Below are 106367 nucleotides of genomic sequence, written 5' to 3'. Positions count from 1 at the left end.
CATTACTTGTTGAAAAGCAAAATAAAACATTGATATTAAAGGAGTTGTATTAATAATCAAAACAATAGACTTTAATATCTTTAAAAAAGAAACTGTTTATTCATTGTTTTTGTAAAAAGGTACAAACATTTCTCAGTAATGCTAGAATACAAAAAATATCTTTAGACAGATTTCTTATATTAATTTCTACATTTTTAAATTCTAGATTTAGGTCAATCTGTGCTCCAAAAATAAAAGACAAAGACATTTTCTGGAATGTGAAAATTTCTTAAACCTCTCACAGTGTATATACTGTATGTACACTGTCTTCTCTTTTTTAATCCCTTTTAAGTTTTCAATGAGTATTAACAGATGCAAATGTCAAGAAAATGCTTTTATGACTGGTTTTGCTGACATTGTAGCATATGTTTCTCGACAGATGTCTCTTACCTTCTATGGAGATGGCCTGATCTGCTCTCCGTTCTCCTGCCACTGCCACAGCAGGAGTGATCAGCTGTGCGGCACACCTGGCACTGCCCAGACGGTTCGACAGCTGCAGATAAACAATACGTGATAATGGTCCACTTTACTTACAGTATAAAGCAATAAGAAACTGACAAAACTAAAGTAAGAATTTTGATCATTTGATCCGAATATCTTGTCCATATTACACATATTACACGCAATACAATTAATTATAACAGCAATAACAATAACTATGTGTAATTACAAGCGTTGTGCAGGTTCATACCTCACAATCATACTGCCCCAGGTCTCTTTCTCCAGGGTTCTTGATAACTAGAACCAGCACTCCACTGCGTGATTCACTGTATGTCTGATACTTCTCTTGGTCTGTCAGTAGTTTACCATCCTTAAACCATCTTCCCCAAGAAATAGAGGTAAAAATCAGGATTATGCCAGAGGTTTTTTTTAAATTTTTTTATTATATTTAGTTTCACATTCTGAAAGAAACTGGTATTACACTCTTAGCGGCTGTTCACACTTAAAGCATTTGTGCGTTTTTAATTGTTTTTCCTATATGGCCGTTTTTTTCAGCTTCAATTAAAAATCACTTTTAAAGTTGCATGTTGAGACACATGCATTACCTTATATTCGCAAATATACAGGTGCATCTCAATAAATTAGAATGTCGTGGAAAAGTTCATTTATTTCAGTAATTCAACTCAAATTGTGAAACTCGTGTATTAAATAAATTCAATGCACACAGACTGAAGTAGTTTAAGTCTTTGGTTCTTTTAATTGTGATGATTTTGGCTCACATTTAACAAAAACCCACCAATTCACTATCTCAAAAAATTAGAATATGGTGACATGCCAATCAGCTAATCAACTCAAAACACCTGCAAAGGTTTCCTGAGCCTTCAAAATGGTCTCTCAGTTTGGTTCACTAGGCTACACAATCATGGGGAAGACTGCTGATCTGACAGTTGTCCAGAAGACAATCATTGACACCCTTCACAAGGAGGGTAAGCCACAAACATTCATTGCCAAAGAAGCTGGCTGTTCACAGAGTGCTGTATCCAAGCATGTTAACAGAAAGTTGAGTGGAAGGAAAAAGTGTGGAAGAAAAAGATGCACAACCAACCGAGAGAACCGCAGCCTTATGATTGTCAAGCAAAATCGATTCAAGAATTTGGGTGAACTTCACAAGGAATGGACTGAGGCTGCGGTCAAGGCATCAAGAGCCACCACTCACAGACATGTCAAGGAATTTGGCTACAGTTGTCGTATTCCTCTTGTCAAACCACTCCTGAACCACAGACAACGTCAGATGTGTCTTACCTGGGCTAAGGAGAAGAAGAACTGGACTGTTGCCCAGTGTTTCAAAGTCCTCTTTTCAGATGAGAGCAAGCTTTATATTTCATTTGGAAACCAAGGTCCTAGAGTCTGGAGGAAGGGTGGAGAAGCTCATAGCCCAAGTTGCTTGAAGTCCAGTGCTAAGTTTCCACAGTCTGTGATGATTTGGGGTGCAATGTCATCTGCTGGTGTTGGTCCATTGTGTTTTTTGAAAACCAAAGTCACTGCACCCGTTTACCAAGAAATTTTGGAGCACTTCAGGCTTCCTTCTGCTGACCAGCTTTTTAAAGATACTGATTTCATTTTCCAGCAGGATTTGGCACCTGCCCACACTGCCAAAAGCACCAAAAGTTGGTTAAATGACCATGGTGTTGGTGTGCTTGACTGGCCAGCAAACTCACCAGACCTGAACCCCATAGAGAATCTATGGGGTATTGTCAAGAGGAAAATGAGAAACAAGAGACCAAAAAATGCAGATGAGCTGAAGGCCACTGTCAAAGAAACCTGGGCTTCCATACCACCTCAGCAGTGCCACAAACTGATCACCTCCATGCCACGCCGAATTGAGGCAGTAATTAAAGCAAAAGTTGCCCCTACCAAGTATTGAGTACATATACAGTAAATGAACATACTTTCCAGAAGGCCAACAATTCACTAAAAATGTTTTTTTTATTGGTCTTATGATGTATTCTAATTTTTTGAGATAGTGAATTGGTGGGTTTTTGTTAAATGTGAGCCAAAATCATCACAATTAAAAGAACCAAAGACTTAAACTACTTCAGTCTGTGTGCATTGAATTTATTTAATACACGAGTTTCACAATTTGAGTTGAATTACTGAAATAAATGAACTTTTCCATGACATTCTAATTTATTGAGATGCACATGTATTCCGTCTTAGTGGCCCCTTTGAGTTCTTCAAGGTATTTGACTTGCATAATTATTTAAAGTAGTTAATAATCAACAGATTTTATTAATTATTCAGGCTTCCAGGGCTCATTATATTATTTAAACGGAAGCGACTACCTGATCTTGGGACTTGGTGCGCTTTGAATGGTGCAAGTGAACTGAGCGTCCTCTCCTGGAAACAGGGTGGCGTTCCGGAACTTATTCACAAAGCGTGGAGGCACTGAAAGAGGATGAACAGAAATAAGTAGGAATTTCTTGCTATTTCTATTCATTTAATTTCAATATAATTCAACTTTTCATATAGAGCTTTTCACAATGGATTTTGACATAAACTACAGTTGCTGTACTAAACTGGATGCATCTAGTTGCTCTAGCTGTGTTCCAGTTTGCTTAGTTGCTCACCCTGCACAGTGACTTTGCCCAGTGTGCTAGCGTTGCCCGCAGAGCTGGTGGCAAAGCACATGTACTGGCCAGAGTCATCGGCAGTCATGTTGTCCAAAATGAGCGTGCAGGAGCCGTCTGGGTCCTCAATAATGATATGATGAGGATCCGCTTCTACGCCGCGTCCGTCTATGTCAGAAATGGATTGGGGTTAATCTACTTCAATTACAAGAACAACCACAGAATCCATCAGACAGAGAATCACACAAGATTTGGTTCCTTGCCTTTGTACCAGGTGACCTGAGGTTTGGGTGCTCCAGTGACCCTACAGGCGAGTTTAATTGTCTGTCCGAGCTCTGCTGTGCAATCTGTTAATACTGTGTCAAAATCGGGAGGGTCTGTTCAATCCAGATAAACAGATACAGTTAGTCAATAATATGTTGTGTTAACAGCCTCCAGGTCTGACCAAATATCAAGCTGTAACATTGGGAAAGTAGTGTGACACATTGATAGTGATATCTGTTGTATTTGTGAAAATCAGCATGAATGTATGGATGATATAGGACAGATCCAAAGCCTTTAATGACACTAAAATAAAAAACATAATAATTTATGCTGATTTTACTGTTGTTGATTATAAATGTAACCTATATGATACAGAAGCATCAACTATTCTGTACTTGTTTATTCAAGCTCAATTGTGAGCAGTGCAAACATAAATAGCCAACTTACTCCATGCAGGCATGCTGAAGCGTTGCTGAAGTTCACGAAGGTCTTGGAGCCATGAATTCTTAATGATAACAGTCCGCGCCTGCAGTGTGTATTTTCTCACAGAGTCCTCACGTTCATGCCAGATCTCAAACGCTCTCTCGTCTCCCTCAACGGTCTCATTTACATCAATGTTTGTGAGCTAGAGAAAGATAGTTACAAATCAGAAACAAAATATTTTAATGTTGCACTAATGATATGTTTAAAGCAATAGTTCACCCAAACAAGAAAATTCTCTCATCATTTACTCACCCTCATGCCATCCCAGATGTGTATGACTTACTTTCTTCTGCAGAACACAAACAAAGATATTTAGAAGAATATATCAGCTCCATAGGACCAATTGCAAAATGCAAGTGAATGGTGACCGAAACTTTGAAGCTTCAAAAAGCACAAAAAGGCAGCATAAATGTAATCCATACGAATCCAGTAGTTTAAACAACGACTTCTGAAGCGAGCTAATCGATTTTGGATGAGAACAGACCAAAATATAACTCCTTTTTTACTATAAACCTTGACATTGGCAGTCTCCTTGGCATTCATGATTTCAAGCTCGATTACACTTCCTAGCACCATCTAGCGCTCTGTGCATGCATCAAGCACTAGGAAGTGTACTCAAGCTTGAAATCATGATCGTGCCTAGAGACTTCACTGGCAAGATGTACAGTGTAAAAGTAGTTATATTTTTGTCTGTTCTCATGGATTAAACCACTGGAGTCTTATGGATTACTTTTATGCTGCCTTTATGTGCTTTTTGGAGTTTCAAAGTTTTGCTCACCATTCACTTGCATTGTATGGACCTACAGAGCTGAGATATTCTTCTAAAAATCTTTGTTTGTTTTCTGCAGAAGAAAGTAAGTCACATACATCTGCAAATGGCATGAGGGTGAGTAAACAGTGAGAGAATTTTCATTTTTGGGAGAATTTTTCCTTTAACATGTTTCTCATGCAATTACAAGCTTTCCAGTATATTTTTGCTAAGCTTATACCTTCATCATATTCTTGAAGACATATGCTTGGCTATCTGTATTTGTGTCCCTCTTCTGCTTGCAGATGACCACATGATTTTTAAAGAGGAAAACATGGCGATGGTGACCCCTGGAAGAGGTTCGAACCCCAGGAGCACCTTCCCAAACAGTGAAAGGGCCCTGCAGAACAAAGACAAACCCAGCAGCCAAGTTGGTAAATGTAACTTAAATTAAGTAACAGGTACATTGGTAATGTAAGTGCAAACCTTCACAATTAATCACACAGTAAGTAACCTGTATATGCCCAAAAAAATTGAAACAACTTTAAAATATAGCTGTAAAGGACAACTGGTATAATCATAACAATGCTTATTTAAAGACATTATGCTTCAATAATGTAATGTGTGCACATTAAAAAGATCATTTGTACAGGAAACAGGCAGTGCCCTGTACCTGTCTAATAGGTTCTCCCAGTGCCTCCAGATTGGCGGGGTAGTTCTCAATGAGAGACACGTGGTGTGTGTTCTCTGAGCGCTGGGAGAGGGACGACACCATGGCATAGGCCTGCTCCAACAAACAGCAGTTCTGACCATTTTTCGCTTTGTTGCGGATCATGTCCTGGGATAAAATCACAGGGAATTGGGAAGGAAGGTCCACTTTCAAATGTTATTGAAGAGTTATATCATGCATACTGGATAACACCATTCTTAAATATATTTTTATATAATTACTCAGCATTTTTTGGAATAGTGGAGCTATAAGTAAAAAATGTAAACAATGCCATAAAGATGATGACAAAACAAATTGCATTTTCTTAACAACTAATACTTGCAAAAACAATTAAAGTGAAGTGGTATTCAAGTGTTTAGTACCTTCAGTAATGCCCTGTATTTTTGGATTCTCTCCAGTGGTCTTTGAAGATAAGCGTTAATACTCAGCACAAGACCTTCTGAGGGATCAACTTTTGCCAACTCAGATACTGTATATTCCTAATAAAAATAGTATAAAACATGTTAAGTTCAGACAAAACAATTTATAAAGAGAACAAATAGTTCTACCCTAAGAAATCCATCACAGAGCGTATAATACAAACTATAATAAAACAATTTGTGGTCACATTTGGAACCAACCTTGAAGTATTGGTGCACTGCCTTCTCACTGATGGCTGACTCAGCTTGGGCCTGTCTAATGAGGTACTGCAGATATTTCTCGAAACCCTCAGAATTCCTCAGGAAATGCATGGCAACGTCATCATCCGTATCACACTCATGCAGACCAGGCAGCAGAGAGCTGGAAAACAAGAGTCAACTAATTTGTCATTTAGTTCATTGTGTCCAAACCACCTTACAGTACACTTATTACAGGGACTGCGGTGATAGAATCTGGATCGACCCTTACAGGGTTTGAACCTACACCATTTCGGTTACCAGCTTAGATCTCTGGAACTTGCCTGCACCACCCACTAGTCAACTTCATGTTTTTGTTTTACAATAGCTTTCTCCACTGTCATAGTTCTCTGAAAACTCCAATGAATGACAAATACACATAACAGGATGGGTTTAATTGGATTAATATGAACTACTTAAGTTTTACATGGCAGAGATATCAGTTTACAGTTTAGAATTAACATTATATGATTGTCTGAACTTTTTACCTGCTGTGGAAAGATTTCAAATCATCGATGTTACGAAAGATTGCTTCCTTGTGGCTAGCAATATCAGGCGGTGTGCTCTCCTCATCCACACGCTTCAGATGATGTGATGTGAAGAACTCAATCTCCTTCAGAAACTTAGACTCTGTGCTGATCAGCTCCTGGACAAGTTGACTGTGAAGGATAATGTGATATTTTGAGTTGTAATGTACTATAATCAGAATTGTACCACTTATTATTAATATTAACAAGATTAACCTCTTAAACTCTTGCATATTTTTGGCCGCTGCCTGCAATTTTTCACACCCAAATTTAAAAGCTCACCCTACGCCCATACAGTGGACTAATTGCAAAAAAATAAATAAAAAAAAATAAAAAACAGATTCCAATAATTATTAAATAATACCGTATATGTTTACAATCTTATGAAGAACACATATTTTTATTATTCTCTTTTTATTGTTGTTGATGTTGTCCTAACTTTGTAAGCATGTAATTCTGGTTCTGTTTTCTCTATATCCCTGCAAAAAGTTTTATTTCATTCCACCAGATGGCAGCAAGTACTAGGAAAAATATACAGATCTGAAACGTAGGTAGCGCTTTAACGCAGCTGAACACTCACACCATTGACATCCAGCCTATTTTGGATTGTGTGCATGTTCCCCAGTGTTTCATTGAATATCTTGGCCTCTGAATGGACTAGAAGCGGAAATATAGGTGTCGTTGGAAAGCTGAGATCCTCAGCCATACGATGATATACAACATTTCATCATCAATAGTTGATAACATATTTTGCAGATGATTTGTTTATCATGCTTTTTCTGCCGACTGCAAATTTTGTTCAGCACATCTGAGATATAACATTGGATTGTTTAACCAAGCAAGTTTACATATAATTAAACAATGGCTCATTTTGAAGAAAACAATCTAAGGTAAGAGCTGATATAGAGCTTGTGGCTACTTGCGGCATACAGAAGCAGTGATCGGAGCAGAAATGAGATGTTTGTCTTTGATGTCTTACAGAAATCAGATTTTCTCTTCATGATTCTTTTGATAATCATTCAAACTGTGGTTTTTAGGGCAACAAAATAAACTGTAGATTCATATTCCTGAGAACAAGAACTTTAATTTGATATATGACTTATCTATTTAAGTGCTATGACAAAAACTTTTATATTCATAAATCATATTTCTACATCATCACCTCTTAGTGGTGCTCATTTGTGACGCAGAGGTTTTCAGGCTTTATTTTGTTACTTTATCTGACATAAATGCAAAAGAGATGGGTTTGTATGAAAAGTTCAGGTTCTAAGCTTTCAAATAGTATCACAAATGAGTGACTTGTGTGTTAGGGGACTTTTACATTTTAAGCATAAACTTACTGCACGCTTCTAGCCCCGCCCACGGACCTGCCGGAGTTTTTTAAAATGGTTTTGACATAGTTCGGGTCCTGTGTGCTGAGTGTTGTGTCATTCTTAGCATGTGCCAACATTTACCAGAGCTTCTTCTTGTACTCTGTCTCAGTGACTTCCTCTCTGGTGGATTCTGGGAGATCTGCTGCATCTGCAGACAGCTGCAACACAACCAATCCATTATTAGTAAGGGTTTGCTAGACACCACTGCATTTGTAACTACTGTACAAACCAATTCTCGTATTTTGCTCCTTTTATACCCAATATTTCTTAAAAAGGGGGCCCATTTTTTTACCCACAGTGCCATTAAGACCTTTAAGGGCATTTAAAATTCACATTTGCACATGAATATTAAAATTGTGAATTTGGGTACCCACTATCTGCAGTAGTTTGTTTATTTTATTGAACACTGAACTGACCTTAAGCCTCTTGTCGAGATATGCAGGTGAGACCCATCCCTGGCGAGATGGTGTGGATTTGGTGGGCTTGGTGCGGACCAGCCATTTAAGTGGGTGGGCTGAATCCAGAACTTCAACATACTGGCCCTCTTTCAAAGCGATGGTCTCTTTACTGACACCCATGGGGTTGTAGTCAGCCATCACGACGTAGATATCAAACATCTGCAAAGGTGCATTAAGATGGTCCATTGAGAACTCATGCCGCATCATTAACTGTATGCACACCACAGTTTGAACAGAAATAAAGGAAAAATTGCTGGTGTTCCAGGTCTAATTATGGTTTTAGGCACATAGATACTTAAGGTGGTTATAATAAAATTGCTTTGAAAGGGTAAGTCCAGGTATTATATGTTAGGCTATATGTATCGACATTTTGTTGATGACATCGAGTAACATTTGTAATACCTCTCCTCTGGCATCTCCTTCATCAGACTCGGATGATGAGTCGACGATTAGAGACGGGGGGCGTGATCTGCCATGATACGGAGATGGTGATGGTGTTTTTGTTTCATCATCACTGTCAGCTCCGGGGACACGTAATGAAGCTTGAAGCAGACAGTGATGGAGATCAGAAGAGAAAGAGCAAAGAGAGAGACTGTGCGTCAATCAGGTTTATTCATTTTCAAAACACAAAAATGTTTAAGGATAAATTCTGACAGCATGGGCTTTAGCATCAGATATTCATGGAATTGCAACACCACATTTGCTCAGATTATGATTTTCAATTGACATTCATTTGATACATTTTCATGTCAAATTATGTACTGGCCAAGAAATGTAGGCAGGACATGCAAATATTACCCTAAACTTAGGCATATTAATACCCAGATAGCACACGTACATCTCTGAGATGTCTGTTTAAGAGCGTTTCATCTGGAAAGCATCACATCCCACTTAACATCAGCCAAATGTCTTAAAAAGATCAGATTTACATACATTCTAAATCATAAACATCTTAAAGACATTTTAGGAATATTTCTTTGACAACCGCAATGAAGACATCTTGTAGACTGAAAAAACCTAAAAATAAAAATAAAATAGAAAAGTCTTCTAAATGTAAAAGTACACACATAAAATAGATGTCTGGGTGATGTAGGTGTTCTATCAAGGTAGCAATTATTGTTAAGTTAAACAGATTTTTTCCCCAATTGTACACTTTGAAATGTAACCGTGAAACCATCAATTTGTTCACCACATCTCAAAGACCGCAAGATCATGTAGATTTACACTCTACAATATCAGGAAGATAAGACCCTTCCTCTCTGAACATGCCACACAACTGCTTGTTCAGTCACTTGTCATAACTAGACTGGACTACTGTAACGCTCTCATTGCAGGCCTCCCTGCATGCGCAATTAGACCCCTGCAAATGATCCAGAATGCAGCAGCACGTCTGGTCTTAAATGAACCAAAGAGAGCACATGTTACACCACTCCTCATCTCTCTCCACTGGCTGCTGGTTGATGCACGTATCAAATTCAAGGCTCTGATGCTGGCATACAGAACAGTCACTGGGTCTGCTCCAGCATACCTAAAACCATTTCTGCAGAGCTACGCGCCCACTAGAAGCCTGCGGTCAGGTAAGGAACGTCGCCTTGTTGTACCAACACAAAGAGGCACCAAAACACTTTCTCTGACTTTCGGCTTCATCGTACCACGTTGGTGGAACGACCTTCCCAACTCCATCCGTGAAGCTGACTCAATTTCTGTCTTCAAAAAATGGCTAAAAATCTAAAAAAGTTGCACTTTACTCTGTTTTTTAATATTACTATTCTGATGCTAGTGAAACTTTGTAATATGGCACTTTTCGTACCACTGTCCTTAAGATGATTCGCTTATGTTTTCCTCTTTTGTAAGTCGCTTTGGATAAAAGCGTCTGCTAAATGAATAAATGTAAATGTAAATCAGTGCTCTGTAAATTTCATTTGACTCTTTGAATGGAGAATTTCTCAAAATGTCAACTTGCTGTAGTATTAACATCCTTGAACAATTGTGTTTCTGTGGTAATATGAATATAAATTATTTGCCATTGCTGTTAAACAGTAGTTCCCAAACTGTGGCATGGGTGCCCTAGAAAATAGGTGGACAATTTAAAATGTACAAGATTTATAAGTTTAGTTGATGTCACACAGATCCGCGATTGAAATAAGATCTCACATTAGAAGCGTTTGTGATACAAAATTTGCCTTGTTTAATTGCCATGTTATCGTTCATTTTGTCACACGATTAAACACGGTGTCAAATTGCGCGCCTAATTCAACTGGCGGGAAGCCGCGAACTGACTATTGATATTTCGACAGCAGTGCTAATGCGGAGATGCGGATGAGTCAATCGCAAAGAAGACGGGCAGTCTGAAGAGAAATGTTATGGGAATATTTATGAGTAAATAATATAATGGAAAGACGTTTTAACATCTTTCCATTATATGGAAATGTTTAAACGTTTTAACTTAAGGTGTAAAGCTGTCTGTCATTACTCACAATTTTGTGCAAACACGCAGGCCCAATCCATCTCACAAAGAATAAGGAAAGCAGTAAGTTGTTCTTACTTATAACTGCAATTTATAAACACGTCAAAATATTTTCTGAAACATAAAGTTCAATTTTTCTTGCATTTGGTTATCGTAATAGGCTTGGATATTACCATGTTTAGGTGAGATGAGGTGTCAAAGAAAAGGGGTCTGTCAAGTGTGGGAACCACTTATTTGCTGTGCTTTATTCAAGCATGTATTTAAATATATTGTGTTGAGATTTAGTTTCATAGCTTTTTTTTAGAAACATAAAACTGTTAATTTACAATAATGACTGAGCAAACAGTGACAAGTGAAAATCCCCTCAGAACAATGCCAAAATCCATATTTTACATAATTTAAAGAAATATTCCGGGTTCAATACAAGTTAAGCTCAATTGACAGCATTTGTGGCATTATATTGATTACCACAAAAATTAATTTAGACTTGCGCCGCCTTTAAAAAAAAAAAATATTTTTTTAAAAAAATTAGGTTACAGTGTGGCACTTACAATGGAAGTGAATGGGGGTCAATTTTTTTTCCGTTAAAAATACTCACTTTTTCAAAAGTATAGCTACAAAAAATAAACGATATCCGTGTAAACATGATTTTAGTGTGATAAAATGGCTTACAACTTTGTTTCCAACAACAAACCCTAAAAACCTAAAATGATTTAAACAACTTTACAGCTCAAATAATACATGAGTTATAACAGAAGAACTTATAAAATGATAAGCTTCACATTTCTGCCTTTAAGCCCTCCAAAAACTGGCCACATTCACTTCCACTGTAAGTGCCTCACTGTAACCTCGATTTGTGCTTTTTTTTTTTTTAAGAACAGGAGGGACGAGTCGAAATTACTTTTTGTATTAATCAACATTATGCTACAAATGCTGTCGATTGAGCTTAACTTGTATTGAACCCGGAATATTCCTCTATAACTCACAACTGAAGGGCTTCTTTGAATAGCCTGATGTTTTTGAATTCTCAATGACTTTGGATATAACTAATATTAATACTGTACATTATAGTTCTACTTTAATTTAGCATGCTATATCATGCTTGTAACAACACATTTGTGCACACACTTATCTATACATCTAAATATGCCAGTTAGTGGTTCAACCATTTTTACTTCTGTGTATACTGAAATAGAGACACCTTGCAAGTTTTTAATGATTTACTTTGTTCAGAAAATTAGACAATCTACATCCATTGAATTTTAAAATGTCCAGTTTATTAAGAACGGTGACAAAATGGCCCTGATTTTAAAGAACTATGACATTATTACCACAAAGCTTTGCTTATCTTTTCTTAACATAATACAATTTCTTAAATATTTTTATTTTATTCAATTTTTTTGAAGAAGTTGTTTTTAAATTGTGCTATAAATAGCCATACAATTAGATGTATAGCAACAAATCCTCATGGAGAAAAAGTCAAGGTTTCATTGTGTTAAACTGGAATTTCTGCAGATACATACTGGTTACTCTGGGCCAAGATTTCATCCACTGGAGCACTTGATGGTTCTGTAAGCTGTCTGAACAAATCAACGCTTCAGTGAGAATGCAAGTGAAAGGAGGTAGGAGAGGATGAATGGATGGATAGTTTGATGGATAGACAAAAGAATGGAGCCGGTGAATTGCGAAGGAGTTATGGAATCCAGAGGGAGAGAGGGATTTTTTTAAAAGCCAGGAAAGTCTAGGGAAATAGTATTTGAAATGTTTTCCAATAGAATTTGAGACAGGTGTAGCTCCATTTCAGTACTCAGTACACCCTTTGATTCAAAGCATTTGGACACACACAAAGCTCACTCAAAAACAAAGCAAAAACTGTTTTGAGTGGATATTAGGATACATCTGTAAAGAAATACTACATTAAAAAGACAACAGTATTCCTAATACTGCAATAACATGACATAAAATAACTGATTAAGACAGGAACATTTTCATTTATATTCATAAATTCAGTGCAGTGGAAGGTACAAAAATGTTTAGCTCACTATTACTTGCTGAAAAAGATCCAGCTAGAAAATGTTACCTTGAGTGATCTTCGCAGATACCATTTCCGTGATTTGAGTTGTGAGCTTTTGTAAGAATTCGTCTGTACCCACTTCACCCAAGTAAGGTAGTTTGACCTCTCCTGAGATGTGATAACAATAGACATTTCTATTGTTGCACATTACTTTACACCTGATGCCATAGTCGCTCTGATACAATCTGACAGTGCATTTATAGTAAAGTATAACAAATATAGTTTAAATTAAATATAAAATGGAATATTCACCTTTGCCCTCTTCCTCCGGTGGGCTGATAGTAATGCCAAGAACACTGGAGACAAAATAAGATTATAAAAAAATCATTAATATCTAAATATCATGTGTGGTCACTTATGAAATATGATAATATTATAACATAGTATTTATAACATATAAATAGATATTTTTATTTTATTTTTTAAGTTTAAATGTTTAAATGATTAGCCTAAAATAATATAAATCAAATGTTCTGAACTTACTCTGGCCCAATTTTCCCCTTTTGTTCTGGTGCTGTTGGACAACAAATAAATAAACAAAAAAATAAAAAAATACAGTGTTAGCATGTTAAAAATGCTATATTCAATACTAAAACCATAAGTTCTTACCAGACTCCACGTCCAGTCGGGCTGTGTTGACTGACTGTCCAGCACGGTTAGTGGTGATACAGGTGTACATGCCACTATGTTCTTTTCCCACTTCCATGAGAATTAGACTATGCTGACGGCCAGAGCTGGCCACCTTATAGCCTGGTGTGTCTGCCTTGATCCACAAAACATCCTTATCTGACACCTCCTTTAACCAGTTCACAGATGGGGCTGGGGAACCTTTGGAAGATTTTGACATGTCTTCACATTTACACCTTATGTAATTTACACTAGAACATTTTTGTTTAATGCTGGCCTCTATTTCTCAAAATTACATTTAAATTGTGGTAACAGTACCTTCCACTTTGACTGACAGCGTTATACTTGCTCCCTGTTTCACGCTCCTGTTGCTGAACCTCTCCAGGAAGCGTGGTGGCACAAGTGGCACCTTTGAATCTATTTGTGGAAGAATACAATTGGCACAGCAAAATACATGCATAATCTTTCATATTAATACTGCAAATTGCCTTCATAAAACTAATACAGAAATCGCAAATCTAAACACACTGCATATGCATCAGTCCCATCATGTGCTGTAAACAAGAATACTGTATGTGACATCACAGTTTACCTCTCATTCTTCCCTGCTCAGGAAATGGGCACTCTCCTGGACCTAATGAAAACAACAACAACAAATAAACAATAAACAAAACAAACAGTCCATTTAGGTTGTGTCTCTAATATAATAGTACAAATCAATTTGAAACGAGCAAAACCATTACATTTTATAAAAAGCTTAGCTATAATTATGATTGATAAATATTCTCAATTTCAGTCTCAAACTTACAAAAACCCATGCAAGTGATTTACTGACATATCTAAAGGATGCGGTAAACATACTTACCCAATACATTCAATCGTGCTGAAGAGTAGGCGGAGCCAGCAATGTTGCTAATGAATGCTGAGTACTCTCCGGTATCTTCACGGTTCACATCCAAAATCTCAAGACTGTGCTTATCTCGCTCGGTCGTCAATAAAAGTCTACTGGAGGCTTGAAGTGGAGTCCCATCTTTGAACCAGTAAACCCTCGGTGAGGGAAATCCTGCAGAAATAGTAGAGTTTAGTGTGTTGGAATAAATAGTACATTACATAAATAGAACATTAATAAAATACTAGAATCTGAAATTAAACAGAATTTGCATCCATAAAGAAAACAAAGCTGACCTTTGACCTTAACACTCATCTTGGCAATGGGTGCTCCAGGACTAAGGAAAAGATCATGTAACTCATTCACAACCTGAGGAAGCTGTTCGTCCTCAGCCACTGATTCAAAGGCCTCTGTGTCCCTGAGCTCTGAGCTAGAATGTAAAATATAGCAAACAAAAAACAAAACATAAATCTATGTAGAACTAGCAATACATTTGTTATTTGGGTTGGCAGTATCTGGAAAACAATTATAATATTTGACATGCATCATTAAAATCACTCTAAAAATATGGAAATATTAAATCTTACCTAGATGCATAGCCTTTAGCACTGACATAGGAGGATGTCTCTGTGGCATCAGCTGCTGTATCATAGTCTGAGCTACATGACACTACAAAAATATGCAAGCTTGGATCAATAATCAACAATCTGAAACAATTTAGAATCTTAAATATTATGTAAGTTTGACTGAATCAATAATCAAATGACATAAAAAACAGCAGCAAATAGATGAGAGAACCTCTGCTTAATATGCTGAATAAAACTAATGTACATGCTTAAAAATCTGCTGTAAATTCAACACAGTATAAGAGCATCTATCTAAAGAATGTTTTGAATGTAAGTGTATATTTGCTGGATCTAAAGATAGACATTTGAATGACAATTCAAACATCATTCTGACAATACACACACAGGCATATCCTTATTGTTCACAGATGCACTGGTAAAAGAAAGTGCCCTTTTAGTTAAAACGCTCCAATCTGTGACATACTTTCAAGTTATACTGCATTTTTCTATATGTTTGCAGCCCAGTTGTGAGTTTGGAGGTTGAATGACACTTTCTTTTAACAGTGTACTACTCACTGTCCACCCTCAGCTCAGCCTTGCTCGAGGTGATGCCACTGTCATTTTCAGCCATGCATCGGTACACCCCCATATCTGTAGGGAGCACAGCTGTAATGATCAGCTGGTGACGACCCTCTAGGTCTTCATTGATCATGTAGTGGTCATTCTCCTCCAGCAGCTTCCCATCCTTGAACCAACGCACAGTAGGATGGGGCGTGCCGATGATCACACAGTCAAAGCTGACAGGAAATCCGTCAGGAACGTCCTGGCTACGGAGCTCCATCAGGAAGACAGGAGCCGCTGGGAGGTTGGTAGGTGATGGTTAAGATGAAAGGGCGAAGAGCAAACAAAACCGAAAGAAGAGAACATAGCAATACTTTTGAGGAGGAATGCCGGAGCAGGCAAAAACATGACATGCAGTAGCTTTTAGATTCACAAAGAGCAAGTAGTTCAACATTTATTTTCTAAGTATCAAAAATGCTGCAGGTGCTGCCCAGTCATGACTAACAAAACCAAGCATTTTAACATGCAAATTTACAATTAACCAAACAATGGCAACAAGAACATTAACAGTGAAAGCACAAAGAAGAGTAACAAATGTCATACCAGGGACTCCTGTCAGGAAAGCGGGCATCAGTCTGTTCTGAGTTAGGGTTTGGGAGCCGTCTTGGGAGAAGCCCATCTTCGTGATACGTAGTTCTACCTTAGCACCTGTTTCTATGATGGCAGTTTCGATGGGTACTCCTTGATGGGTAAACATTTCCTGGAAGCGCTGGGAAGCCAATTGGGCTTCAGCATGGTCATCAAAGCGGATGTAGATATAAAGATCTTCTTCACGGTATGACTGTAAATTTGGTGGTGGTAAATCACCTTCATCGGCACTCATAAAAGGTTCCTCCTGTAGATCTGGAGGAAGGCGAGTACGCAGGAGTCGTCGTAATCTCTTGCTCGCCTGTCGCAGGGACTCATCCAACTCACTTCCCGAGGAACTCTCAGCTTCACTATCTGCACTGTAACCCAGAGTAAGAGGTCGTCTTCCAGAAGATTCTCGCTGTGACCCTACAGTGACTTTCCCACTATGGGTGGTAACGCCAAACTTATTGGTGACCTCACAAGTATAGACACCCGTATCTTTGGTTGTGGCAGCAGTCACCACAAGAGAGCAGGTGCCATCATTGTAGATGTCTATATGGTGGTGCTTGCCATCTGTTAATGATTCACCATCCTTCAGCCAGCAAACCTTCTCTGGCTTTCCTTCCACAATGCACTCCAGATGAATTGTCCCATTGGGTTCCTTAGTCTGATCCTTGAATACTTCTTTGAAGACTGGTCGCATATCCTTCCTGGCCTTATAACCTTTGAAGGCTGCCTGAATCTTGACAGCAGCCTCCAGCATGTCATCCCCTTTGTTAGCCTCCATAAGAGGCTCCACAGCTGTCTTTGAAACTGAATGTTCAGTCATCTGAAAATGGTCAAACAGCTTCTTCGTGGCGATGGTCTCAGCCTGACTTTCCACAGTTAGGGAGGACTTGCTACATTTCTTAAGGTAAGACACCAGACTTGTCCCACTGAGAGATTCTTCATCAGAACTGTTGTATAGATTAGGCTCTGCTCTGATTTTAGAAGCTGGCTCATCAGGTCTCTCTTTACCTTTAATTTCTTTTTCAGGTACTTTGCCCTCTGCCCTTTGCGCCTTTTCTTTTCCATCTTCTTCTGGCAACTCTGAGATTGAATCTAATGTAGGCTCCCGGCTCATTCTTCGCTTCTTGGCCACTGCCTCCCACAGAGCATGTAAATCTCCTTCAGAGGCAGCCTCAGGAGGCAGTTTGGGCTGGCTGCCCATGTCCTGAGAAAGTGTTGTGTCATCTCCTGTAATCAGGGAGCCACCATTTAAAAGTCTCACTCATGCATCGCGGCTACACACAAGGAGCATTTACACGTTGGTAAAATAAACTAGTTAAAAATGTATAAAGCTGATTTTGAAATATGATGAGATTAAGCAAAGTAAAATACCTTCAAGGTTGAGGCTTACGGAGGTCTTTGCCTCCTCTGAGGCTACACAAGAATAGACACCTTGGTCTGTAGACTGGAAATCCTTTATGAGCAAAACTTGGCTCTTGCCATCTGTAACTACTTGGTACTTGACCCCAATCTCTATCTCTCTATTGTCCTTCAGCCATGTGACTGATTTACTCTCGGCAGAAAGCTCACATTCCAAACGCACCATCTTTCCTTTTTTGAGCTCAGAGCAACGTAATGTTTTGGTCATGGTCACTGGTGCATCTGAAGACCAAAGGTCAATTTAAAGAATAATTTAAGAAATGAAGAAGAATTCAACAAGAACAAACAAAAGTCCTTCATATATTATTGGATACTACAAAAAATAGTTTTTTTGTTCTCTAGCTTCTAGGGCAAGCTGCTAATATCAAGCCTTCTTTATGGACTCATTTAAAGGCAGTTGGGTTAGATGAGCACACAAAAAAATAGACTAAGTGAAACATTTGGTTCTGAATGCACTATAAGCATCTGCTTACCGAGCATTACGGTTTGTGGGAGCTGGACAGGCTCTCCAATGCCAGCTCTGTTAATGGCTGCCACTCGGAACCTGTAACCTGCCCCAGGGATGAGGTTCTCCACCAAAATCTCAGTACTGCACACTGGTTCTGTGTGGCATGGCAGCCAGAGGACACTATCCAGTAGACGCATTTCCACACGGTAACCCAGGATTGGGCTTCCCCCATCATTGAGGGGAGTGAACCAAGACAGGGTGACAAACATTGTTCCTTTACTGACCAGCTCTGGGTCTTCCGGGGGATCTGGCACAGCTAAAAGTATTAAGACAGAGAAAATGGTCTGAAGAAATTATTGAACATTGTAAGTAATAAATTAGGAATAGAATAATATTTTTCCATGTAATCCCATTGCCACAAAATAACACTTACTAATTGTCATGAGTTTGGCCATTGATAAGGTATCCCGAGCTGCAAAAGTGATTTCCTGTGTAGGCTGAGCTTTGGCTTTCTTCAAAATGAGGCTGTATGAAGAGCCACTGGTTCTTATGACCCAGTGGTCATCTCGTTGAAGTTCAACACCGTTGGCATACCATGTCACCTCACTTTCTGGCACAGCTTCATTCAAAATGCAGGTGAACTCCACTTGCTCTCCTGCAATAGCTGTCTTATCTTCTAAAGGCTTAACCACTTCCAGTTGCCAGGCTACATCAAAATACATTCATAACATACAAATGTGCGAAGAAACAGAAGCATATTATGCTAGCAAATAAATAAATATATAACTTTAAAAATAGAAAATAAACTTGATATTACAAACACAATCTTGCTGGTTTACTACTGGCCAATAAAATTTAAGCTGACAGTTTTATTTCATAGAACACAATATACCAACACAACTGCAATTGCATTCTAAAGATATTTAACTTAATGATAGTGAAAGAGAAATGCAATACCTTTGACAGAAAGAAGGGCAGTAGTTGATGCTGTACCAGCTTGGAACGTAACCTTTGTGTTTTCACAAGGATGCAAGTCCTTTAAAAGCAGAAGATGCCGCCGGCCACTCTCAAAGGAAACTATCTCCACATTTGCAGACTCCTTCAGAGGCTTGCCATCGATTAGCCAGCGGCATTCTTTAGTTTCAGGACGAGACAAGGAGCATTCAAAAAGGGCTTCCCCACCATTAATGGTTTCTACGTTACTCAGCTCTTGGAGAATATCAATGGGTTTCACTGCAAGAGAGAGAAAGAGAGCACTGCAAATGCCTGAAAAACCACTGTGCAGTACACTGACTTACACTGACTCTAAAACATTAGCATTATTGCAGCCAACACAAATACACTTAAAAATTCTGCCAACTTTTCCCTAGCATAAAGCATTAGGTAGTGTAAGAAGCAAGAGTAGACATGCTAAAAGCACATGATGTTTATTGGATAGCCAAACTCTTGCAAATTGAGCATAAATTAAATACTTTTTTAAAATTTAATATGTGGATGCCTCTGAACAGAGGTCCACAAAAGACCTTATGTTATGTCAAACTATCACCATCTTTCCCTAAAAGTAAAAAAAAAATAGTTCCAATTAACCCCTTGTGGTAAACCTCCAACAGAGCTGACAGCTTAAACTCTCATATGGTTATCTGACTTGAGACGATACAGTATCCCTGTGTCTCAATCAGCTCCCTAGCTCCCTATGTCACGAAACAGTATATCGTGAACATGAATTTGGGCACTGGCAAGGGTGTTCATCCACTGAACATTGGGACACTTATGACTCAATCACCCGCGACACATTAACGATCTCGTGCATTGAAGCGCAGCTGTTATTAACAGCAACATCGTTGTATAAATGACACTATCGTTCATTTTTGTTGAAGATTTTCAAACGTACAGTGTTATTATAACAGATAAATGGCTTAAATAAAGAAATAAAAATATGTAGGAGTCTATTTTAAACCTTATTTTAACAACTCAAATATTTAAAAGATTGTTTCACTTTCATGGTTTTATGAATGAAAGACATCACAAACAACATCTCTTTTAAAGAGGAAATGGTTTGGACTTCATAGTTTTACACTTATGCTCATCATCTAACGACTTGAGAGACTTCAGAAGACATGACGACATTTCTGGTAAGGGAACATAGTGAGCATCAATGCTCCCTGGTTTTTACGGTGCATTGTGGGATTTTTTAGGGAGTGAACGTTTCAGTGCACTGGAACAATTTAGCAATTGAGACAGCCCTAGAAATGGCCGACTCCCTGATCAGTGCCCTGACTACTGAAGTAGGGAGCTGATTGAGATGGAGCCTGTCTCCACTATGCTGACTCTTAAGTGTCTTTGCGACAATCCATGCTTTAAGTTATGAATGATAAGCAGATTCTCTTTTTGGCTGCAGGTGCGCTCACCTTGCACCCTTAGGTGCGCCACAACAGAGGTTCCTTCTGCCTCACAAGAGTACGTCCCCCTATCCTGGAGCTCCACACAGCTAATGTACAACCATGCAACAGTCCAGTCCTGTTCCACTATTACCCTGTGACCACCCATACAGCCTTGACTGGCCTGGAATACTGACAGATGAACTCTGCAGGCTGGTTCTCTGCTACATGTTGGTCTTCCATGGCACTGACCACCTCCACATTGGGATCTAAAGAGGGTGGGTGGTGGGGATAAGTAACATTGGGTTCACAAAACCCAAGTGCACTTTGGAGTAGAGTTCTTTACCTCAAAGCTCCTACAGCCATTGGGTAGTATTCAGTCATATTTGCAACTGAAATACAAGCTTGGTGCTTTATCCAGTTCAGAACTGGGGAAATTATTTGTTTTCAGCCACTGACTATAATTACAACATCATTATCTCAGCCAATGCTCTTTCAAGCTTGTCAACTTTTGCTTCTCTACTCCAAACTGATCAAGGACAAGATCAATTACAGCCAACAGTGCCCTAGTTACAATGTCATGTAAAACTGGGGCCAAATCCTGGAAAATGTGCATTGAGTGTGTAGCACACAATAAAACAATTGCTTCTTGAAGGTTGTCTGACTGAGAATGCACGTAGCTCAAAGCAAGACCATTATGCCATTTAACTGAAATGTTAATGTGGCACCTGCTTGATTTGTTCAGTGTTGAAATGCAGCAAAGTGTACACTGCTAAGAAAACTACTCTCTAAACATTGTTTGTTGTCTGAATGAATTTCTGATTAAAGGCACTTTAAAGGTCACCTGTACACTTTGACTAAAACGTTTTAGTGTATAAATGCAAAAATATTAATGTAAGCCACACTATATAGAGTATAATGTCTATGTACAAGCTCAACATCAGTGTACTAATATAAAATATTTGTATGCCAATTTAGTAATTAGCAAGCCATGATGTTGCAGCCACTTTAATGACTGCTTTAGGTTAGAAATGCATGGCACATGGACTAAATGCTTCCATGAATTTCTTTTAAAAATATTTGTATTGTTGTAAACTGGCTTCCTGTGTACTAACAAATGCTACAAATGCCCTTGCCAACCAGGTTCATAATAAGTTGTAACACCAACATACAAGTTGCAAAGACAGCCAATTATGTACCAAAATTATATTTTATTTTGTGAGATGACATCCTAATATTAAAGAATCTTGGAGGCTAACACAAAGATTTAGTTCCAGGCACGGGTGACCCAAAAACTGAAGAGTAAGAGATAAAAATGCTGCTCTATATCCATTGTGTAATTGAGCATGCCAGTTAACCGAAGGTTGCTCCTGGGGGACTGTCAGTGCAAAGATGCTTTGGATTAAAGGTATCCTCTATATCAGTGTTTCCAAACCTTTTATGCCATAAGTACCCCTACAACACCGTCAGTAATGCTGAAGTACCCCTTCATCCAAAGACGTGTACCAAAGACTAGTGATCGACCGATATGGGTTTTTTAATGGCCGATGCCGATATCTTGAGAGCAGGGTGGCCGATAGGATGATGTAATGACAATAAATATGACATCACACAATTTAATATGATAGTAAATGAAAATGTACAGAAAATTGCTAAAAATTCAATTAACTTTTTTTATCATTATTTTTACTCAAGAATTCACTCAAAACTTCAAATTTTTTAAAACAGAAAATAAATATTGATATTTATTCAGTTAGATGGTAGATAGCAGCTTCTACTGGTTTGTTTAGTCATGAAAGTCTGGGTGATATGGCTACAAGAAAATTATATCAATATTTTTTCAGCCTATTACTGTATATACAGTATATTCAAAATGTTTAATGCATGAGGTAAAAATCTAGTTAAAAACAGTGAAGTCGTTTTCTCACAGATTTTCACTATATAATTTTTTTTTACTATAATAAAGTCTGTTATAATACTGAATGATTAATGTGAGACCTAGTCAAGTTTATTTTTATAATACTGAATTATTATTATTATTTTGAGGATTAGATTTGTTTTAGGGCTGGGTATTGATACAGATTTCCCGATTCAATTCGATTCCAATTCACAAGCTCTTGCTTCGATTCCGATTTCGAATCGATATCGGTTTATTTCAGTTATAATGTCCCTTTTGCTTACATATAAAATAAATTATCGCCCAGTTAATGCTGTTAATTATACAGGGGACCTTTTAACTAGGTTCATTAGGAAAATATAAATTTTACTAATTATATTTTATTACTTTTTCATCATTTTGGTCACATTTTTAAAAGTGAACAAATAAATGTATTCAATCAATAAATAAGATATTATATTTCATATATTATTTTTGTTACATATTTCTAATTAAATTGTATAATTTGTACTATTTACAAGTATTTACATTGATTTGTTGAACGTGCTAAAACCGATACTGTCTCTTTAACAACAACAACAACAACAAAAAAACGGCATTTCTATAAACAGTGCCTTTTAAATGAGCGCATGTTAACTAGAGAGGACTCGAATGGCTTTACCTCATCTGTATGATGCATGATTAGAATTAAATGTTTTTTGTAGTTGTTTTTTGATCAACAACTGACTGTAAAGAACAGTAAGGGTATTAAAAGAGACCGTATTCAATGACAAATGGGTTGCGTGGATCTCGTCCTTGAACACATTACACGGAACAACTTTTACTCTCAACATGCTGTGAAAGGACCTCCCTGCTTAACACTTCCCGACTAAACTACACAATTACTTGTGAGTGAAATCTAAACATTTACCAACCAGTTGCCAAATATATTCACTTTAGTCGCATAGCGTGAAATTTGGTTGCAAATGCGAGAGAATCGATATCGAGATCGTCAAATGAAGATCGCGATGCATCGGAAAAACAATATTTTTACCCACCCCTGTTTGTTTTATACAATATATTTCTGTCGTATTTACTTCACCTTCACCTGGAGCTTTTAATTTGACAGAAAAATGAAAGTGCAGCATGAATATTTTCCTCATTACTGGTGAAACACTGCCATTGCCTCCTTTCTGTGATACTCCGTGGAGTTTGTAGTTCCCTTACGATTCAGTACATTTGATATTGCTTCACTAAGCTGATGCTATGGGGAGTGTCCTTCTACACAACCTAGTTGAAACCTTTCTACAATAATGCCAGTATTGACTATGGTGTCTAAGCCCCGCCCTTTTAGCCGCGAAGCTGTCCGGTATAAAAGCAGGCGTGCAAACACCATTTCTCAGAATTTTCTTCCTTCAAGACAGCGATTCATCTCTCGTCTAGAAGCCATCTACTACTTCGCCATCGACATACACGAGTCAGCGGGCGGGATCTTCATGGCAACAAGAAGACTCTCCACTCCCCTGCAGTGTTCCAATGAACATTTACTCCGCCTCGCCGCTTGACACTTCGCAGGTGAATGGCTTGCTTCAGCATCCTGATTCCCCACAGCGCTTTGGCAGGAGTGTTGTATACTTATAAGCTATTGTTGATATTGTGTATATATTTATAACTAAAAGAGTCGCTTACATGTTCTTATTTTTGTAAAGATGTCGTTCCGTAAGTGTTCCTTATGTGAGGGACACATCCCGCTGTCAGATCAGCATGAGGGCATGAGTCTCAAGATGCTTCACTCGCAATTCGCTCTCGTTCTGAGGGACGATTCAGCATCCTGCGCCCTCCCACCCGCCTCTTCTGTGACTCCCAACAGGTCACATGAGGAGGCATGGTAAAGCTGGACTCACACTTTTTCAATAAAGAGCTCTTTCCCACTTCCAAGCCCACACATTAGGCACAACTGCTTCCCTATGGTGAGCGGTGCATTATATCATACAATGAACAAACCAAATTTCCCTCTGTCCCGTTACGCGGACGCGTGGCGAGCCCTTACGGGCATTTCTGACTGGGTGCTAAAAATGATTGAACATGGTTATACAATCCAATTTGCATGTCAGCCGCCCTGTTTCAACAGTGTTCTGTCTTCCACGGTTCCATCCAAAGATACACAATCTTCTCGCAAAGAACACAATAGAGGTTGTTTCAGATTAATTAATAAGCCTGCTGTCCTGCTGCACGAATGCGTGGCAAGCCGTCACGGGTGTGTAAGAATGGGTGTTTTAAACGATCGAGCATGGTCATACAATTCAGTTTGTATGCAGGCATCTCGCTTCAACGGCGCTTTGCACTCTTTGGTTTGACCACAGGATGTGCCAGAGATTCACAGTCTCCTTGCAAAAAACGTGATAGAGACTGCCCCAGACTGCGACACAGAGCAGGATTTACAGCCATTATTTCCTCATTATGGAGAAGGATGGCGGGCTTCGGCCAATTCTAGTTCTGAGACGCTTGAATCGCGCACTCGCGATGCGGCCATTCAAAATGTTAACTCAGAAACAGATCTTATCGCACATCTGTCCTCAGGACTGCTTTGCGTCAATAGATCTAAAGGACCAATGTAGACCAATAGCGCGTGTAGAGGCTTCACGCCATCCACCGCGGCAACCACGCTCAACTCACCATGCGCCCCACCGAGAACGAACCACATTATAGTGATCACGAGGAGGTTACCCCATGTGACTCTAGCCTCCCTAGCAACCGGGCCAATTTGGTTGCTTAAGAGACATGGCTGGAGTCACTCAGCACACCCTGAGATTCTAACTAGCAAATTAGCGAACTCCAGGGGTGGTAGCCAGCGTCTTTACCACTGAGCTACCCAGGCCCCTTAGTAAATCTCCTTTTTAGGAGTTCGTCTCTACTCCGTGAGCATGTGTGCACACCTCACGAATGAGCGAGTACAGACCATTCTTCAGTGTTTGTGTCAGTTCAAACTGGAAAAACATTACCACTGAAGTAATTTCAGAGAATGCTGGGTTTTATGGTGGCAGCATCCACCTTCATGCCATTAGGTCTGTTACACATGAGACCGCTCCAGTACTGGCTCAAGCGATGTACCACATTGCGCCTGGAGTCTTAGGCGCATGCGCAATGCAGTGACTTGCCACTGTCTGGCTGCTCTAGCACCATGGACAGCGTCGGCCTTCTGCTGGGTAAATTTTCAGAAGGAAAGTGTTGACCACAGATGCATCCAACACAGGTTGGGGCACGGTGTGTGATGGATGCCTGACTTTCGACACCTGGACATTTCGTTCAGAGGAACGACACTGAGCCACATGAAGAAGAAGCTGTCTGTCACATTATAAAACCATTCAGGTCAGAGTAAACTGTTCAACGAAAACCTCATTTGATTGGTGACTAGAAGCAGGTAGACCTGCTTGCCCCCTCGCGCTTGTAAAACTCTTTTCAGTGAGAAATTCATGCCAAAAGTGTGAGCGCAACAAAAGGAATATGGAACAGTGTATATCGGATTATTTCTGGAAAATATTTATGCCACAAACACAAGTCATTTACACATTTACAGTAATTTATTTAACACATACAGACTGATTATATGTGGTCAATCCATTATACCCTTTCTTTGCTTGCATATCGCTGATTGCATGTTTGCAATGTTTTTGGCCACGTTTAGGCACAAAAACAGTGCCAAAAGTGTTGGCACAAAAAAGGAAGTCAGAAGAATACAAACCAAATATACTTTGTGTTAATGCGCAATTACAGATTCACAACATATGAATTACACATATGCAAAGCATTTAATTATTGCTAATATTTGTTTCTTATGCTTGCAAGTTGATTTACACCTTTACAAAACGTTCTGTGCGCATGCAATTTATTTTTATGGTTGCAAGTTGATTTACTGTACGCTTTCAAAAATTTTACTCTGTGCATGCACATTTTTTCTATTACACTTGTTACTTCATTTAATAATCAGAGTGCAGGGTCAGCCGTGATGCGGTGCACCTGGAGCAGATGGGGTCAAGGGACTTGCTCAAGGGCCCAACAGTGGCATCTTGGCAGTGCTGGGGCTTGAACCCCCAACCTTCTGATCAGTAACCCAGAGCCTTAACCGCTGAGCCTTTATGGCTATACTTTATCCTATATTTATGGGTATTTTTCAGTTGTAATGTCCATTTTGCTTTCATATAAAATAAAATTATCTCTCAGCTAATGCTGTTAATTATACAGGGGAACTTCTAACTTGGAACATTAGTCAATATTAATTTTACAAATGTTATTTTATTAATTACTTTTTCATAATTTTGGTCACATTTAAGCTTTTTCAAAATGTACAAATTCCATGTATTCCACCAATAAATATGATGTCATGAAACTGCATGTATTATATTGCATACATATTACATGTTTAGTGTTTACATGCATACAGTTGTACTATTTACAACTGTTTACACTGATATGTAGAACAAGAGCTAAAACGGCACTGACTCTTTAAAACTACCGGCGACAGTTCAGCCAGTGAGCATATGTTTCTTTAGCACTTTTTGACACACATTACATGCAACGAGTCAAACCAAACTTTTAATTTCAACATGCAGTGAAAAGATCTCGGTGCCTAACTTCGCATAGAGTAAAAGATCAATATTAAAATTGTTCAAATGAAGATCGGAATGAATAGGAAAATATATATTTTCAGCCATCCCTAATTATTATTATTTTTATTTTAAGTAATTCATTTTATTAGGTTCAACATTCCTTTCTTTTTGCGTACCCCCTGGAACCTGCTTGAGTACCCCCAATAGGGAATCAGTGCTCTATATCACATATAATCCAGTCCACAGCAGATATCAAAGAGTATTAGAGTAGTCTACGCACAAAAATCCACCTTTTCTAGTTTAGGAACAGATCCAGACACCAAACTTGGTGTCTCTAAATTGATTATACATAATAACTGATAAAAAATCCAAAACTATCCTTTTTGAATGTCTAAGGCAATTTAGGAAATTCACGGACACAACAGTAGTCCAGTGCTCTCTTTCTGTCAAGCCTTTAAGTGGAAAACTTTCAGTACCCCCCAGCCCTTTCTCTCAATCTAGTACCTTTAACTAACAGCTTGGCGGAGGACATCAGTCCACCTGTTTTGAATAGGACTGTGCCTGAGTCACTGGGAGAAAGGTTCCTTAAGGTGAGGGTGTGGAGGTGGTCTTCATCCTCACTTATTTCACTGAAGGTACTGTTCTCCAAACGAGTGCCATCTAGCCACCACTGAACTCTGCCTTTGGCACGGTGAGAGAGCTGGCAGGAGAAAATTGTCTGTTCGCCCACAAAAACATCTGTGTTCTTTATACCCAAAACTATGAAGACTTCAGTCTCTGCAAAGACCAAAAAAAAGAAAGAAAAAAAAAGAAAAGAAAAAAACACCAAAAAAAAAAAAAAAAAACCTCAGATGCCAAAAATAGTACATACAGGGCATGTAAGGGTATGATTCAAATAGGCTAATTGATTATGATTCTTATCATAATATTATCAACCTAACAGCATTTCAGAGTAATTCTAAGCTTAACCCCCAACCCATTTAGGATGATCTCATCCAATTAAAAAAACCAAAGAGGCATTTTATTACCAAGATACAAATAGCACACTGATTTAAGAGTGATATTTGATAACTTGCACTGTTATTGATGCTGTGGTCAACTGGTCTCCAGTATCACACGTGTAGTAGCCATTGTCTTCAGGTTCCACATCCTTCCTGTTTCATCTCATATTTCCTACTGGATAGGAGCACCACTCCACCCTTTCTCCACTCTACACTTACAACCGGCTTAGAGAGCTCACAGCGCAAGGTGATGCTATCTCCCTCAATTGCCTTCTGGTTGTCTAATTCCTTGCGGAAGAATGCAGGTAGCCCTGATGTTGGAGATGAGAAAAGAAGATACAAAAATGTAAATGCCTTTTTTAAAAGGCTGGTGATACCTCATGAACTGCTGGGCTGTGAAGGTATCACACTCTTCTTTGTTCCAAAAGAGTTACACAGAGAATCAAGTTGGGTCTTCCTGGAACCCATTTGCATTCTGTGTATCTTCAGACATTTACCTTTTACAGTAAGGGTGGCGCAGCTTTCTGCTTCTTTGGTTTTGCAGGAATATAGTCCTGCATCCCCTTCTTCCACCCTAAGGATGCGGAGCTGGTGGACGGCTCTATCCTTGTAGAGCAGATACCTGCCCCCTGCATTTATCCTCTCCTCACCTCTGTACCACTCAACAGAGGCCTCAGAGTCAGAAGTCATGCAGGACATGGTCACTGTTTGACCCTCTTTGGCAGTTATGTCCAGAGGCTTCTCTAAAAATACAACTATGGAAAGGAGAAACCCAAGCCAAAGTGCTGACACTTAGACACTCAAAGTCACTGAACATTTAGCTTACGTGATGTAATTACAATGGCAATTTTAAAAAGAGTTTTAAGCCTGGAGTATGCTTCGTTTTTCTGTCTGCCGTGGCGTCTTGCACACAATGTTCTAGCCTTTCAAAGTATACTTTATTAACCATCAACCTGTATGGATGCGTTCAATGCATGCACGCTGTGACTGCATTGTAACACTCTTTAGTACAGTCAACTCCAGGAAAATGCACAGGTGATGCCCACAAGGGTACATTGTAACAAAAGTTACACGCTTTACACGCACCTTACACGACCTTGCTAATGACTAAATTTTTGTCACATGCACTGCGCGATACATGTAGTCGCAAACAGACAACCAAAGCCTACTTTTGGCTTTACTAAGTCTTTATATAAACTAAAAGTTAACTGACTCTTTAGAAAGGAGAGAAGTAAGAGCATAGATGTCCAAATGCAAAAAGCTGGCCCTAACTTATATACTGTATATATATATATATATATACAGTATATATGTATATATATTGGAAAGAAGCTGAAAATGATAAAAGAAAATGGAGTAAAAGCAAATAGAAGCCTTGTGTTATTACAGTGCATAATTAGTGCATATTCTACCTAATGATGGCATGATTGCTTGCCATCTGTGAACACTGATAGCCAATAATAATTCTTTACCTTTGGATTTCTCCTGTACCACCAAGTAAGCAACGCTCTTCTCATGGCCAACCACAAAGGCTACATCACCTGAATCATCTGATGAGACCATTTTCAGCACTAGGCTGTGTTCTCTCCCTTGGCAGCTGATTTGATTCAAGTCATTGTTTTGAAGTTGGTTGGAGCCGAGCCACCACTCAACATTCGTAACCCCAGTATGGGACAACTCACACTGGAAGATAGCATCCTCATTCTTTATCACAGTCACATCCTTTAATTCTTGTGTGATTTTCACACATTCTGGGAATGGATGGACGAAAGGTGATGAAAGGGACTATCGAGGCTCTTCCGAAAAATCAAATGAGGTAAATCTCCCACTACTGACCACTGCCTAACACTTTTTTCCCTCCTGACAGTTGTAATTTATCATAATAAACTTGGGATTTTTATGTGACATTATACAATTAAATACCAGAATAGTGGAGAGTATTATGCTATATCTTCATTAGTTCATTGATGCTTTACTTTAAATAGTGTATTCTGATTACTTGGATTATGTCAAACATATCAACATCAGCCATCTAAAACATAGGAAGGCTACTTAATGTATTCATAAATTGGGATGCCCAGAGATGTATGTAAATAATTTGTACTTTTGCATCCACAGAGGAACAATGTGAAATATGCAAACATTGAGGAATACATCATGACAGAGGAGCCCATCTTGTAAGAAGAATCAAGCTTGTTACCTTTAACGGTCAGTGTGAATTTGCTTCGTTTGTCTCCTGCTTCACATATGTACTCCCCACCATCCTCTACTGATAGCTTATGGACAACCAAGGTTTGGATTGTGCCATCCCTCTTTATGGAATACTTCTTTCCATTAGATAGGACCTGTGTACCCTTCTTCCATTTCACATTGTCATCTGGGATGGAGGTCTCACAACATAATGAGGCATCTTCCCCTTCTGTGACTTCTTGGCTTGTCAACTCCTTTGCAAATGATAGCACTGGGATTGCTGGCAGGAAACAGCGAAATAGAAACTATACTGTAGGACAAGTTCTAAGACATGCAACACCCAGACATGCATATTAGAAGATCATGAGGAGTTAACTATTTTTTTTTTATTTTATTTCTAATCGCAGTCAGAAAAACAAACAAAAAAAAAAACAACCTTGACTTGCAATGCTTGAATCAGAAACTTTTTGCAGCACTCTTTGCTGTCATAGTTCATATTCATTCAAATTAAAACCAAAATGCAGAATGGTCAACCTTCAAATAATAAACTTGGATCAAAATTCACTGTTATTTCTTCTTCCACATTTCATATTCATTCAAAATAAAACCAAAATGCAAAATGGTCAACCTTCAAATGAAACATTTGGATCAAAAATCACCGTTATTTCTTCTTTCACATCTAAATTGAGTCTTCAGAATTATAAAGCTTAAAATTCCATACCATCAGTGGTCAAGATAAGAATTGACAAGTGAAGACAAGATAATTCACATGCTTGGACAAATTTCCTTGCTGTGGATATTTCTTTGGTTGTAGTGCAGAGGAAGTATGGAATGGCTAGTTACGTGCCAAAGTGGCGTGAAGTACCATCTGGTTTAGTTCAAGGATAACCAGCCCAGAAGAACCTAACCTAGCCCATATGATTATCTAAAATGGATTATAATTTAAAATATTTTGAAACATGGCACTTTAAAGCATGCATCCTAGTTGTGGAATGTATGGAATAAAGTGTATAGATATATAGACACAGGATGATGAAGTCGTTAATGAAATAAAAGACACACTGCAACATTGTGCATGTGTTTGAAATACAAATGTAACATTGTGATGGTTAAAAATCAAGATGTGAAATTAATTTATTGGAACAAGACTGTCACCTAGAGAATCAAAAAAATTCTTCAGTTTTACCTTTGACTGCAAGACAAGCGAAAGAAGTGTGGGCACCGACATGGAAGGACACTGTGCCAGAGTCTTTTTGAGTAACACCTCTAAGTGTGAGTGTGTGCCTTTTGCCCTCTGCTCGGATTTCATTCATCTCATTATTCTGAAGTGGGACGTCTTGAAGAGTCCACTGAACAATGTGTGCATTGTCATGAGAGACAAGGCATTCAAAATGGACATCCTCGCCTTCATTGACAATGCAGCTCTTCAAACCAGTTAAGATTGTGATTTTAGGTTCTGTCCAACACAGACCGTTAAATGTAAATTCATGTTTGAACAAAAGAAAGCAACATGGCAAACATGCTTAAGGTGTTCTGAGATCAAGGACAAGGAATAGCATGTGAAAGTAAAAAAGGGGTAGATGAGAGATAAAGGTATAGGATGGTGTAGTATAGAAGTGTGATGATCAAAAGATGATGATCAGGTAAGTTAGGAGGGATGAGAACCTTTATCAAGTGATTCCTACCCTTCACGGTGAGTTTGGCAGATGTCCTATCATGTTCTGTCTCACAGGAGTACTCGCCAGAGTCTCTTCCCTGCAGCTTGTAGATGATAAGCTCGGCCACTGCCCCATTTTGCTTGAGCTGGTATTTGGTGCTTGCTTCTATTACAGTCTTGCCGTTCCTCCAAATTATTTTTGCTCCAGGTTTGGTAAGTTCGCATCTGAAAACTGCATTTTCCTCAGCCTCAGTTTCCAGATCGTGCAGAGTCATTTTAAAAAGAATCGGATGTGCTGAAAAATGGGGAGTAGGTTAAACAGCTGTTTCAATGTCACTATGAAGAGAAAACAGCTGCAAAAGATACAGGATTACAGAAACTTTAATTGGACAGAGGGTTCACTCCAAGCCTACCCTTAACTTCAAGATGTGCAATGCTTTGCCGGTCTCCACTGTCACAAATGTAGTCACCAGCGTCTTCTGTGTCAAGGTCATGTATGATCAGTTGGGCTTGGTGGCCATCCTGCTTTAGTTGTTATTTAGCACAGGGGCAAAGGCTAATCTCACCCCTGCGCCAATCAACTGGAATGTCTGGTTTGGAGAGCTCACATTGGAAGATGACGCTCCCTCCCTCAACCGCGTTCAGATTCTTCAGCTCTAGCGTGAAAATGACTGGAAGAGCTGCCAATTCAAAGAGTGGTATAATATGGCAGAGATTTACTTCCATACACAAAGAGTCAGTGCTTTAAGTTATAGATAAAGAGTTTTCAAACAAGTAAGACCAAGACATCATGTATGCCAGAGCCTAAACAACAATGAAATAAAAAAATCTGAAGTACACCAACATAATACACTGGGGAATCATTCAAACTTCACAACCAAGGGATCAATGTGATGATGCGTTTAAAAAAATGGATGAGATTAATGGAGAAATTGAAGAACTTGGCTTCTCCTACTGTTAACCTTGATGTTGGCGGTTGTCACATTGTCTCCACAATCACAAATATAGTCTCCTGCATCTTCAGGTTTGAGATCAGTGATCTTCAGCTCAACAGTAGACCCAACTTGCTCTATGAGGTACTTTCCTTCCGAATGGATCATCTGTGTTCCTTTCCTCCAAACCACAGGAACTCCAGGTTTTGAGAGTTCACAATACAAAGTAACACTGTCCCCCCCTTGAAACTCTTGGTTCTGTAGCTCATATTTGAAGACCACTGGTAATGCTGAGGAATCAGGCAAAGTTTTTGAACCAACAACATCATCTTGTGAGATCATTTATACTTGACATCGACAAACATCTTCCGGTGATAGATGTAAATCATTCCTCTGCAAAGGTTTTATTTCATGTATTTTAACCACCTTGAAAGATTTTGTAGCAAAAAAATAAAAAATAAAAAATCAAAGCTATCATGATTTAAGTAAAAAACTATAAACCTGAAAAACAACTTGCAACACAAGATTAGTGAATAACAGCAATATACTCTACCATTAAATTAGGACATTATTAGATGGCAGAATTTTAGATCAGAAAACAAAAGTTTCTTCATTGTTGAAGGGGGTTGTATCATTTTATTTTTTGGTCCGGACCAAGAGGACCAAGAGAACCGAACCACAAGTGTGAACACACCCTAAATAAAGGCTCAGTCCTACCACTGACTTTGATGTTGGCGGTGGTCACGTTGTCGCCACAATCACAAACATAGTCTCCAGCATCTTCAGGTTTGAGATCAGTGATCTTCAGCTCAACAGTAGACCCAACTTGCTTTATGAGGTACTTTCCTTCCAAATGGATCATCTGTGTTCCTTTCCTCCAAACCACAGGAACTCCAGATTTTGAGAGTTCACAGTACAAAGTAACACTGTCCCCCTCTTGAAATTCTTGGTTCTGTAGCTCACGCTTGAAGACCACTGGTAATGCTGGAGAATCAGGCAAAGTTGTTGAACCAGGAACAGCATCTTGCAAGATAATACTTGATAAAAAGAAAATGCCTTCCACTGATAGATGTAAAATACTTCTTTTGCAAAGGCTTTACCTTGCGTACTTTAACCACCTTGTAAGATTTTTAGCAAAAAGCACAATCACAATGATACAACTGAAAAACTAGAAACCCAAAGCAACTTTGCCAAAGCAAAGCAACATATTATCGAAGACTAAGTAAAACACAGCACTATACCCTACCTACCATTACAGTAAATGAAGACCTTATAAGACACCGCTTATCTGACACTGAGATCACAAAATAAGCAGTTTCTTATATGTTGAAGGGATTTCAAATAATAGTTCAATCGTACCATTGACTTTGATATTAGCTGTGGACATGCTGTCTCCACAATCACAAACATAGACTCCAGCATCTTCAGGTTTGAGATCATTGATCTTAAGTTCAACAGTAGACTCAACTTGCTTGATGAGATACTTTCCTCCAGAATGGATCACTTGTGCTCCTTTCCTCCATTCCACAGGAGCCTCAGGTTTCGAGAGTTCGCAGTGGAGAGTAACAATGCCACCTTCATCACATGCTTGGCTTAGCAGTTCTTGGGTAAACTGAACTGGAGGAACTGTTGTGGTAAGCACTGATTAAAATCTTCTGAAGTAGAAGGTACACTTTACAACAGTCAATATTTACACCATTCTGTGGTATCAAAGAAGGTGTACAGGCAGTCTTTGTCTTATCATGTTCCTTTCTAGATAATACACCTAATAAAGAAAAGCTGTGAAACCTCTAAGATAGAGCATCAAAGCAACAACAGGTTATATACTGTATGAATCCTATCTTGTCTCAGGTATAAACATAAAAGCAACAGGGCTGTAAATTCTAAGTGATCATTTAAAAGATTTAAGACTTTCAAGGGCTCACTTAGCCATTTAAAGCAGCTGTGCACTAGCCATGTCTAATTCAGATAAATCAGCTTCAACTGACAAAATATGAAGGTAAGCTCACATCAAACTATTACAGATATCAGAAAGATTTTTGCAGAAAATGTGAACTAATGGCTCCTGACCTAATCATCAAACAAGATACAATTACAGAACTAAAAAACAAGTTCACATGAAAAACAGACACCACCAGACAGTTTAAATTACAATACCACCATTAAACTAAAAGACTTCTGAAATGCAAAAGGCCACCACAAACTAACAGTAATTTAATTATAACCATATCAAGGGGTGTGGAAGTGACCATCACATTAATGCGTTCGTAGTCATCAGTACAGTCATTCACAAAACCAGCTGCTAAGCAGATTCAAATATGGTGAACAGAACGTCAAGTGTGCAAATAGTCTGTTGCAACAAAGACTGTCTATTATCCTCTTTACCTCTGACATTGTTTGACACATGAAGTAGAGTTAACCAGGTAAAATTAACATTCTCTTTAAGTTTACCTTAAAACGCTCAGGCTACTAAAATCAAAACAAGAAATATGCTAAATAAAGATCTTTAGAAAGAATTTGCAAAGTAGAATTGATGCACTAGCAAGTTGAAACGTCTTACGAAAGCTGTAGTAACTATCAAAATGAAGATATCACAACATGGAGTGCACATGAAAAACGTATTTTGTCATGCAAAAGCGAATAATCGCCCACACATAATGTATGCCCCATTCACAACAAAGAATTATTAAGCTCTTTAACTGGAATTAATTTGGTCATTAGCACATAAAGGTCCTGCACAACAAACAGGAAAAGCGCATCAGTCTCATACCACTGAGGTCTTCCTGTTTCTCTCTCTTCTGCTTCTGAAAGTTTGTTTCAGGGGCAATAGAAAGAGTTGAGAACTTTGCAGCTCTGATAAAAGACAAATTCATGTAAACTGTGGCCCTTGGCTGAACCAAGGATCATAAAACATTGATAATAATGCCTGTATCAGACAAATAAATCAAAGACAATGGTGGAAAATTCAGAACATTCAGATGTTCTAAATTAAAACTTATTTTATAGCAACATTCATGCATGGTGTCTGAATGACAGCCTAAAAATCTTGAAGGATTCAAAACAGCTCAGCATGGAGCATCCAAACAAGAACTCAAGCTGCTGACCAAAAAGATAAAGCACAGAAGATTTGCACCATAGCTCTGTACCATTGACTGATGCCCCCTTTTCAGTGGCCTGCTTTTGAAATCCTGGTTTGTTTGAAGGTGTTTGGGCCTTCAGAACTGTGGCAAAAGCAAAGATTTTCTAAGATGTAATCACAGACATTAACACAATCATGACTAAGAAAACGTCAGAGAATACATGTATCTTTAGCATTTCATCTGTAAGAGGGTGTGAAAATATAGTGTCCTGAAGACAGGGTCATGAATACATATATATATATATATATAAAGAATCAAGGCTGTGCACTGTGTGAGAGACACCTGAAATGATAAACTTGAGAACGGCAACAAACAAAACCACTAACAACACTAAACAGAGAGCAGCAAGACAGTATGTAAAACTCTGCATGAATAGCTACGCATAGCAGGTCTAAATGTTGAATCATCTTTGACAAAAACGTAAATTTATCATGAAGACAATGACAGCAGAGGGGAATGCTTTATATAAATCTTATCTATTACCTATGAGTTAATTAAAGCACAATCCTGCTCTGATTTCGGTGGACTGGAGAGCAAGAAATTCAACCTTCAAGATGCTCCAGAAAGACTGACCTTGCTCTTAGCATATACTGAAAGATGCTTTGTATAAAAAGTGTCTACCAAATGACAAGTAACCCAATTTCCAAGAACCAATAAAAACTCCCAGAAAAAAATAGTAATGTTTCATACCCTTGATCTTCATATTGGTTGTGGTTTTCTTGTCCCCACATACACATGTGTAGTCTCCTTCATCTTCAACTTTTAGATCAGTGATTTTCAGCTCCACCTTTAAGGCAGTCTGCTTGATAATGTACCTCCCTCCAGACTGGATAACCTGGTTTCCTTTTTTCCATTGCACCGGGACACCAGGTTTGGAAAGCACACAGGACAGAGTAGCACTGCCTCCTTTATCACACTCCAGGTTCTGTAGATCATGTGTGAAGACCACTGGCAATGCTAAGAAACCATGAATAGATGTTGGAACAAGATGTTGAACCATCTTACAAAAACAGCAAAAAGTGAAGAAAACTGGTAAGTTTTGAGATTATGGACCTTGTTGTAACATTAGTATTCTTTCCAACCTTGACAAAATAACATAAAAATGTTTTGGGGGGTCATATATTCCCACTAATAAAGCAATCACTGTGAATACCAGAAATCTAGCCATAAAAAAAATCCCTGAAAAAAATTTAAATTTTGCGTCACAGTGACAATACCATAGACATAAACAGTATTCAAAACAGGGTTGATAGAACAGAATACAAGTGGGATTATTATGGTGTGCGTTCATTTAGTATGTCATTCCTACCATTGACTTTAATGGTAGATGAAGTCTTGTTAAAGCCACAATCACAACTATAGACTCCAGCATCCTCAGGTTTGAGATTAGTGATGTTCAGCTCTAAAGTAGATCCAACTTGCTCGACGTGGTATTTTTCTCCAGAATGGATCACTTGTGTTCCTTTTCTCCAAACCACTGGAACTCCTGGTTTGGAGAGCTCACAATGAAGAGTTAAACTGTCCCCCTCTTGACACTCCTGGTTCTGCAGTTCCCTTTTGAAGATCAGTGGTAATGCTGAGAAGCAATTGATATTGAATTGATTTCAATAATGTGTTAGTATAATTTACTCTGCACAAAAAGACAATATGACACGGAAAACAGTCTAAAAGCGTCCCAGAGACAACAAAAGTAAAGATTGTTAACAAAATGACAGAAATATTGAACATCTTACAAGGCAAGATTTGCACTGCCATTTGTAATTGTAGTATTTGTGGATTTCACATGATAATTCCTTGTAAAACTCCTTTTAAAAGTTCTCTTTAGAAAGCTAACCAGTAATTGGAAGTTGTATAACAAGTATCTACCAAATGACAAGTATCCCAGTTACAAAACAACAACATACGTACAACTCAACAGGTTGTCTGTGTTACAACCTATCAGCTAGATGGGAATAGTTTATGGTTAAAAACTCCCACAAAGAATAGGAATGGTTCAAACCCTTGATCTTCATATTGACCAGAAAAGGTCAGAAAACCAAATAAACAGTAAAGGTTAAATTGAAAATAAAAAGTCTTTGTTTGGAAAAAGAGAGTCAAGACATGCACATTTAAAAGATTAATTGGTCTCATAACCTTAATCTTAATGTTTGCTGAGGTCTTTTTTTCCCCACACAAACATGTGTATTGTCCAGCATCCTCAGGCTTGAGATTGGTGATCTTCAGCTCAACAGTTGGTCCAAGTTGCTTGATGTGGAACTTTTCCCCAGAATGGATCGCTTGTATTCCTTTCTTCCAAACAACAGGAACTCCAGATTTCGAGAGTTCACAGTGCAATGTAACACTGTCTCCTTCTTCACACTCTTGGCTCTGTAACTCACGCTTGAAGACCACTGGTAATGCTGAGGAGCAATTGTGCGATGAAATAAACCAAAGGTGTGAAACATTAAGACTCTACGGATAAGACCTAGTAACCAGTAAACTTACACTATTGCAAGACTGTAATTGCATTGACGGATCAGCACATCACTTGCCCCAGAACTTACCCCAGAACAAACACTAAGATTAAAATGTGAATCAGTCTACTGTATAATAAATGCATATAATTGAATAGGCTTTTATCAATACCATTGACAACAATGTTTGCTGTTGTCCTCTGTTCTCCACATTCACAGGAATATTCTGCACTATCCTCAGCCACTAAGTCTGAGATCTGTAGCTCAAATGTGGTCTCCTTCTGCGTCATCTGATATCTCCCTCCAGATTTAAGACTTTCTGTTCCCTTCTTCCATTGCACCTGGCAGCCAGGTTTTGAAAGTTCACAGGAAAGTAAGACTTTCCCTCCCTCTGTAATCTGCTGGTTTTTCAACTGTTCTTTGAACTTGGCAGGTAGCACTGAAGAATGAACAAGTTTTATGACTTAATTAAAATTCTTCCAAGTTTATATATTCAAAAGATAGCATGGAGAAACAACGGGATAAGATGATGAAGGCCAAGTTGTGAAATATGGATGTTATGATACTTTGATGCTCCTTTGTTATTTTGTATCAAGAATGTGTTTAACATAATCTATAATCACATTTGAATGATAATAAATTGAATGCTTTTTTGCATATAGTAAAAACATGAACATAAAAATCCAACATTTCCAATATACCTAGCACAGGTATGAAGACAAGTCCAGACAAGACATCACAAACAACCAACAACCAATACAAAATGATCAACAGAATTAAAATACATGTGTTATTTCAAAGACTTGGTTTATGATAAATTGACAGACTGCAGACAAGTCTACTGACGAAAGCAAAGACAAAGGAAGCAACAGATATACCTCAAGATGTTATCTTCATAACAACTAGCTGATCTTTCCAATAAAACCCAAATTATATTCCAGATAATTAAGACACGGATTCTAATGGTAACATGCATGTCCAGATTTCCATAGTACAAGATAAAGCGTGCACACAAACAAAAAGAAGGGAAGCATTCCTATCACGGTAGTTATAATGAGAAGCACAAGATCCAATAAATCCGGCACAAATGAAAATGAAAGACTACCCTTGATATATTGACCACTTCATCCATGGCCTAAAACTGCTCATTATGTCTGGACTCTAAAAGTTACTGTGTGGTTTTGTAAATAGATGCGTTGAACAACCATATGATATGAATGTAACATTTGGTCCAGGTACTGTTAAACGACTAGATTTAAAATTTGCATGTACGTTCTTCGAAAACACTTTTCATCAAAATAACTTCAATTAAACTTTCAGTGGCTTTTAAAGTACCAATACTGTACATGCAAGAAGAAGTGCCAGCATAGCAGAACAGATATACACAATATATCCAATATTTCTTCCAAAATTCCATTCATACCAACTCCCAACATATTTATGTTGCTTTAATTCATGAATCCATCAGTGAAATTCCTGTTAGTAACATGGCTGGACCACAGAGGAACACAAAGCAGTTAACTTTGATGAAATTCAAAACTAAATGCAGAAAGTAAACAATACAATACTAGTTGTCATGCATCCCAAAATATTGAAAGGCAAACAGTCCTTCCCAGAAACACCTTTAAAGAGCTTTGAAGGGCAAAGCTTTCTCAGATTTTGTAAAGAAACTTGGTTCACATTTAAAGGTATTGATTACAATCTATTTACCAACTAAAACATGGCAATTAAAACAACATAAAAAGTTTTTGTAATTATCTGTTTTCTTCTCAGAGATAGCCAGACTCTTACCTTTCACCGTCAACTTTGCTGTACTATTCGTAGAGCCAATGTCACAGGTGTATACCTCACTGTCATTCTTCTCCAGATCCTTCACTATGAGGATGAGGACAGTTCCCTTCTGTGTCAGCTCATACCTTCCTCCTGCCTTGATCTCTTTCATACCTTTCATCCAGGTGACTTTAGAGGCAGGTTGAGCAGTCTCACATTCAAAGGAGACAACACCTTTCTCTTCTGCAGTGGCATCCTTTAACTCACGAATGAATTTGTTGGCAAGTTCTACAGAAGGGAGAAAATACCAAGGTAAATATATCCCCTCTAGATTACTTCATTGTGGCTTCATTTTAATGGTGTGATGATAGAATCTAAACCCTTGAAGTCAGAATTTAGCATAATGTATATGCCAGTTTTGTATAGGACAGCTAAAGTGAAATTAGATTAAATCCTTGCCTTTGATCTCCAGTTTAGACTTTAAGGTTGGACCACCAGTTACTTCACAGCTGTATTCTCCAGAGTCTTTTTCAGTGACATTATGGACGGTTAGCTTCACAAGTGTCTGCTCCTGGCTGATTGTGTATTTCTGGCTCTTCCTGATATATTTGCCATCCTTGGACCACTTCACATCCAGTCCAGCTTGAGAAAGCTCACAGGAGAATGTTGCGTCTTCACCAACTTTAGCACTGACATCTTGAAGCTCTTTGGAAAGGGTAGGAGCTTCACCTGGTCCCAATAATAAGACATACTTTGTAAAGGAAAACAATTTATGCATGTTAAAGGCATATTTAAAAACACTCAGTATCCACTTTTTAGCTACATCTGCTTGCTCACCCTCAACAGACAGAGTTGCCTTTGAGCTCAAGTCCTTGAAACTACCCTTAAAGTACCAATGGGCTTTTTACTGAGAGTGTTGCCAAGATTAAAAAAAATCTAACCCTAATCATTGTTAAAAATTTGATTAATATGAAACACTGTGATTATACAACAAACTACAACAAATGAAACTACAGTGTGTCATGGTAACACATAGTACGACAGTTTGCTGTCATACCTCTAACAGTGACCTTAGACTTGGCGAGGTCCGTGCCAAGATCGCAGCTGTACTCCCCAGCGTCAGCTTGTGTGATGTCATGGATAGTTAGTCCCAAGGACTTGCCATTATGGAGGAGCTCATACTTTTTGCCTGTTGCCAGGACAGTACCATCTTTGCGCCACACAGGGGCCACCCTTGGCTTTGAGGCTTCACACTTTAGGGTAACTGCGCCTTTCACCTCTGCCACCACATCATCCAGCAACTTCAGGAAGACAGCCTTCTTCTCTGAATTTCAATAAACAAAAATTAGGGCATTAAACATAAAACCTATGCAACAGCACATGGTCAAGAATCCTTCACTCTAAAAGGTATACCAGAGTTTCATAGCTGCATTAGCATTCCATCTCCAGTTAACCTGTTTATCTTAAAAGAGTGAATTCACACATTGTACCACCTCACCTTTGACACTCAAGCAGACTGTTTCTCTTACATCCCTAATGCTGAATGAGACCTTCCCACCATCCTCAGGGGGCAGATTCTTGAGGGTAAGGGTATGAGTCTTATCCGCATGGGTGATGGCATTGACCTCATTGTTGAAGAGCGGCTTGTCATTAAGCATCCACTGGACCTCTTCATCACCATAGTTAACTTCACAGGTGAACAAAGCATCGCTGTCTTCATCTACCTCTACATCTTCCAGATGTTTAGTGATCTGGATTTTACGTTCTGTGAAGAATTAACACCAGAATGCACGATCATGGTGACATAAAGAAAAATACATTGTTTTTAAAGAACTGAGCATTTGACCAGACCAAATCATTATGGAAACTCAGTAAAACATGAGATTATGTTGAACTGTTTCGTAACACATTATTGGTTATAGTAGAACAAGTACACTGCAAATTGTTTCAGTATTAAAATAATTCCTCTTACACAACACTGAAAAAAATGGAGTGGAGTTTAAAAACCTGCTACTTTTACTCACTCTTTGTTTGTACATTTTACTCCAGCAATATAGCACTGAATTAAATAACGCTTTTAAATGTGTACTAGCATTTCAATGCATATTTAATGTACTTAGTAATTTACCACATGACACATGGAAACCTTCCACAGGGAAGCTTAATGCATACCATGTAGACTATTAGACAACATCACCTTGCTTTAATGGCAACAGACACTATATTCAGAGGTGCGCACGCACACCTGAACACTTGGTGCACAAAACACGATGAAGTAACAATCAAAAGATAATTTTTTTTTAATCACAAATGGGTAATTTTGAGTAAAAAGTAAACTTTAGACTTCACAAAACAAGAAGTTACCAAACGTAAAATAAAAAAAATAAAAAAATAATAATAAAGAAATCAACAATAAAAAAGTTTCAAAGCTTCAGAAAATTAAGTAAAATGTACTTATTTTATTTGCCTAGGAAATATTCTCAAATTAGCAAATAAATATGAAAAGGTTTTCTACTTTAGGATTGATACTGTACATGATGACACATTGTAAAGATAAACAATCATAATTAATGTTTACTTATAAGCTAGCTAGTGCATTAATTTGACATGTTTGAATCGAGTAAAGATGTAGAATTTATTTAATATTTTCAAGTTTACACGTATTCAATGTAGAAAGTACTTAATCTTTTCTGCTACATTTACTTTACCACAAAATAAAAAAAAATTCAGTGCAGCTTAATATGCAGTGACAGCTGTAAGTAATCCTTAAATTGATTTCCCTGAAAAGTGTTACCACTTTGGCTCTTTGAAAATAGCCTGACATACTGTAGCAACAATGGCTCATCCAATGGCATGAGTTTAAGGTGTCGTTATCTTGTTGTCCAACCAATGGAAGATGGGGAAGTGTTTAGAAAACCTGTCTAAAAATGTTCCAATTCCATTTGATGATGTTAGTAGTGGCGTAAAAATCACAAATCTCATCCTTAACACATTTATTTTCCCAATATAACAATACAAGTTATTAATTGTCACTGACATGCACAATCAAATCACCCAAAACATTAATGTCAAGGTCTAAAAATGAAGAATTCTCAGCCACAGAACATGTGTGGCATAGTTAGAGCGACATAGTCACAAGCAGCCCTAACCCTGATAGGCTGAGTGTATAAAGGGGACGCAACATGTTTTTTCCTTAAAGCAAATTAAACAACATACTTTAAATGCCTTCTTTACGAATTTACCTTCTACTTTGAGGTTGGCTTTGCTCTCACAGACTCCAACCTGGCAGCGATACACCCCAGAGTCCTCTGCGCTCAGAGCCTGGATGGTCAGCTGCACGCTGGTGTCCTTTTGCTTCATGCTGTACTTGTTGGAAGGCTCCAAAACTGTTTGACCCTTAAACCAGCACACTTCTTTTGGTGGGGTGGAGAACTTGCAGCACAGTGTGGTGGAGGTCTTCTCCTTGGCTGTGACATTCTTCAGTGGCTCTAGTACTTCAATTGGACGCTCTGTAGGGTAATATGAACAGTGGCTTTAAAAACATAAACTGTCGGATGGACTATTTTGCAAATCTTCTTGAGCTGCAGTGTTGCTTTCATTAAAGTGAATTCCTAACCTTTCACTTTAAGTTCGGCTGTAGATTTGCTCTTTCCGGCAGTGAACTGTACAGGGCCTGACATAGAGGCCTTGGTCTTCTTAAATGTGAGGCGGTGCATGGTCCCCTCTTTCTCCATTTCGATATCTGCACTCTCTTTCAGCTGTTCCCCATTCAGAGTCCACTTCACTGGCTTGACTGTCTCCACGCTGACTTCCACTTCAAAGTGAGCAGCAAATGGCTCCGTAACCTCCATAGAACTCAGCTCCCGAACTATACCGATAGCTTGTTCTGAAGTTTATGATGAGAAAATATAGTGCTCTGTCAAAAATTAAATAATTATTCATGTTTCATGTAATAAAATGCATTCATGTTGTAGAATTCTAACAAAATAATTAGTACACAAGTACATAACATATGCAAATGGAAATAAAACTAAATTATAATGCCAGGAAACTAAAGTTAAAAGTAAATTCAATGTTTTAGGGGAACAGATTAGTGGATTTGATCATGTTTTTGTGAGGATACATTAATAAAACAGAAACCATTTTTAAAATATGGTTTAAGTCACATACCCCCCAAAAATCACATAAAGGTTCAAACTAATTCTTTTGCAGATCAATGAAAACTGATCCACAAACTGTTAACAAATATGTAAATAACACATTAGAAAATGTAATTAACAACATGCAATTACATTATGTCCACTCTTTTTTACAGTCCATTTCAAAAGCTGTTTAGTTGCCTTTTTGTTTATGAATTCTGTCAAGCTTTTATCTTGAATTCTGTACTCATTACTGGAAAAAAGTGTTTTACCCTCTACTAGTAGCTGACATGAAGTCTTATCATCAATGGCGTCACACAAGTATGTGTCCTCATCGTCAGAGTCCACGTCAGTGATGGTGAGCTTCCTGTAGATGTCCTCACTGGTGATCTCGAGCTTCTTGCTGGATTTTATCTCCGACTTGTTCTTGTACCACGTGACTTTAGCACTAGCCACTTGATTGTTAATGTATAACACTCTAGTGTGCATGGTGTTTGTACATGGTGATTTTGTCTGTCAGTTTCTTCACAAATTTGACAGGCAGCTCTGTAATGATTATACAGGGCCTTAGGGGTCTACAGCTTACAAGTAGGATTAGTTATACAACAGTTCTGACACTACACAGCACCAGCTTTAGTTCATTAGTTTTAACACTCATTGCAAAATACATGCAGCATTTGGCAGTCTTTCCTCAATCACGAACCTTTAACCTTCAGTTTAGCAGTTGATGTCGCCTTCTCAGCCGTGAACTTGACTTCACCTGCATCCTCAGCCTTCACGGATTTGAAAAGCAAAATGTATGTTCTTCCTGAGATAGAAAGTTTAAACTGAGTTATGAATGAATGAACGTTACATTTATATAGTGCTTTTCTGACACTACATTCAAAGCGCTTTACACAGTGAACAGAGGACTCTCCTCAACCACCACCAGTGTGCAACATCCACCTGGATGATGTGACTGCAGCCATAGTGCACCAGTATGCTCACCACACACCAGTTATTGGTGGAGAGGAGAGAGTAGAGTTATTGAGCCAATTAATGGATGGGGATTATTAGGAAGCCATGACTGATAAGGGCCAATGGGGGGAATTTGGCCAGGACACCAGGGTTACACCACTACTCATTTCGAGAAGTGTCCTGGGATTTTTAATGACCACAGAGAGTCAGGACCTCAGTTTAACGTCTCATCCAAAGGACGGTGCCTTTTTACAGTATAATGTCCCCATCACTATACTGGGGCATTAGGACCCACACAGACCACAGGGTGAGCACCCCCTGTTGGCCTCACTAATACCTCTTCCAGCAGCAACCTTAGTTTTCCCCAATAGTTCTCCCATCCAGGTACTGACCAGGATTAACCCTGCTTAGCTTCAGTGGGCAATCAGTCTTGAGCTACAGGGTGATATGGCTGCTTAGAGTTACAATTACTTTTATTTATCCGATTTTGTGAAGTTCTCAATACAGTTTCAAGCCCTTGAAGGTATTCTTCAACCTACATTAAATACTGTGAGTACATCTCCTTTTTCTAGAGGTCTGTTTAATACAACGCTACATACAAAGTTAATTCAGTTCAATTTACCCTCCTGCCTCATCTTGATGTTGTCTCCGGCTTTGAGCTTGGTGTCTCCTTTGTGCCACTGAGCCTCTACTTCATCGTAAGAGACCTCACAAACAAATGCTGCGCTCTCCTTCTCCATCACCTCTACATCCTGAAGAGCCTTCACAATCTTAATATCTCGGGCTACAAAAGCATGGAAAAGAGTTAAAGGTTTTAAAGAGTATTTTGTCTTCCTATTTTATCTGGCACAACAAATCAGGTTCTGATGCAACATTGCAATGTCGATTGTATCACTTTCAAATTTGTGCTTGAATATGTTTGGGTCACTCTTTCATACGGGAGTGATTCCTCTTTACCATGAACAGTGAGCTTGGCTGACGTGTTGTCATCTGTTGTTCTGCATATATACTGGCCCTGGTCCTCATGGGCACACTTTTGGATCAGGAGGCTGTGCTTGTTGCCCTGGGAATGGATGCCAAATTTCTTTCCTGGTTTCAGTTCCTCATCATCCTGATGGAATAAAATCAACAAACTTAAATTAACCCTTTTTGTGTTTTCACATATTGTCTAGACATATTGTCTACCTCCATTTAAATTTGGTAACATATTTTATAAGAATTTATAATCATAATTATAAATCAAATCAAATACCAATACCTTAAACCACTTGACATCAGCATTTGCTCTTGACACCTCACATTCAAAAGTGACTTTGTCCTTTTCGGGAGCGCTGATATCTTGTAGAGGTTTGAGGATCTTCACAGCAGGCTCTGTGCACAAAACATCAATAATTAAGACTATATGTGATCTTGATTTTGTTAACAGTCATAGTCAAGCAGAGATATTCTTTAAGAGTGCATTGTACTCACCTGTAATAATGAGTTTGCCAGTTGTATGTACACCATCGGCCTGGAATGTGATAGTTCCACCATCACTTATCTTCAAGTGGGACATAGTCAAGCAATGCTTATTTGCCAGTGCTGTAATGAGAATATTGGGTCCTGCTTTAAGTTTCTTGCCATCTTTACTCCAGGAACCTTCTATGTCAGTCTTACTGAGCTCCACTTCCATAGTGACAGTCTCCTTTTCTTGTACTTTAATCTCTTTCAGGCCTTTTACCACCTGGACCTTCTTAACTGAATACCAGAACAACAACAAAGGAGTTAAACATATTAAATGTATATGGAAACACTAGTACAGGGGTCGGCAACCTATGGCACGCGTGCCAGCATTGGAGGGGTAATCACTGGCTCGTCAGCAATGGCAAGAAAGGAGTAGACTATTTTATTTATATAAATTCCGCACCTGCATTCCAATCGACATCTTGATGTAATCCTTCCTCATGATCACACAGCGTGTTTTCATGAGCTGAATGGGAGGCTAAACAAAAAATTTACATGTGACGAGACTGCAGCATACCCAATAGACTCGTGCAGCGCATGCAAGCCATTCATGCATCATGAGCCGGCAGCGCTTCACTTTCGGTTAATCGCGCGATTAAACACGCCCGCTTTGCTTTGGTCAGGCTGCACGGATGACAGTCTACATTCCGTGTTTCATTTGTTTCTTTTTGCTTTCAGAACAACACGTGATGTAATAAGGAAAACACAACTTTTAATCCTTTAGATTTCCAACCCAGCATACAGGTACACCCTCCTTAAACCAGTCACACTCAAAATTACATTAAACGATTAAAAGAGAAAACATAAACCCACATAGTGGGGTTCAAAAATCTTTTCAAGTCTATTCAAAATATAAATTAAAACTGGAAATTAAGTTTTAAGATTTTGCATTTGCGATTCACCAAAAAGGGCTAAATAGTTGATCGGCTTGTGATACGTGAATGGCTTGCACGCGCAGCACGAGTCTCGTCACACTTTAATAGTGTTTAGCCTCCCATTCAGCTGATGAAAACATGCTGCGTGATCATGAGGAAGGATTACATCAAGATGTAGATTGGAATGCAGGTGCGAAAATCTTCATATAAATAAAATAGTCTGCTCCTCTCTCGCTGCTGCTTGCGTGCTAGTGATTACATGATTACAATGACATAATATAAGAATTATTTAAGATTCCACACAATTTCGTGATCAGTAATCAAATAAGCAACTTTGTGACACTAACTGTGTTAACTCATTTTGTACAAAAGGACAGGTTTTATTTCATTAAAGCACTTAAGATGCTCTGTGAAAATTCACATGCAGGATCATGATTAAATCATAAGCATTAGATTTTGCACAAAATGTTCACAAACTGTTTTGCTGATAAAATCATTTGTAATGAAAGATAAATGATTAAATAAGAAAATGCAAAATAGAAACATTTTCACAAGTGGATTCATACTTCGGATAACCGCATAAATTTGCAGGCATTGGCACAGTCATTGACCAGGAAAATAAAAAATGGCACTCCATGTCAAAAAGGTTGCCGACCCTTGCACTAGTACCTGCGAATCCTAGTGACAAGTTTCCATGGTGTTTTATCTACTGGATTACAAGTTTAAACCGATGCAACATAAGCAACATAAACATATTAAAGGTAGTCTTACTCTCCACTGTCAGTTTGGCCTGGGTCTTGTCATCCAGGGTTTCACAGGAGTAGTGTCCTCTGTCACCATTTGTCACGCTCTTCAGGACCAGAGTTTGCTTGGTACCCTCCACATGGATCTCCAGGTTTCCTCCTGGCTGTTGTACCACACCGTTCTTCATCCATTTCACATCTGTTGAAGGTTTGCTGAGCTCAACTTCCAACCGAACTGTGTCCTGCTCTTGCACAGTCATATCTGCAAGCTTCTTTTTGAAGGTTACAGGAAGTTCTGCAACAGGCATCAGGGAAAATCAATCAGCATATTGGCAGTCAGAAACATACAGTGTTTACAGTGACAAAAGAGAACTAGAAACTCCTTACGTTGTACTTGCAGTGTGGCTTTGCAAACTTTCCCTTCAGCATCAATACTGATCACTCCTGCATTTTCTTGAGTGACAGCTGTGATGGTGAGGGAGTGACTGCTTCCTCCGTGAGCGATCTTAAATTTGGGACTGGCTGTTATGGGAATGTCATTACGCAGCCATCTGACATTCACATCGTTTGGAGTGATGGAGCATTTGAAGATGGCATCTTTGCCTTCATTTGCAACAACATTGTTCAGTTTGGTAGTGAACCTCACCAGGCGTGGGGCTATAATTGCATAAAGAGTTGGAAAATTATATTAGAAGTCTGAGAGAAATGAAAGTTAATGAAGATGGGTACATTATAAGACATTTTTATTTTTGGGTGAAATATACCATTTAATAAATTGTGTTCGGTTCATTTTAATGATGAATTGATGACCTTTAGCAAGCAAACACGGATACAGATGGTCCTCACCTTTAGTGGTGACTTTGGTGGAGGTCTTGTCATCTTTGCATTCACAGCTGTACTCCCCATCATCCTCCTGAGCCACTACAGACACAGTCAAGATGCAGCTGGTGCCATCGGTGCGGATGTTGTACCTGCCACCATGTTTGATTTCCTTGCCATTATGCTTCCAAAGGACATTACCTGTGGCTTTGTTGAGGCTGCAGGAAAGGGTCATGGTGCTCTCTAATACTGCAGACAATGGCTGTAATGGCACCACAAATTTCAAAGGTACTTCTGAGGGAAGTATAAAGACAAAAAACACACCATGATTGGGCCACATCTTGAACTTCATAAAAAGCATAAAAATTACACAAATGTCTCCAAATCAGGGGTATAGATAACCACGTCTGAACTCCACAACAATAAAAACACTTCTTTATTTATCTATATGAAATTATTTGCTATAATATTGCAATTTAGATTTTACCTTTGACTTCAACCGTAAACTCGACCTTGTCTTCAGCCATCTGGCAAGAGTAAGTGCCACTGTCTATGGATTTGGAGGATTTAACGACAAGGAAACGTGAGCGACCTTCCTGTTTCATCTCATACTTGGATCCTTCTTTCAGTTCCACTCCATCCCTGAACCACTTAACATTACAACTCTCTGAAGTCACCTCAGTTTTCAAAACAAACTGCTCTGTTGTCTCAACCACCACAGTTTCTTTTGTCAATGATGTCTTCTGGAATTTGGGAGCAAAATCTAAGAAAAAAAGCAAATCTTCACTAAACTGAAGGTATAATTTGATGTTCTGGAGGATGACTCTCTGAGCTCCATGGACTGCTAAAAAATAGTCTCTGGAAATTAAATATCATGCAAACTGATCTCACCATCTACTTGAATCTTAAAGACCAGCTTCTCATGTCCTGCTTCACAGGTGTATTCTCCAGCATCCTTCTTCTCCACATTCTCCAGCACCAGCTGACGGCTCTTGCCCTTTGACTCCATGTGGACACTCTTACTGGAGCTCATCTGCTTGCCATTCTTGAACCATTTTACTTCAGTCTTGGTGTCAAAAACTTCACAGCTAAGTGTGGCTTTCTGGGACTTTGAAACCTTCACTTCCTTCTGATAGGAGTCCTTGTTGGTGAAGGCAGCTTTGGGCTCTAATGAGGCAGTAGAAAGAGTTTACTTCATTCAAAGAGTAGTTTGTATATTTACTGAGAAAGCCAAACAAAGTCACAAGAGAAGTTTGACATAGAATTTGGAAAGTGACAAGAAATGCTCCATTCTATGACAGGCCATGTCCAAACTAATCTGTTTTAATTTCAAACCACATTGATTTTTATATTTACGTCTCTCATCCACACTGGAATAGCGTTGTCCTCCACTGAAAATTGAGACTTTCAAAAAAGCTTTCCAGTACTGCATACTTTGAAAAACTATAACATTAGAAACTCAAAAATGGGAGTTTTAGAACAAAAATGGATTAGTGTGGACATGGATACTGTAGCACTTAATATCAATTATTTATCAGACATCTTTATTTATACAGTATATCATAGTTGATATAATCAACAGTTTTACAAAAACGTTGAAAATGGTTGTTGCTGACCGCAAAAGAAAAAAAAAATTTATAAAAGAAAAATTTTAGTTTCTCACTTTGCATAAATAGGCAAAAAAATAAAATAAATCATAGCTGTTTAAACAACTCAATGAGGACTGCCAAGTATGGACACATTTAACAAACCAATGCAGACTGTGAATGTTATTTGATCAACCAATGAGTTAAAAAAATACCAAATGGACAGAACCAATCAGAACAGTCAATTTTGACATACCTTCCAACAGCATCTTAAATACTAGCTTCTCGTTTCCTGCCGCACAGGTGTATTCTCCAGCATCCTTCTTCTCCACATTCTCCAGCACCAGCTGATGGCTTTTGCCCTTTGACTCCATGTGGACACTCTTACTGGAGCTCAACTGCTTGCCATCCTTGAGCCATTTCACTTCAGTCTTGATGTCAGAAACTTCACAGCTCAGTGTGGCTTTCTGGGAAGCTAATACCTTGACCTCCTTTTGATAGGAATCCTTGTTGGAGAAGGCAGCTTGAACATCTGGTGGGTCAGTCATAGTGAAACAAGGATACGATATCAGAAACAAATATTTTTGTTTAAATATATAAATTGAGACACTTGAGAAAGTCTGAACAGTAGAATATGTTTTAAGCAAAGAAATTAACTTATCTAATCATGTTGCAGACTGAAACTTGCTTTTAGTTCCCTAGCATTAAAATAGGCAAGAAATCTCTTTTACCTATAAATCTACCTTAATGGTAATTTCTTCTTATCTTAAAAAAAACAACATATTTAAATATATTTTTAGATATAACAATATCATAGCTTACTGAATGCTCTCTTTAACCAGATACCAGGCATTTGGCAAACTTGCTATATGTGAAGTTTAATTCATTTTAACTTTGGTTTCTTCCACAAAGTAGGAAAACTTCAATGAAAACAAACAGACAAACACAGGGATGTTTTTCATACCTTCCACCAGAATCTTGAAGACCAGCTTCTCATTTTCAACTTCACAGGTGTATTCTCCAGCATCTTTTTTCTCCACCTTCTCCAGCACCAGCTGACGAGTCTTGCCCCTTGACTCCATGTGGACGCTCTTACTGAGGCTCAATTGCTTGCCATCCTTGAACCATTTCACCTCAGTTTTGGCATCAGAAACTTCGCAGCTCAGTGTGGCTTTCTGAGAAGCTGATACTTTGACTTCCTTCTGATAAGAGTCTTTGTTGGTGAAAGCAGCTTGAGTTTCTATGGAAACAGTATGAGGGAAACAGGTTTATTATCATATACACCATAATTATCATCAAAACAAGCAAATATTCTACACTGTAAAAAAATAAAAATTACTTGAGGCACCATTTGGGGTTCCTCAGCTGCCACACCGAAGGATCCCTCTGAAGATCCTCCAGGTAACTTTTCAGTTTTTTGAGAAAATTACTGTTTATTCCTACAAGAACTCTAACAAACTCTAAGGATCAACAGTTCCTTCAATAACCCCAACATAAGAATAAGAGAAAGGCTTTAAAGCTCTTGAAATATATTTTGAAGTACCTTAAGGACATAAATAGGATATTTTAGGCTACTTTAAAGGGCGTCTGGAGGATCTCCAGAGGGTTCTGCGGGAGTGGTAGCTGAGGAACCCCAAATGGTGCCTCGAGTATCTTTACATTTTACAGTGTAATTGATAAAACCAAATTAAACATGACAAAAATAATTTCCATACCTGCTACCTGAATCTTAAAGATCAGTTTCTCATTTTCAGCTTCACAGGTGTATTCTCCAGCATCCTTCTTCTCCACATTCTCCAGCACCAGCTGACGAGTCTTGCCCCTTGACTCCATGTGGACACTCTTACTGAGGCTCAATTGCTTGCCACCCTTGAACCATTTCACCTCAGTTTTGGTATCAGAAACTTCGCAGCTCAGTGTGGCTTTCTGAGAAGCTGATACTTTGATTTCCTTCTGATAGGACTCCTTGTTGGTAAAAGCAGCTTGATTTTCTGTGGTGGCAGTATGAGGGGTACAGGTTTATCACCATAAATACCATAATTATCATGAAAACAAGCAAATATTCTCCACTGTAAAAAATAAATGCTACTTGTGGCACCATTTGGGTGTTCTGCAGCTACCACAACAAAGAAACCCTCTGGAGATCCTCAAGACAACCTTTCAGTTCATTGAGAACTCTAAGGACTATCAAAGGTTCCTTCAGTAACCCCATCATAAGAGAAAGGCTTAGAGGATCTTGAAATATACCTTTAGGACATAAATAGGATATGTTAGGCTACTTTTAAGGGTGTGAGGAGGTACTCCAAAAGGTTCTGCCTGTGTGGCAGCTGAGGAACCCTAAGTGGTGCCTTGAGTATTTTTAATTTTTAAATGATAAAACCAAATTGAATATTCCAAAGAAATTACCATACCTGCTACTTGAATCTTAAAGATCAGTTTCTCATTTCCAGCTTCACAGGTGTATTCACCTGCATCTTTCTTCTCCAAATTCTCCAGCACAAGCTGACGGTTCTTGCCCTTTGACTCCATGTGGACGCTCTTACTGGAGCTCAACTGCTTGCCATCCTTAAACCATTTCACCTCAGTTTTGGTGTCAGAAACTTCACAGCTCAGTGTGGCTTTCTGGGAAGCTGATACTTTGACTTCCTTCTGATAAGAGTCCTTGTTGGAGAAGGCAGCTTGAATGTCTGGTGGAAAAATCATGGTGTTGGAATGCAATATCAGAAAAAAGCAGCTCACTATTATAAACAACAAAAACAGCAAAAATCAAATGATTATTTATCGTTACAAGACCAGGGCAAAACCAACAAGTAAACAGACAAACACTGGGTTGTTGTTCTTACCTTCCACCTGAATCCTAAAGAGCAGCTTCTCATTTCCAACTTCACAGGTGTATTCTCCAGCATCCTTCTTCTCCACATTCTCCAGCACCAGCTGACGGCTCTTGCCCTTTGACTCCATGTGGACACTCTTACTGGAGCTCAACTGCTTGCCATCCTTGAACCACTTTACTTCAGTCTTGGTGTCAGAAATTTCGCAGCTCAATGTTGCTTTCTGGGAGGTGGAAACCTTCACTTCCTTCTGATAGGAGTCTTTGTTAGTGAAAGTAACCTGAGTTTCTGAAAGAACATTCATCGTGTGGGTGCCATAGTTATCGAAGTTATCAAAATATCTCAAACATAAGAAAATAATAAATAAAATACTTTTATTTCAAATTTAATAACCTCTTAGAGCTTGTTTTTCCAGACACTAATTAAGTCTAGAGTTATGGCACAAATGTTTTGTTCAAGGTTAGATCAGAGGCGAAAATCAGCACTTCACTTCTGAAAGTTGCATTTTAAAAGACCATAACCATTGATGGACTAAAAAAGTCCACACTATGACCTGACATTTTCATGATAAATGACATGGTACACTTTGATATACAACTTACACAAGGCTAATAACTTTTCACTTGATAACTTTATAACTTTTAATTTCAATTGTTAAATCATTTATTAGCTGTATGAGAATTTAATGTTAAGCTTCACCAGCATTGTTAAAAAAACCATAAAGTTATGACATTAATTAGGAATCTTGGCATGTCTGATTCATCCTGTTCATTTAAATTTTTTGTTTCAGACTAATTAGTGCTTCATTTTACCTTTTATCTTGACCAGGAATGTCACCCTGTCCTCTGCCGTCTCACACGAGTAGTGGCCTTCATCGCTCTGCTTGGCACCCTTGATGACCAGCTTCCTTTGTGTCCCCTGAGACACAAAGGTTGTCCTCTTGTCCTCTGTTATTTCTTTCTGTTCTTTCTTCCACACAACAGCAGCTCCAGGAGAAGCGACCTCACAGCTCAACACCACGTCACCCATCAGAGCATCTCTCTCCTGGGGCTGAGCACGTGGCTTGCTTATAAACTTAGCTGGTTCTTCTGTCAGGGGAAAATGGAAGATTAGATACTGAAAAGTTTGTGCTTTTTACATGATCAGTAACAGGAAATGGAATATAGAAAACAGATCACACATGGCATAAGAAACATCCACTGTCCATTTCTAAAAATAAACTTTGAAACACTGAAAAATGGTGACGCTCAAATATATATGTATAAACAGTATATGTTTTACATTTACTGTGTCAGGAACTAAAATGTTGCAAAAATTGGAAACAATATCAGTTCAAAAACATACATTTAATTTTAAGGATCAAACTTAGTTAAATTTACACAACAGTTTGTTCCAGTTGTCTAATTTGATTGGACAAGCAGTGTTCCGAGAGTGCTGATATTTCGTAGAACAGCACTGGGACTCTTCTCTGTTTGTATCTATCTGCTTGTCTGTATTTTGGCATTCCAGATGGACTGTCAGACTGTGTTGCTTGGTGGCATGCAAAGCTTGATACTATTACTTCTTTTGGAACTATATTAATTGGCAGAGAACAATATATATATATATATATATATATATATATATATATATATATATATATATATATATATATATATAAACTAACTAGCCAAATTTTGTCTGAAATGCAAGTTACTTGATATTAACTTCTTGTTTATAAAACTATTGTAAAGTAGTAATATAACACAAGCAAGATCACTGTTGCTACTTTAAAAGTACTTCCTATCTTTAACCAATCTTTCCGTATCCTAAAAGTTTTATTTATAGTGTCTGAAACAGCTTTATTGAGTGTTCATCAAGATGTCTTAGTGTTGTTTACCAATTCTACACAACAGTATCAAATATAAGAACCGTCATGTCTATGAAACCTCAAAGCATATTGAATATGATGCCTGTGAGTGTTTGAGTGCGATGCAGCTCTTTTACCTGACAACACACCCTCAAACGCTTCCTGTGGAGTAGCTCAAGCCCAGCTCTCCCTAGCTGTCAACTCTGACATCTTACACCATTTATCCACTCAGTACTTTCTGTACTATGCTGGGATAGGAACCATTGACTGCAGAGCAAAGATTTTAACTAATGGGAAATGGAAATCCCCAAATACTCCAAAAAAAAAAAAAAAAAAAAAGCCAGACGCAGTGCAACGAATGAAATAGAGTGCAACGAATGAAAAAGAACCCAGTTGTTATGAGTTTTTGAAAGTTGAAGTTGTGTTTAACTTGTCTAAAAAATTTGCCTCTCTTGCACAAGCTGCTGATAAAACAGTGAAATGCAGTAAAACAGTAGACATCCATCTAGTGCATGTTTACATAGAAAATACATTTTTAAAAAGCACAGATGGACCCAAACACGTGAATAGCCCCCAAGAGAAGAGGAGGCTATGACATATAACAAAAATGTACCAAAGACAACTTAAAGATCATTTTAGGATTATAATTTAGGTGGAAAGTCTCTCTGTGTGTCTGACATTGAAAATAGCTCATATCACCTTTAAGGGCAAGTTGAACAGACATTTTATCGCCGTCACACATGCACTCATAGATGCCCATGTCCTCATGGGTAACGTTGTGGACTGTAAGTATACGTTTGCGTTCCACACTTGTGGCTTCATATTTTCTACCCATTCTCAGTTCCTTCCCATTCTTCATCCAGATCACCTGTGGCACAGATAGGTCAATTTCAAAATGTTTAATAAAATGACTGATTTAAATTAGTGTTTATTATTTAGAGATGGTAGAGCTCTTTCCTTTTGTTTTAAGAATGAATGTTATTTCCATGATGGCATTTAAAGCTGTGTAATGTTTTAGATGTTAAAATACTTTCTTCTATCTCAGCCTAATATGCATAGACAACTATAAGTAACCCATTCCAAAGTCAATATATGTGGTTCTGTGACACTGTCAAAGTATTACTCTGTTGGTTTAGGGGTCCCAACACAGCAACATTGGTTCAATCAATGGTGTGAGTTTAGGTGGGACAATCTGTTTGTTCGACTAATCGCAGATGGGGAAATATGCAGGAAAGCTGTCTGAAAACAATCATTGTTTTTGAGATTCTGTTTGGTGATGCTAGTGGTGCAAAAATTAAACTTTTCAGCTTTAATAGTTCCTCTGAGATAATTTATTAATTTACAGTTGTTTTCTAATTTCTAACTCAATATAACTCATTAATGCATGTTTTCACCTGGACACTTGGGTTGGACACTTCAGTATGCATCTGTGCAGAGGAATGTGCACTGAAGGTAAACACCTCCACTTGAGAAGATTTACTGGTGAAACGTGCAAGGGTGGCTAGAGAAGAAAGACAAAATATCAGATAAAGAACATGATTGAACTGCAGAAACAGCACCTGCTGCAAGCAATGCCCTTCCTTTCTTACCGTTCACATTGAGCGTGCAAACGCTCTGAGATCCGCCACCCACAAACTTGACCTGTGCTCCATCCAGCGCCATAGACACCTCCCTGATGACCAGTGAGTGTGTGGTCTTTGAACGTGTGATCAGGTATTCAGATCCACTACGGATCATTCGTTCGTTTATAGTCCAGGAGCCTGAGCATACGGCTGAGAGCTCCACGATGAAGGTGGCTTCTTCTCCGGCATGTGCACTGCAGCTCACCAGGCCTGTCTTTACTGATGCTGTTGGCTCTGAGCAGATAATTAGAATATTTTAATAACTTAGCCAAAAAACAACTGACTGATGTAGAATGATTTTTAAAAAATTCTTCTACAGAGGCATACAGGTGCATTAGCCAAGGTTGTGCCTCCGCTTGTGTATTTGACGCTGCTAAACCAGATACTTCAGATGCGTCGCAACACTTCAAAATCAGATGAACCGCGGTACAAATGCGTATCAACCTGTATAATTGAGAACCAACTGATGTACTCCAAGTCTAGATAAACGTTTTAATGCAAAGAGGAACTTGACGATAGATTTGATTATTATGACAGATAAACACCCCCCATTTGTTTTTTGTTTGTTTTTAATCCCCTTTTATCACAAACTGGAATGCCCAATTCCCACTACTTAGTAGGTCCTCGTGGTGGCACAGTTACTCACCTCAATCCGGGTGGCGGAGGACAAGTCCCAGTTACCACCGATTCTGAGACAGTCAATCCGTACATCTTATCACGTGGCTCGTCGTGCATGACACCGCAGAGACTCCGCATATGGAGGCTCATGCTACTCTCCATGATCCACGCACAACTTACCACATGCCCCATTGAGAGCGGGAACCAATAATCGCAACCACAAGGAGGTTACACCATGTGACTCTTCCCTCCCTAGCAACCGGGCCAATTTGGTTGCTTGGGAGACCTGGCTGGAGTCACTCAGTACGCCCTGGATTCGAACTCGTGACTCCAGGGGTGGTAGTCAGCGTCAATACTCGCTGAACTACCCAGGCCCCAATGCCCCCATTTGTAACCTAACCCCCCCCCCCCCCACTAATTTGCTCTCCGTGCCCCCTAGCATCCTTTGAACACCCCTTGAGGACCCCTGACTTAAACTAAAATGCCAGATTTATTCCACTATTCTTAACAGAAATGATCACAGTGGGATGATGGTGTTGACATGTTGAAGCCGTGACCACAGAGACTTAAACATTGTTTGTTTAAAATATTAAAAAATATAAAACTTACCAGACCACGTGTTCTACTGTTGCATCCGCCATAAGCAGGAAGTGAGAAAGGAGCTCAGAGTTATAGCTGATCATGACATTGTCTAATTTATTCAGGATTATAAAAAATATGACGGAGATGACGCAAAGTGATGACACAAATTTGATAGGCAGTTTTTAATGGAAAATATAATTTAAAGTTTACTTTATGTATTGTTTGATATCTTACAGATCCCTACCTTTCATTTGATATTTATTATATTTAGGAATTTGTTGCATTATTAAATACTTTGCCAGTTTAACATTTGTGACCTCTTGCTGAGGACAGGTTAAGTTACACATGCTTCCATGTGTACAGCATGCATTTAAAAAAGAATCTAACAAAATTATTAAAAAATTATAAGTAATAAATGCCCTGATTATACACATTTCCTTTAAATTTAACTTTTCCAGTATTTTTTTTATAATGAATTTCTTGATTTTTAACATAAAGAGGACTTTTGTATGTAGGACATGTTCTGTCCCTTATCTCAAGAATCAGTGCATGGTATTCTTTAAAGGAAACTTGATGTGCCATGTAAATACCATGGTATATGAATATGGCAATCAAACCATTCAGAGTACTTTTTTGTAAGGCTAAGTATGGCCACAGTATGGCAAGTAACCAAGTTAAGCTTTGCTCACCAAGATAGAACGTTCCAGGGATCTCCAAGTAGGCACTCTGACCAAAATCATTGACGGCTGAGATACGGAACTGGTAGCTCGCCTCCTCATGGATGTCACTGATGGTGTATTTGGTGCTAGACACAACTGTACTTGTGACTTTCACCCACGTTTGGGCTCCCACTTTCCTACGTTCCACAATGTAGCCGGTGATGGGCACAGGCCGCTCACTGTCTGGCGGGGACCAGCACAATGTGATCGAGAACTCTGTCTTGTTCCGCACTGTTGGCTCAACTGGGGGATCTGGGGGATGTTTCCTTGGTGCTGCAGACAAAGGATAAGAGGTTGTTAAAAAGGATAAAAAACAGAAAATCTGTATCCTTGGAAAAGACCATCTTTGACCAGCATGAATTTCCATGCTGAAATTCATATATGGGTAGGTTGTGGTCTGATTTATAAATGTACTCACCAGTGACAGAGAAGCGAGTTGAGGTCTTGCAGTCACCAGCGATGAAGGCCACTTCGCCCGAGTCCTCCGTGGTACATTCCCGAATAGTGAGGGTGTACTGTCTGTTTATGCGGGCAATGATAATTCGGGAGTCCTCCTTTAGCCTCTCCCCATTCCTGGTCCAGTATGCATCATTTACTGGTTGCTCAAGTTCCACACAGAAGATCACAGTATCACTAACCGGCACCACTGTCCTCCTAGGCAGCTTTTTAGTGATGTTGCCTAAAGAGTAAGAATAAGAGCACATTAAGACAATCTCTTGTGTCTTACAATGAGTCAAGACCAGCAATTCTTTACAACAAAATAATTTCATAGGCTTTAGATACAGTACATCAAAGGATGACCCAAGAGGTATAAACTGCAATTTTTGTACAATAGAAAACTACTTTTTTGCTTTACACTAGGTAAACCACAGTCATTTAAACAATACGGTAATGGTGGTGATGGGGTTCCACTTAGATAATTACCCAGTACTGTAAGTTCGGCCACAGTGCGGCTGCCTTCCTTCATCTCGCAGATGTAGACAGCATCGTCATTAGTGGTGACATTGTGAATAGTGAGGCGACGCAGGGTGCCCTGCTCATCCATGTGGTACTTGACACTTTCCTCCAGACGAGTCTCCTCCATGTACCAGCTGGCCTGGGTGTTCGACAAGGGTACTTCACACTGCAGAGTCGCTGTTTCCTTTTCCTTCACCTCGACGTCCTGCAGCTTCCTCTTGAATGGAATCTTTGGCTCTGATAAGGATACAAATAAGTAAACATTCAGAGTGCCATACAACTGTCAATCATGATTTGACAGGATTCTTCACCATTTGTTTACAGTTATAAATGTGACATAAGCAATAAACATCAAACCTGTCTATCAAATAAAACAAATACATTATTGATGTTTTGAATGTAATATTTCTAGAGTATGCATTATAAGTTCTTTCCTCAACTTTTTAGGAAATAATCATTATATTTTAAGAGTTTAATTTTTCCAGCCACTTAAATGACAACTTTAAGAGTAAGTAGAGGCTTCTGACATACGGATGAGCTGGCAACGCACAAGTGAGAAGTGCCAATCCTACTATGGCTAGCGCCTAATTAACAATGAGTCTTTCAGAAAATTACATAATCTGATGTAATTACTGTACATCAAGCTGATGAGCTTTATTATGTGCCCACCAGCACATTTTCCAAATCATTCATGTGCCCCTGATCATTAACCAACAATTTTTTGTAGTTCTTCTTGACTGCCACACACCAAATGCTTTTTGTTTCTTTGTGTAAGTGGCCGTTCACATAGGACGTGTTCTTGCATTCATTTGCACACTTATAAAAAAAATAAAATAAAAAATAAATAAATAAAAAAATAAAATTCCTTCTCCTTTCACTTGATGGACATCTTTGCCCATTGCAACGTGTCTCACTGTTTTTCAGCAACTTGTGTCAAGATGCTGTCAAGTTAATTGAAGAACCTGCATCCGGTTCAGTTACGTTGTATTGTGTCTAGCTGTTTTTGAATGCAAGATCAAGTCCTACTCTGTGTTTTATCGACAGACATATGTCTGACATTCAATTTCAGATGATCAAGTTGGTAATTTAAATCTCATTTACACAAAACAGCCTTAAATGTCACGAACTTTACTTTCCTAATCCCTATACAGGAACGTCACTACATTTTGGACTGGGATGGTTGATTGGCATCCGACTAAGTTTCTGTGACCTTTCTCTAAGTTGCCTATGGCATGAGAGTAACGATTAGAGCATAAGAACAAGCTTACAAAATATTATTGCTATACTTCTGGCTAAAATTAGAACAGTTCAACTGAATTTACACAATCTATGGAGGTCATTATGTTTATTTTGGGTTAGTTGGCAAAGATTGTGTTCCACAATAGCTTTGGATATGGATCAATGACAAATGTTGCAAACCCACATGTTGTCACACGGAAAGTCACCCACGCAATGGCGTTAGGCATTATCTTGCAACTAGCCATCACGACAACTGTGGACAAATCAACACCAGTAAAAAATAGGTGTAACATTACACCCTCTTAAAGACTCTTGCTAGCACTTTGCCTTGACCAAGCTGAAAGGCCAAGATTAATAGATTATAGTTTAATTTAAAGGTTGGTGATTTTATCGAGCTAGCTGTATTTTAACATGGTCATACTATATATTACTCTTAGTGTACACTGCTGAACTTTTCATTTGACTGAAAATCAAATCTAATTGTAATGCAAATTATAAAAGAAAAAGAAAAGTTTTCTGACCTGTAAAAACTGATTTAAGCATTAATTTGTAAACTATCACTGTAAATATTAAAAGATATTTGTGACACCATTTGGGGTTCCTTAGCTTCCACACAAGAGGAACCCTCTGGAGGTCCTCCGGACACCCTTTAAAGGCTCCTCAAATATCCTATGTACTGAAGGAACTTCAATATATATTTCAAGAGCCTCGAAGCCTTTCATTTATTGTGGAGTTACTTAAGAAACCATGGACAGTCCCTAGCGTTCTTTAGAGTTCTTGCAGGAACTAATGGTAAGATTTCTAGAGAACTGAAATGGTGTCTGAAGGATCTCCTGAGGGTTCTACCAGTGTGGCATCTGAAGTATACTTTATCGGGGGTAAATTAATTTTGTTACATTCTGCCACTTAAAGAACACAGACTAAATTCTGACCTTTGACAATCACTAGCACAGCGCTGTAGGTTTGTCCAGCCATGTTGGATGCATTGCATGTATATAGGCCATTATCACTCTGCTTGCAGTACAGCACCTTGAGGATGAAATTCTCTGCCTGGTCCTCATACATAACGTGTCTGCGACCCTCACTGATGTTGACTCCATCTTTACTCCAGATGATCTGTGGTTTGGGGTGGCCTGTGACGAAACAGCTAAGCTTTGCATGTTTACCCTCTGTCACTGTACATGTGCGGGTAAACACACCTTTGGGCAACATGCTCGCTAAGGCTGACACCCTCTGTTCCGGATCACAGGCAAGCCCCAAGCTGCCTAGTTCTTCTGTTATGTTGGAGGATGAGGTTGTAAGTGAGGTGGAGGAGCTTTCCATGGTGCGGTAGAAAGAGATGTCCTTCCTCATTTCTTCTTTTCGCCTTTGCATGTGTGAGAGGAGGGAAGTGCTCTTGTCCGCATTGAGTAGACGAGTGTCTTGAAGGTCCACCACCAGAGCTGCGGCAGACTGAACTCGACCAATGGAATTCTGCACGCGGCAGGTGTACGTGCCACTGTCCATGCTCCTAACACTCTGGATCCTCAGGGAGCTGGATTCGGTGTCCGAGGTAATCTTGATGCGGTTGGTCTCACCCAGGTACCGGCCATCCTTTTCCCAGTCAAAGTTGGGTGCTGGATGGGCTGACACACGGCAATAGAGGGTAACGTCACCTCCCAGACCCACGCGGGTGGAGATAGGTTTCATGGTAAACACTGGGGCATGGTCTACCACAGCTGGCGGCAACCCCACCTTCAGTGTCACAGCTGCATAGGCCTCTCCAACATTGTTTTTGGCACGACACATGTACTGACCGCTGTCTTCTAGAGTTACATCGTAGATGGTGAGTCGGTAAACGTCACCATCCTCAACTGTTTTGAAACGTCCCCCTGTGGAGAGAGGAAGTTTGTCTTTCTCCCAGGTAACAGCAAGCACAGGGTTTCCCATGATAGTACAGCTCAGCGAGGCATCTCGTCCCACGCTCAGTGAGAAGGCCTTAGGTCGAGTTAGAAAGCGTGGGGCCCCACCAAACAGATTCTGATCCATTACAGCTTTCTGCTGAAAGGAAATACAATTGTTTAAGGTAAAAGCGGTGTCATGAATAGATGAAAACATTGAAGAAGACTCAGTTAACACAAAAATACCTACAGTAAATCAAAAGTACTGTAGTTTCTTCAGTCGCAGAAAAAAACAGTATATTTTGCTGGTCAAACCACTTTGTACATAGTACCTACTTTAGAAAACTGGGTGACAAAGGGATGATTTCAGTACTGCTCATATTACACAGCTGTTTTCAGGCATGGAGCAAGGTAGTTGGAAATAAAACAAGACTGCATGTATCAGTAGATCAGTTTATATAACCAAATTCACACCAGTAAACAAGCATCCTCCTTTTCTCTCTTAAGAGAAAACAAATGTCAATAGAAGTATGAAAGAAACCCTTCAAGATAGTAGGGTCAGTCTAGTCTAATCAAGTCAGTTTTATTGGTACAGCGCTTTTCCACTATCAGGTCAGTCAACCACAACAGTTTTCTGTCCTGAGTACAGTTAACTAACCATGCTAAGAAATCTGGGCTGGGAACGGTTTGTAATCATACCATATTGAACCGTGGTCAAGTGGATTGCTGCTGGAACCATTTCTCACCAAGCTCAGAACCATTCGACCCGATGGTGGAAAAGGGCTTATTGTAGCTTTACAGAAACTAGTGCCATAATGGTACCAGTGTGAGCAAGGTGACTGTGGCAAGGAAAAAAACTCCCTAAAGTCTCGTTGGTAAGACTCTATGCTGGTGATACAAAGAATGCAGAATTAATCCCTGGTAGAGACAACCTGCGAACTGAAGAGATAAAAAGAGGACCCTGTCACCATTATGCTCTGGTACTGAACTCCAGGTTGTTTCAGGAGTGCTGCTTCTGAAATTAGCATACAGTAAGTCAGTGTAAATAAAAAGGGTCAACTAATGACAACATAACAAGTAACCATGTCAAGAGGGATCCTAAAATAAACATGAAATGAGAAGCGTTCAGTTTCAGTATGCTACAAATATGTTATGATGTTGGTTCTGTGAAAGGGTAAAGTGTGTAAACCTAAAAAAAATTACAATTAAAAATATAAATAACAAAAAGTAAAGAACAGCATCAAAACAAGTAAGCCCAACCTGAGAACTTAGAGATTTCCATTTATGGAAAATCTAACTTTAAGTATCTGTCAGCTAACAATGTACTGTACATGTGACCACTTATTAAAGACATACTGTATAAATGCCTTACTGCAATGCAGTGCTTTCATGTATTACTGCAAGCTATATCTATCTAATCACAAAACAATAAATCTTGTCATTTTTACATTGTCTAAATAATACACTAAAAAAATAACTCTTTGGCTGAACTTCCTTCAATCAAAGACAGTGGTTCAACATGTTTGAAATGAGTTTTCTTAAAATAAAATTACCATGTAATTTCAACTTTAATAACCAAGTAGAGGGAACCTAACCAAATCAAGTAAACCTAGCAAAATGTAACATGTCATAACACAAATGACACTCTAATAGTGATATGCTAGCTAGTGACAGGAAATGTTAGCACGCTAAGCACATGCTGGTGGGAAGCACTACTGAGTGCAAATTAGTCACATGATATGGTTATGAATTGCTAAATGGATAAAGAAAATGATAGAATACTCAAAATGTATAATACTGGCCCTCAACCAAGGCTCAAACTCCACTCTTCACTATGACAGTAACCCCTAAAACTACAACATAACAGAAATTTCTTCTAAATCTCAACATAACAAAACATTAAACACTAACAAGTCCCCCCTTTATTTTCATCCTGCACAACGACACATAAAATAAGACTTAATTTGAACATTTACTCTCCCTGTCAAGTACCATGCAAAGCATGCTGGGATCAAAAAACGTCTGCCCAGTTTAATTAGACCAAGAATTAAGTAAGGCTAACAAGACACTTTTTTGTTAAATCAACTTAACTGATTAAAACTTAACTTAAAAGTTCATCTAAGTTCCCGTGGTTACATACATTTTTAGAGTAATATGAACATGGGAGGATTGCATAAAACTGCCGAAAGTGTAGTACTGCATTTCAACTGCATTTTAAAAGTGCTGTTGCATTGTGGGTCATTTGTGATGGTGAACCTCAAAACCAAACATTGTGTAGTCTGACAGAACTTTTTACAGGACGACCAAATAACAAAAAAGAAACAGACAAACCTGAAAACCACAGCACCTATAAAATATCAACAAATTAAACAAATCAACTCTACTATCTCAAACAGAACAGTGAATGAGCAAGTGAAATCTGACTGCAGAAATCAGACTACACAGCAGTTCTACAGATGACGAGAGATTACAGTATAACAAAGTTAAACAAAAGGATGTTGGTCTTTGAAAAGCATGGCATTTGCCATCTCTGACACCTCACTCTGCTGAGCTGCCTGTCCCAAAAATAACCTCAGCTGTCAGTCTCCTTATCCAGTAAGTCCATTTGTAGAAGAGATCTGTGCTGTGATAGGACATGCACTAAAACAATGTATTTATGCATGAATGTATTTGTCAGTGGGCGTTTTCCTCATTTCATTAATTTTGTCTCACAGAGAAGAAGTTTGGCCTTTTGTGGATATACCCATAAACAGAAATCAAAGTGTCATTTTTTTTTTTTATTACACGTTAAGAGCAATGTTACACTTAGATTGAGCAATGCATCATAGAATAATAAAGAAACTCAGACATGCATGTAGTCCCCCCAACTCATTGATTTGTAATGATCCACTAATAAAATAATAACTAGAAAATATAAAAGCAAGAGAGAAGTTTACTTTTTAAAATGTAAAGTTAATACAGAAGGTTCACCTTATATCCCATAATAGATGAAGTTAACTCATACCTTTTTTCTCCTCAAGCTACAGTAGATATAAATCAACACAGTTCTTCATTAATATCAGATGTTGGCTTGAAAATATATCTGTGTGAAAACAGGTAAATTCCACATACTGTAAAGGAGCAAGGACAGTGTGTTTTATCCCTCAGTGTCTTTGCTTTCGGTGTGACAAATAGCTGACGCTCCTCTATCGGTCCTGCCTCCCGTTTAAAATAGACCTGTCACTTACCAGAGCCAATGTCGGACACTGGACTGATGTTTAGCTGGACTGTAATTGTTGAAACAGTAGGCCTACTTCAATATGGCAAGCCGCTTTAACACTCCTAGTCTGAGGGGTATATGAGATTTAGCTTTACAATATAAAGAACACTTTTAAGTTTACTTACAAATTAACTTTTAATTGTATGTTAATCTTTTTATAACATTAATCATTTTAACAGTTTTAATTAAGCTCAATTATCTATTTTGACTGGTCAGGGTTGTAATATTCAATTAGGAATTTAATAGGCCTTCTCAAATATAATAATTATAATAATACCAAATATATTAATAAAAATACAATTAAATTAAAATTCTTTCGCAATCCTTTTTATAACTTTTTTAAATTCAATGTTCCAACATGGTGTTCGTTGTCCATGCAGTTACATTTCTCACTTTAAGCATATTTTTGAAGATAATTATATTATAAAACAATAATCAACAAAACAAAATTGAATCATATTGAGTCAACATTTTCATGAATCGTAATCAAATCGAAATCAGAGTAAATAAGTAAACCACTCTATCTCAGTAAAGACCTGATTAATGAGTAAAAAGCAAATGTTATTATGAAGAAAAATGCTATTACACTTAACTACTGTGAACATTTATTTTAACTTGTACATGTTACGTAGTCATAGTTTATAATACAAGAGAAAGGCACATGCAAAATTGTACTGTTACATTTATAAGCTTTGATCCTTTTAAAGGTTTCTTTGCATTAACATGCTTACAATGTCATTAAATAAGGCACATTTAGAGCACTGCTGCAAATGTAATGAAATTTCAACATCACAATGGAAGATTTCATAAACCTCAGTTCTTTGGTTAAAATACATTTTTGAAAGCCCATTTTAATCAGATCACTTGTCCATATAAGAGGTTTTACTCAAATGTAACCCTTTCTCAAACCCTTTGGGTTGTGATGGTTTGGTTATTTCTCTAGTGATTGTCTCACATTTTCCTGAAAGGCCTTTGAATGAGTCTTTCCCGTGATCTGTTTCAGTCAGCCTGTTGATTGACAGCAGCAGATCGGCCAGGATCACATTTAAAACTGCCTGAAACTCAAGCATAGGGATCAGCCAAACTCTTTGGTAGGTGGGATAATTTTGTGCTCAGCTTTCTGCGGCAAACGTATCACTTTCACAGCCCGATCTGGCTTTGAGCTATTGCTGTTGTGCTATAATGTTGCAAAAAAAAAAATTTCACACTGTAAAAACAACCATACATCTGTGGTTATGTAAATGGTGTACTACTACAACCAATGGGATATACATAGTGACTCAAGGCTGGTAATTGGGAGGTTCATGGTTCAAGCCCCATGGTTCAAGGATTGTCTGTATACCATACGTTGCATTGTATAAAAACATCTGAAGAGCTATTTGCTTATGTTTATTTTAAGCCAAACAGTTCTAGTTCTTTTAAATGCTGCCAACTCTTACATTCTTAAGATACAAACCTGTGGTCAGAGAATCCAGAACAGAAGCCTTAAATGTTTTCTAAATATATAAGGTGAGAAATATTTCTAATTTAAGCTGTGAGCTAAAGATATAATAATATTAAAGCATGAGATATAGTATGGATGTAGTGGGAAAGTCATTTTTTTCTACATTTGCTTCCTCAAGATATTCCCGCCAGCTAAAGACTTAAATATCTTTATATATTCATGTACTGTTGAGTAAAGTGGATATATCTCTTCAGTATGGAGTATAGATTACGAGTAGAAAGTGGGTTATTATATATATAATTTACAACAGTAAATATTATTCCAGAATTTGAATTGCTCAGGCTGGAAAATGTTGGCCCTCTCCTGGTCAGGAATAGAAATTACACATAAAAACAGTTCCATTCTTATGACAGTCTTTTTCCTACAGATTAATTTATTGGGCTTCCCTTAAAAAGCAATTTACTTCCAACTTCACTGAGGTAAAACAGCTGGGACTAAACTGACTATTTAGTTATTTGCTTACACATTAAAAGGTCGATATCCATAATGTGTATAAAATTATTTATTCTAAGATACTTGAAATATATTTTAAAGGCACTTTGTCTGAAATTATTTGAAATGTTCCTGTATGTCCTTCATTACAAAAATCCCTTAAATTATTTGAAACAAAACAACAAATTAAGGACGAATGAAGCAGCAAAAAAGATAATGTCGAGAGTATGACAAGAGTGACTGTCACATAAACATAAAAACTATTCTCCAAAGTTTTGAGCTACTTGACATGAAAGCACCAATAATGCATCACAAACAGACCCGTATTGTCTGTTTAGAGAGGTAAAGTCTGTAGATTCACGGCTCTTTGAGTTTGGAGAGTTCCCATTGGCCACCCCCACAGAGTCGCAGCATGACATCATGATACTGTTTAAAAAAAGACAAATTAAGAATCAGGGTATGCAAGTAACATCCTTACAGACTTTAAATAATAATAATACGTTTTATTTATACAGTGCCCTTCAAAATCTCAAGTTCCCTTTACAAAGCCTGAAAATATGTACACAAGACAGCATTAACAACACTGTGGTGTTACATTAGTCAATGTGAAAAGGTCATAGGTCATCACCTTTTCCAGACTGCTCCGGTGACCCAGGCTGATGAGGGTCATTCCCAGCTGCTTACAGGCCTTATAGAGCTGCCCTTCTGCCTTCTCTGTGAGGGCACTGGTGGCCTCATCCAGCACTGGTACAAACAGCATTATAGTTCACGGCACGGGCCATAGGAATGAGATAAACTGATTGGTTGTTAAAGGAATATTCTGGCTTCAATACAAGGTAATCTCAATCGGTAGCATTTGTGGCATAATGTTAATTACCACAAAAATGTTTGTCTTGCCCCTCCTTTTCTTAAAAAAAAGCAAAAATCGAGGTTACTGTGAGGCACTTACAATAGAAGTGAATGGGGGCCAATTTCTGAACGTCAAAATACACATTTTTTCAACAAATGTATAGCCACAAGATAAACAATATGTGTGTTAACATGATTTTAGTGTGATAAAATCACTTACTAACCTTTTCTGTGTAATGTTATAGCCAATTTTACAACTTCGTTGCCATGATGATGTAATGTCAACAAACCCTAAATTTAAACAACTTTACTGCTCAAATAATACTTGAGTTTTAACAGAAGAATTAATGCAAGTGCTTTCATAAAATTATAAGCTTCACATTTCTGCCTTTAAACCCTCCAAAAATTGGCCCCCATTCACTTCCATTGTAAGTGACTCACTTTAACCTCAATTTTTGCTTTTTTTTTTTTTTATTATATAAAAAAGGAGGGACAGTGGCCTGGCTAGCTCAGCGAGTATTGACGCTGACTACCACCCCTGGAGTCGCTAGTTCGAATCCAGGACGTGCTGAGTGACTCCAGCCAGGTTTCCTAAGCAACCAAATTGGCCCGGTTGCTAGGGAGGGTAGAGTCACATGGGGTAATCTCCTCGTGGTCGCTATAATGTGGTTCGTTCTCGGTGGGGAGCGTGATGAGTTGAGCGTGGTTGCCGCGGTGGATGGCGTGAAGCCTCCACACGCGCTAAGCCGTGGCAACGCGCTCAACAAGCCACGTGATACAATGCACGGGTTGACGGTCTCAGACGCGGAAGCAACTGGGATTCGTCCTCCGCCACCCGGACTGAGGCGAATCACTAAGCGACCACGAGGACTTAGCGAGCATTGGGAATTGGGCATTCCAAAACAAAAATTTTTTTTGTGGTAATCAACATTATGCCACAAATGCTGTCGATTATGCTTAACTTGTATTGATCCCGGAATATTCCTTTAAAGACAGTAAGTAAAACTACAATCAATGTGGTGAGAGTTTACGAAGGCACTGACCTGCATATTTGGGTTGTAGGTAGAACAGTCTGGCAAAGCAAAGCCTTTGCATTTCTCCTGGTGATAAAACATCGTACCTGTGAAAAAGCGAGAATCCGATTTTTATGTTCTTTAAAACACTCAGAACCCTCACCCCCTCTCATAATTTATTCACACTCATGCCATCCCATATGTCTGTGACTTTCTTCTTCAGAAGACAAACAAAGATTTTTAGAAGAATATCTCAGCTCTCCAAAAAGGCATAAAGGCAGCATAAAAGTAATCTATACAACTCCAGTGGTTTTGTTTTCAGGAGCAATCCAGTCAGTTTTGGGTGAGAACAGACCAAAATACAACTTCTTTTTCACTGTACATCTTGCCATTGCAGTCTCTAGGCACGATCATGATTTCAAGTTTGATTACACTTCCTAGTGCTTGACGCATGTGCAGAGCGCTAGATGGCACTAGGAAGTGTAATCGAGTTTGAAATCACGATCGCCAAGAAGACAGCTGATGTCAAGATTTAAAGTGAAATAGGAGTTATATTTTGGTCTGTTCTTATCCAAAACCAATTAGATCGCTTCAGAAGACATGGATTAAACCACTGGAGTCTTATGGATTACTTTACTGCTGCATTTATGTGCTTTTTGGAGCTTCAAAGTTATGGTCAGCATTTACTTGCATTGTATGGACCTACAGAGCTGAAATATTCTTCTAAAAATCTTCATTTGTGTTCAGCTCAAGGAAGAAAGTCATACACATCTGAAATGATGAGAGAAATGTTATTTTTGGGTGAACTACCTCTTTAAACATATTGTACAAACCATCTATACACTGTCCCTTGCATCTAACTTGCATCTAAATTGATACTCATTTCTCACCAGTTCCAATCTACTTCAGTATCCAGTCCTCCAGTTCTGGCGAGAAGATTCGACTGACATATAGAGACACAAAAAATGCTGTTTAAAAAGAGCAAATTATAAAGAGAACAATTATGGATGTCAAAATATGTTCATTTGCTCAATCACATTTGTAATTATTTATAAAAAATAAAATAAAAATCACTGAAGCATATAAGAGTTTAGCCTTACCAAACCAGCAAGTTCTAGGTATTTTACTATTCTTTCTTCATCTATAGTCCCTATAAGAAGAATTTGGATTGGTTAATTTGGATTGGATTGGTAAACAGAAGTGTGCTCTTCAAAAGGCACTGACAAGTTTGCATGGCATACATAATGTAAAGTTCATTTACATATCGCATTTCATACACAATGGTAATTCAAAATGCTTTACATATATTTTCTATATTCAGGCAACCATAATGAGCTTCAATCCATTATCTTTTATTCAAATAATCCATGCCATTAGATTTCATGGGTTTAAAATGAGATAATCTATACCTGAGGCTGGATATATGTCCTTTAATGGATAGATCACCTGCAAAGGAAAGCCAGCAAATTAGCGTCATCTATACCAAAAAAGATAGGCATGTACCTAGAAATGACAAAGTTTTTTTATAACTAACACAAATCTATTATTTGTAGAATTGTGCATATATTGTGGCATTCACTTACCTGTTCTCTGAGCGTGCCATCAGTCAGATAGGGTTTCTGTGGTAGGAACAACACACCCCTCGGCCCAAAACATGTGGTCATCTCCACAGAACCTGAACAAGAGAAAAGCATTATGGTTCTAAATTTCAGATTTGATTTTTATGTTATAATTGTTTTGGTTTTCTCAATCATTACCACTGCATGGCTCCCAAAGGCAGCTGAGAACTCTCAGTAGGGAGGTCTTTCCGGTCCCTGTGTTTCCCACAACGAGCAGGTTTGTTCCCCGACTGATCTTTAGGGTTAGATCCTTCACCAGAAGCTCCTCTGAGACAGGCGATTTATAGGAGAGACGATCCAGCACAAAAGCAGTGTCTGCTGGGATGCTGTGTATCTCCAGATCACTGGAAGAGAAATCATTACGACTAAATTAATCAACATCAATAATAATCAGAATAATAAATCGATGCCAATTGAAATCTTTATTGTGCATTCAGGACTACCAATGACCATTTTAGAAATATCAGGAACTACAAGATATTTTGAGTTGAATAAATCCATAAAACTGAAAAGTTGTATCCAACACTTGGGAGTATCACTGATACACATAGATTGCATTGAAATGAGAGATGTTTACAATATACGGTTTGTTGTCAGAGGTCCGATGATTTTCAAACACCCCAAAAACAACTCTTACCTGTCAAAGTCAACTGTTTCCTTTGACAGTGCATCACACTGTTCCTGGTCACACTGTTTCTTGGCGATGTCGGTCATCACTTCCCTCAGTTCTCCAATTCTGAAAAGTAAAAAAGAGCAGACTAGGTTTGTTTCGGAGTAAATACATCCAAAGAACAACCACATGCACATTCAATATTTCATTTAGCTGAAGTAAAACAAAATATAGTGGTGCAGTCCTTTTTAAGCAGTCTCAGCTACACAAAACATGCGTCCTTCACCTGTGTGTGTATCCAGCAACATCAGACACTGTGGTTGAAAGGTCTATGAGCTGAGTAAAGCAGTTTATCAGATATATGCAGACAAAAGCATTCTGAAATAGACACAATGTGATAAACCATCAGTCAACAATCAGAACAGAAGTGCTTGTGTTTGTCCTTTAACGTTCACCCATAAACAAACACAGTTTGAAGCAACTCACCTTACTGACCAGAGCACTGAGTTCTCCGGGTGTCAGGCCATCATACACCCCAGCAAAAACTGGTATCGCAATGACAATATAGCTAAGAATGCTACCCAGATAGTCAAAGGTATTTACCCCAACTGAAATGGAAAAATAAATAAAACTATAAGCATTTAAAGAGTACAGAACTGATTTTATATTGGGTTGATAGGCAGTTTAACGCATACTTTTAATACAAAAATGTCAACACACTGCAGGGGAAAGAAGTTCTAAATTACATGTGTGAGATGTACAGTATTTTCAGAGATTAAAGGGAAACTCGTAAGACTTTCTTTCCTCTGCGGAACACAAAGAAAGATTTTTTGATGGAGATATGATGTGAATACATCCATGCAATGCAAGTCAATGGGGTTCAAACTTTCAAGCACCAAAAAAGGACATACACGCCGCATAATTGTAATCCATACGCCTCCAGTGGTTTAATCAATGTCTTCTGAAGCTATATGATCGGTTTTGGGTGAGAACAGACCAAAATGTAACTCCTTTTTTCAAAATTTTAAGCTTGATTACACTTGACACATGCGTCAAGCGCATATACTGGAAAAGGAGTTACATTTGGGTCTGTTCACACCCAAAACCGTTCATATATGCTGCCTTTATGTCCTTTTTGGTGCTTGAAAGTTTGGACCCCATTGACTTGCTTTGTATGGATATATTCACATCATATCTCTATAAAAATATCTTCTAAAGTCATACGAGTTTGAGACGGCATAGGGGTGAGTAAATGATGAACTATGGGTGAACTATTCCTTTGAAGCATTCTGTAGTTGTATTTATATATACACTATTTTCTAAATACTTCTTTAATTCAGCAGTCCTGTTTCCATGGATTTCAGCATACAGGTTACTAATGAGAGAGGGACTCTTACTGTACAGCCAGAGCTCTTTGTTCATCAGGTTTCTCTGTGTGTGCAGGAGCTTCTGTAATCTTTGGTCAGTTCGCATGTGTTCCACCTTCCCTGCCCTGAACAATGACACATCACTCAGTGTGTTAACAGAAACAATTCTTCCGCTCTGAGAATAACATGTTGATTGTCTGTTTTTTTTTCTACGTGTACAAAGAAATACAGTATGTTGAATTTTGATACTGACCTGTAGAAAGCAGCTGATTCCGCATTCACTCTAATCTGCATGTGTTTAAACCTATGAGAGATGTAAGACAAGCCAAAGACATGACGATCACAGCTGTCATAAAGACCTGCTGAAATAGTGCTGCACCCAATCACAGAACATGTGAAAACATTTGGGAAGAATCAAGATTATGTGTATGCACAGTATATCTATTAATGAAGTCGATAATCTATGATTTACGCATGTAGGGTCTCTATGTTTAATATTTTTGAATATTTTTGTGCCGTTCTACCTGAAATCTCCCTCAAGCTTTTCTTGCTCAACAAGTAGCGACACAATGGGTCCTATCAAGATCTTGTTGATGAAGGTCCCAACCACAAAGTACCCAAAGATGCTTACAACTCCAATCCAGCCGGCACTGCGGACAAAATGTGAGAAGTTCAGTCAAAAAAGTTCAATTAAAGGAATATTCCAGGTTCAATACATGTTAAGCTCAATCGACAGCATTTGTGGCATAATGTTGATTACCACAAAAATAAATTTCGACTTGTCCCTCCTTTCCTTTAAAAAAAGCACAAATCTGGGTTACAGTTAGGCACTTACAATGGAAGTCAATGGTAAACATTAAAATACTCACTGTTTCAAAAGTATAGCCACAGGCATAATCAATATGCGTTAACATGATTTTAGTGTGACAAAAAATCGCTTGCTTACCTTTTCTGTGTAAAGTTATATCCAATTTGACAACTGCGTTGCCATGACGACGTAATGCCATAAACCCTAAAACCCTGAAACGGCTGTAAAAACATCTATTTAAAACACAAATAATCAACAAGTTTTAACAGAAGAATTTATGTAAGTGCTTTTATAAAATTATAAGCTTCACATTTCTGTCTTTAAACCCTTCAAAACTGCCCAATTTGCCACAAATTCTGTCGATTGAGCTTAACTTGTATTGAACCTGGAATATTCCTTTAATGTCATTTCAAATGTATGGATCCTTCCACTAGATGGACTTGATGATATAGATATTTAATTACATAGATCTGCATAAATTCAAGCATGACTATGGGTATAAGTAATTGGCCTGTTCATTTGTTGAATGATTCTTGTTTTGAAACTAGAGATAGACTGATATATCGGTTTTATCAATAAACTGGTACAGATAGTTTTTTTTTCTTTTTTTTACTATTATTATTCCTCTGTGGCCGGCACTGGAGGATTCTACAGTTAAAACAGCTTGGTTCCATAGTAAAAGAGCGGCCTCTAGAGGTGAAATAAAAACAATGTCACGGGGATTTGCTGTATCTAAATCTTTCATCATTGACAATATTCATCCATATTTGTATCTTCAATTCAATGCAAAATTTATTTTGATTAGATAATCAGATGTTCTAAATTGAAGCAAAGGCATGCAAAGAAAAATGCGATTTTAAAGAAACGTGCCCCGTCAACACATATTTCATGCCACCAACTTCATATATTGTGCATAATAAAAAACCTCATTCCTCCTTAAACATCATCTGATGAAATATATATTTATCCTCAGAATTTTCTGACTGAGGGACAAAGACCGCATCGCTCGCACCTCAAAAAACCCTGACTCCATAGTGTGGCCAGCTTACGCAATGTCTCGTTCCCTTTATTTCAGGAAACCGAGGTTACATACGTAACCGAGACGTTCCCTTACGATTCAGTACACTTGACATTGCATCACTAAGCTGATGCTATTGTGAACAGATTCCCATCATGCCACATTACACAAAATAACCTTCCCAGAGAGGAAACATGACGCCGCTGTCCCGCGGGACGGCGACCGGCATGAGTATGCCACAAGTGAATGACGCTCATGGTGAGCTAGGAGGCAAACACTCAGAATATATATGTATGAACTATGGTCAAATAGTATGAATCACCACCTTCACGAACTCAGACGGGAAGGAAATTTTATTTATAATAAAAGTGCTTGTGACTTTGGGAGATACAACATCCTGCATGCAGGCAGTTGTGTAAAATGACAGCGAGCCCATACTTGAAAAGAAGGGCATAAATGTATGTTTGGCCATTGAAATAGCAAGGGCTCTAGACAGAGAGGACTTGCGATGAGAGAGATGTCTCATCTAGGTTGCAAAACCTAGCAAATGTGTTTTGAGAAGACCATCCTGCTGTAAAACCTATGTCTTGTAAGGACACACCATTCATCCATGCCCATGAAGAGGCCATGCCTCTAGTTGAGCGTGCTTTAACACCAATTGTGCAAATTGCACCCTGCGATTTGCAAGCCAGGGCGATTGCATCAATGACCCAGTGAGAAAGTCTTTGCTTGGAGGCGGACATTCCTTTCGTGGATCCTCCATAGCAGGAGCTGGTCTGAACTGGCAAGTGTGCTCAACGTATGTGTGTAGTGCTCGCGCAGGGCTTAACAAATGCAAGGACTGTTCCTAATCCGAATTAAATGGAGGAGGGAAAAAGGCTTGAAGGTGAACCACCTGCGCTCTGAGGGGCGTGGTTAGAACCTTAGGCACATCGCCTTTTCTGAGTTTGACAGTGGTTTTTGAAAGATCCGAACCAAATTCCAAACATGAATTGTCGACTAAGAGTGCTTGCAAATCACTGACCCGTTTTACTGAGGCCAGAGCCAGAAGTAATGTGGTCTTAATAGAAAGCAGAGTCTAGAGGCTCGAAGGGGGGCCCCATGAGCGCTTTTAGGACCAAAGCTAGGTCCCAAGTCGGAACTGTAGCCGGGCAAGGGGGATTCAGCTGCCTCGCTCTCCTAAGGAACTTTGTGATTAAATCATGTTTGGCTATAGAGGTGCCGGCTTCGGGTGCATTATACACAGATATAGTCGCCACATAAAATTTAAGCGTTGAAGGAGTGAGCCCTGCATCCAATCGCTCTTGAAGAAATGTGAGAATTTCAGGTATGGGGCAGTTCACTGTGTCTTTGCTGTGTGAAAAGCACCAATTAGTGAACACATTCCATTTCAGTGCATAGAGGAGTCTTGTAGATGGCGCTCTAACCTGTAAAATGGTATTCATAACCGACTGAGTCACTTCTGTTACGTTCGAAGCGTCTTGAGACTTATGCCCTCACAGTGAGGGCAGTCTGTCTCCATGAGAGCTGTCTCTGCATGGGCGTGGCCCAGACAGTGAATGCAGCTCTCATGCTGATCTGATGGCGGGATGTGTCCACCATACGTATGTATATATATATATATATATATATATATATATATATATATATATATATCTCTCTGTGCGTCTCTCTCACCTGTTGAAGCACTGATAGGTGTAGTAGGACACAGTAAATGGGGAGATGAGAAGTCGACTGGCCATGGTGCTTATCTGTTTACATAACCTCTCTACATCCTGACTGATGCGCTGGTCCCTAAACACACACACACACACACACACACACACACACACACACACACACACACACTGAATGAACCCCTTATGATCCAAAGTACATACAGAGATTTCATACTGATATAATATTACAGGTGTTTTGTGAATACATTACGGGTTGTCGATGTCTTTGCACAGTACGTTGAGGGTGTAGTAAACGCGCCCCTGGAAGTATGTGTTATGAAGTTCTTTGGTTAAAGACTTCCTCCAGCTCACATACAGCAGACTGCAGATGTACTGATCCAGACTTTTCAGCTGCAAATCGATTATTGATTAGTTACTGATTATGGCCTTTTTTCTTTGGAATCCATGGATTGGATACTTAGCAGGCACTTAAAAGTTATTTAAAGTTCACTTATTTCAAAACAGTCCCTGTATTGTAACCTGAGGTCATTCTTGCTCATCCAGGATCAACCTGTATGAGATTTGAACCTACATCCTTTCAGATACCAGTCCAGAACGAACTAACAATTCACAATTATACGCAAGGCATCAATATGCACTTAAACTTCCATTAGGCATTGTCTGAATGGTTACTGATCCAGCAAATCAGTGCATACTTAGAAGACAATCATCTTTTGGAGCACTGGTTCAATACTGTGCCTCACCTCTAAACTTCTCTGAACACACTGACTGAAGCAATTTAACTCACTACTGAATTAATCAGGATGAGCAGGACTGCAAATGCCACCAGATGTTTGAACTTCCCATAGCTTTTCTCAGACAAAACCTCATAGAACTGACTGGGGATCAGACCCACTTGATAAATGACGAGCTGCACTGAAATACAAAGAAAATGCATTGAGCAAACACTCTAGAACATTTTAGAATAACTTTGAATAGGAACATTAACATTACTACAACATGTAATATTTAACAGTCATTAGTGAATGGTCCAATATTTGGAAATATATCTTTCTCGTTCAGACCCTTGGTTGAAAACCCAGGATCTGTAGAGAAGACAGAACAAGCCATCACGACCCAATCCAGCAGTGTGAGCATTTACAGATGATACCTGAAAGTGTGACTCCAAGGAGTGTCGTGAACATTCGCACACTCTGGTTGGACCAGGATGGGAAAAGGATCTTCAGGATACTGCAGAACCTTTGAAGGAACTTCCAGTCTAGTTTTGGTCTGGGAGAAAACACATCCACATTACTCAAGTCAACTAGTGACAGTAGTTCAACTAACATATATGGTTCAAAATTTCATCCAGACTTGGTTAGACACAAAAAGACACTTTTCTTTATTTCAGGTAGATTTCTTAAGATAGAAATGTAAGATCTTACCTTTTCACACTGGTGTTCTTCATAGATGGCATGGTGAAGGATTGGTAAAACTAGTGTACACTACCAGACCTTCTGACAGTCAGATCTTCTAGTTTTATGACTATTTTAGCTCTCATATGAGTTTATTGAAGGAACTTTGAGCTCAAAGTCGAAGACAGCATGTGACAGAGATGTAAACATGATTTAAGTCACTAAAACGTCAGTCAAAAACATCGTTTTGGCGTCTCCTTTCATTGTAATGCAAGCGAATTATAATCGCATTTATTCGCTGACAAGGGTTTTATTGTATTGCATGAATAAACAAATAAATACATTACGTTATTATATTTTATATCTATGGGTTTGCTTTTATTTCCAAATCACATGTAAACAATCCTTCTTCTACGTCTCAATCTGAACGCGCATGCTCTGTGTAGCGCTGCACTGCCGCCTACTGCACAGGCATGGTTATTACAGGACTGCCTGAAAACCAATATGGTTGTAGTCAAAGTTCTTTTCAAGGCAGTCTGTCCACTCGGCTGCCATCTTGGGAAAGCTCCTGGGCAGCTTTTTACTATAAATACAAGAGGCAAAAAAAGTGTAGCACCTATCTACTTCAACGAGGAAAGACCAACATCTCCAAAACGGTTGGTCAAGATTACGAACAAAGAACATATTTCAAGTCAACAGTTAAATCTAACAACAATGGTATCATAAATTGTGCTTCTTTAGCTCAGATCAAGCTTAAAACAAAAAACAAAACAAAAAAAACACTATTTGTCAGGCTGGTCCCGCTAATGTGCATGTGCGTTTTCAAATCTTACTGACAGGCAATGTCTGCATCTACAAGGTGATTGGCTCTTTTACCTGTAAGGTGGGACATCCGCCATATTGGGTGCTTCAAATGCTCCCATTTAGTTTAATACAAATGGTCTGTCTTGGGCTTTTTTGTTGTAGTCCAAAAAAGCACTAGAGAATTAGCATTTTCAAGCCATTCCCTTGGGATTTTCCTATGGGTTTTTATATTGGCAGGTTTGGAATTATGAGTAAAATAAGGTAATAAAGTGAATTTCGAAGCTACCGTTGACTTTTTCTCCATTATGAAAACCCAAAGGAAATTCCTGTGGGAACCCATGGTGAATTAGCCATGCGGTTTTGCCTTCAAATTGACACCAAGGCTGAATGAATGAATGAATGAGGGAAGGAAGAAAGGAAGGAAGGAAGTATCAAAAAAGGTACTAGACATACTGTTGCATATGGTGACTGATAACTGTCACTTTAAAAATAAAAAATACAAATATTCTGCTTCTCTATCTGAAAAATAATGTGCCTCTTCTAAAGGCTTTCAAGAAGTTTGTACTTAAGATTTTAAAATAAATCCAAACACAATGTTTAACATTTTATCAGATCAGAAAATCAGACATTACAACATTGTAGTAAAACAAGGAAGTCATAATTAAAATGGCGCAGCTGTAATAATACATGTGTTGCACATAAAGTGCACCTAAAAATGTATCATTGAGATATTGCGCTTTTGTGGGTGAAGCTCAGACAGATACATTACTGATCCAGAAATTCAGTTTTATTTTCATAGACTAAAATGTAAAGAACATAACAGGATTTGAGAATAAATCCCATGAGCACAAAATGTTCCACTGCAAGCAATTATTAACAAGAATGAAAAAAACAACAACATTCCCTTTCCTCATCAAAAGGGCCGACAAATATCAGTGCAACATATTCAGATTTCTTATCACGCCTCGGAGAAACCAATCAGTCCAATAATTTATATGATTTTGACTCAATTTAAAATGGTTGATTTTTAGTAAGGCTGTTATTATGAGACGTTTTATGAAATAGAGCACCCTAGTGCTAAAAATAGGCACTGTGAGATATGAACAGGTAAACAACATGAACAAAGCAAATATTTACCCACAGTATAATACAATAAGCTTTCCACTCCACGCCATGAATATATAACACATGGCTCAGTAAATAATATAATGATTGTTCAACCAATAATCAATCAATGCTGTGTCTGTGTTGTCTGGCATGATTTGTTTTTTCTTTTTTTAAATAATTGACATTTAATCTTCTTTCATCTATACAAATAACAATGTGCCACTTAAGTATGGCGACAATATCTAATAAGCAGACATTGTGTGATATATATTAAATAGCTGATATCTACTCTACAGTGCACACAGAATTGTGATTTTTGCTTGGAAAAAACATGAAAAGTCCTTTGTCAACCCAAATCAACATTGTCTCTTTCATCACCGGTTTCCACAAAATACAAAGTACATATGGAAGCTACATCGATTTGAAAAAGTATGTGTGCCAATGTCAAGTTAAGCGAAAACATTTACGATTAAAAATGGATTGAGTATGAGCAGTTGAATGTCAACACATGTGTGCATCAAATATGTAAAGTTGATGATTTACATCAGTTTAAACTTTTAGGTATGAAAGAAACAAAGTGCTCTTGTCCGACCAGTAAAAAAATAATAATCTGTGCACCTCATCACCTCCTGTTCAAAAGCTGCAGGCGTTTCTCAGAGAGAGTCCTCTCATTCATTTTTGTTTAGCGGTGGACTTTACATCCCAACAGCGCTTTCTTCTACTTGGCTGCATTCTTCGCCGTTCTATCCAGTTATTTGTTAAATGGTAAACAGGCTTGCAGTATGACCGTAGCACAGGCCGGCCCAGCTAAAGGTTCTGCCACCTCTCCTTCCATTTCTGTCCAAGTGCCTTTCTCTGGACTGTAACAAATGGTAGATGACTTATACGCCCCCTGAAAAAGAGAGTTTTTGATGAGTTTCTGTCTATAATATTTTATTCAATACTTGAGCAAATTTCAATAGGTTTTTTCTTTTCTTAAAATGATAAAAAAAAAAAAGAAAAGTATGTTTGGTCTTAGACACCACTAACAAACAACATCCTGCATTACAGTATATCCAGTGGGATCTTAAATCTTTGGATTAAATTCTTAATCTTTATCAGATCCCAACTTGTATTGTATTGAGATAATGTTTTGCTACCAGAGTGTTAAATCACAGGGGCTACTGCAGGAGTTTAACAATGCTGAAAGATTTTCTTTAAAGGTGCAGTGTGTAATTTCTAGCATCACCAAACGGAATTGTAAAAATGTTTCCTGAATACTCTTCGTCTTCCATTAGTCAAACTAACAGTCCCAACCCAAACTCGTGCCACTGGATGAGTCAACGGGGGAACCAACCAAGAATTTACCCACAAAGAATTTCTAGCAGAACTGGACTTAAATATAGATCTGTTTCTCACCCACACCTATCATATCAATTCAGAAGACATGGATTTAACCACTGGAGTCATATGGATTACTTTTATGCTGCCTTTATGTGATTTTTGGCGCTTCAAAATTGTGGCACCCATTCACTTGTATTGTATGGACCCACAGAGCTGAGATATTCTTCTAAATATCTTAATTTGTGTTCTGCAGAAGAAAGAAAGTCACACATCTGGGATGGCATGAGGGCGAGTAAATGATGAGAGAATTTTCATTTTTGGGTGAACTATTTCTTTAAAGGACTTTTTTTTTTTTTTTTAAGTATGAAATGCTCCAAATGTAGTTTACCATGCTCCAGCTGTAGCCCCCCACTAAGTAAATACTGTCATCAAGTACAGCACATCCAGGTCCGCTGCGTCCCTCCAAGATGGGCATTTGCAGAATGTTCCACTGATCCGCTTTAGGGTCGTAACATTCAACCAGCATCACATCCAGATGAGAGAATCCTACATCCACAAGTAAGAAGTCAATGGAAAACTCCAAGTGTATATGCTAAGCTTGAAAGTACTCTGAAGAGGGATGTTAGTTTGCAAAGTGTTACTTTAGCAACATCTGAATCTAATCATTAATTTTAACAATGTATTTAATATACAAAAACTATACTGATTATGGTTGTACTGTTTACATGGTCAGACAACTGTCCCTACAACTGAGATTTGGCATACTGCTTTTGAAATTACCCTTTAAATGGTTGCCGCCAATAGCATAAAGGCGGTCGTTCATGCCTGCGAGGGCGTGTATGGCTCTCTTAGTGTTCATGTCCTGTTTCCGAGCCCATACGTCCATCACAGGGTCGTAGCAATAAAGCCAAGACACATATTCTCCATTGTGAACCCCACCTGAAAACATAAAAAATGCTAGTTTTAGAAATCAGGGACTAAAAACGGTTCAAGGAACAAAAATGGAAACCGAAAATGAACAAAATTTTAAGCAAAACGTAACCGAAAACAAAAACAAAGTGATTTTCAATTGTTCCGGAATGAAAACTTTCTATTTAAATGCTGGAAACTGGTTATAACCGGTTAATTTTGTTCCGATAATTGTTTCATGAAACTAAAGGCCAGAGGGTTTATCACAGTTTATTTTTGGAACTACACCAATTCATGTTGCCAGAAAATATTAAACATGTGCTTTGAACCTGAAGGAAACTGCTGCATCACACATTTCTTTCCCTAATTACCTGTTGTGGATGTTGTATTCTGTAAATGAAGACCTTTTTAACATCCATGTACAATTACTACATACTATACAGGCACGGCTAATTTAGATCCAAGGAAAACATTATTAGATGTAAAAAGTACTTTTATCAGTTGTTTTAAGTTTAATAAGTCTTCACTGAATTATTGTTAGATATGATGCATAAATACAGATTTGATGCTGCCGGGCTTTGACTCGAAGGCAGATCTTTAATAAAAATGTTACTTAACTGTTAATTAACTGTATGCTTGTTACGATTTCTATTGTGCTAAATAAAAAAATAAAATAATAAAAAAATGTATTTTGGGGCAAGTGTCTTATTTTGACCAGATTGCTTGCTTCTCTTGTGAGATCTGGCAACGCTGCAATTGTTATTTCACCCACCCCGTAGAGCAGAGTACTGTCATTATAAAAAGAACGTTCTTTTATTTTGTTCTAACCGGTAATCATTTGGAAAGGAGGCTACAGTTTTTGCTCAGAACAAATTGAAACGAAAAACATTTTGGTTTTAGTCCCTGTTAGAAATTAAGTTTTACATTAAGGGTCAATATTTGCTCCTTGGATTTGATTTTCAGGGGCATTTTTTAACATTTATGAGAGCATATTTTTTTCCAACCATTTAAAACAATCTGGGTCTTGTCCATTTATATCAAATATGCTAATTGTAATAATTTATTAATACAAATTCTGAAGATTGAGAATTTATTACCTCTTACCCTAAGAATTGATTCACTCAAAAAACATATTTTAGCCTATTTTTAAGATTTACGCATTTCAATTTCATAACAAAATTCCATCAAACTGAATTGTGTAATGTTTAAGAAATATAAATTAATAAAACTTTTTTAAATGTTATTTAATTAAAATAACTCACTTCATTTGGATGGAATTTTATTAAGAAATTAAAATGCATGAATCTTAAAAAAAAATTTTTAGTGCATTTTTATGCCATAATATGTTTAAATAGGACCGTAATAGAATGTTAAGAACTATTTCAGATGTTACAAATAAAAAACTTAAGAATGCATTACGAGGGCATTTTGTATCACCACATTTTGAATTCTGGGGGTATTTTGTCATTTTTGGTGGCATTTTTGCACAGAGCTCCTCTTAATTTCTGTCCCTGGTGTCAACATGAGGACAATATGACAACATTTCTAATGAGAATTCAGAGGTTTACAAAAAAACAAAGTCAACATGAAATCAAAATTGACCCTTCTTTATTAATACATGTTCTTGTCTTATTGTGCACGATTCTTTGGTGCACGTTATTACAAAGAACAAACAAAATGTTTACTGTATCTTTGTAAATATATATCTTTATCTTTGACTTGAAATAAAATGTGTTGTAAACCTGATCTAGAATAAAAAATAAAAAAAACATGATCATGCAGAAAATTGACATGTTGCTTCCGAAAGTTCAAGTACCCTGAAATTGACCCAGTTTTGCTTAATTAAAGCGCCTTCCCCCATCTGACATTTTTGCATCAATTCAAGTGTTATCACATTTCTCTCTAGCGCTAAGAGACACTGGTTCTGGTTTCCTTTCGGAACCAGGAAGTAGGTTGTGGAGGTTGCATTTTCACTCTAAAATTACATTTTTTCTCCACTGACGGTTAGGTTTAGGGTTGGGGTTTGGATTAGCGGGTAGAGTTAATAAAATATGCAGGCTTGTTGACTGTATTACATCATTTACAACTAAAAATAGAACACACTTTTGGCACCACTCTCTGGACATTTCACCCAGAATCTGGCACTCACACCTGCCCAATACGTTCAGCAACACTTCCAGCTTCGGCCACTGGGGGCAGTGGTTTAAAATTCACATTGTGATAACTGCAATTGGACTACGTTCAACTTTGCTCTTAGTGGATATTCATAGCCAAACCCTTTCAGATTCCATCACTTCAATGTCACCTGTTAGTAAAGTCTCAGACACTTTGACTAATTCACTGTTTGGATGAGGTCTATAGACAAACCTGAGATGTATATTTTCCCATTGTGCACAGCCCCTGCGTGTGCAGCCAACGGCTTAGGAAGAGACGAAACATAATTCCATTCGTTTGTCTCAAGGTTGTAGGCTTCAACGCTAGACAGATAACCTGTCTCGTTCCTTCCCCCAACAACATACAAGTGCTTATCCAGGCAGCACGCGAAGAAACTCGCTCTCCTGAAACAAAGACAAGATGAACAGATCTCTTCTTAGAATCAGTCAATGTAGAGTCTGTTTACAGCAAATAAGCCCACAGCAGCCAGGAGCGAATTCATCATGTAGGCTTAAGAAATAATTATGGTCATATTTTCAGCTCATGTTATGAAGAGCTCTTATTATTTTATGAATAATAAATCATTTTAAAAGACAGATGGCATCATACCTTTCCTGCATGGGTAGTAGTTGTATCCAGCTATTGAATCTGGGATCATACCGACTTACAAAGTTAGTGCTGTGCTTGCCTGCAAAGATGATACAGGTATTAGTTCTGCTGTGGATTTAGCATTATCTTATGCTTTTAGCATAAATCAGTTGGTGATGTCATGACAATAAAGAACATTTAAAATAAAAGGAAAGTTGTTCCAAACCCATATGACTTCCTCTCTTCCTCAAAACACAAAATGTGAATGTGTGACATGCATTTCAAATCAGATGATTGCAACACGCTCCAAAAAAGTTGGGACAGTCGAAGTGTTTACCACTGTGTATAACATCACCATTTCTTCTAATAACACTTATTGAGTGTTTGGGCACTGAAGACACACGTTTTTTAAGTTTAGCAAGCAGAATTTTCCCCCATTCATCCATTATGTATGTCTTCAGCTGCTCAATTGTATGGGGCCTTCGTTATCATATTGTGCGCTTCATAATGCGCCACACATTCTCAATTGGAGACAGATCAGGACTGCAGGCAGGCCAGTCTAGCACCCGCACTCTCTGATTACATAGCCATGCACTTGTAATCTAGTCAGACCACAAAACACGATTCTACTTTTTTACTTTCCATCTCAGATGAGACCGAGCCCAGAGAAGTTGGTGGCACTTCTGGACAGTGTTGATGTATGGCTTCTGCTTTGCATAGTAAAGAATTAACTTGCATCTGTGGATGCAGCAGTGAATGGCATTGACTGACAAAGGTTTACCGAAGTATTCCTGAGCCCATGTCTTGATATCCATTACAGACAAATTATGGATTTTAAGACAGTAACGTCTGAGGCATTGGAGATCACAGGCATTCAGAAGTGGTTTTTCAGCATGACAATGTCAAACCACATACTGCCCGGATTACAAGAGCATGGCTGTGTAATCAGAGAGTGCGGGTGCTAGATTGGCCTGCCTGCAGTTCTGATCTGTCTCCAATTGAGAATGTGTGGCACATTATGAAGCGCAAAAATACGGCAACAAAGCCCCTGTACAACTGCGCAGCTGAAGAACTGCATAATGAATGAATCGGGGAAAATTCCACTTGCTAAACTTAAACTTGCGTCTTCAGTTCCCAAACTTTTAATAAGTGTTATTAGAAGAACTGGTGATGTTACACAGTGGTAAACACTCGACTGTCCCAACTTTTTTGGAGTGTGTTGCAATCATCTGATATAAAATGAGTGTATATTTTCAAAAATGAATGAAATTCACAAAGTAAAACATAAAATAATGTGTTGTTGTACTTTCAATATGGCACACGGTGAATATAACTTCCAAATCACTCGTATTTATTTTTATTAGCATTTTCCATACTGTCCCAATTTTTTTGGAATTGGGGTTGTAACTACTGTAAATTCCAAATCTTCTGAAGCCATATGTCTTAAATTTCAGACTGTTTTTCACACAAAGATATCAAGTGGCTTTAGAAGACTTGGAATATAGTGCATAAGTCATATGGACTGCTTTTACAGTATGCACTTTTATGGTACTGTGATGAGGAGGAGGGCGTGGCCGGGCCGTGATGGAGCACGGCCAGTGCTGATTCAGCTGATCAGCAGGAGAGCGAGATAAAGGGGTGGCCGGAGACGCCAGTTCGAGAAAAAGAGACACACGCGGCCGTGCTGCACGTTTGTTTATGTTTGTTTTAAGTTTACCATTAAAGTATATGTTTACTATTCAGCCGGTTCCCGCCTCCTCCTTGCCCGTCCTTATACTGTTACAGTGGTGCCGAAACCCGGGAGGGAGGAGGGATGCACTGTCGCAGAGTCCTCACTGCTGCCATCCGCCAGGGGAGCAGCCGCGGCCGTCTGCCTGGGGACGGAGGGGACGCTGCCGGCCGCCGAGAGCCGGAGGAACCACAGCCGTCTGCCGAGAAAGGGAGGAGCGGTTCCATCCGCCAGGGGCCGGAGGACTCGCTGCCGTCCGCCAGGGGAGGTGCGAGCTGGTGTCCATCAGAGGGCGGAGGAGTGGTTGAGGACCTGTCGACAGCTCGTCCGGGAGCCAGTGAACAAGTTCTTCTTTCTCCTCTCTCTTTCTCTGTGTCTCCGCTCACCCTTTCCCTCTCCCCACGCCTCCCCTCGCCTCTCCCCCCCAGGTTCACAGGAGGCGGGGTGGACCACCGGCTAACAGAACGGCCGGAAGGGCAGCGTCTTCCCACCAGAGATGGGGGGGAGTTAGTCAGACCGGTGGTGCCCCGGCCTGAATCAGGCAGGGGAGGAGTGTGACGAGGATTAGCATTAGTTAATATGAACTAACAATGAACATTACTTTACAGCATTTATTAATCTTTGTTCATATTAATTTCAACATACACTAATACATTTTTTAAATCAAAATTGTATATGGTAACATTAATTAATGCACTATGACTAACATGAACTAACAATGAATAATCAATTGTATTTTGTTAACTAACATTAACAAAGATTAATTAATGCTGTAAAATATATATATTTAATTGTTTGTCCATGACACCTAATGCATTAACTAATGTTAACAAATGGAATCTTATTGTAAAGTGTTACCTTCAAAACTGCTGCATAATGCATATCACAAATCAGCTCATGATTGAGTTTTATTTTCCAATAAAAAGACATTAAGAGACATTACATTTATTTGTGTTTTTACCATTAGGGTTCCACTGGTCTTCTCCACCCAGTAAAAGAAGGAAGTTTTCCACCTCGACCACACAGTGATGGGCACTGTTGTATGGCATTACTACAACACAAAGACAAAAACAAATGAGTCTAATGCTCCAGTAATAGTCATACTCCAGCAGCCAGCCCAGCCGACAAAAAGAAGACAATAGAGCTAAACCATTATCATTTAGAATATCATATCAGATGATAAACGTTCATGTCATTTGATATTGCATGCAAATATGTAAGTCTGATGTGGTCAGCTAGTCATTGTCGCAGTATAAACCCAGATGCAAAGCGGATGTCTTGTATCACCCTGAGTTGGTTTGTTTTGTAAGTATAACCAGCTGACTGTATATTATCCCACTTTTACACAACTACTTACTAATAATTTAGTAAATAAATAGACATAATATTTATCTGAGGTAATAATGTGATAAGTGGTACCAGAGACATAAATACACAAATATACATGTAGGAAATCTGCTGCCTGTGATAATTATACAGTTTAGTGGTCAATACACAACAATATTTGACTGCAGAATGTTGCGATCAGCCAATCAGAATCAAGTATTCCAGAGTGCCTCTATTAAATATTGACATTATATTGGTCTTCAGCGACCCTGCTCTTTAAATTTCGGCATCGGCCATTAAAAAAAAACATATTTTGAAGAATCTGACTTCAAAAATCACTGGGAATCCAATCAAATGCATTTTCTCCTTTCAACTTCCAATGTTTCCTCTGTAGTATACACAGTCCCTGGTGCAGGTCTGCAGGAGATCTTTGATAAACAGCCAGTGTTCCAGCAATAGTCCTTCTTGTCTCCATCTCCTCTAATTCTTTGCCTCCTGCAAATGTGACCCCCAGTTGAAATAGAGAGAAATGGCCGTAGGTGACAGTCATAATGAACACGATCATGTTCACCCCATAAATCTCCATCCGGAGCCTGTGCAGCGTAAATCAGTCGTACTCTAAGAGCCACCTGTCTACCTGCATCATTCATTTCCTCTGTCACATATCTGCTGCCTGATGGATCACAGTTGCTTTAAAATTAGACAGCCTTGAATCTCGCTTTCCAATGCAATCTAGCTCCAGTTTGCGAGTGACGTGCTGGGGCCTTTCCATTGAGGATGGATCAGGATTGTAACAGCTCCATTCCACCTCCATCGTCTCACTGCACACAAATCTGAATGATTCACACTGATCTAACTTTCATTGAACAAATTATTCGACCTCTCTGGTGTCTGGAGCCAAGATACGTAGTAAATATCTGCTGCAGATATAACACTTGCTCCAGCAGACACAGTGTAGAAGATGATAGGTGGTTGTTGCAAGATGATTCAAATGATTAAGAAGTCACAGTCTAGGCCTTGTTATTGTTTTTAAGCCTGACCTACACAATTAAACAGATGCATCAAATACATATTGCTAAACTGACTGAAAAGAAGCCTGTCAACTGTGAAGACAAATAAAGTTGATGACTTTTTTCTTAAAAGCACAAATCTACTGAAATTCAGCTTTTTGTCAAGGGGCTATATCAAATCACAGGGTAACACACAGTATCATAGTGATTTAGTACATTTAGACTGTGAAATGGTTGAAATCATATTCCTACTGAACAAAGTTCTGGAGTTTTTTTTTTTGTTTTTTTTTTACAATGGCTGAAAAAAAAGCCATGTGTTGTGGCTTTTTTTTTTTTTTTTTGGCACAATACAGCAAAAGTAACAAAGCAAATAAAAGCTGAAAACAAAACAAAATTAAACCACAGCACAAAGAAATTAAGCCAGAACACATTTAAATTAAGCCGCAACTCAACAAAATTAGCAGAAAAGGCTCAGTAGTTTTTTCTTATATTGTGGCTTAATTTTGTGTGTTGTGGCTTAATTTTATTGTGCTTTGAATTATTTGTTATGTTGTGGCTTAATTTTGTTGTGTTATGGTTTTATTTCATTGTGTAGTGGATTTTCCATTGTGTTGTGGCTTAATTTTGATGTGTTGTGGATTTATTTCATTGTGTTATGTTTTTTTTTTGGTATGTTGTGGCTTAATTTCATTGTGTTGTGGCTTAATTTCATTGTGTTGTGGCTTAATTTCATTGTGTTGTGGCTTAATTTTATTGTGTTTTGGCTGTTCCGTAGTGTTGCGGGTTAAATTTGTTGTGTTGTGGCTTTTTTGTTGTTGTGTTGTGGCTTAATTTCGTTGTGTTGTGGCTTTTTTGTTATGTTGTGGCTTAATATTGCTGTGTTGTGGCTTTTCCATTGTGTTGTGGCTTAATATTATTGTGTTGTGGCTTATTTCATTGTGTTGTGGCTTAATATTGTTGTATTGTGGCTTAATTTTGTTGTGTTGTGGCTTTATTTCATTGTGTTGTGGCTTTATTTCATTGTGTTGTGGCTTAATTTTGATGTGTTGTGGCTTTTTTGTTATGTTGTGGCTTAATATTGCTGTGTTGTGGCTTTTCCATTGTGTTGTGGCTTAATATTATTGTGTTGTGGCTTATTTCATTGTGTTGTGGCTTAATATTGTTGTATTGTGGCTTAATTTTGTTGTGTTGTGGCTTTTCCATTGTGTTGTGGCTTTATTTCATTGTGTTGTGGCTTAATTTTGATGTGTTGTGGCTTTATTTCATTGTGTTGTGGATTTTCCATCGTTTTGTGGCTTAATTTTGTTGTGTTGTGGCTTTTCCATTGTGTTGTGGCTTTATTTCATTGTGTTGTGGCTTTTTTTGTTGTGTTGTGGCTTAATTTTGTGTTGTGGCTTTTCCATTGTGTTGTGGCTTTATTTCATTGTGTTGTGACTTTTTTGTTATGTTGTGGCTTAATATTGTTGTGTTGTGGCTTTTCCATTGTGTTGTGGCTTAATATTGTTGTGTTGTGGCTTTATTTCATTGTGTTGTGGCTTTTTTGTTATGTTGTGGCTTAATATTGTTGTGTTGTGGTTTTTCCATTGTGTTGTGGCTTAATATTGTTGTGTTGTGGCTTTATTTCATTGTGTTGTGGCTTTATTTCATTGTGTTGTGGCTTTATTTCATTGTGTTGTGGCTTAATATTGTTGTGTTGTGGCTTTATTTCATTGTGTTGTGGCTTTATTTCATTGTGTTGTGGCTTAATATTGTTGTGTTGTGGCTTTATTTCATTGTGTTGTGGCTTAATATTGTTGTGTTGTGGCTTAATTTAATTGTGTTGTGGCTTTATTTCATTGTGTTGTGGCTTTATTTCATTGTGTTGTGACTTTTTTGTTGTGTTGTGGCTTAATTTCATTGTGTTGTGGCTTAATTTCTTTGTGTTGTGGCTTAATTTCATTGTGTTGTGGCTTTTTTGTTGTGTTGTGGCTTAATTTTGTTGTGTTGTGGCTTTATTTCGTTGTGTTGTGGCTTAATTTCATTGTGTTGTGGCTTTTTTGTTGTGTTGTGGCTTTATTTCATTGTGTTGTGGCTTTATTTCATTGTGTTGTGGCTTTTTTGTTGTGTTGTGGCTTTATTTCATTGTGTTGTGGCTTTATTTCATTGTGTTGTGGCTTTTTTGTTCTGTTGAGGCTTTATTTCATTGTGTTGTGGCTTAATTTCATTGTGTTGTGACTTTATTTCATTGTGTTGTGGCTTTTTTGTTGTGTTGTGGCTTAATTTTCATGTTTTGAGGCTTTATTTCATTGTGTTGTGGCTTTATTTAATTGTGTTGTGGCTGTTCCGTAGTGTTGCGGCTTAAATTTGTTGTGTTGTGGCTTTTTTTGTTTTTGTGTTGTGGCTTAATTGTCATGTGTTGTGGCTTTATTTAATTGTGTTGTGGCCTTTTTTGTTGTGTTGTGGCTTACTTCTGTTCTGTTGAGGCTTTATTTCATTGTGTTGTGGCTGTTCTGTACTGCTATGGTTTTAATTCATTGTTTTGTGGCTGAATTTTGTTGTGTTGTGGCTTAATTTTCATGTGTTGAGGCTTTATTTCATTGTGTTGTTTATTTCGTTGTGCTGTGGTTTATGTTGTGTTTTCAAATTTTATTTGTTTTGCTAATTTTGTTGTGCTGTGCACCTCTGGGTCACCATAGTTTTACTGTTTATAACAATATATTGGGGTGAATCTCTTTGTCAAATCTGGGCCCCAAAATATTAATTTCACATTATTTTCATGACGATTAAGCACTTTTTTCTCTCTCAAAGTTACATCATTACATTAATTCTAACAAACTTTATTCTCATTACCATAATATGACAAAATGTTGTTTAAATTGAAGTATTTACAGTATACATCATAGTATTGATTTTAATTTATCATTGTTAATTTGTTATTGTATTACAGTATTTTTTTATAATATCACAATGCAAATAAATCTTAATTGTCCTGACAATAGGCTTCAATTCTTTATGCAAAATATGATTTCTGACCTGAATGCGACCTGGATATGTTTTTGTGGCATTTACCCTATTCGTTTTTAAACCTGAAATTTCCTAGAGATTATAATCCAAACCTAGGCAAGTCATTCACATTTTGCGGATGTAAATTATTGATCTATTAAACCTGTCTGTCAATCTAACCAATTTTTTTATTTTTGGGTGAATTATCCCTTTAAAGGACTCTATATTAGCTATTTACTTAGTACAGAACTTAACATATAATATGGAATAGTCACAACCACAACTCAATGACAGAAGTCACAAATAATAGAAATGTCAGCTCTGTATTGTGTCATGTAATTTTCCTGGACAACAGTGCACTTTGGGTGCAGTAGGAGGCAGTCTCTCCATTGTGCAGAAATGCAGTCATGAAAACCATCCTAAATAGTGCTGATGAGGGTTTTAATCAGTCTCCGTTAACCCCCCCCCCCCCCCCCCTTGGGTTTCGGCTCATTGCAAAGTTATGATTGAATGTTAATAACCTGCACACCCCAAATGACATCAAGGGGCTGCTGGTGTGCTCACAGGATGATTTTGCAGTTTGGTCGCTTCGCTTGGCCATGGGCCATTTGAGACTCGATGTCTGAGGCAGAAATAAAGGACATTACACTATGACCTTATGAGTGTAAGTTATATAGATCCAGATGTAATTCATTAATGCATGCTATGTGTGCTGGCAAAGGCTTACAAACAGGTTTTGGCATGTGAGGTGTCTTTGTAGGTCTCAAACCTCTGTGAGGCAGTCATTGGTTGACTGAACGCATTTTTATATCCGTGACACCAAACTAATGCATTCCCGTGTGTGTCCTTGTTTAGTCTTGGAAAGGAACAGAAACTAGAATCAACACTTTTTCAAAGCTCTTTGCTGAATAACAAAAATATTTTGCATGTTATATTAAGCTTCAAAAGGCTTAATTCAGGATTTAACTCAGTTTACATTGTTTTAAAAGACAGATGAGGCATTCAAATGGCATTTTCATAATGTTTGCTCTTTGCAAGACTCTTGTCTTCAAAACATTACCTGCTATGATTTAGATTTAGAAGAACAAACAGCATGTACATTTTGACTGAGCAGACTATTGCTATCCCACAAGCCACCTGGTGCTTGTCATAAACAACAAATTTCAACAGACACAGAATCATCTACAGACAGTAAGTGACTGATTCTGGACTAGTTCTAACAGTTTCATACATTAGAAAGCTGTTTTAACCATCTGACTACAAACCGTAAACTCTAGCAATGAGCGACTACAGGCTAGCTGAAATGAACAGACAATAATAAATAAACAAAATAAAAGCTTAACTGTAATAAAGGCTTTTACTTTTGACTCTGATACATTCTACGAATGTACAAATTATTTTAAGGAAATATGCAAATGAAATGAACAATCATGAGATCTCTTATGAGATCTTCTATGAGATCTCTTTAATATCTCAACTGTTTCTACAAGACAGCATTGACATTAAATGGAGAGCAAACAGAGACTTTTTCTTAATTTTCCTACTTCTCAGATTTTCTCCTGAGAAAAAGACCACAGCAATCTCACATGTGTGTCCTCTAGAGTTTCAGAAGAGATCTCAACAATATCTCAGATTGTGCTCAGATTTGCCACGATGCCAAAGTCAGCAAACATACAGATTACGATGGACTTCAGAGGATGAACTGATGCCAACTCCAACCATAAGAAATGGGATACTTCATATGCCACTGCCTGAACCTTGGATTTAGGAAAGACCTCACCAAAATGACCAGCCGGTTGAACTGTGATGCACCTCATCATTTCTATCTGCTTGCATCTCCTTTGTTTACTGATGGACTACACTCTTAAAATGGAATACATAAACTATCAATTAACTGCTATCAAAAGCCTTCATCAGCCAATTAATTAAGGACACTGCATCTATGTGAACTTCTGCAGTTAATCCAGGATGGACTTCAAAGACATTAGTCATTAATCTCACAGTTCATACTAAATATTTGTTTAAACACTGACCCTTAACACTTTAATACCATTAATTTTAAACCATGACCTGCACTGCACACAAATAACTAATATTGGCATTATATTCATTTTGTTTAGCCAGAGGGGAACTATTAACTATTTCTCTATTAACCAACATCTTATGGAGCCTTCAGTTTGCTCACTGGGGTTATAAATACAATTATTATTTAATTATTTATTTTTATACACAATTTACAATCATATTTAATCAAACTACACAATGATGACTAGTTATAGTTATTACACTTTCATTTTCTGTTAAAGTCTAATTTTCTGTAAAGCTGCTTTGAAACGATGTGTGTTGTGAAAGGCGCTATACAAATAAAAATGACTTGACTTGATATTTCAAATATGTAAATGACCTTAAACATTGCAAGCTATTCCCACAAGAAAAAATGAGATTGCTTTATTATCACAATGGAGACTATCTACCAATATCAACTTAAACATTTCTCATAAAATTCCCTGAAACCAAACTATTTGAGCTATGCGATCTGCTTTAATTTTATAGATCTATACAGTTAATATATGTCAAAATTTGCATAATGTTGATTACCACAAAAATGTATTCAACTTGTCCCTTCTTTAAAAAAAAAAGAAGAAGCAAAAATCAAGGTAACAGTGAGGACAATGTTACAATGGAATTAAATGGAGTGAATTTTGGAGGGGTTAACGGTAGCAATGTGATGCTTATAATATTATAAAAACACATTCATTCTTCTGTTAAAACTTGTATTATTTGAATTGTAAATTGTAATTTTTGCGGCAAACTAATGTTCTAGGCAGATGAAGTTCTAGTGTTTTGTCATCGACCTTACATTGTCATGGCAACAAAGTTATAGCAACATGTATAAAAAGGGCAACTTTTATCCAGTACTTGTCAAACAGTGAGCATTTTAACTTACATGTTATAAATGCTTAATAAATACACTAATTCATACTTATTTTAATCAAAACCATAAAATGCCCAAATGTCCATTTTACAATAAGATCCATTTCTATAGGTTACATACTAATGTAAAATAAATGTTATAAAGCATTTATAACAAGTGAGATAAAATTGAATATGACTTTGCACAGAAAAGGTTAGTAAGCGATTTTATCACACTAAAATCATGTTAACACACATATATTTTTTTTAGTCTTGTGCTATACTTTTGAAACAGTGAGTATTTTAACATTTACGGATTGGCCCAAATTAATTGCCTCACTGTTACCTAGATTTTTTTATTTATTTTTATTTATTTATTTTTTTTATAGAAAAGGAAGGACAAATTGGAATACATTTTTCTGGTAATAACATTATATCACAAAGGCTGTTGATTGAGCTTAACTTGTATTAAACCCAGTATATTCCTTTAATGCTGTACTTGATCACCACAAAACAAATATGATTCAAGAATGCAAAAATGAACAGATTCCATTCCTAGATTACACAATTATAACACCATGTAACTTTTCATGTTTTTTCTAATAATGACATCACTACTCATGATTCATATACTGTACAATTGAACTCTACTGCAACCATTTCAGTCCTTCTAGGAATTCTGATTCTAATTTGTTATACCAAAACACATGACACATTATTGGCTGCATACAAACCTTCCCTGCTGCTGCAAAGACAAATGCACTTACGAGAACATTTTGCCCTAATAAAGCAGTTTGATAAGAATATGTGTCATCTCCCGATAATGAATCTTCACAAGATCGTTAGATTAAAATTAATCTTGCCTGCATGCTTATGCAAAAAGACAGAGGGGAAAAAGCACAAGCGAATCCAGGCGTTATGGCTCCACAATGGTGTGAAGGCGGTCACGCTCTGATTAAAAAGTTACATTAAAAGTGATAGTGATACATCATTACCTCCTGTGTCTCAGGAAGCTCTCGCTCTATTCTGTTCTGCTATGGAACACAACCGAGCACAGGAAGGGTTCTTCCTATGGAAAATAAAGGGCTGTACAAGAGCATAGCAAAGTACTCACTTGTGAGGATCTTCCATGTCTTCTTTTCATCATCGTAGTATTGAACGAGATTACTAGGAAGGCGGTCGGGCCCCGGAGGGAGGCCCCCGACCAACAGGAGCATCCGTTTGTTTGAACGAATCCTGTGTAACAGAAAAACAGGTTCATTAACAATTCTGCTATTAACCTCTATTAGTGCATAGCGATTGCATATTTTGAATGAGATGCCACAACAGGGTAAAACATGTTCAAACATAGAGAGCGAGTTAGCAAGCTTGTTCCAGGCAAAGAACATTGGATGATGTTGCTGTTCTATGACTCTAACATTCCCTACAACCAAACAAAAATGAGAAATACTTCAGTTGATTTGTTTGCTTGATTCAGTGGTAGAATCTATTATCTTCCACTGCGATGATGGCCCTGATTAATTGTTTTGTATCGGTTCTTGTACTTCGATTTACACAGTACAGCAATAGTGTACTATTACTATATTTAGAAGTATATTTACTGTACTATATATAGAACTATATAGCAATGCTACAGGTTACTGTAGACTGTACTAATTAATACAAACATGATCTAAGAGTCTATATCACTTATGAGTGTGAAACATAATCTGATAACACACTCAGTTGTGCTACACCAGCTAAAAAAAAAAAGAAAAGAAAAGATGAAGGAATATTCCGGGTTCAATACAAGTTAAGCTCAGTCGACAGCATTTGTGTCCTAATGATCATTACCACAAAAAATTAGTTAGACTTGTCCCCTGTTTATTAAAAAAAGCAGAATCGCAGTCACAGTAGGGTGCTTATAATGGAAGTAAATGGGGCCAGTCCATAAACATTAAAATACACACTGTTTCAAAAGTATAGCCACTAGATGTAAACATTATAAATGTTAACATGATTTCAGTGTAATAAAAACGCTTACTAACCTTATCAGTATAAAGTTCTATCCTATATTACAACTTTGTTGTCATGACGATGGAATGCTAATAAATCCAGTAAGACACTGTATCATCCTAAAATAATGTCAACACCTATAATGTTTACGTCTTTTGACTATACTTTTGAAACAGTGTGTATTTTTTTTTACATTTTTTTTTTTTTTATCCCCTTTTCTCCCAATTTGGAATGCCCAATTCCCACTTCTTAGTAGGTCCTCGTGGTGGTGCGGTTACTCACCTCAATCCGGGTGGCAGAGGACAAGTCTCAGTTGCCTCCGCTTCTGAGACAGTCAATCCCCGCATCTTATCACGTGGCTCGTTGTGCATGACACCGTGGAGACTCACAGCATGTGGAGACTCATGCTACTCTCCGCAATCCACACACAACTTACCACGCGCCCCATTGAGAATGAGAACCACTAATCATGACCATGAGGAGGTTACCCCATGTGACTGTACCCTCCCTAGCAACCGGGCCAATTTGGTTGCTTAGGAGACCTGGCTGGAGTCACTCAGCACACCCTGGATTCGAACTCATGACTCCAGGGGTGGTAGCAGCGTCAAAACTCACTGAGCTACCCAGGCCCCCTGAAACAGTGTGTATTTTAATGTTTATGGACTAGCCCCATTCACTTCCATTGTAAATGGCTGACTGTAACCGCGCCTTTTGCTTATTTTTAAATAAATGTGGGATGAGTCAAAATTATTATCAACATTATGCCACAAATGCTGTCGATTGAGCTTCACTTGTACTGAACACATTACTTTAAATTGGATAGGCAACATTGTGCATAATTTTTTCATTTGGTCGCATTTTTGGAACATACGTTCATTTAGAACTGTTCAGCTGGGGTACACAAGCTCTAAAACTCATTTTACATCGGCGTGGTGACAATGTGAATCTTGCAATGTCAGTCTTTGCACTTGGTCACATTTTTTGTTAATTTACATTTAACTTCTGCATATGTTGATTTTCTCTTTAAATGTTATCTGTAAAGGCCCTCTTTTACTAAGTGTTATGCTAACAAAATTAGCAGCTATAGTTGGGATTAAGGTCATGCTAAGATCCAGACAGGTCTTGAAAGGTCTAGCTAAATTTCTTCCTTTATGTGTTCTCATCCTATTTGCCAAATCCTTACATGTGACTACAGTCAACAATGAAATCACCTGACATCTGTTTATTCACCCTAATAGTGCTTAAACATATTTAAATCACTTGCTGCATTCATGAACAAAAAGATATGCATAGATCCAAATTATTATGAATTAAATTAAACCAATTTAATAAAAACTCAACCCAGTCTCATGAAAATGGGTTCATCATTTATGACTTGGTGATTTCGTATGGTCTCGCACAATGTTTTTCGCAAAAACTCGTACGACTTCATCACGTGCAAACTCCCGGTTGTCTAATGCGGAAGTAAGCGCGAGTTCTGTGCACGAGGCGTTAAGGACATACTGATTAATATTATGCCTTTACCCAAACCCCTTATCTAAACTTAACCAATCAGTAGAGTGTGTAAACATGATAGGAAGCTGTTGTGTGTGACATAAGCAAGTAATTGTCACGTATTAGATGGAAACGATGTCCAGCGACGTCATTGGCTGTAGTGAAAGTCGTAGCAATTCAAACGAGTGCAGTCGCATGATATAATATGAATTAGCCAAATTTAAAAAAGTTGTACGAATCTTGACAATTTCACCTAGTTCTGTAGAATAATTCTGTGTACTGATTTCTTTTAATTCACATTCCACTTCAAGTTCATGGATTGTGCTCTGGAAATGTTATAAACACTGGTAAAACGGAACAGATCTGATACACAATGATGTGACAAGTGATGATCAAATCATTGCCAATTAGAGTTAATCTAATTATATTAGCAAATACGTAATTATATACAGTATGTATTAGTAATGTGCCCAAAGCCTTTTGCAAAATGACTTTCCAAAGATCTTAATTTCCCTTTAAAAATGAATAAATAAATAAATAAAAAAATAGAGACATTTAAATAATATCTGATAATATCTGATCTATGATGAAAAAGATAACTCTCTCACTCGCGTATTCTTCATTGACTGATTCCAGTTTATTCCACAATCACCTATTCCTGCTAATGATCCCATCTGCAGACTGCAATAATGTCTGCAGTATGCAAGCTTGCAACAGTGCTGAAATTAATCAACCCTGAAACAACACTATGAGGAGTAGAAAGAGGATCCCACAGATAAGGCAACACGTGGAAACTCTGAACAACTAAGGATCAGATATTCCAACAAAAGCAAATCTTACAATTTACAAAAGCAAAATGCTGTGTTAACTATAAAACATGTAAACACTGTACCATTTGTGGTCTTCAACAAACAGAATGATCTACATTTACTGACACCTATCAAAAGTCTTAAGTACTGTAGCTTAATAGTGTCTGGGCTTCACGTGTATGGCATTGTATTGTACTATACATTTATACACCCATATCTAACATATACAAGCTATAGGATAAAAACAAAACAGACAAGACTTTTCTTAGTCCCCTGTTTTCTCCCCTCTTCCCACATCACATCTCAAAGCTGCTGGGATGCTACAACAACACCCTGTCCACAAATAGACTAAACTTAGAAAATACGAGGATTTACTTATGTTATAATAGACATCATGTCTAATCGCATTTTATTATTCAGTCAACAGCATCTAAACAGGCCTATATCTAAATTTCCCCCATGACTAATATTTATATGTTCAAAAAGAGATTTAACACTTCTCAAAATTTAATATAAGGGGATTGTCAACATTGCTGACATTCAGCAGTTATAGAAGACCTAATATCTGTATAAAAGATTTTGATAAAATTGACATTAGGAAAAGGCTCCTACCTGCTGGCCGTGGTCTGTCTGCAGTGCTGTCTAAAGGGCATCAAGTGGTAGTTCATGGCATCTAGTAGCAGCTTCTGGCACACTGGGTCACTCCTCATAAACTCCACCGACTGCACCCTCTCCACCAGCTCCGGGGCCGGGATAAGGGCGAACCGCAGGCGCTTCATCAAGTCTGGAGCGTAGTGCATCCTGGTCTCCCGGTCATGCTCCAACCACAACACTGACATCTGAAAGAGAGCCAGCTCCGACTCCACGGGAGGAGGCAGGGCGTCCAGCATGGCGCACATCTCCTCAAAGTTCAGGAGGAGAACGTCCTCCACCAGGTACTTGTTGGCGAGCTTCTTGGTCTCGTCTAGTCCATGCAGGGCTGCAATCTTGCAGATCTGCTTGTAGTTCTGCACCGAGATCTGGTCGTTGAGGAACTGCACACTGAGCTTGGTGATCTGGGGTATGTTAAGGATCTTGCTGACGGAGAGCACCTCCTCCACCGTGTCCAGGGAGAGGGTTACGTTGGCGGTGTACAGGTACTCCAGCACCAAGCGCAGACCGATGGAGGAACAGCCTTGCAGCACCAGGTTGTTGATGGTGGTGGAGCGCGGGCTAGGCAGGAGCTTGTCATCCGGGGAGGAGGATGGAGTGCCGCTGCTTCCTTGGTCCTTCGCTGCCAGCCCATCTTCTCTGTTGAGCATGTGTGTGGAGAACAGAGACCTGAAATACTGCGAGCAGGACGCCAGCACCGCTTTATGGCACTGGAACTGCTGTCCCTGCGCGGTCAGAGTCACATCGCAGAAGAGCTGCTTCCTCCACAGCAGGTTGAGACCGTGCAGCAGAGTGTCGCTGTGAGTCGGGTCAAACGTGGAGGTTCGGTCACCCGATCTGGACATGACTCCGGGGCTGCGCACACCTCCTATGAGTAAAGAATGCCATTGGTGCACCACACTGCATTTCTCACCTAACACATTGCACATCCATATGCGTTTTTTTGACCAGATTGATTTGTAGTATAAAGGCATATGCATATCTTATGCGGATCTCATGCATGCATCAGATGATTTTGCATTATAAAGGCATATGCATCTCATTCATGCATTCGTGAGCGCATCAAATCATACGGAGGCTGCGGATTAAACAAACTGGGAGAAGCTATCTGCTACATAATATAGGCTACAAACTCGCATCTGTGCAAGCTATACTGTTATATCTGGCCACACGAACACACACACACCCCCCCTCACAACGGATAGATACATGTACACATTCCCCAGATATGCGATACAAAAGCAATTAGTTTGTCTCCCGCAACCATCATCGTAAACATAGATGTGCGATTGCGCATCGCTTTTGTCGGCAATCCGAGGAAACGCAACACATGTAATCCTTATGACGGTATTTGTGCGAGAACGCGAACGCATCGCGGAGAAGAAACAACTTTCGCACCATTTGCGCACCGTGCGCACCAGTGCTAAATGATGTTAGTAGGTATCCGAAAACTTACCTGACTCAAGAAAAGTAATGCTTCGGGTCCTTCAATGCACTTTCTTTGTTCTTCTTTGTGCGATCCTTTCTTTTAAAAGTCTATGATCGATGGATCAGAATACTAATCATTGATCCCCATTCATTTGTTCCTCTGATCATTTATGTTTCCTTTGAATTAAAAAGAAGTGAGTGTGTGAGTGTGAGAGGAGCTGTGTGCTTTCTGCAAGCGAAGAAGATGAAGAAGAAGAAGAAATATACGTGTGACAAATTATGCTACCAAGAAACAACACATCATTATCCTTGGGCCTGGGGCTCAGTGAGTCGTAACGAGAGTAATAGGAAATCCACGGTCGGGGAGAGAAACGGACGCGCATGGCCGGTGGAGAGAGACCGCGCAGGGGTATGGATGCTGGAGAGACTCGCAAAATTATGGCTCAAGGCTATTGTAAAACTGTCGAGCGTAAATGACTGCGATTTCAAACATCTATGGAAAAAGAGGAGAGGAGAAAAAGCGAGTCTTGCCTCCCTTTCTCTGTGCGCGTTATGGAGAGAACCGTCAAGTTTTAGTGCGCATTGCTAATTAGTCAATTTCTCTGTTCCTTCACAGCCCGACGCCTTTGCTGCTGAGCTGAAACTGCTAATTTCTGGGACCAGCCTTTTTTTGGGCTCTGAACGGGGGATGGATGAATGGCTTGTCTCGCACAAATGACAAAAAGCCCCCCTCTGCCTTAATCTCCATCGCCAAAACAACCCCATCCTTTTCTCCTTTTGCTTAGTCCTTCAAAAGAAGCAAAAGGGACTTTTAGGCAAACTTGTAGTGAACATCATGGCAATGACATTAAATGCAAATAAATGATTGCATCTCTTCAAATGTTGGTGGATTAGTCTGAATTGGCAAAAGACATGTTTTCTTTGTATTTATCTTGTTTATTATATTCACTGAAACCAGTTATTAGTTGTATAGCTACTTGTATGGTCACTCTTCATTAAAGTGCTTTTATTTTCAATAAAACAATTATCTTTGACTTAAGTCTTTTAATCCCTTTAATCTGACATATGGCAATGAGCTACTGTATATGAACAGATTTATAAAATGAAAGTTCACCTATTTAAGCACACTGACATTTTTGAAAATGCCCATTTTCATAGTATTTTAAATCCATACTATACTTTTATATCAGTGAAAACCATAGAAGAACTATATATATATATATATATATATATATATATATATATATATATATATATATATATATATTGCCATTATCAGATTTCTGTATGGGTAACTGGTGTAAATAGCCTTAGCTTTATCTTTAACCAAGTTCTCCTTTTGCTGAAATGACTGGCAGTCGTGAGCATACCTGAAAAGTCAGCTCGTAAAAGGATGCATAATTATTGCATTGCAAAGTGTATTAGCTACAATACTTTGAGAAATGTGGCCTACTGTCAATAGGCATAGATAGGTTGCTGACTGGTACTATGTGTTTTCTAGAAACTATAGTGAATATTGCATAGGCATATGATGGTATCGGTAGAGAGTGTTTCACCTGCGGTTAGATGCATCACTGTAGCCTCAATTAAATGATGTACATTCAATTTGTTGCTATTATACAGTAAGTATTAAAACCTACAACTCTGTGTAGTCGATCAATTTCAAAATTTGTTTATTAATAAAGTGAGATGTGTTGCTTATTACTGTATGTATCATGCAGATGTTATACTGTATGTGCATGGTCTTGATTAAGCACATATACTTGATCGATATATCTCCATTGCCTCTGCACATCTCAGATAAAGTGCCCTATAGGAGCCAACTGCATGATGAGATTTATCAGATCATGTGATACATACATCGGCAACATAGCTTGGTGCCTGTTAGCCAAGACACTGTATTTCAGCTTTGCATTACAGCCAACTGTGCAAGAATCAAACTCACTTCAGTTATTGTTATATGACAGCTGCTACAGTATAAGATTGTGGTATTTGCATTAATATACCTTATATAACAAATTAACAATATAAAGGCCTTTATCATTCATTAAAAGTCATCACACTGTGTAGGAAAAAAAATAAAATAATAAAACAGAAAATTATGTCTACACATTACTATTCTGAAAATATTTGGTGTTACCAGGCAATTATCTTTGCTACTTTACCCATAACAACAACATACTAGTGCATTTGGTACAGATACAATTTACTATTTTGCACCTGTCATAATAATATTCCTCAAACATGTTTTAAACACAAAGCTTTGCTTTTAACTTAGACCTTGTGTCCTGCTGTTTTAGTTACTATAGGAAAAAAAAATCCTATACACCAAAACTGCATGGAGTATCAGTTGATGTAATGGCAGAAATTAAAAAATTAAAAGCACATCAGTGCTTGCACATTAGTTTGCAAGTGCCATATTGTTTTCTTAGTATGTTGCTGTCTTCCATTTTAGAACATAGTATGAGGAAAAGGAATATTACCCTTTAAAATGTTTAGAAAATAAAGAATGTATAAAATAAAACAAGTCACGCAGCATTGTTATGCATATGCCCAATTAGTCAAACATATGTACTGTTTGGTAGCAGGTAAGATTAACGGTTCTAAATCTTTGTGCTATAACATAGTTGCTTGACATGCAAGACGGATTTATGAATGCTACATAGCCATCTGGAAAACAGCATCAAGATTACAAAGCCATTAAAAGAAAAGGTTTGAAATAAAGCATATGGATCAAGTGAAGGATTAAACTTTTTTGTTAGTTTTCTTGTTGTTTCGGCACCATAAATGGCTTGATACAGCATTGCCTATGCTACTAATGCAAGCTTTAATGCTGATATACATAATGTATATGACCTCATTTGATCTCCTCTCAGTCACGAATGTGAATGGCAACATATCTATTTGTTTTCCATGGAAGAAAGAAGGTCTTATGGGTTTGGAATAACATTGAACAGTGGCACAGTGTGTTAAAGTAAGATGACAAACGAGAGCTTTGGTGATCAGCTCTTGGCTGGAGAAGATCATAAAATATAGACCTTGATTAGTGTTACAGTAATACAGTTTTGGTGCCAAAACTGATATGTAGCATTTGCATGTTCAGTTTGCATATTGGAAAAGCATTCTGTGGAAAGTAGGGAAATATTTGTGATTTATGAAGTGAAATTTACAACAAATTAGAGTTTTTAGGGTCTGTGTTGGGGGATGACAGCCTTTGCCAACTAGAAGCGAAAAACCTCTAAGGAATATTTTCATCCAAAAATGAAAATAAATGATATACTCACCCTCATCAGACTGATCTCACTGTGAATTCGGCATCAACAGGTTGAAAGTTCTGCTGCTGGAATCGTCCTGTGCTTACCGAAATTTGAATCACTGCCCTCCAGTAGCCAAAGCTGGTAGTGTTGTTAAACGCATTGGGCAAGTGTGAGCTCCAGTCTCCAAGTACAATGTCTACAGAGTGGCGCCAAAAGCAAGTTGTATTTTTAGTTGTAAATGATGCCATACAGTCAACAGGTATGCATATTGTATTAACTCTACCTCCCTAACTCAAACCCCAACTCTACACCTAACTGTCAGTGGAGTAAAAGTTGAATTTTAGAGCGAAAATGCAACCTCCGAATCACACTCACCATTATTAATGTGAACACGATTACTCTCTGGTTCTCACGGGACCAGAACCTGTGTCTCTGAGGCTGCTCGCGCAACATGGTATCAGCAGCGTCAGAGGGAAAGGTGAACACATTTGAATTAATACAATAATAACTTATGGAGAACACCACTTTTTAGTAATTCGGCATAACGGGGTCGATTTCGGGATACATGAACATTTGGAAGCAGATTGTCGATTTCCAAGTGATTATGTAAGTTTGAGACTTCGTTTTTTTTTTTTTCCTTTTTCGAGCTTGACTGTCATGGTCACTGTGAACTGTCATTTTATGTAAAAAAGCTGCATGAAAATCTTCCTTTTCCAGAAAAAATAATGTCATACAGGTTTGTAAGGACGTGAATGATGACAGAATTTCAATTTATAGATGAACTATTTCTTTTAATTTTACAAACAATAATGCTTCTTTTCAAATCATAGTTCAGGGTTTTAATGGATTATTTGAAGTACCTGAGAATACAATGACAGTTCTACTTCTTAGTAAAGAGACTGTGCTCGTGACTTGAAGAGACCAAGGGGCTCAATTGATATGACATCGGCTAATTCTCTGTTGACTTGTTATACAGCTCGAGATGGCTGTCTTTGAGTCTTTAAGCTCTGTACTGCTACAGGGGCCCCAGGGGGCCCATGGACTTTAGACGGAGGGGCACTCCAATTGTGCCACGTTATGGAGGGGTGCTGAGTTAGCCTCATCACGTTAGAAGAGGAATCCGTAGACTAATTAAACCCTCTGAGACTGTGAATCGCAGACCAGATTTACAACTCTCTTCACAACTGTTAAACCGACTCATATTTATCGCTCAAATTACAGACACGCCACCCATGAGCGGACTGCGGGCCAGACGTCAGTGGAACTGGATTTTTACAATCAGGATGGAGATGTGTGTATGTGTGATGCGCAGATATGTTTGAGGCGTGCAGCCGTAAAATGTCTGAGTGGTTGTTTGGCTAACACGTTTCGGAAGTT

General features: G+C 38.3%; 3 protein-coding genes across 7 annotated transcripts; all 3 read right to left on the bottom strand.

Moving 5' to 3' along the window:
* Window positions 1–212: 212 nt before the first annotated feature.
* LOC127434540 (obscurin-like) lies at window positions 213–63107 on the bottom strand. Its single transcript, XM_051687358.1, has 77 exons — window positions 62012–63107; window positions 59808–60077; window positions 59302–59562; window positions 58854–59156; window positions 56932–57198; window positions 56737–56843; window positions 56042–56210; window positions 54306–54581; window positions 53506–53781; window positions 53074–53349; window positions 52378–52653; window positions 51627–51902; window positions 50919–51194; window positions 49968–50243; window positions 49564–49839; window positions 49104–49370; window positions 48645–48914; window positions 48286–48552; window positions 46607–46873; window positions 46395–46507; window positions 46094–46247; window positions 45759–45920; window positions 44883–44987; window positions 44452–44634; window positions 43657–43926; window positions 43283–43549; window positions 41539–41805; window positions 41098–41364; window positions 40500–40769; window positions 40062–40328; window positions 38443–38709; window positions 37995–38216; window positions 37127–37393; window positions 36508–36774; window positions 34037–34303; window positions 33395–33661; window positions 32701–32967; window positions 32312–32425; window positions 31774–32040; window positions 31275–31544; window positions 30099–30368; window positions 29371–29649; window positions 28396–28653; window positions 28075–28209; window positions 27402–27674; window positions 20569–20683; window positions 20445–20524; window positions 18994–19269; window positions 18470–18742; window positions 18062–18352; window positions 17541–17810; window positions 16134–17396; window positions 15546–15827; window positions 14991–15072; window positions 14700–14833; window positions 14380–14577; window positions 14107–14148; window positions 13833–13931; window positions 13497–13715; window positions 13371–13401; window positions 13140–13183; window positions 12894–12995; window positions 8749–8888; window positions 8305–8556; window positions 7970–8046; window positions 6477–6647; window positions 5953–6112; window positions 5695–5811; window positions 5276–5440; window positions 4844–5002; window positions 3819–3996; window positions 3371–3484; window positions 3108–3275; window positions 2823–2925; window positions 731–860; window positions 430–532; window positions 213–217 (listed from the first exon to the last, which is right to left on the bottom strand). The coding sequence occupies exons 1-77, from the start codon at window positions 63105–63107 to the stop codon at window positions 213–215; spliced, it is 17610 nt and encodes a 5869-aa protein (XP_051543318.1).
* A 3689-nt stretch (window positions 63108–66796) lies between these two features.
* Window positions 66797–78937, bottom strand: LOC127434428 (lysosomal cobalamin transporter ABCD4-like). Of its 4 annotated transcripts, XM_051687176.1 has the most exons (19): window positions 78542–78937; window positions 78268–78386; window positions 77905–78032; window positions 77368–77507; window positions 77116–77232; window positions 74137–74262; window positions 73866–73916; window positions 73643–73737; window positions 72732–72853; window positions 72532–72623; window positions 72273–72371; window positions 71774–71979; window positions 71600–71691; window positions 71426–71462; window positions 71117–71166; window positions 70907–70959; window positions 70047–70123; window positions 68783–68898; window positions 66797–68580 (listed from the first exon to the last, which is right to left on the bottom strand). In XM_051687176.1, the coding sequence occupies exons 1-19, from the start codon at window positions 78571–78573 to the stop codon at window positions 68512–68514; spliced, it is 1821 nt and encodes a 606-aa protein (XP_051543136.1). In that variant the 5' UTR covers window positions 78574–78937; the 3' UTR covers window positions 66797–68511. The 4 variants fall into 4 exon arrangements, with proteins under 4 accessions (XP_051543136.1, XP_051543137.1, XP_051543139.1 ...); XM_051687177.1 differs by lacking the exon at window positions 78542–78937 and having other exon boundaries at window positions 77363–78027; window positions 78268–78381; XM_051687179.1 differs by lacking the exons at window positions 77905–78032; window positions 78542–78937 and having other exon boundaries at window positions 77363–77507; window positions 78268–78349.
* A 1039-nt stretch (window positions 78938–79976) lies between these two features.
* Window positions 79977–102487, bottom strand: LOC127434427 (kelch-like protein 14). 2 transcript variants are annotated; one of them, XM_051687175.1, is made up of 9 exons: window positions 101762–102487; window positions 100267–101173; window positions 96471–96592; window positions 88087–88176; window positions 85418–85496; window positions 85022–85212; window positions 82526–82684; window positions 82134–82291; window positions 79977–81314 (listed from the first exon to the last, which is right to left on the bottom strand). In XM_051687175.1, exons 2-9 carry the CDS (start codon window positions 101148–101150, stop codon window positions 81174–81176), a joined length of 1824 nt encoding a protein of 607 aa, XP_051543135.1. In that variant the 5' UTR covers window positions 101151–101173; window positions 101762–102487; the 3' UTR covers window positions 79977–81173. The 2 variants fall into 2 exon arrangements, with proteins under 2 accessions (XP_051543135.1, XP_051543134.1); XM_051687174.1 differs by having other exon boundaries at window positions 100267–102487.
* Window positions 102488–106367: the final 3880 nt, after the last annotated feature.

This window comes from Myxocyprinus asiaticus, chromosome 44 (genome assembly GCF_019703515.2).
Source record: "Myxocyprinus asiaticus isolate MX2 ecotype Aquarium Trade chromosome 44, UBuf_Myxa_2, whole genome shotgun sequence".
In the NCBI taxonomy this organism is placed as follows: domain Eukaryota; kingdom Metazoa; phylum Chordata; class Actinopteri; order Cypriniformes; family Catostomidae; genus Myxocyprinus; species Myxocyprinus asiaticus.
Note: the sequence above shows the minus strand (reverse complement) of the source record. Positions and strands in the feature narration are given on the sequence as shown.

Coding starts and splice junctions, on each gene's coding strand:
- LOC127434428 (XM_051687176.1), bottom strand. CDS start 78,573: ATGCCATCTATGAAGAACACCAGTGTGAAAAG. Junction 73,917..74,136: donor AAGCTTGAGGGAGATTTCAG/GTAGAACGGCAC, acceptor CATCTCTCATAG/GTTTAAACACATGCAGATTA. Junction 72,854..73,642: donor CAAAGAGCTCTGGCTGTACA/GTAAGAGTCCCT, acceptor TTTCCATTTCAG/TTGGGGTAAATACCTTTGAC.
- LOC127434540 (XM_051687358.1), bottom strand. CDS start 63,107: ATGGATCAGAATCTGTTTGGTGGGGCCCCACGCTTTCTAACTCGACCT. Junction 15,073..15,545: donor GGCTGAGCTGAGGGTGGACA/GTGAGTAGTACA, acceptor ATATTTTTGTAG/TGTCATGTAGCTCAGACTAT. Junction 8,889..12,893: donor ATCTGCGAAGATCACTCAAG/GTAACATTTTCT, acceptor GTCTGCTTCAAG/CTTCATTACGTGTCCCCGGA.
- LOC127434427 (XM_051687174.1), bottom strand. CDS start 101,285: ATGCATATGCCTTTATACTACAAATCAATCTGGTCAAAAAAACGCATA. Junction 85,213..85,417: donor CTACTACCCATGCAGGAAAG/GTATGATGCCAT, acceptor TCTTTGTTTCAG/GAGAGCGAGTTTCTTCGCGT. Junction 81,315..82,133: donor GGGGCTACAGCTGGAGCATG/GTAAACTACATT, acceptor TCTCTTTTTCAG/GGGGCGTATAAGTCATCTAC.